At 51.0% G+C, this 126259-nt stretch overlaps 5 protein-coding genes across 14 annotated transcripts in view; all 5 read right to left on the reverse strand.

Annotated features, from left to right (window-relative positions):
* Window positions 1–2681, reverse strand: part of Tnfrsf22 (tumor necrosis factor receptor superfamily, member 22) — a 15980-nt gene extending 13299 nt beyond the window's left edge. For 2 of the 3 annotated variants that reach the window (XM_039101295.2, XM_006230917.3), the window contains exon 1: window positions 2406–2562. In XM_039101295.2, coding sequence (XP_038957223.1) covers window positions 2406–2513 — 108 coding nt within the window. In that variant the 5' untranslated portion in view covers window positions 2514–2562. Of the gene's footprint in view, window positions 1–2405 lie in introns of all 3 variants that reach the window. The other variant, XM_039101294.2, reaches the window with a different exon arrangement.
* Window positions 2682–8298: 5617 nt separating this feature from the next.
* On the reverse strand, window positions 8299–78944 carry Osbpl5 (oxysterol binding protein-like 5). 6 transcript variants are annotated; one of them, XM_063268111.1, is made up of 22 exons: window positions 78927–78944; window positions 35008–35164; window positions 32516–32598; window positions 27962–28042; window positions 27732–27833; window positions 27182–27385; window positions 26366–26450; window positions 23966–24137; window positions 23506–23698; window positions 22160–22344; window positions 21699–21780; window positions 20326–20424; window positions 19848–19944; window positions 18496–18594; window positions 15062–15159; window positions 14586–14675; window positions 14355–14491; window positions 13755–13940; window positions 13333–13459; window positions 12424–12550; window positions 11304–11406; window positions 8299–9474 (listed from the first exon to the last, which is right to left on the reverse strand). In XM_063268111.1, the coding sequence occupies exons 1-22, from the start codon at window positions 78939–78941 to the stop codon at window positions 9336–9338; spliced, it is 2661 nt and encodes an 886-aa protein (XP_063124181.1). In that variant the 5' UTR covers window positions 78942–78944; the 3' UTR covers window positions 8299–9335. The 6 variants fall into 6 exon arrangements, with proteins under 6 accessions (XP_063124181.1, NP_001015024.2, XP_006230890.1 ...); NM_001015024.2 differs by lacking the exon at window positions 78927–78944 and adding an exon at window positions 62396–62687; XM_006230828.5 differs by lacking the exon at window positions 78927–78944 and adding an exon at window positions 60964–61118.
* Window positions 78945–83974: 5030 nt separating this feature from the next.
* On the reverse strand, window positions 83975–84880 carry Mrgprgl1 (MAS related GPR family member G like 1). The gene has a single exon (XM_006230966.3). It carries the CDS (start codon window positions 84878–84880, stop codon window positions 83975–83977), a length of 906 nt encoding a protein of 301 aa, XP_006231028.3.
* Window positions 84881–93865: 8985 nt separating this feature from the next.
* On the reverse strand, window positions 93866–97774 carry Mrgprg (MAS related GPR family member G). Its single transcript, NM_203470.2, has 2 exons — window positions 97587–97774; window positions 93866–96136 (listed from the first exon to the last, which is right to left on the reverse strand). The coding sequence occupies exon 2, from the start codon at window positions 96059–96061 to the stop codon at window positions 95192–95194; it is 870 nt and encodes a 289-aa protein (NP_982296.2). The 5' UTR covers window positions 96062–96136; window positions 97587–97774; the 3' UTR covers window positions 93866–95191.
* A 12224-nt stretch (window positions 97775–109998) lies between these two features.
* Window positions 109999–118110, reverse strand: Mrgpre (MAS related GPR family member E). 3 transcript variants are annotated; one of them, XM_006230870.5, is made up of 4 exons: window positions 115658–118110; window positions 114793–114890; window positions 113436–113539; window positions 109999–113298 (listed from the first exon to the last, which is right to left on the reverse strand). In XM_006230870.5, exon 4 carries the CDS (start codon window positions 113243–113245, stop codon window positions 112316–112318), a length of 930 nt encoding a protein of 309 aa, XP_006230932.1. In that variant the 5' UTR covers window positions 113246–113298; window positions 113436–113539; window positions 114793–114890; window positions 115658–118110; the 3' UTR covers window positions 109999–112315. The 3 variants fall into 3 exon arrangements, with proteins under 3 accessions (XP_006230932.1, XP_008758385.1, NP_001002288.1); XM_008760163.4 differs by lacking the exon at window positions 113436–113539; NM_001002288.2 differs by lacking the exons at window positions 113436–113539; window positions 114793–114890 and having other exon boundaries at window positions 115658–115888.
* Between the last annotated feature and the right edge of the window lie 8149 nt (window positions 118111–126259).

Below are 126259 nucleotides of genomic sequence, written 5' to 3' on the forward strand. Positions count from 1 at the left end.
CACTTTGTTTCTGTCTCATTCTCTCTCTCTCTCTCTCTCTCTCTCTCTCTCTCTCTCTCTCTCTCCCTCTCCCTCTCCCTCTCCCTCTCCCTCTCCCTCTCCCTCTCCCCCCCCACCTCTTTCTGGTAGTCTCCGTCCATTTATTCTGCTGGAATTCTGCCCTTAAATCGTCAGGCAGGATTCTTCTTTTTAGGGTTCCTAGGTTCAATACTTACATCCTGGCATCATATTCACCATCATTTTATGTCAAATCTGACACTTCTCAGCACTGCCCTGAAGGAAATACTATTTTCCCCCTTGAAGATTGCCTGCTTCATCTGTATTTTCATGTAAGAAGGACATGACCACAGGTCAGACAGTGGATTTGTTAGGATGTCTTTATAGTCCATGTCTTTAATCCCAGCAGGTGGATCTCTGAGTTCAAGGCCAGCCTGGTCTATAGAACAAGTTCCATGATACTCAGGGCTACACAGTCCTCAAAAGACAAAAACAGAACAAACAAACAAACAAACAAACAAAAAACAAAAAACCCCAAAACAAGGCCCCCGAACACAGCCCCTAGTTTTTTAAATTTCAATATTCTTTTTTTTTCTTTCTTTCTTTTTTTTTTTTTTTTTTTGGAGCTGGGGACCAAACCCAGGGCCTTGCGCTTGCTTGGCAAGTGCTCTACCACTGAACTAAATCCCCAACCCCTCAATATTCTTTTTTTTTTTAAGATTATTTATTTAATGCATATAGTACATTGTAGCTGTCCTCAGACACACCGTAAAGGGCATCAGATCCCATTACAGATGGTTGTGAGCCACCATGTGGTTGCTGGGAGTTGAACTCAGGACCTCTGGAAGAGAACTCAGTGCCCTTAACCGCTAAGCCATCTCTCCAGTCCTCAATATTCTTTAAGAATAGTCTTTTCTTTATTATTCTTTAAAGAGATGCTATCTTCAATCTTTTTATTTTTGACTTTTTTTTTTTTTTTGGTTCTTTTTTTCGGAGCTGGGGACCGAACCCAGGGCCTTGCGCTTCCTAGGTAAGCGCTCTACCACTGAGCTAAATCCCCAGCCCCTATTTTTGACTTTTACAGGACAGTGTCTCATACACAGTTCTGGCTGTTCTAAAACTCACTATGAAGACCAGGCTAGCCCCAAATTCACAAACATCTGTCTACTTCTTTCAATTACTAGAATTAAGGGCATGCACTACCACACACAGCTCACCCTCAAACTTTCTTTTAAGTACCTTCTTTTTGTGGCATTATTTGAGTCAACCATCACGTTTTCTTTACAACAACCTTAAAAAAAATCTAATATCGTCTAGATTGTTTCTGGGGATTTCTGGAGGACAAAATGCAGGACCAAGACTTCTCAGGCAGTGCCATGGAGTTCCAGAGTCCTAGTAGGGAGGGGCAAAGATTTCAGAGTCAAGGGCTATCCCATGTGAAACCTGGATCCCATCCCTGATGCTGACGGATGTGTGCAATCTCTTCGCAGCCCTCAAAGCGCTGTGAACTTGGGCTTTGATTTTTTTTTTTTTAATCGGAGCTGAGGACCGAACCCAGGGCCTTGAGTTTGCTAGGCAAGCGCTCTACCACTGAGCTAAATCCCCAACCCGCGCTGTGAACTTGGAAACCACCTGAGTAGCATATCTGCTGCTGGCTTGCCCAAGAGATTCAAACGGAGGTTTGATCCCGCGCTGCATCCGTTTTTGCGAAAGCCGCTCAGCAAGAGCGAGCAAGAAGTACTGTTAACCAGTAAAAATCATAAATTGACAGAAAATTAAGTTGGTTGTAACCAAAATGTCATTTACAGGATTGTCTAGTTTTGTTTGTTCGTTTTTCAGCCTTTCTGTGTGACGTGAAACTCGTTATGTAGATCAGGCTGCCCACTAACTTAGGTTTCACTCAAGTTTACTATTAAAGAGACAAGGAGCGATCTCAGGACGAACTTAACAGAGATCAGAAAGGCCCACGAAAGGCACAGCCATCCCTTCCACACAGGTACTTTTGTACTAGTTAGTATTATACTCCAAGACCAGCCGGGCTGGACCCACCCGAGGCTCATAGACGACTGAGACTAGAGCGCAACAGGTCAAGCACAGGAGAAAGTTTTCCCGGCTTTCCGGAAGAGAGGGGCAAAAAAAAGGAGGCGTGTTCCTCTTATCCCGGGGTTCCGGAGCCGACTCGACACGGTTCTCCTGGCTGCCCGCTAGCCCATTTCCCTGCCTCTGCTCCACCCACCCCCCAACCTTCTCCTGACCTCTTAAAAGGCAAGGTTATAGAGGTGTTGATTAGCGGTGCCCAGGCTGACCCTGGCTCTGGCTCACCGCACAGCGCGGTGGCTTTCCTCTGCAACTCGGGGATCCGGTCCCCAGACGCGAATCTCAGCCCCCCCAGGACCGTATCTACTCACTTGCAAAAACCGATTCAGCAGCAGCAGTAGCAGTAGCAGTAGCAAAAAGGACCGGCGACTCCGTTTCAGAGAGAAGACCAAGAAGCCCAATGCGCAGAAGCCAATCATTGCTCTCAGCAACCACAGCACTAGTCCGGCTGCTCAGCCGCGGGACCTTTTATAGAACGCTGGTGTGGCCACGCCTCTCAGCCCCTTGCCATGTCCGGTTGACTAATATCCTGAGCCGGCCCAGCCCACCGCTCACGCCTCCCATCGCTATCGGTGCTTATAGATAACGTTTTCTATAAATACAGATGTAATTTTAAACACCTATGAGGTTAACAGAATCCTACTTGTAAGCAGCAAGCTGAAGTCGGATTCTCGGCTTTCGTTTTTTTCGTTACGCTATACAGCTCTTTATTATAAGTTAATGAAAAAGTTTCACGTGACCTGAGTGGAGGGAGAGGCACGAACTAGAGTTGGGAAAAGACAGACTGCGGAGGATTGTAAAGCTTCTCAAACGCAACAAACAAGAAGAGAGAGAGAAAAGTCACAACAACACACCGGGAAGTTTTTTTTTTTTTTTTTTTTATTAACTTGAGTATTTCTTATATACATTTCAAGTGTTATTCCCTTTCCCGGTTTCCGGACAAACATCACCCTCCCCCCTCCCCTTCCTTATGGGTGTTCCCCTCCCAAACCTCCCCCCATTGCCACCCTCCCCGCATAGTCTAGTTCACTGGGGGTTCAGTCTTAGCAGGACCCAGGGCTTCCCCTTCCACTGGTGCTCTTACTAGGATATTCATTGCTACCTATGGGGACAGAGTCCAGGGTCAGTCCATGTATAGTCTTTAGGTAGTGGCTTAGTCCCTGGAAGCTCTGGTTGCTTGACATTGTTGTACTTTTGGGGTCTCGAGCACCTTCAAGCTCTTCCAGTTCTTTCTCTGATTCCTTCAACGGGGGACCTATTCTCAGTTCAGTGGTTTGCTGCTGGCATTCGCCTCTGTATTTGCTGTATTCTGGCTGTGTCTCTCAGGAGCGATCTACATCCGGCTCCTGTCGGTCTGCACTTCTTTGCTTCATCCATCTTGTCTAATTGGGTGGCTGTATATGTATGGGCCACCTGTGGGGCAGGCTCTGAATGGGTGTTCCTTCAGTCTCTGTTTTAATCTTTGCCTCTCCCTTCCCTGCCAAGGGTATTCTTTTTCCTCATTTAAAGAAGGAGTGAAGCATTCACATTTTGATCATCCGTCTTGAGTTTCCTTTGTTCTAGGGATCTAGGGTAATTCAAGCATTTGGGCTAATAGCCACTTATCAATGAGTGCATACCATGTATGTCTTTCTGTGAGTGGGTTAGCTCACTCAGGATGATATTTTCCAGTTCCAACCATTTGCCTACGAATTTCATAAACTCGTTGTTTTTGATAGCTGAGTAATATTCCATTGTGTAGATGTACCACATTTTCTGTATCCATTCCTCTGTTGAAGGGCATCTGGGTTCTTTCCAGTTTCTGGCTATTATAAATAAGGCTGCGATGAACATAGTGGAGCACGTGTCTCTTTTATATGTTGAGGCATCTTTTGGGTATATGCCCAAGAGAGGTATGGCTGGATCCTCAGGCAGTTCAATGTCCAATTTTCTGAGGAACCTCCAGACTGATTTCCAGAATGGTTTTACCAGTCTGCAATCCCACCAACAATGGAGGAGTGTTCCTCTTTCTCCACATCCTCGCCAGCATCTGCTGTCACCTGAGTTTTTGATCTTAGCCATTCTCACTGGTGTGAGGTGGAATCTCAGGGTTGTTTTGATTTGCATTTCCCTTATGACTAAAGATGTTGAACATTTCTTTAGGTGTTTCTCAGCCATTCGGCATTCCTCAGCTGTGAATTCTTTGTTTAGCTCTGAACCCCATTTTTTAATAGGGTTATTTGTTTCCCTGCGGTCTAACTTCTTGAGTTCTTTGTATATTTTGGATATAAGGCCTCTATCTGTTATAGGATTGGTAAAGATCTTTTCCCAATCTGTTGGTTGCCGTTTTGTCCTAACCACAGTGTCCTTTGCCTTACAGAAGCTTTGCAGTTTTATGAGATCCCATTTGTCGATTCTTGATCTTAGAGCATAAGCCATTGGTGTTTTGTTCAGGAAATTTTTTCCAGTGCCCATGTGTTCCAGATGCTTCCCTAGTTTTTCTTCTATTAGTGTGAGTGTGTCTGGTTTGATGTGGAGGTCCTTGATCCACTTGGACTTAAGCTTTGTACAGGGTGATAAGCATGGATCGATCTGCATTCTTCTACATGTTGCCCTCCAGTTGAACCAGCACCATTTGCTGAAAATGCTATCTTTTTTCCATTGGATGGTTTTGGCTCCTTTGTCAAAAATCAAGTGACCATAGGTGTGTGGGTTCATTTCTGGGTCTTCAATTCTATTCCATTGGTCTATCTGTCTGTCTCTGTACCAATACCATGCAGTTTTTATCACTATTGCTCTGTAATACTGCTTGAGTTCAGGGATAGTGATTCCCCCTGAAGTCCTCTTATTGTTGAGGATAGCTTTAGCTATCCTGGGTTTTTTGTTATTCCAGATGAATTTGCAAATTGTTCTGTCTAACTCTTTGAAGAATTGGATTGGTATTTTGATGGGGATTGCATTGAATCTGTAGATTGCTTTTGGTAAAATGGCCATTTTTATTATATTAATCCTGCCAATCCATGAGCATGGGAGATCTTTCCATCTTCTGAGGTCTTCTTCAATTTCTTTCCTCAGTGTCTTGAAGTTCTTATTGTACAGATCTTTTACTTGCTTGGTTAAAGTCACACCGAGGTACTTTATATTATTTGGGTCTATTATGAAGCACACCGGGAAGTTTGAAGTAATTCGACCGCTGTGAGTCATCACTGGAGCAGCTGAGGGCTTCTGTCAGGGTCTGGGCGTCTTTGTGGGACCTGCTGACTCAGGACCTCAAAGTACCCAGGACTGGTTGACACTCTCCCAGTGCTGAGGGGAGGGGGAATCCCTGAATGAACTTCCCTGGACTGTGAGTGAGCCCCTCACCCCTTCTTCCTTTCACTGTATTTAGCTCTTAGTACTAATCCGAACTCATGGGACACAGGATATTTAAGGCAACTCTCCTAGCCCGACACAGGAAGTAGAACTCTCATTTCTTTCAGGAACTCAGATCTAAGATGGGAAGCAGAGGGAAAGTGGAGGAATGGAAGTGGAATGTCCACTTGTGGATGCTGTTGTCCCACCGGCCTCTGAGTAGCTTGGGAGCAGGAGGACTTCCTTTTCTGCTCATGTCTCCCCCACTCTACAGGGGGAGGGGAGGTGAAAGGAAGAGGCTTGTCTACCTCGGGCTAGATATTTGTGCCCCAGGTCCTTCTCTGACCCCTGCGCTTTGCTCCTTTAAAACATTTATTATTTTTTAAAGTGTGTGTGTGTGTGTGTGCACGCGCGTTTGTGTGTGCGCATGTGTGTGTGCGTGTGTAGGTGCCTCCAGAGATCTAGAGGTGACAGATCTCCAATAGCTGGTGTTGCACGTGGTTGTAAGCTGCCTGGTGTGAGTCTGGAAATTAAGCCGGGGTCCTCTGCAAGAGCAGCACATCCTTTTAAGAGCTGAGTCAACTCTCCAGCCATCTCTACCCTTGCTCCTTAAAGTGTGATGGTGGGATGTCATACTGCTCCAGGAACTCCCTAACGGGTCAAGGCAGTTGGGAGACCTTCTCATGAGCCCAGTGGCCCTTGATGGTCTTCCTGCAGAGATGAAGGGTGCGCGCAATGGAAGTGGGGCTGGTTCAATACCAGGGAGATCTTCTCACCCCTAGAACAGATGCTATCTATTGTAATGTGTATATGCGATATCTCTCCTTGTACTATCTCTTGCCCAGGCTGCCGCTGGGCAGCTTGCTGTTTGGGAATATGTGAGGATTCTGTTTTTGCTCTGCTATTTCTGCAGTGATGATTTAGTAATGTTTAATCACAGCATTTAAGGCTAGAAGGCAAAAGAAAGGCCTTGGGAGGGGAGGGTGGCTCTTGAGCTGGGACAAGAACTCCAGGAATGGTATGGAGAGGCCATACCATATGCCAGGCAGTGGTGGCTGGTGGTGCACACCTTAGTCCCAACACTACTTGGGAGGCAGAAGATCACTGAGTTCCAGGCCAGCCTAGTCTACAGATCATGTTCAGCCTGCCTCTACCTACTGAACCCAGTATGAGGAATAAAGGCATGTGCTACCACACCCAGAGCCACAAGTATTCTCACTTACACCCCCAACATTCCTACCTGGATCTCAGGCCAGCCTGAACCAAGACCAGCCACACAGTAGCTCTCAGGAAAACTACCATGCTTCAGCTCCTTGCCCCAGACTCCTTTTCCTCTTCACGAATGCTTGGGCATTCTGCTGCAGCCACTACAGGTGTCTAGGGATTCAGGCTCAGCTCACAGGGTCCTCCCTCCCAGTGTTGTCCTCCAGGAGTTCCAGCCCCAATCCTCCCTCTCTCCTAGCTCCAGCCTCATAGGCAAGATCACCTTCCTGCAGTAGCAGCAGAACCCATCGGCCACAGAGTGGAGACACGCCTTGGGCATGTCAAAAGGAACTGGTCTTTGCCAGCAGATGGGCCTTTTGAAAGCTTGGCTGGATGCCCTGCCTGGACTCAACCATCACCCTGGAGGTGCCTCTGCCAGAGGAACTCGCTTGCCTCAACACCACCCTGTTTTTTCCTAAATCCTTTGCTGTACCAAATCCATGGTGCAAATGACTTCTTATCTAGCAGTCAAGGCAGTTACTTGCTTATTGGAGTGTCTTTTTCTAGGTTTTTAAGATGGACACAGAGAGATATTCCACAACCATTTTATGAAGGTCTGCAAGAAAAACAAAAGAGCAGGCGAGGTTTAAGTCTTGGCAGCTGCCAGAGGAAGGCAATGAAGGAGAGATATAGCCACGTCCTTTCGGTTAGTGTGCAAGAAAGTAGTGGAGGTCTGCAAGGGGCCATGGAATGTGTGTGTGTGTGTGTGTGTGTGTGTGTGTGTGTGTGTGTGAGAGAGAGAGAGAGAGAGAGAGAGAGAGAGAGAGAGAGAGAGAGAGAGAATATGAGAATGAGAATTCAGGAGGACATTCCAAATTTCCAGATGTATGATGGTGTTGTGAGGGACAGGACCTAGTTCTGCATGGGCTCAAGGTGCCAGAGAGAAGGTCAGGGGTTCAGAGCTCCCTGCCTACACTGGAGACAGAGATGTCTGAGGTGTAAAATGACCACTTGCAGGCATCCATGCTCCAGGATGACTGGCTGCTTTATGGAGGCCCCAGGAGCAGGGTCCTCTAGGGGAGTCCTGGGATGGGCAGATGCAAAGCCACTTGGCTCTTCTTTGATTTACCTCCTGGCACCGGAGGTAGCGAGGCATCCTTAGGGTCCCCTGTCATGGGTATTGTTTGGCCACCTTCATTCCCTCTGGTCTGTTACCTTCCATGTGTTAAGGGGGGCTACAGCTTCCCTTTGAGGTGGTGTGGGGTGTGTTGTCAGATGCCAAGGGCTACTCTGGATGCCTCAGAACTATCTCAGAATACAGAAGCTTAAGCATTTCAGTAAGGCCATGAGGACTACAGCAGGCTGCCCAGTCTGAGTGTCTCCCTTTCTTAAAGGAATGGGCCCCATCCTTCCCCTCCCTTTCCCAGCCCTAGTAGGTCCCTGGAATGCCCTGGCGGGCCACATCTCTCCCATGCCCACAGTTGCTCCCCGGTTGGCTGATGGGACTCCAGCTCCCAATGGCTCCAGGTGGACTATTTTCTCACTCAACATTGTGAACCTGCATCCACCTTCTGGACCCCTCACTTGGTACCTCAAGACAGCCCTATTACACTGCTTTTTCCATCTCCCCAGAATTTCTCCTTGTTCCCAAGGACCCCACACAAGAGAATATACATGTATTTCCATTTATTTCAAGGCATGGAGCAGACATACCCCCAGGCTGAGGAAGGAGAGAGACAAATGGATACAAAACTCAGAAATGAAGGATCAGATACAGTGGAGATGGCACCAACTAGGTATTAAGGCTCTGAATGTGAGTATGCATAGGTGCCCACATACACACACACACACACACACACACACACACACACACACACACACACGTATACACAGAGCATCATCCACATAGGGTCAGGGTCTGGATGCAGAGGCTGCTCACTGCACAGAGCTGCCTCAAATATTGCAATTTATATGTAGTCAGAATGTCAACAGGATGGGAAGACTGTATTGGTCAGGGAAAGTGGCAAGCTCGAGCCTTCCTGGCCTTTGGGGTCAGCTCCTGGGCACTTCTGTTGCTTACAAGCTCACACTGCAGTTAGCCAGGGCACTCCTCTGGCTATAGGGCCAATGTGGGTGAAGTAACTACCTGAACGGGCTTCTGTGGAAACAGCTTAACAACAGGATAAAAGTCCCAGTGTCCTGTCCATGCTTGTGTGAGCACAAGGTGGGCAGACTCTCCAGAAGTCAACATTACCACTCAAAGAGCCCTGGGGAATTCTGGGGTCTTCCTTCCTGCTGCTCCTGGAAACCTCACTCTCTCCTCTGCTGTGGCAAGTGGCTGTCCAAAGCCTGCACAGGCCCTCCTGACCCCCAGATATGATGCCATATGGCCAGTGGGGGCTGGCTTGGGAGTGGCAACTCGAGATTACCAGGGGCACGCTGCAGGGCAGAAACCACATTTGGCTTTAGCATTAAGGCCGGTGCTAGGTGGAGGACTCTGTAGGAGAGGCCAGTGCTTCCTGGAGGGTCCTACAGCAGGAGTCACAGCACCCTCATAGCCCCAGGCCCCACCTGTCATCCTCTTGTATGAGGACCCTTCTGTCCCAGTGGCCCTGCCTGTGGGCCCCACTGTCTCTGCAGGCCGGTGTAAAGTGCTGGGTGCCTAGGAGGGAGTTCTTCAGGCATCACCTTGCTGATTCCAAGGGCTCTTATTTGAGGATATAGTTAATGAATAGCTGACATGTCAGGAAGATGCAAAGCAGGAACCAGGAGCGGGGATTCTGCAGGAGGCCGGGGGCCGGCGCCTGCCCAGCACGCACTGTGGATCTCAACATGGCTGAAAGGTGCCTGAAACAAAGGGGCTGTGTCAACACCAGCATGACCACCCTCCCAGCTAATAGGATCGTCTGGTACAAGATGGCGTGTCTGCCAGCTGGGACATGGCTACAAGTGTGGGTGAGAGCTGTTTAGGGAGAGGGGTCCCAGGGCTGTTCTTCCTGGATGTCCATTGTGAGACAGGAGGATCTGGGCTTGGAGACTAAGCTTTTAGCATCCTTCCTGCCAGTCCTGGAGTGGTGGTGAATGGTGTGTACTTCCTCAAACCTGTGTTGAAATCCTGGCCACTGGACTATTTGGAGATAAGATCTCTGAAGAGGTGACTCATTAGGGTGGGCCCTTAATTTAGACTGGGATTCTAAGAAGAGGGTTAAAATCAAGACAAAGGCACACAGGAAATGACTTTGTCTGCAAGCCAAGGACAGGGCACTGGGAAGAACCAGGCCTGAAACTTTCACCTTAGACTTGCAGCTTCCAGAATGTGATACGCTTAGTGTCTTGTTGGCATCCTCAGCTGTGTGTCGACCAGGGACATAGGAACAAGCCCATCAAGCCTGGACTCTGATGTCTGTTCTCTCTGTTTCCTGGGTGCAGAAGTCCTTTTTTTGGGGAGTGGGGAGGTACCAGGTTTCTTTTTCTTTGTCCCCACAGCTTGGGAAAGGAGCAGTTTGAAAGACTGTATTGTTGAGACACTAGCTAGAGGAGTCAACCTGGATTGACTTAAGGATTCCTAGAAACCTGGGCTAGCATCTCCAGGGAGCTCCCTCCTCAGCAGGCACAGCCCACTTCACACTTCCTTAGCCCCGGGTCAGCCTTCTGAGTCTGAGGCTCCCCACTGTGGCATTAGAAGAACTCCAGAGACCCTAGAATCCCCTTTCTCATTAGCTGATTGATATATATTTATGTGACCGCAGTAGGGAAAGCAAACGGGGCCAGCAGTGTTGAGACTCAAGGCTTCACTGATGGCCATCTGCAAGCAAACCACGAGACAAGTACAGTCCACAGAAAAAGAGATGTCGTGTTTGACTCATCTCTCCACCCCTTGTCTCTGACTGTAAGTCAATTTTCCATACACTCTCCTGTGAATTAATAAGGCTATCTTTAGACCTCTAGGGGACTCTGTGACGTGGGAAAACAGGAAAAACTGGCACTTGGCATGGGGTTGCTGCAAAGTTGGCAGAGTCATCACCCTTCCAGGGGCCAGAACATCATCTCTGGCTTCATACACTGACTCCAGGTTCTCTTGTCATTCCACCTCCTCACTTCAGGCCATTGCAGACAAAGGGCCTCTAGGTAGCAGACTTCCCAACGTCCAAACCTACAGCAGTGGACTTCAGCCAATGCACAGATATTTATATCTCCACCCTCCTGCGTGTCCCAGCTCTGACTCATTCCCTTCCAGTTCCATGTCTCTGTCAGCCGATCCTCTAGGTAAGAACAGCAAGTACCATGCCAGTGATGGGGTGTCTGGAAGATAGGCACAAAGCTTGGTCGCCATTCTGCTCCCTCGATCTCTTGTTGGCTCTGCTAGTGACCCATTTTACAGAGGAGCAAGTGGGTTGGCCTCTGACACCCTCACTTGATACCGTGTGCTGATTGGAAATCCACTGAGGTCACTTAGTGGGGTTTCCAGACACTCCCTTTGCTTTGAGGAGCCTCTATACGGGGTGCTGGTGAGCTACAGGGAGCTTGAGGTGTCCGGGAGGGCTGCTATCTGCTTTCACACACCTGGGAGGTTTCTCTGGCCCTGAGGAGCTCCTTGCCCACGCTCAACAGCACCTTCACCAGGGCTGTGCTCTCTCTCCTATGCTGGCAGCTCCCTCCACCTCCCGTGTTCTTACCGATGCAGCTCTTGCTGAGCTTCCTGAATGGACAGCACTGCCTCTTGTAGCATCCTTAGCCGGTGTACCTCTCGCCTGCACCGAGGACACGGGCTCTCATTACCTAAATGTCCAGGATGGAGATAGCAGGGAGAAACACACCAGGGTAAGCTGAGATGTCCCGTTTGACCTAGCTCCTGATTTACCAACCTCAGGAGCCAGACATTGACACAAGAGAGACAGGGAGGAGTTGGGGATTTAGCTCAGTGGTAGAGCGCTTGCCTAGGAAGCGCAAGGCCCTGGGTTCAGTCCCCAGCTCCGGAAAAAAAAGAACCAAAAAAGAGAGAGAGAGAGAGAGAGAGAGAGAGAGAGAGAGAGAGAGAGAGAGAGAGAGAGAGAGAGAGACGGGGAAAGGTTAGGAGGGGATGTAGGCTCAGCTAGATGATGATCCACTGCAGATGTGGGGACAATGTTGGGAGACATAGACTTCTCAGTAAGGGCAAAGGAGAAAAGAATCTCACTGGGGCAGAGGTAGAGGCAGTACCAGGGGCTGGACAATGGACAGTGCCCAACCAATCTCTCCAGTATCCTTGCAGCTCAGGAAGATCCTAGCCTTAGACCACTTCCTCCCCATCCCATTTCTGAGAGTAGGTTTCAAGTATGTGAGGCTGGCCTTGAACTTAATGTAGCAGGAGATGACCTTAGCTCTTGATCTCTCATGTGACCTCTAGAGTGTTGGATTATAGCTGTGTACTGCCATGCTGGGTTTATGCTACGCTGGGACTGAAGCCAGGCCTTCATATGTGCTAGACAGGCATTCTACCACTGAGCAACATGCCTAGTAGTCTCTTTTCTCCTTCTAAGTCCTGGCTACAGCCCTCATCGGTCCTGACTGCCTCCTCTGGGAAGGAAGATCTCTGAGGGAGAGGGCAGGGTAGGATGAGCACAGATCTACTATGAGAATGCCTGCCCCTATGTACTCATCTCTGAAAGGCGCTTCCTGGCCCTTCCTATCCTGCAGAGGGGCTGCAGGTAGGGACCAGCTCTCTCCTTCTGCCTTCCCTGGTAGTCAAGGTCCAAGGTGTTCACTAGACAGGGCCAGGACTTACCTAGTGTGTATAAAACTTGAGGAGCCACTTACCAGGAACAAAGTCCTCATCAGAGAGGTCTGGGCAGGACTCAGGTGTGGAGCCGCTGCTCTCAGTGACCTGGCTATGGCCAGAGGGCTGGTCACTGGCTTTGCGGAGCCGCCGGTCAGAGCTAGGCCTCTGTAAAGAGATGATGTTATTATATGTAGTGTCTTCTCCCACGGGCCCTTTGGGGACATGGTGTCCCGTTAATGTCAGGATGCACTAGAGTAGGGCAGTGTGCAGAGAACGGAGTTGAGACTTCGCAGTTGGACACAGATGGTTTGAACCTCCACCTGGCCTGAACTGCAGCCATTCCATCTCGGGGGCCTTGGTTTCCTAACGGGAACATAAAACCGTTTGACTTCCTCTGGAGGAATGAGGGCCAGCCAGCTCTGCCACCATGTTGGCACATGGCCAGTGCTAGCACACCTGGAACCCAGAGCATGCAGCTAGGCCTACCTGGTAGAGCAATTCATAATCTCATCTTATGTAAGGGCATCTCCCTCTCTCTGTTTCCTGGGACTCTCTTAACCCTTTGACATCCCTCCTGCTTTTCCCAGGCTCTGTGCAGGTATGGATGCTGGCTTTTCCTCCTCTTCCCTGGGCTAGTTTGAGCCTGGGTTTCTTTAGCTGTAGAATGGGACAAAGTGACTTCAGGAGGCTGGCACAGAGTCTTGAACTGTGAGGCCCAGGATGCCCATGAACCAAGTATTTTGCATCTCAGATCCCCCCAGTGAAAAGGAAAAAGGAACAATGAGGAGCCTGGCGACAGTGAAGTCCCACTGCCAGGTAGGGTTTGAGCTATCACAGAGATGGGCACTGAGGGAGGAGGGCCAGGTGGAGGGTATGAGGCTCTCAAGGGCAGCCACACCTACAGTTGAGATCAAGCCTGGGCTGGAGCCTTGGTGAGGGGTACTGACCTTGTGCCTGGACTCTGGACTTCCCAGGAAGGCTGTCTGTCCAGACATAGTCTCCCTCTGTAGAGTGTGAAGAATCCCATCTTGCTCATATTGGGCAATGTCCTTTAGCGGGTCCCAAGGGCTGTAGCTGGAGAGTCCAGATGGCGTCCATCAGTAGAGGTGATGACCCTTATGGGAGAGGGTTCTGTCCTAGCCTAGACCTCAGCTTCTCATGGTGACCCAGGGGATGACCACTATTCAGGGGTTACAAGGAAGGCTTCAGGGGGTCTATCTGACCATCCCTCCTTATACCTCATCCCTAAGGTACTACTGAAGGCAGGTAGGGAAAGGAGATTAGAGATTTCAAATCGAGACATGCACACTGGACTCAGTCTGCAGGCTCCTACCCCACCACACAGGCCCCAGGCCATTGTGCTACTCACTCCTCATATTGGTAGCGCCATTCCTGAGTGAGTGGGTCCAGGGTGAACAACTGTGGCTTCCATGGAGTGAGGCTCTGCTGGTGCTCACGGGCACGCTGCCGCTGCGCCTCTTCCAGCACAGACTTCTCCTGGGTGGCTTTGTGCTGGTCACCCTCATGGATGGCCCTGGTGACATGCTGCCAGAGCCTGCAGGTCAGAGGACCAATGAGCTCAGAGTAGGGCAGCTCCATTCCTCGGCAGCTCAGAATCAATCACCCCCTACATCGGAAGGGAGCTTAGAGTGTCCCCTGCTTGGTTGCCTTCAGCGACAAGGGGCTGGCTATCTTGCAGGAAGCCTGTGTCTCCCCGCTTTTGATTCTACAGTATGAGCTGTATTTTCCCTAAGCTGGGCTCCTGCCTGCCACCTGCAGGGATCTTCTTGTTGGCAGCAATGATGGGGCCCTCTCCCACCAGCTGTCCCCAGCAGGATAGGTGATTTAGCATGAGGGGTCTATTCTGGGGCTGCTCTTGCCAAAAGACATCCTAGAATGTGCTACCAGCATTGTGACCCTGACAACCCTCCATCTGGCTATCCCTGTCTGTGGTCAGCAGAGGCCTTACCTCTCAGACTCCAGTTCACTCTGCTCTTCCAACAGCACCGTGTGCCGCTTCAGCCGCTGCCTGCGGACCTCCTCACTAGGAGTCCAGAAGAGCTTGGTGCCTCCACTGGCCTCTTCCTTGATAAATACATCTCTGTCCTGCCCCAGATGGCATAGCAGCATCAGAGCTGCTGGCCTGGTTGGTGATCACCCTAGGGCCTATCCAGGCTTGCCCTAAGGGCTGACATCTTACCCAGTGTCCAGTGAGGCGGGCCAGGACTTCCTCCCCTGATGTGATCTTCCCAGAAATCTGGTTGATGCTGGTGCTGCTCCCAAAGAAAGGCTGCAGGAACAGATAGGTTCCCCATGAGTGGGGAGGAGGGGAGGGCCCTACCCAGAGGCACATCCTCAGGGGTACAGAGTGGTCATTCTCATGACTATGGCTCAGACGAGGCTAAGACCAGAGAAAGATGCCCTCACTCCAGTGCCGTGATCTGGACTCAAATCTATAGAGTCTGACACCCTTAGGATAGAACAATGGGACTTAGGCCTGCAGGCTGTTCTGTGTGGCCTGTGGGCAACTCCATTCTCTCTCTGGGCCCTGTCTGTCCTATGGGGATGCAAAGCATCCTACTCCACTTGTACTTGTCCGGGGCTCTTTGCCTGATGCGGCCGGAGGGGATCCCCACCTGAGCTCACACACTCTGTCCCACCGGCTGCATACATTACCTTGAGTTTGAAGTCCAGTTCAGCTTGGAGATTGTTCTTCTCACACTGTATGGTCACTTTACCTCCCAGCTCCATGGTCATGGTGCCGTACAGGAGCCCTGAAATGCAACTGGTGTTGGGATTCAACCCCGAAAGTCTGTGTCACCGGGCAGGCAAGGAAAGGGTTTGTTAAGAAGGAGACCCTGCCTGTTCCTCAGTACTGTGTCCCAGGAAGGGGCCTCTGCTCTGGTTTGGAGATGCCACACCCTTTGCTGGGTCAGTTTCTTCAGGAGCCCCGATCCCGGGGTCTGACTAATCATATCTGTGGCTGGATTCTGCACCAACCCTGGAACTAGGTTGCATCTGCTCCCTACTGCACCTCAGGATTGTGCAGCGTGCATCTGAAAACCCTTTTCCCTCAGTTCTCCTGTGGTCCTATGGAAAACATAATCTAATATTGAAAATAACCATAATTGTGGTTTGAATGGGAACAGTCCCCGTAGGTTCATATATTTGGATACTTATTCATTATGCTACCTGACAGGGATTGGGAGGTGTGGCCCTGTTGGAATAGGTGCAACTTTGTTGCAAGAAGTGTGTCACTAGGGGTGGGCTTTGGGGTTTCAAATGTCCAAGCCAGGCCACAGGTCACTCTTTCTGCCTGAAGATTAGTTCCAGATGTAGAACTCTCAGCTATTTCTCCCACACCGTATCTGCCTGCATGCCACCATGCTTCCTGCTATGATGACAATGGACTAAACCTCTGAACTGGAGAGCTGGCTGCCCTTCCAGAGGACTGGAGATAGAGTCTCAGGACCTATGTGGCGGCCCACGGCCATCTAAATTCAGTTCTAGGGGAATCTGATGATCTGATGCCCCCTTCTGACCTCTGTAGGTACTGCAAGCATCTGACATTTATACAAAACACAGACAGAAATAAAAGAGACAGCCAGGTGGTGGTCGAGGCACACACCTTTAATCCCAGCACTTGGGGGGCAGAGAATGGGGGATCTCTATGAGTTTGAGGCCAGCGTGGTCTACAGAGTTAGTTTCAAGACTGACTCAGAAAACAAACAAAGAAAAAGGATTACAAGATGGTAAAGAAGAGGAGCGGGAAGAAGACAAATGGGGAGAGGGCTTAAGAGATCAGACGGAGGAAGAGGCAGACCTGAGGATCGGAGACCTTGGCAGGTCTTGGTCCTGACAGCTAACAGTTTGTCCCCAGAGGTTTCCACACCACAGGGACTCTTGTAAAACATCTCCTGTCATAAGAGATTGCTGCAGAAGGCCTTCCATGGCCAAGGAAGCATTAAGGACCAACAGCATGGCTCTGGGGGTTCAATGGACACCTCCTGTGTGGTCCCAAACATTCTGCTTCGTGGGGCTGGCAGACTCCCAGCAAAATTACATCGTATCTAGGGCCACAAGCAGTCATTGTTGGCTCCTGGGTTTTGTCTACCCTTTAGATCTCTGTTTCCTTCTGTGGCAAGACTACGATACTCACATTGTTCTCTAGACCTTAGACCCCAGAACCATCCACTGAACTACAACAACACAATTTTTTTGGTTTTGTTTCTTTTCTTTCTTTCTTTCTTTCTTTTTTTTCTTTTCTTCGGAGCTGGGGAACGAACGCAGGCCTTGTGCTTGCTAGGCAAGCGCTCTACCACAGAGCTAAATCCCCAACCCCTCGCTGAACAAGTTTTACTGAGCCTCTCTAAGGCACTGCTGTTGGCCGTGGAGATGTATGTAACTCATGCACAGGGTACGAGGCTCCCAGACAGGGAAGATAAAACAGCCACACTTAAAACCATGGTGGGGATAGTTCTTCAAATCCTACCAGAGTAGCTGTCTCACAGCGAGCTGATGCTTAGCTGCTGCGAGTGCCAGAACCGCAGCAAAACACATGGGCGGAGTCCCGGTAAGATCAGGGAAGCAGCACACACAGCCGAGTGCCTTTCTGGAGCCTGGCATTTCTGTGCTGCTTTCTCTGAGTGCACATCACCCCGCTGCTTTAATTCACTTGTCTCTCTCAGGCCAGGTCCTCATCAGCTCTGCCATAGACTTAGAGACACTCAGCACAGGAACTTGGCAGGTAGGGTGTGGAGACAGAGGCATAAGCCAATCACTGCTCCCCAGATCAAACTGCACTTGTCCAGGTCATACTTTGGGTTGTCAGAGCTATGTATGCCCAGTCAAAGATGAGTATTTTATTACTTACTTACTTACTTACTTACTTACTTACTTACTTAATCTTTTAAGATGTGGTCTCATTATGTGGCTCTGGTCTTGAACTCACAGAGACCTGCGGCCTCTGCTTCCCAAGTGCAGGGATTAAAAGGTATGGGACATTCTATCAGACTCTCTGTGTTTCTTTGATTCTTTGTTTCAAGTTCTGGGGCTTGAACACCAGCCTCAGCACGCTCAGTCGGTGTAGTAGCTCAGCCTTAGCTTCAGCCCACACCAGAGGGATTTCTGGGGTGGGAAAGCTCTTCCCTTTGACATGACAGTGGTAACTCTATGTCTCCGGACCTGGAGGTGGGTAGGAGTCCACTGGTATTATAGTTCTGCGTGTCTGGTTTGGGGTGTGTGTGTGTGTGTGTGTGTGTGTGTGGTGCTGGGATTGTACCCAGTGCTTCTTCTTTTTTTTTTTTTTTTTTTTTTTTTTTGGTCTTTTTTTCGGAGCTGGGGACCGAACCCAGGGCCTTGTGCTTCCTAGGCAAGCGCTCTACCACTGAGCTAAATCCCCAGCCCCCGTACCCAGTGCTTCTTACATACTAGGCAAGTGCTCTACCACTGATCCACTGCCCCAGCTCCTTTCCTATCTTTTAATTTCAAGACATTGTCATACTTAGTTATCCATCTGGCTTTGAACTCACTCTGCTGCTCAGGCAGGCCCTGAAGTTTGCCTCCACCTCCTCAATAGCTGGGATTGATCACTAGTACAAGAGGAGCCAGATGCAAAATCAAAGAGGAGAAACTAGCAAGCCACCTAGAGTTACACACTCAGCTCTGAAAAGTCACCCATGAGGTGGGGACATCTTCGAATAAGCAGACAGTGTTTAGCATCTGCTGGGGTTGGCCTTAATTGTCAGCTCCACCTGACTTTGGAATCACCTAGGAGACACACCTTGGAGTGTACCTATGTGAGTGCTTCCATGGAGGTTTAACTGAGGAAGGAAGACCCACCCTGGATATGGGTGGCATTCCCTGACATCCTTGGCTGAATACAAAGGAGAAATGAGCCAAGCCCCAGCATTCAACTCTCTGCTTCCGGACTGTGGATTCAGTACAACCAATGGAGTCACCTACCCGTCCCATGGCGATCCAAAATAAACTCATTTCTTCCTTCTTTAGTTTTTTCCAACACATTACAGTAACCAGAAAAGTAACTAATACCATGACCGAGGGCCATCCTGGGCTATTGGTGGGGCACGGGGAATGGCACAGTTGCTCACCTCGGCAGTGGGCATAGGGCATGGTGAGGGTGTACTCCTCCTTGCGGTTCAAAAAGGTGAGCTTAGCCTTGCCATCCAGAAGCGCTGACAGAGAGTTCCCTGCAAAGAAGGTCAGGGACCCGATTAGGACACAGACTCTTAGCATCAGGCCTCTGCAGGACCCCAAAGTCTGAATGTCCTTACAACATATCCCAGAGTTCCCAGCATCTTCAGCTGGGGCACTGAGGGAGAGACACACAACATCTGGGCCTTGGGTATCATAAAACTGTCTAGTTTGCACCCGTTATGCATCCTGAGAAGTCATCTGACTTGTTAGTGGTCTATCTCACTCCACCATGAAATTTCAGGGAAGACACTATGAACCTTTTAGAGCCAGCTTGAGACCAGAGCATAGGTGATAAAGGTGAATGGAACCTGGGTGCAGATGCCACATGCTACCTTTTGCTGCTGCCAGGCATACAGAGGCCCTCAGCACACACCTGCACACTAGTGATGAGGGCAAATAGGGTCTGCTGGGGAAGTGTCAGTGAGGTTCCTGGGCACTGCCAATCCCAGACTCAGAGCAGCACAGGGCAGAGCGTGGCTTCTTTGGCCTGCTTGGGACACTCAAGTGCTTACTACCAGCCAGGTGTGGCTACCAAAACACTTGATGGAGCCCATGCAATGGGACACTGCACTTTGATTTCACTTCTATATATCTACCTTCTGTCTGTCTGTCTGTCTGTCTGTCTGTCTCTTCTCTACCTTCCACTTCCATTTACCCACCTTCCCTCTATCTGCCTATTACCTATCTGTCTACTTTCTGTCCATCTACCTATTATCTATCTATTATCTACCTACCTATTACCTATCTGTTTTCTACCCACCAACTTATTACCTAACTTTCTGTTTGTCTATTATCTACCTACCTACCTACCCACCTTCTATCTACCGACTTTCTGACTTTTTAATCTATCACTCTATCCAGCTACCTACCTACCTTCTGTCTGTCTATCTGTCATACATCCACCATCATCCATTTTCGGTACTAGGGATGGAACACCGGCTGTGCGGGCTAGGCGTGCATTCCCACTGATCTGCAGTCCAACCTGCCTTTAATCAGTACAAATAGCCACTCATGGCTCATGGCTACGGAGCTGGGCAGCTCTGTCGGAGCAAGCCCTCCCCCCACCCCAAGCTTCTTCTTTGTTTCCTGGCTCCCCTACTGGTGTCTGCTTTCAACAGAGTTAGGGCCACCCACATGGTCCCACCAGCGGGATTCTGGGGTTCACTGCTTATGGGGTGAAGTCCTCTCCTCACTTCCACAGGCCCAGGCTCCTCCATCCCGTCCCCATCCCCTGGAGCCTCCTCACCGTAGAACTTCGACTTGGCTGTGATGCTGCCGCTCATGCAGAAGCCATCTTTCCTGTTGCTGACGTAGAAGGCAGACACTGGAGGATGGTGAGACACCTATGTAAGAGAGACAGGTCTAGAGATGGCTCCAGAAATTATTATACCATAAAGGATATCTGGGTCCCATGGGCAAGTGGAAGGTAAGGGACACATTCCTATAAGTACCAGGGCAGGGCCTGGATCCCGGTGTCTGGGAACCTGTTCAAGTTTCTGAGTCATCTAAGGGAGCCCAGCACAGGGAAGTCAGGCTGCCCACCCTCTTTCAGGTGATCCTGTCACACCATCATGCCTGCCCTTCTGGGAGAATCCCCATGGATGGTGACCAGGTGCGAAGCCTGTCCTGTGGCAGGGTACAGGCCATGGACAACCCCACTCTCAGTCCCACAAGCCCCCGCCCCCCGCCCACTGCACATACTGAGCTGGGCAGTGGAGTCTTGCCTGTTCTGCTATGTAGAAGGTGTGACTGTTGGTCTGAGGGTGCAGCCAGCAGCAGCGAAAAGTCTCCCCCAGAATGGGATTATAGGGTTTCTTGATGCCCTGTGGGGATCACAAAGACATGCTGGAGGAGCCAAGAGGAGAGAGACGCTTCTGGGGGGGGGGCCTGGTGGGGTTGTTCCTGCCTCTAGAAGAGGTTTTGGCACCCTTATTCTGCTTAGGGGAGACTATGTTTTGCTGGTGGCTTACAGTTGTGTGTGGGGGAGGGGGCTGCCTTAGGAATCCCTATCTTCTATTCATCTCGGAGGGGCCTCAAGACCACAGCTAGATCTGACTGTCTCTGACTCGGGCACAGACCATACATAGCTGGGTGAAAGCTTGGGAGGTGGCAGGCTTCCAGGAGACCTTGGTCTAGCCTAGTTTACTGTATGACTCTAGGTTGGTTTCTTCTCTCTGGGCTCACCTGTCTACAACGAGACGCAGGTCTGGAATCAAACTCACTGTAACCTTTCTTGCCTCTACCTCCTATGTGCTAGCATTATATGTGTGAATCCCTCTGTGTGTGTGTGTGTGTGTGTGTGTGTGTGTGTGTGTGGAGGCTGGCAGTCAACCTTGAATACTGTTCCATCTTGTCTTTGAGGTAGGGACTCTCACTAGCCTAGAAGTTGCTAAGCAGGCTAGGCTGGCTGACCAGGGAGTCCTGGGAATCCTCCTGTCTCTGCTTCCTCTGCATTAGGATCATGGATCCCAAGCACACACTGCCACACCCAGCCCCTGTGAGTCTCAGTAAGGAAATCCGGGTCTTCACACTTGCATGGCAAGCACTTTGCTACTGACTCAGCTCTTCCCGACTCCCCCATCCCCTTTTAAGATGGGGTCTCACTTATGTAGCCCAGGCTAGCCTCGAACCTCAGGAAATCTTCCTGTCTGTGCTTCCCTGGTGCTGGGATTACAGGCGTGCACCCCCCATGCCTGGCCAGAATCTTGGTTGCCAGGTTTATGGACTATGGAAGCCCAGTTCCACCTGGCCCTGCAGGCCTCTCCATAACCAGGGGCAGCTCTGTTACCAGCAAGGTTCTCAAGAGGGGTTTCTCGACAAATCCCATAGCTTTGTAGTTAGGGTCAAGTGCTCCTTTCCTGACACCGTTGTGGTGCTTAGGCTGTTTCCTCAAACACCGAGCAAGGGTCGAGCTAATGAGGACCAGTATTGGGCTCTGAGCTTGAGAAGTCCAGAGGACTGCCCTCCACCTCTCTGGATCTGGGGCCATGGTGGGGATAGCTGGTTTTCTCCCATGCCATGGAGGAGCTGGTCCCACTCATAGTGGGCTGACAAACCCTTTGGCTGAGACCCTGCCCTTTCCACAGGCCCTTCTCACCTTGGGCTTTTTGTAGAAGCCAGACAGGTACCACCGTAGCACAAGCTTGATGCGGCAGTAGGGGTCATCCTCTGCTGCTGCCCTGTGATGGGGTAGAGAGCTCTGGCTCAGGCTGGGGTCCCTGGCTACCCTCCTCAACACCCACCCCTTTCTCCAACCATCCCAACCTCCATCTACTTGGCTAAAAGAGGCAGCCTCATCCCAGCTGACCTGGGCACCCTGCTCCATCCTCCCAGGTAGGCCAGAAGTCGGCAAGTGGGTTTACCACATAGCTAGAACAGTGCTGAGGCCAACTCCACACCAGCCCAGAGGGGACTCTGCACGCTCCGGGCTGTTTGGTGCCCTCACCTCTAGGAAGAACCCTAGATGCTCACACCTTTATTTCCCTCTTCCTGGCTCCATCCCATCCCCTGCCTCTGTGGTCCACAGGGGTGTGGGGCCCCCTCCTATTGGAGGTGCACCTGGAGAGCAGGTCTCCATGGTAGTAGTAATCAGAGAGCTTGCTGAGGAAGGACCGAGGCTCCAACACGAAGGTCGGCAGCACCACACGTGACAGGTCCATGCCCGGCCGCAGCTGTCGCAGCAGCACCCACATCAGGCTCTTGTTCTCCTCTGACACTGTCTCCACCTGGGACGTCTCGTCCAGCTGTGGCAGAGGGACATGACCAGGCCCCATGAGCTGGGCTGTGAAGTCTCTGCTCTGAGCTGCCTAAGAGAGCTGAGGGACAGGGATCCAGAACAGCTCATCTGACCCTTGCCCACTGGATACCATTGGTTGCATGTCCACTCTGTGTGAACGGGTGTCACCGCCCACCCTGGGCGGTGAGCATGCTCCTTGGTAGAATGGGTGCCAGCACCCACCCACACTGGGCTTAGGGGTGAGCAGGTTCTTCAGCAGGTCTGGGAACAAGCCAGCTTTTCTACTCTGGTATCCTTGTCTCCCTCTCACATGTACAACTGCCATAGTACCATTCACCGCATGGCACATCCACAAGACCCTCACCAGAGGCTAAATCCACAGGGTTGCCTGATCTTGTATGTCTGGCCTCCAAAAACCCCAGTTAATAACCCCCTTTTGTCTAGAATTTCCAGCCTCAGGAATCCGGTTTCCCAGTCCTCTGTGTTTGTAGGTGTGCTAGACAACTTTCTGCTACTGTAAGAAAATACCTGGGGCAGTCAAGTTTAAAAATGGAAAGGTTTGGGCTAATCTCAGCACTATGGAGGCTGATGAAGGAGGTGGTATATATGGCCAGCCTCAGCTGCAGAGTGAGTTTTAGGCCAATCAGGGCTACACAAGATTGTTGGGCCTCAGTGCTTTGGGCCTCATCATGGAGGCAGTAAATCATGGAGGAAATACTTGGCAGTTCAAGTGCTCATGGTCAGGACACAAAAGAGAAAAATGTCTGCCTATCAGAGGCCACAGCCCCAGTGACCTAACATTCTCCTGCTAGGCCCCACCTCCCCAAGGTTTTATCACCTCCCAGCTGTGACAAGCTGGCAACTGGACGGTCAACATTCACTATGCAGATGACAGTACAGGTGCCTGACCGGGGTGAGGGGATCCCAGGGGCTGGGTCATGCTAGGTGTATGTAGGTCCCCAGAGTGTCTAGGGGCCAGGCTGGGATCTTTCCTAAGCTGCCTGACTACTCTGGCCACAGGCCATCCCAGCCCAGAGAGGCTGTCTATTTGGGGCTGGACCTCACATCACCCCTGCATCTCATGTTAGGTGGGCAGGGGAGGGTTGAGCGGGTGTCACTCAGAGCCCTGCCGTGTCCCGTTTCCACTTTGAGTTGACAGGGCTCTCACCTCTCCCAGCTCCTCCTGGACCTGCTCTACATACGTGGTTCCCCTCCGTGGCCCACCAGGGCTGTCCAGCAGGTCACTCCCACTCTCATTGGTCTTGCGGCTGTGATCCTGGGTCTCAGCATCTGAGTCGTCAGCATTCTCTCTCTCTGACTTGTCTGAGAACGCGTCATTCTCCAAGGCTGACCCATTTAACCTGAAGGGCGGAAATGCCCGTGGGCCCCCAATTCCAGGCAACACCCAGAACCTCAAACACCCACCTGGGTACCCAGCCTCTTTCACTGCAGGGACATCACACACTGCCTTATACCGAGTGACCTGTATTTGTACTACTGTTCCTGTTTCGTCAGTAAGGATGCAAAGACTGGTACCCACAGGAGAGAACAAGTCTGTCACCCCAGCTGACCCATCTCCTGCTGCTTAGGGAACACCACGCAGATCACCTCTCACCCAGCTCACTCACGGGAACAGGTCTTGGTCTGGGATGGTGGCCGAGGTGGGCAGTCCGTAGAGGGAAGAGGGAGAGGCATCAGGTGAAGACCCCTGCTCCCCATCTCGGCCCTGCTTGCATGTGCTCAGTCGAAGCAGGCTGGAGCAGCGAAGGGCCAGCTCCAGGGCATCTAGCCAGCAGCGGCCTAAGGGACACAGAGGGAGTCTAGTGAATGGCTTCCCTTCTACTTCCCCACCAAGGAACCTTAATCTGCCTGTTGTCTGAAATAAGCCTTCCGAAACTAATCTCCAGACTGTCTTTTAGGCATGAAACTTCTAGTCCCACGCCTCACTCCACCTCACTGGGGTCTAGATAAAGATCTGCCTCCCTCACAGACCCCAGCCTTGCTTGTAGCCATCCTAGCAGGAATGAATATATACTAAAGAGACAGTTGTGCCCTCCCTTCAGCCATTAGATTATTGAAACAGCAGACCCTAAGGCACTGAGATTTTCTCAGGAGTCTCACACTGAGGAAGAGAAAGGCTGAAGTCTGGTGTCAGACAGAGGGCAGTTTGTCTCCCAGAGACCTCGCACAGGTCTGAGAACTTGTCAGACCACCTTGCAGGAGAGACTGGAGCTGAGACAGGGATGGTCAGCGACGGGCAGGACCACACCCCGATCAGGACTCTCAGCTCTGCACTCCTCCTGCCCTCTGTTGAAGCCTAAATTTCACATCAGGACCCCGAAGATAGACTTGGGGGTCTTGGGTGAATATATCTTGGAGTTGCCAGGCCTCTGGCTGAATCAACAGCTCTGGGAACATGTGCACACATGAATCCTGTGTTGACTTGAGAGCAGAGGCTGGGCAGGGGTCTTACAGGCTAGTGAGGAGTCACTGACCAGGTAACTTCAAGTGGTAACAAAAGACAGGACTGAGGGGTGGCAGGGGTGAGGCAGGGTCTCTGTTTTGGCCCCGAGGTCCTGCTTTCTTCATCACAGTGTGTGTGCACCTGGGTGTAGAACTTGGGTTAGACCGGTATCATACCACTGTTCTCAGGGGTGAGGCGGGGTAATGGGAGGGGCTGTTAAGAGATATGGGGAGAGGGACCCATGCAGGTGACACCAATGTCTCAGTGTGATTACTAACAGCAGCGCTTCCTCCCACACCTCAGAGTCGTCTATAAATGATATCATGCATGCCCAAGGGACTCATGAGTGAAGGTCCCAGCTCAAGACAAGATGGAGTTCTTGATTCCTAAGCTTGCATGCTGGGTGGCCCTGGGAACTGTGGGCTTCTTTCCCTAACTTAAAGCTACAGAGCCTTTTGTTTGAGACCTCAGAGGCTCAAGGGGACACCTGGTACTCTGGAGCTGCCCTTCTTGCTGAGGGATATCTGAGATCCTGCTGGGCTTGGCTTGGTTTGAGCACAGTGCTACCACCAGTGACGCTGGGCATTTGTAGGGACAAGGAGGGGGTCATGGGAAGTTACACAACCCAGGATGAGAGCTGGTTGTAGAATTGGACTTAGGACCCAAATGCACATTTTGTGGCTGCCACAAAAGACTTGACGTCCTGAACGTTGCACAGCCTTTGAGAGCCATTCGAAAGCCTCTGCCTCTGCTTGCAGGAAGCAAGCATCCTGAGATACATGAGATTGCAGATAACGTTCTTTTTGACTGTGGCCCCTGACAATCAGGGCTTCAGTTCAGACTTGTCATCTGGTGGCTGGCTTACTGGTCACAGACCCCCAAGGTGTGCAGGCTCTGTGAGGGCATAGGTTGCCTGTTTACCCCAGAGCCCAGCAGGTTCAATGACAGAGTGAACAAGAGTTAAAAAAAACCAAAAACCAAAAACAAACAAACAAACAAAAAACCCCAAAACAAAACAAACAAACAACAACAACAAAAACCTGGGAGGGAGCGCAGATATAACTTTTGACCACCAGGAGGCATTATAGCACCAGCAGTTAAGCCATCTGCTGGATTCCAAGCCTGGATAACTGGGCCCTAGATCTCAGGGCCTTCAACCTCCAGCAGGGGGTGCAGCCCTGAGGCTTTGTTAAGGAGCCACAGCCTGGCTAGAAGCTGTCACTTGAAGGACTTCTGATAATGGGGCTACTGCTTGGAATCTGTTACCTAGTTCAGAGAATCTGGGACTCGGGGAAGCCCACATTAATATCTGTAACCTATTTTTGACAGAATACCTCTAGGCTGCCTGTGACTTAATTTACCCATCAAATTCACAACTGTCACTTGATTACTTCCATGTAGCCCTAGGGTTCCCACAGCACTGGGCTGACAAGTACAGCTAGTTCCTTTTAATCTGTGGGAAATCTGAGGCTTAGCTGTGAGAGGGGTATCACTGTAAGGTAGGCTCAGTCTATGTCTGACTTTAGGACCCCGGGGAAGCAGAAACAGGGCAGGTGGCACTCACCGTCTGATTCAGAAGCTGCCCTGAAGATCAGGTAGCTGCTCGGGAGAGGCTGTGTGATGGAGCCCACAGTCTCGCCCTTGGGGCCCTGGAGGAACAGAGACAGGGTCAGGCACTGGGGACAGGAGGGCTATGAGGAAAGGGGTAGCTCACTCCTCATCACCAGCAGCCAGGCATTGTGATTTATACCTGCATTCTCAGCAACTGAAAGGGCTGCCACAAGTTTAGATTAGTCTGAGCCTCAGAATGGGCTATGAGTCAGGATGAGCCATAGAGTAAGATAAACCCTGTCTCAAAACCAAACCAAACCAAACCAAACCAAATCAAACCAAAACAACAACAACCCAAACTGCGCAAGGCACTACATTCCTTTATTCCCAGGCTCAGGAGGCAGAGGCAGGTAGATCTCTATGAGTTTGAGGCTAGCCTGGTCTATGGACTATGTACATTTTAAGCCTGCCAAAGCTATATAGTGAGACCTTTTTTCACCCCATCCCCAAATCCAAAACAACCCTAAACTCTGTCATTTCTCTGAAACCCATGTATAACCAAGTTTTCACTGGGGACCCATCCCCATTCCGATCAGCTCTTCCTGAGCGATCCTGGTGATGACAGATGAGGTCTGAGCCTGGGACAGTCCCTCCTTCCCCTCCAGACATGTATACCCCACTCTGCTTCATCCCTACTTCCTGAAGCCTGTCAGAGGACAGCCAATCCTCCAGGGATCCCATGCTAGGGCTCCCATTTTGGAATTGTGGTCTCAGGAGAGCTCTTCAGTGTCCCTGAATCCCCACCAGGATGCCCTGTGACTCAACTCACCTTCACAGCCCACACAGACTGGTCCAGCGGGTGGAAGAGTTTGAAGCAGAAGCCATCCTTCTTGGAGGGGCGCTCGATAAGCTCACAACAGTGCAGCAGCACCGTGCCCACCCACTGGCCCACCTTGGGTGTCTTGTAGATGAGCAGCACCCCAGGCTTCAGCACACACCACAGCTTCGTCCAGCTCTTCAGGGTCCCCCGGATCTGCAGAGGAATTCACAGTCAGGGTCACCCAGGGAAGCTGCTCCCTGGGCCATCTATGCTGCCCAGTGGTTGACGATCAGAGGCAGGGACTGGGGTGATGGATTCCTGAAGGCCCCAAGAACTAGGAAGAGGATCCCGGAGTTCTGAGGGTAGTGTGGTCCTCACGGCACCTTAATTTTGGACTACGGCCTGCAGATCTCTGAGGAACGAGCTCCGCTTTGGGGTCATTTGTTACAGTAGTCAGGGGCCACTTAGACAACTTCACAGTGGCAAACACTTAGACTTGTCTCCCAAGCATCATGAATGCCCCAGTCAATAGGAGTCTCTGGGAGTGGCGGCAGCCTACCTTCAGACTGTCAGCCATGATGACCACGCTGGGGTCAGTCAGGGCACTGAAAAGCTGCTTTGTGGCCCGCTTCTTCTCCTGCCGGTAATTCTCCTTCTGTGCCTGCAACCAGAGCAGATGTGGGTCGTGAAGTGCATGGGCTGCCCCAGCTCTCCCACCCTGGCAGGGCACAGAAGGGGGACATAGGGGGTGTGGGTGTCCCCTCTCTCCTCGCCCTAGGCCAGGCCCACCTTGAGCGTGTCCTTCTTGGAGACCCTGGTCGTTGGAGAGGTACATTCCTTGTCAGATCCATTGCATAGCCTGTACTCGGCCTGCAAGAGAGAGAGAGCATGGTGCTGGGGTTATCAGGGTACAATTGGAGCTGCCAGGACAAGGGCAGCAGAAGGCAGGGGTCCCAGAATGGCCCAAAACGAGGCAGTGACCTAACACCAGCATTCATCTCTGCCTCCTGATTGTGGGGGCAATAAGAACGACAGCCTCATCGCCGGCAGCCATGCCTTCCCCACCCCGACCGTGATGGACTGTACTCCTGAACTATGAGCCAAAATAAGTTCTTCTTCCCTTAAGGAACCTTTATTAGCATTTTATCTCAGCAATGAGAAAAGTAATAGGGTGGGGTTTGTAAACCAGAGTTTTGGTGGCAGCTAGGACATGATGGTGTCAAGCTCCTGGGCTATATGAGCCGTATCTCCTACAATGCCCAGGATGGCCACTCCTCTCATCATCAGGGGCTCATCTCTGGGCAAGGGCAACAAGGAGACTGTGGTAAGGATGCTCACTGGCTCTGGGGAGGTATGTTTTGAGGGTCACTGTATAGGCCTTGCTTGAAGCTACAGCTAGGAGCCAAGCATCTGTACCTGGGCCCACAGCTCACTTCCTGGACCCAGAATGGTAATCTACAAATTATGGAGCTGGGAGAAGCCACAACCCCACAGATGGAGAAACTGAGGGCCGGGGTGCAGAGCCAGAACTGTTTGGGGATGGCAAACTGTGCCCTGAACCCCACGTGCCACCTGTTGATGTACGTGGTCCTGGCAGGCGATGTTTGAACTCACTGAGAAGCTGGCCCTGGGAATAAGGCTGCACACGACCCCCATTTCAGACCATGTGTTTGCCTCAGTGTCCCCCAAGGCCTCTGGTCTACAGATGGCCGCCCCTCCCCGACTCTGTGACGGGGAGGGAAGACAGGAGTCCTAAAGAATTCAAGTGCTGTGCTCTTGAGAACAGCTGGAAGGTGACCATTTCTCATGGAGGCAGTTACTGTTGTTCAGTGTAATAAGTGTCTACAGTGGGAACAAGGAGCCAGAACTCAGCTATGGACAGAAGGCACAGTTGGGAACTGCAGTTGACTGCCTCCACATCCCCAGGCGGTCACACTGGCCGTGTGAGCCCGGTGGTCCCTTTGTTCACTCTATCCTGCTACCCCAATCACTCCTGCTGAGCGTCGAAAACTCCTGATTTGATATTTTTCTGCCTGCTGCTTCTGTCTATCGGCTACCTCCATGTGTTCTTGGACTTGAGCTTGCTAAATACTTAATAAATGCCCTCATTTAAAGCCCAAACAATGGCCATCGGCTGACACGGCCCATTCTTCTGCACGGAACAAGCTGATGTGTCTGGAAAAAGAAAATCAAATGACTGTTTTGTGATGTGAAAATTAGAGCTCGAGAGTTAGTCTTAATCGTCAACTTGACAGAACGTAGAAGTGCCTGGGAAGAGTCTCCGTAAGGACTCCATGGATGGGGCTGGCCCATGATTTTCTTAGTTGGCTTAGCTGAGGTGGGAAGGCCCACCCTGAATATGAATGGCACTGTTTCATGGGCCGGGCTCTGGACGGAACAGAAAGAACACAGTAAGCTAAGCTTGAGCCCACGGACTCGTCAGTGGCTCTCTGCCCTTGACCATGGGTAAAGGTGACTAGTGTTTCGGGTTTCTCCTGCCTCATCTTCCCCAAAGTGACGGACTCTGACCTAAGGAAGGAAGGATGATGTACTTGGCTCTGAGGGCTGGCTGGGAGTCTGTAGGTTAAAGACAACTTGCAGGAGTAAGTTTTCTCTTACAGTGCAGATCCCAGGGATCGAACTGAGGTCCTTGGGCATGGTGGCAAGTGCCTTACCTGCTGAGCCGTCTCATTGGCTTATATATGCATATTAAACAGAACAGATCAGCTGGGTGTGGTCTTACACACCTCTAATCCTAGCACTCAGGAAGCAAGAGAGGCTGACCTCTATGAGCTGGAGGCCAGCCTGGTCTGCATAATGAATTCCAGACTAGCCAAGGCTACCCAGTGAGAGCCAGTGTCTGTCTTGAAGACAAACAAACCAATCACAACAGCTCAGGTCACTAGTATTACCCGCCCCACAGCAAGGCTCAAAAGCAATGTTGTAGCCAATAAGAAGACAAACTTGGATTGAGCATGGCAGTCCCTCTTGTTCAGAGGAGCATCCTCTTAGCCACAAAGAACATTCCAGATGGCCAAAGGGAGTGCAGTCTTTGATCTGAGGAGGACGATGATGCCTGTGCCAGGTAGCAGGCCTCTAGGGACAGCCGTGTTGGGACTCTGCAGACCGCTCCCCAGCCTGGCCTCTCCTCTCCACACTTCTCTTTCTCAGTCCCTGAATGGCCTGCCCAGAATGAGGACAGCTCTGACCACAAGGGTGTCAATGTGCAGGGCTTGACTTGCACAGGGCTTAGACAGTTCCAGCTTGCAGACAGTTCTGTGGTGAGCTGTTTGTCCGAGCACCCTTGTGGGGCAGCTAACTCAGTCCCTGCTCAGACTAGCAGCTGGTGTTTCTCAAGAACTATGAAGAGATGGACGAATAACACAATGGTTTAGCTTAAAGCACTATTCTGATTGTGAGCCTATCCTTTAATGACTGAGCCATGTCTCCAGCCCAGCAATACTATTCACAGGAAGATATGGTTCAGTGGTTAAGAGCCCTTTAGAGGACCCTGGTTCGACTGCCAGCATCTGAAATTCTCTCTGGCCTCCTAGGACACCAGGCATGAAACATCCACACATAAAAATAAGTCAATCTAAAAACCAAAAATACCCACTGTTTAGAGTCAAGAGATTGACCTCTGCCATCAGCTTTTCACCAGACTGGGCTGAACCAGCTGTGCTTGTTTTAGGCCAGAGGAAGAAGGAAGGCAGGCCGGGGGCCTGGGGCAGAGCAGCCACTGCATCCTGGGAGGCAAGGCGGAGGCCACTCTGAGGGAGTAGTCGAGTCGGCACAGAGCCTGCTGGGCATTGCAGAAGGGATTCTCCCAGGAGGCCATGCTTGGCATACTGCCTCCACACCAGAGACCCCCAGTCACACTTGTGTCCTCATGTATACAAGGTAAACAGGAACACCTAGGAAATGGGACGGTCCCCCAGAATTGGGGCTTTTGAAATCTTCCTGGGACTCTGCAGCCTACCTATAAAAATGACTTAAAACCTGGAACTGGAGGCTCAGTGGGTAGAGCTCCCACCATACATATATATGCAGGCTAGAGTCTGAATCCCCAGAAAGAAGCCATGTAAAAGCAGGACAGATGTTGTGACCACTTGAAATCCCAACAATTGAGGGATAGAGTCAGGATCCTGGAGCAGGCTGGCTAGCAAGACAAGCCAGAACTGTTATCAGGAGAGACTGTGCCTCAATAAATAAAGTGGAAAGCAACAGAGGACACCTGATATTAGCTTCAGGCCTCCACATACATGCAAACACACACCCCATATACCATATAAATTACACATTCCACACACATATATACATGCAATAAAATAGGACAAACTGTAACAGAAACAGCCTCCAAATGAGAGACTGTTTACAAACAACACATCTGAGAAGGGCTGAGCAGCCGGAATATATAAAGAATGCTTAGGGCTGAGCAGCCGGAATATATAAAGAATGCTTGGGGCTGGAGAGATGGCTCAGCGGGTAAGAGCACCCGACTGCTCTTCCAGAGGTCATGAGTTCAATTCCCAGCAACCACATGGTGGCTCACAACCACCTGTAAAGAGATCTGATGCCCTCTTCTGGTGTATCTGAAGACAGCTACCGTGTACTTATATATAATAAATAAATAAATCTTAAAAAAAAAAAAAAAAAGAATACTTGCAATGCAACAACCCGATCAGGAGATAGGTGGAAGACTCACAGATGCATGTGATGCCATGCTGATCTGAGTCAACACGGAAACCAAGCCATACTGAGATGCCAATCAGAAAGGCTAGAGTCAGAAACAGAATAGAAACCACCAGTGCTGGCTGGGGAGGACTGAGGGAGGGCAACTGTGGCGTGCCGGTGCTCGACAAGTGCATGGGAGTTCCGCAGTTCTTCAAAAGTTAAACACAGAATGTGTTAGAGGTTCATAGTTGCCTTAGCATTTGGCAAGTTCACAGATGACTGTAGCCCAGATACATACGCGCATGGGTACCCACGGCAGCTGTTAATACAGCTGAAGAGTGTGGACTCCACCAGGAAGTGGCCGCAGAGAGGACAGTAGAGTGTAGAAGGAAGAACGGAGCCTAATAGCTTGGAAGGTCTCCCTTAGCCGAGCTTCCTACTCCCCAAATAGTCCTGGCTGGCAGGAATCCCATTTTCAGGTTCACTGGGCTATGCTAAGCACCTAATAAGACAAGAGACACAGCTGACTGAACCTCATGCAAATAGGGCGCAGCCTGAGAGCTGAGGCTTTTCCTCATGTAAGTAAGGGGACCTCAGGTTCAGCCAACACCCTGCCATCCCTTGACCTAGGCTCCCTGCCTCCCGGTCCTCCCTCAGCCAGACTCTTACCAGTGGCACCTTCGTGGCGGAGCCTGGTGTCAGGGGCTCTTCATCTCTGGGTTGTGATGGGCCGTTGGACTCCATGTCCCTTCCTGGAAGACAGTGGATAGGCAGGACTCCTTAGAGAGCAAGAGTGCCCTAAACCCTGCCTGGGAGGGGCAGGAAGCCAGTAAAGTGGTGTGGCCCTGAGAGGTGGAGTGAGCTTCAGTAAAGGGTCCCAGGGGCTCTGGTCAGCCCACACAACCGCAGAGAGGAAACAGGGGAGGAGCTAGAGGAAACGAGAGCAGTTGAGTGTGTGTGTGTGTGTGTGTGTGTGTGTGTGTGTGTGTGTGTGTGTGAGACACTTAGGCTCTTGGATCACCAAGGAAGCATGGCACCTAGGTTCAGAGGCACAAAATACAGAACTCTGGTAGTCCTGTATGTAGTCTTGCTCCAGATTAGCTGAAGAGGTGGGAGGGAGGCTTGGCACCCAGACCCCTGCCCAGCCTCTCTGTACTCTGCAGCTTGAAAGGAGAGAGATGATAGTGGGGTGTCCTGAAGCCAGCCAGGGGTGTGATTTGACCTCTCTCACTTGCTACCTGGGGGAGGAGGGCCCGTGGGTTAGAACAGAGGCCATGAATCTGTGGTGAGGTGAAACTCTCCCTGTTGGAGCCACAAACCAGGGATGGGTATGAGGGGAAGGAACAGCTAGGAGACTAGGGGCTCTTCAGACCACCTCCCAAGGGTGCTAGGAAGGGCTGGGCAGAGCTGAGCAATAGAGATATTCTTTCCGGAAAAGCCAAGGCAGTGACAAGAGAAAGTATTTCTACTTATAGGTCAGAGAGCAGCAGCCACTTGAGGTCACCTAACATCCCAGTTTGGTGACTGCCTCTCCCCCATGTGACTGAGCCCCAGGAACTCCTACTCTCTGCCCATACAGTCCCCTAACTCAGGCCTTGGGGCTGGGTGGGGGATGGGCAGTTGCCCACTCTCAGAGGCCACATGTGGGAAGGTGCACTCTGAGCAGGGAGGAGGAGTTATGATCCAAGCACCGAAGAGAGCAGAGGTTTCACGTCAGGGGAGGCAGGTCAGCAGTAGCTCTGCTCTTTGCTGCCACACATATCCTGTCCACACCCCTGCTCCTGAAACCTGTCATCTCTTCCATTCCTTGAAGAGGGCCTGGAGCCTCCCAGTTCCTATGCAGCCCAGTCTGTTGTTCCACAGCTCAAGTTTCCAGAAAGTGATCACCAGCTGAGGCTTGCCACTACCCGCTTACCTTCCCACCTCCCCTACTGAAACGGATTGGTCCTCTCCTCTCCTTCCTGTTCCTGCAGCCTAGGTGAATGAGGGCTATGAGCTACCAGGCATCAACCTTCCCTGTATCCCAGTGACTGTCTAGAGTGCTCTCCCCATTTGGCCTCAGTTTCCCTTTCGGGTGGCTAAGATTGTTGATGATTTCTAGATCTCCTTCCTTGTCATGGCTTTCTACTTGTCCTCAGGGAAGGCTGGTGTCTTCTCCTCACTCTGTATCCAGCAGTGGGAGGTAAAGGAGGAAGAGGGGAGAGGGGAGAGGGGAGAGGGGAGAGGGGAGAGGGGAGAGGGGAGAGGGGACAGGGGACAGGGGAGAGGGGAGGGGAGAGGGGAGAGGGGAGATAGAAGAGAAGAGAGGGGAGAGGGGAGAGGAGAGAGGGGACAGGGGAGAGGGGAGGGGAGAGGGGAGAGGGGAGATAGAAGAGAAGAGAGGGGAGAGGGGAGGGGAGAGAGGGGACAGGGGAGAGGGGAGGGGAGAGGGGAGAGGGGAGATAGAAGAGAAGAGAGGGGAGAGGGGAGAGGAGAGAGGGGACAGGGGAGAGGGGAGGGGAGAGGGGAGAGGAGAGAGGGGATGGGGGGGGGAGGCTGAAGTCCTCTGGAGCAGTATATAATTCTACCTCTCACTCCTTAGAGGCCTCTGAAAGGAAGGGCTAAATTCTCTAATGCCAGCTGCCACCCACAGGTTAGAGAGGGCTCTAACCTGGGTGGATGGGCACAGAGGCCATCAGTTTAGCAGCCATGAGAACTTTCTTTGTGGTGGGGCCCAGATTCCAGGAGCCAGAACTTTATCTGCAAGTGGCATGGAGGTAGCAAGGTCTGAAATGTTCTCTCCTGGGATTCAGAACCTCTTGGAAGGGGGACATAGGTGCTAATGTTGTCCTCATTTTATTAACTAGTAAACTGAGCCCCAGTACGTGGTCTGCAGGCACTCAGCCAGATCAGCAGGGCTAGGGTAGGTGCCTGTCTCCACAGCCAGTGTTTGAGGTAACTGCTCTTTACCATCCCTAAGCTAGAACCTCACCAGCAAACTTGGTCCTTCGGTGTGCTGTGAGCCTTCGGTGTGCTGTGAGCCTTTTACCCACAGTGACCAGCGACCATTCGTATGGGAGTCTTTCTCACTGGCCATGAAGGTACTGGATGGGGTGGGACACTGGCTGAGTTCTCAAACTGCAGAGTCAGGGGGACCCCAGCTCCCCATGGCTTGTACCAACCTGGGGTGATGGGACCAAGCTCATTTTCACAGCCCAGAAGCAGGTTCCGTGGGAGTTTCCGGGGGTCAGTCTTCTGCGGAGTAGAAGCTGGCGGACATAGCGAGAAACGGCGCCGGAGAAAGGCCTCCTCCTTCATGGTGTGGGTGCTGGGGGGCTTCTGAAAGGAAGGAGCAGGGGCATGTGGTCAGGCCTCATCTAAGACCAGGGGGAATGTTCTGGTGTGTCCACAGAGAGGTCAAGGAAGAGCAGACCAGGGCTGGAGAGATGGCTCAGCCATTAAAGGCTAGGCTCACAACCAAAATTATAAGGAAGAGCAGACCAGGTGGCCCCAAAGTGTGAGTAGGCAAACTAACAGGAGACTGGGGTGTCCCTGGGTCTGCTTATTTAGGACATATGAGGTCCCTGGCTCTGCCTGAGTGTCCCTGGTCTTGTGTGGTCCCAGGACTCAAAGTACTGAACACTGAGAAGGTACAGGTGTGCTCCCACAGGTTCACACTAGCCCATGACATCACCTCCCTGCTAGAAGCAGTCCTGGGACCAGGAGAGGCCACAGAGGAGGAACTACAGGCAGCCTCACTACACTCTTAGCCACTGGCAATGTCTTCAGCAGGTCACGGGTCCTCACAGCCTCACCCTAAACATGGCCTGCCAGCTGAGAACAGCTGGTCAGCCACTTCCCAAGCCTTTCCCTGTCGGCTGAGCAGAAGGCATCCGATGTCGGCTACTCTTATAAGTAAGAAAATCCAAGCTCTGCTCCGGAGTCTCCTGACAGGGGCTGCCAAGCAGAGACGTTTTGTCCTGCTTCATCTGTCTGCTTCCAAAGACAGGTTCTTCAACAGACCCTGACAGGCTCCCCACTTGCCCAGCTTTCTAGGGACATGGCCTGAGCCTCCTTTGTTGGCTAATAGCTTCCCCTTTTCCAATGGCCTGATCCCAAATACACATAGCCTTTCCTGCCAATCTTGGGGACCAGGTGGGATTCAGGAATGGGCAGGTACCTGGGGTGCCAATAGTTCCAGACGTTTCTGTCCACAGACCAAAGCCCATCTTTGTTCTCTGCACATTTCATTACTCAGCTAAGATCTTAGATAGGTAGTTCCAGGCCCAGGGCAACTAAGGCAAGCTGGGCCCTTGGGGACCTGCAGGAGGAAAGGGGTTCATGCCCGGCAGTGTGACAAGGAGTGCCGACATAACTGGTCTGTCCTTCTGGAAGCTTCACTTTCTTTAGGGATTGAATGACACAGGCTTGGGGAAAGGTTCACAGCCTAACTCCACCATTCTTCTTTGTGCCCCACCCAGCCCTTTAGAAATGCCTGCCGTCTGAAGGCCACTGTCACACACTAAGTGTGATGGAGGTGCACCTCACAGGCCAGCCAGGTCTCCTAGTCCCAAGCTCTGTCCACCCTGTGCTACTCACCCTTTCACCTACTGCGTTACAGCCACAGCCCTGGCAAACGCTGAGCCCAAGCCTGAAGGACCTCTGTGTGGCTCTGCTCTGCTCTCGTCTTGCATCCCCACCCCTACTGCACAGGCTGGGTTTTGTCACATTCCACTCAGAAGTGTCCTCCGGGTGACCACTCTTTGGCTGCAACTCTGCACATTCTCCGCATAGCACCGGAGGCTCCTAGAAACCCTCCCTGGCAATGCTTTACTCTTTGTTAAACTCCTGGGCAGGAGAGATGCTGTTTGAGCCTGAGCTCACTCCTCAGAGCCTATAATCCCAGGTCTGAGGACGCAGTGGACCCCTGGGGTGTGTTGGCCAGCCATCTAGTCAAATCTATAAGGCCCTAAGCTAAGGAGAGCCCCTGACTCAAGATTAAGGTGGATGGCTCCTGAGAACGGCACAAGGTTGACCTCTGGCTTCCCTATGCATGGAGACACATATGTATACACATACATGCATACCCTGTGCTCAACTGCACACTGGTTCTGTCTTGTCCACCACCCGATCCCACCACCCAGGGCAGCAACAAGTAAGGAAGCTCCCGGATGGGGACCTAGGACCATGGAGGGCTATAGATGACGCTGGCTGAAAGTACCAGAGTAAGGCTGGGTTCCCTGACTAGCATGCTCCCTACACTGGGCCCTGCTTATGGAAGAGCTGCAGAGAGGTAGTCAAGACAAAGCTTCCTTGGAATGACTGAAGAATAGGTTGAGAGGCAGGGACCGTCCTATAGACAGGTGGCCAGGTTGGGGGCTGTCATACACACTGGGCCAATGTCCTCCTCCCAATAGAAGATCAAGGTTGACAGGTCTTAGGATCTCAGCCCCCATGTATGCCCACCCACGAAAGCTTCAGGGAAAGAGAAGGGCTAGGAGAGGAGAGAAAGAGAATACATGGGAGGGAAGGAAGAAAGGATGCATGAGGAAACACTATGCTGGCTACAGCAACAGAGCTCTGGGGCTGCGGGGTAACTCGGGAGGGCTGTGCTGCCCACCTCTGGCCCGTTTGACCCACTGGGAGGTCTCCTGGACTTTGACTCTAGATACCAGGGGCTCCAGCCAGACTCTATGGCTCTTGAATTCTGCTTACCCAATACCATAAGAACCCAAAGTGTGCTTGCCCCCACCATCATCAGTGACTGAGGTCAGCAATGCTACCTTTTAGACCTTACAGTCACTCGGAGTCATCTGAGCCTAGTTAGTCCCTGCCCATAGCTGCTAAAGCCCCTCCTTGCTCTGCAAAAGATGCCATTTCTACATTCAGTTGTGCCATCCTCTTGCCTTCAAGACCCTGAAGTCCAAGTGCAAAGGGGGGCTCATGAGACCCAAGAGCAAGAAGCCCAAGGCAAACTATCTGCACAGGCCTGGGGTCATGGTCAGAGGGAGCCCCGTGTGACTCAAGAGGAAGGAGCCCAAGGCAGGCATACAACATACATGCAGTTGGATGAGGTCATGGGCAGAGAGGGCCCTGTGGGACCTAGGAAGAAGGAGCCCAAGGCAAGGATATAACGTACTCATATGTGCGCATGGAATTATGGGATGGAAGTCTAGAGTGGTATCCACTTCTGCCCACTTCCCTAACCTAGAGACTCTGATCCCCCAAAATGAGATTACACAGAAGGCCAGGCAAAAAGACAGAGGACAGAGCAGTGGCTAGGGAATGGGGTGTTAGGCATATATGGCCAGCATCTAGTTCTGGCCCAGGCCTGAGAAAAAGACAGCAAGCCAGGAACACAAGGAAAGCCCAACAGGTCAAGGGCAGGTCTTCTCCTTGCACAGTCTAAGCCAGTCACCCCCAGAGTTAAGGCCATAAACCTTCATTATGCAATAAAGTGTGGCTGGAAGGCCTATCTGGCAGACAGGCATGGAACCCGCTACCCAACACCTCTGCTTTGTGAGTGAAAGCTTTACCTCAGCTTGGGATAGACTCTGTGCCTACAATAGATGGCCTTCCTGTTCAGCGTCAGCCGGACCTTAGCCTACAAAGGCTGCAGGTGAAGCAGCCACCTATCTTCCTCCTGCTGGTGTTGGCAGAATGGCTTTGACGACCACACTCACATGGCCACCTGGCCTGGCCATCCAGCTACCTTTCTGTCTTTGCTCTGTCTATAGTCAGAGTTCACAGAAGACAGGGACATACACACGTCAGAAAGAACTTGGCTTCGGAATGGAGACATGGGACTCTTAGAACAATGTTCTGAATGGAGGATGGGCTGGGTGTGCCTGGAACCCTGAGGTTTGATGGGAGAAGTAGGGGGAACGGGGGTGAACTCCTGATCCACAGAGAATCAAAGCTCAGTGTCTAGTTAGAGACTGTGGATGCCATGAGGCCCAGGTAGGGCCTGTTTGCTGGCCACGCCCAGGCAAATGGGGTGAGTGTAGGCTTGCAGGCTCTGCATCTTGCTAGGGAAGGAAGAGAAAGGGGTGTGTGGTGGGTGTTACCATAGCCACCCTAGTTGGTTTATGTCTGTTCTTCTCTCTACCTAGGTAGCTGAAGTGTGCCTTTGCCTCCCCAGGATCCTCTATGGGTCTCTCTTCTTCCTTAGAGAATTAGCTCTTCCACAGAACACTTCCTCAGGCCACTGTTCTGGTTCCTGTGTTTTCCTACAGTTCATACAGGATCTGTGCTAGGCTGCATTGGGCTTGTCTGAGGGGCGCCTCCTGTGCTGGTTTGACTACATAACCCTTCTGTGCTCCACGAGCTGGGTTCGCTCATGGCCATGCAATACTGCAGAGAGCTAGCTCATGGATGGAAAGTGGGCTCAGGAGAAGCTGGAGTGGCTTTTATAAGGAAGGTTCCTGAAGTTCTCTAGCAGGTCGGCAGACCCATCCCCGAGGCTGTGGGGAAGTGATCCTTCTTGCTTCTCCCAGTGAGGCAGTGCTCCCCCCTCCTAACAGGGATAGACACACTGCTGAGACCCAGACATCCCATTCCAGACCCTCTCTGGATCCTTCCCTATCTGTACCCTGGACTCACAGGCCTGGAGCTTTTTGGGATCCTTGGTGTTATGACAGTGTCTGTAGCTTCCACTGTGCTGCCACAGCCACAACTAAAGTACATCCATGTGTCTGAGCCTGGGAGCAGCAGAGGCTTAGCCAGAAGACTTAGAGCTCCCAGTGGGTGGCCATCTGTCCTTGACCTCAGGCACCTCCTGGTCCCTTTTCTCAGGGCTCTCTCCTCCCCAGCTGAGTATCATAGGCCACCTGGGACTCAGGAAGGTGACAGGGCAAGAGCAAGGGGAGGAGTCAGTTCCAACTCCTACCTTGGCTCTGCCTTCCACATGGGGCCAGATAGGCTCCTCTGACTCAGTTTCCCATCTAGAACATAGAAACCTGATTGGTACCAGGGGTGGTGTTGCCTCCCAGAGCAGACAAGACAGAGCCAGCACTGTCTCTGCTCCGTTAAGCCCAGGCCCCTGTGGACAAAGATCTGGAAAGTGGGCAAAACCTCTGTGAGCTGGACACCTCTCACAGAGTGGAGACACTTTGACCCAGGCTATCTACTTAGTGAGCATACTCCTCCATCTGAGCCACTTAGTCCCCAAGGAGGATACCCCTCCCAGCTGGGTCACCCTACCAAGAACGAACTAGCTCACTGCCCTCCGGCTAGCTTCCAAATGGGAATCTGGCCCCGATGCACCACTCCCTCCATTGCTAACAGACGCCCACCTTTGTCCAAAACAATGGGATCTTTGTGGAGAAAGGTCAAGGCCACACAGAAGGAGGCAGAGATTTGAAATCTGGGCCCAGGCTTGTCTGAGCCTCAGAGAAGGAATTGATGAAGTCGTCCAGTCCCACACCCCTTTCCCATTCCACCTGCACGAAGATGGGACGGTTCTGACCTGAGTCCGTTCTGCCATCCTGCAGAGGACTGGGGACCATGAGAAGGACCACATACATTCATTCTGCAGCCATGTGTGGAGCGTCTTTCTCTGAGTGGGGCCATGAGGCACCTGCAGCAGCCAAGTGCACCATGGATGTCTCTGTGGTCTCAGGGTAGCTTCCTTAGTCATAGGCTATGAGGACCTGCTGGGGGCAGTCAGGCTAGGGTCCCTGGAGAGAAGTAAGGCTTTAGCTGCTGGGATTCTATCATTGGTAGAGGTCTTCCTCTCTGTGTATGCGCTGATGTTTTTGTCTGAACTCATTAACAGCTGTTGGGATGCAAACCCTTGGAACCAGTTCAGAAATGAAGGAATGTGGCCTGCAAGCCCAGCTTTACTGCAGATTCACTGGAGAGTTCTCCAGACTCTATAGAATGACTGAAAAGCCCTGTCCATACCATGTCCTACCCAGTCTCTTCTGGCCCCATCCAACTGAGAGGAATCTTTGATTTTGTATACAAACTGCGATCGGGACGATGCTCTCGGTGGTTATGTAAGCTGGCATGGGGCACTATGGAGGATTAGAGGAAGGACACGGGAGAGTCCAGCCAGGAAGAGGGGCCAACCAGGGGTCAAGAACTCTGCCCCACTTTCAGCCCAGACTTGCTGTGAGCCTCCACACATGGATGGGAGGAGGACCTGTTTCTGGGGTAGGCTCCACTGCAGTCAAGACCAGTCCTGTACTAACTGGGCATGCCCAAGAGGCGCTCACAGGGGTCCCGGTGTTGCATAGACACCCCGAGTTTAGCTCAGCATGCTTCCCCCAGTGGGATGGCTCTGAAGAAGGTCACTTCTACCCTGTGTGGGGGCTGATTGAGAGACAAGAGTCTGCCATTGGGTCACCCAGCAGAAAAGCTGAGTGCTACCTGCAGTTACCTGCTTACCTGGTCTAGCCCCTCACTTTTCTCATGTAGGTTATACTACCTGGATAGACCGCAAGAAGACTGGAGGAGACAAGATAGCCTTAGCCTCTCTTGCTTCCTTCCTAATAGCACCAGGGACCCAATGTCCACAGGACACCGACTGCCATTGTACGGGATGACTGCCTGTACATCCCCACTAGGGACTTCTGCCCCAGAGAGGCTCATGCTTCCTGGATATGGTGGGTCTCTCTGGACTCTGGACATGGCTTCTACCTCTCAATCAGAAAGAAGGATAGATACTAAAGACCCAGCAAGCCACAATCTCTAAGATGGTAGGTTGTCTGGCTGGCTGTGTGAATCTGGTGTCTGAGCCCCACCCCATGATCTAAGGCTCCCTGGCTGCCCCACATGGCCAGAAGCTACCCCACCAGTGGGAGGGATGTAACAAAGCCAGACTGTCCTGATGTCAGAGAGAATGGGGAGGGTCGGGTCTCTTCACCCCTCCGTGCATGGCTGCAGCTGGTCCTATGGCAGGTCCATAAATGTTACTGACCTTGTCATGTAGTCCCTGCTAGACGACCCTAGATCAAGTAAGTAACTACTGGAGACAGACACCCCACAGTTACATCTGCTTCAACTCTACCTGCTGAGTGACAAAGGACACAGAGGAAAACCTGGAAGTGTTGTGGGGGGATGACTAGCCCAATGTCAAACACTGAACAATACCTAGGTCAGATGCCCACTCAGGCCCTAGTGGGACTTGGGGGGCAGGACTGGTAGAGACCAAATACTAAGTTCTAGTCTGGTGCTAGGCCCAGCTCTGGATCAGGCCAGGAAGGCCTGTACCATATACTACAGGCTACACCAAGGTTACCTCCCACCTTCCCTTGACCCCTGTGCCAAGAGTCACCCTGCTTAAGAGGGCTGAGGGAAGACTTGTGTCGTTGTGTATCTGGGCTTCAGTGGAACTTAAAACTAATAACCAACCATCCAAAAAGCATTAGGGCAACTCCTGAGGACAAGGACATGCCCCTCTGGGGTTCGGTCACACAGCTCCCCTCTTTGTGTCCACCTGGCTTCAAGAACTTCATAACTACTTGTTGGCCTGGTCCTAGTTTGGGACAAACTGTTCCCTCCACCTCTCCAAGAGTTCCTCCTCTTTGGGAAAGAAGGTTCTAGATCTGGAAACCGAGGAGCTCCTCCCTCAGATGAAATGAGCAATGGCTTCCTCACTTGCTGTGCCCCCTGGTCCCATGACTTAACCCTGTGCGTGTGCTCCTGAGCCAGGCCGGAGTGTGACTCGTCACCTGAGAAGCCCCTCCCCACTTGGGCTTTCTTTCACTTGGGGGTGGCCAGAGTTCTGGCTTCCTCCATGCAAAGCTTTAGACCCCACATATCCTTCTGCCCTAGTTTGCGGGGTCAACCGCACAAGCCCCCCTCTGCTGTCCACACAGTGAGAGGCTTCCCAAAGGGGCCCGGTCATTCTTACCAGTGGACACAGGACCAGGGAGTCTCACCGAAGCTCAGGTTGGCAAGGGGAGAGGGTGACGCCGTGAGAAGTGAGCTGCCTACGAGGCAACCTGTCTCTGGGTGTCTAGGTTTGGCAGGTTCAGTCTCATCAACAGCTCTCTCGGGAGCCACCCCTGCGTTCCTGCCCCTGCTTGCTGAATATGGCAGATGCCAAGCAGGCAGCAGGCCCTTCCCCTTTTCTCTGCCTCTCCACAGCCTAGGGCCAGCAGGATCCTGGGTACTTGAAGCAATAAAGACCCTGGAGATTTATAGATGGCCCAGGAGTTAGAGTAGTCACGAGCAAACATGAGGACTAGAGTTCGGGCCCCCAGAAACCCATGTAAAAGCCAGGTGAACATGTGCCCACCTATAACCCCAGCCTCAGGAAGCAGAGGTAGGGGGATCACACGGCAAGCTGGAGCCTAGCCATACCTACGAACTCTGGGTTTGATTGAGACCCTCCCTCAAAAACCAGGTAGAAGAACAGTCAAGGGTGATTCCTGACATCAACCTCAGGCTTCCACATGTAAGTGCACACGTGTACACAGTCACATGTACCCACAACATAGGAAAGATCTTATATGCACATGTCTGTACAACACATAAAATGGGGGTGGGGACGAGAAGAAGAAAGGGGTCCACAGGCTCCTAGGACTCTCTTCTGACTTCTCTCACTTAACAGAGATGGTATCTAAGGCACGAGCCACCACTGAATCACACAGGATCATGTGGCTGGCCCATGTGGGGCAGGCCTTACTGACTCAGCCACGCCCTACAGTGACTGCCAGGGTCTGTGAGGAGCACCAGAACAGGATAGCCCAAGAGGTGCAGGACCGGGGGCCCACTGCTCTCCTTGTCCTGATCTGCCCCAGGACCCCTCCCCATTCACTGCCTAGTTTCCCCACCTACATCCCTCCCGAAGTCTTCACCCTAGGCTCTTAGCTCCTTTCCATTTTATAGATGGTGAAACTGGAAACAGGGAAACTGAAGCCAACTGATTCCTAGTTTGATTCAGAGATGGGAGCAACCTGCCCTGCTAGCCCTACCTCCTGCACTCACCCGAGGCCAGGGTCTCACAAGGCTGTGGCCTCAGTCCTCAGTTCTTCTTACTGTCCCAGTTACTAACTGGCAGCCTCGTGGGCTTGCGAGTGCAGGAGAGTGGCTACAGGAGGGTGACTCCCTCAGGGGCCCTTGTGGATAAGTAGCTGTGACAATTCGACACCATACTGTATTATGCTGTGGTTAGTACCTTAGCTGGCCCTTCCCTGTGATTTGTGGAGAAACTGGTTCTGTCAGTCAGGTGAAGCTACAGTGAGAGTTACAGGCAGTTCTGACAGGTGGGTGGGGCCCAGTACTACCGGGTGCCATTGCTCCACCACACCCTACCAAGGCAGGAACAGTGTTTGTGTGAGGGGTGACCAGCCTGTGGGCCTTGGTTCCGGTTTCTCTATTCATAGGCGCCTAAACCCATTCCCCAGCCCCAAAGGCCCACAGGACATAGCGGGGTACATGGCTTTTCAGGTAGAAGAGTGGACTGACCAGAGAACATGTCCACTCTGGACTATCTCCATGGAGGGCTCGGCATGCTATCTGGCAGGGGCTCCAGAGACCACTGTGTAGCAGCTCTTTCTCCATCTTTAGCCCAGTCTTGTCCTCTCCTCTTCTTCCTTGTCAGAACGCACCAGAAGTCTTACGGCAACCCCTTCCAAAGAACTCCACCCCTACTCCCATTACTAATATGGATCAGAGCAAAGATTGCTTCCTCCTCATCACAAGAACACACCTCTGGTCATCCCACCACCTGTCTCAGGGTACCTAGGAAACCACAAGGGACACCCAGTTCCCAGCCATGGCTGCTAGGCCAGGCCACTAGTACTGAGACACAGATGGGTCCAGAGACCTCCCTCTGGTTGTCCCAAGTCCCCACAGCCATCAGGGCTAAGAAACAGTTCCAAAGGAGAGGTGAGAAAGCTTGGCTTGTCCTTGACATTCCCAGGCCTAAATTTGGATCTGTACACTGACATGCTGGTCACACTCTGCGACGACAAGTTCTAAACCAGAAGCACAGCCACAGGCCCCGTGAGCAGCAGGCGACAGGTGACAAGAGAAAGGGACACGCAGCGGGGAGACGCAGAGGGGAGATGCGGCAAGCATGTGCAGGCTGTGTTGTGGAGACTGTGATGGGTTCCTGCTCACACCACCTGCTCAAGCTCCCAACCCCAGATGCAGATGAAGTCTGATACACTATTCCTTCCTTTCCCTTGCCTTTGGAGACCTCCTCCTCAGGAACTGAAGCCTTCCAGGCACACTGCAACCAGGACCCCAGCCTTCTACTGATGGAAATAAATAGTCTGGGGGGGGGGCTTCCTCAGTCTTGACATCAGCTTCCCCCAAGAGGAGATGCATTCTTTCCCCAGGATAGTTTTGACAAAGAAACACAGACAATGGCTTAAAGGTTTATTTGCTCATGAGTGTAGAGGCCCCAAGTCCAAAATCAATGTGCCAGCTGAATCACAATGACCCCAAGGACTCCAGGAGAGGGATCTGCCTTGCCCCTATACCTTCTGGGCACCCCAGGCACCTCCTGACTTGTGGCTGCATCTCCTGTATGACTCATTGGTTCTCCATGGCAGACTTCTTACAGAGACCCTCATTTACACATGGAAAGGCCCTATCCAAGTGAAAGCACCTTCCCAGGCACCAGGAACTATGGAAGAACAGGGTAAGAGGAGCTCATGGCCAGAGGGTACAGAAGGAGATACAGCCTGAGTTCCTACTGCCAAGGTCCACATTTTCTTTGCTTCCACTATTATGCCAACTTCACCTTACCTAGACCAGGCCTGGGCTTGCTCTGCTAAAGGCTTTTGAGGCCTAAATGTAGCAGAGTCAGGGTCTCGGGGCACCTATGCCCAAGGTCCGTCTTTGCATGTCTACCCTGAAATGATACTACCAACAGCTCCACTCCTCCAGCCTCCACAATCCAGCAGGCATAGGCTTTTCAGGGCTTGGGACCAGCCCAGAGAACAAGTAGCAAGCGGCCCCGGCAGCCCCAGCAGGCACGCAGCAGCAGGAGCAGCAGCAGCAACAACAGCCACAGCAGTTACAGCAGCAGCAGCTACAGCAGTTAGAGCAGCAGCAGCAGCAGCAGCAGCAGCATGGGACTAGTCCATTAAAGGTGCATGGCTAACCTAGGCTCATAGGCCTTCATTTGTTCCTAGGGTTACGAATAGCAGGCGCTGCCAGGATGCCCACTGTATAAACAAAGGGATAGAGCTGTGTCCTTTCTCTGGCTCTGGAGGCCCCACCCTAGAATAAAGGTATGCTCCAGGACAGATAGCCTCCTGTGCCTGGTCTAGCTGCCTTTGATCATCAAACAATCTGTCTCCCAACGACTATCAAGAGATGGCCAGAACCTCACTTTGGTGCCAGGCAACTGGGAGCCTACAGGGCAGCTGTGGTTATTACTGCTTAGCTCTGTACGGTAGCACAAGGTCCTTGTTTCCTGCTTCCTCTCTTTTACCCTCTCTCCCACTGTCATTACCCCCCACCCCCCCCCACACAAACATACACACACACACAAACCCCACATGCAAATGTACACACATACAAACACACACACACACAAACATACACAAACACACACCCCACATGCAAATGTACACACATACAAACACACACACACACACACACACACACACACACACACACACACACCCCACATGCAATCGGACACACAAGCCTATGTATGTGCATCAGGTCAGAGGTGTCCAGGCACCTGAGCCATAAGCTTCTGCTTCTTTCTCAGGGTGGTGGTCCCCTGCTAGAGGGCTCTGCTGCTGTGGCAGGGCAGGGGGCGCTGCATGGCTGTGAGAGGCAATTGAAGTAGCTTCCCCCACAGAAAGCCAGTGAAGACCTGGTCTCAGGAGTAGAGTCCTGGGTCCTCAGGGAGCAGACAGTGCAGTTTGAGTTTCCTTGTTTGGACAAGGGCTTTTCGAAGACTGCTTTTCTGTCCCCAAGTAAACATGCTGACGCAATGGCTGCTGTTCCCTTCCAGGTTGTCCTCTGGGGCAGAGGACTAGACTAAGTATTCCAGATCTCAAGAGGGGCCCAGGATGGACAAAGAGTGATCCAGGCACATGCAACATGCTGACGCAATGGCTGCTGTTCCCTTCCAGGTTGTCCTCTGGGGCAGAGGACTAGACTAAGTATTCCAGATCTCAAGAGGGGCCCAGGATGGACAAAGAGTGATCCAGGCACATGCAGCATTTGCTTAACACTTAACACACAAGAGTGGGCCAGAAGGGACGAGGGAGCTCAGGTCTCTAAGGCAAGATAGCGTGAGATACTGAGACCCTGTGCCTAGCAAGGTGAGGTACAAGATCCCTCAGGCTCCCTCCCCTCCTGGGGGCATCTCCCCATCAGTCACACCAGCCCTCCTTTCCAGCTCCTTACCCAGTGCCTGGGCAGCCTAGGTCTTGCTCCTTTGAGCCTTCATTCCCTCCCAGCCCCCAGTCTAAGGGCCAACAGGACTGATTGCAGCTACGAGCAGCTTCTGCAGCATTACCCACTCCTTTCTCTGCCGATTCCTTCAACTGGGTAAGCCCAATTGGCTCTTAGTTCATCTCCCCCAGAGTCTCGGGAGTTCCTGACCATTGTCTCTCGAAAACATACATCTAAGTCCTAATCAAGAGTATGGTGTCAGGCAGTAGTGGCACGTGCCTTTAATCCCAGCACTTGGGAGGCAAAGGCAGGTAGCTCTCTGAGTTCAAGGCCAGCCTGGTCTACAGAGTGAGTTCCGGGATAGCCAGAGCTACACAGAGAAATCCTTGTCTCGAAAAACCAAAAAAGTAAGCTAAAATAAGAGCATGGCGTCTTTGGGTTGGCAGGTCACCAGAAGGCCTGGGGTCCTATTAGAGATAGGACAGAAATACAGACACATTTGTCCTGTAGAGAGTGATGTAAAGATGTGGAAGAGTCTAGAGGGTTGTGGCCACAGGTTAGAGAGCCTGGGTCTCCAGAAGCTAAGGAAGTAGAAAGGCCACTCCCTGGCGGTCCACAGAAGCAGCCTGCTCTCATCTCCAGCCTAAGGAAAGACTACACAAGAAGGGATTCTGTTGTCTTGATGCCCAGCATCTAGTCCTCTGTAGTGGTGGCCCAGGATGGCAACATACCAGGTGGGGGACCATGACCAAAGGGAGTGGGTGGTCTCCACCCACGTATGTGGCGTTAGAAACCTCTGCTCTCAGCCACACAAAGGCCTTAGAAAGCCACTGCTGTGGGCTGGAGAGATGGCTCAGCGGTTAAGAGCACCCGACTGCTCTTCCAGAGGTCATGAGTTCAATTCCCAGCATCCACATGGTGGCTCACAACCATCTGTAAAGAGATCTGATGCCCTCTTCTGGTGTATCTGAAGACAGCTACAGTGTACTTATATATAATAAATAAATAAATCTTTGAAAGCCACTGCTGTGCAAGGTGACCTACTGCTGCATGTAAACCCAGCTGTATGGCCTGTCCCATCTCACGGGCCCCCAAAGAGCCCCCATCCTCTCCACACAAAGAACAGGGGGCTGGAGGTGAGTTCTCATCCTGACTCCCTACCCAGTACTAACCCGATGCTCCTGTTCCTCTTTAACCCACTGCTGCACGCCTGCCTGGCAGAATCCCGGAGGGAAAGCAAGCTCCTCAGAGAGCTTCTAGGGATGCTGCAGGTGCCATCCCATGCCCAAGAGTGGAACTGGTCTCAGGCAGTGTCGCACACTGAGATGGCTGAGCACCTAGCAGTTGGGATGCAGACTGTTTTCCCCCAGACCCCACGGGCAGGGCCCCTGGCCAGCTCCTAGGCCCTCTGCCTGCTCCTGGGGAAAGACTCACACTCAGAACTCCCAGAACCTTCCCCTGAAGCCCCTGCTTTGCTCCCTGACGGACTAGATGAACCCCTGTCACCTGTGTTTCCTGATGACACTGGCAGTTTGGGTGGTCTCACCCAGACCTGTCAGGGAAGAATGAGATGTTCTTGATGCTCTTTTGGTCTCTTGATGCTGTCCAGGAAAAAGGGTCTGGCTCTCAGACCTCCAAACTTGCTTTCCCCTCTATCTGTTAGAGACAGTGGTCCTGGCAAAGCCCATGGTGGTTGAGCTCTGGTCAGGAGACCGCACCAGCACTCAGAAGTGGTTGGGCCCAGCCTGGACTACACAGTAACAAACAAACTCCAACTCTCGAAAAATTACAAACTAAAAACAGACAGTAAAATATTCAGTGGCTACAACAGAGGCAGGCTTTCTGTTCCTGAATGTGATTTAGTTAGCCATGTGGCATAGCAGATACTACCAGGCATAAGGGCACTCACTTGTACTTGCGAAGCAGAGGCAGGAGGATCGTGAGTTCGAGGCTAGCCTGGGCTAGATAGTGAGACCTAAGTAATTGGGCCATTGAACAGGACTCAGTAGTAACCTGTGGTCTTCTCAGGTTAACACACAGTGCTCAGCCGCACTCCTCCAAGGCTCCTCATTTGGCCCAGCCATCTCAACACTGTGGCTCTTTATCCATACTGCTTGTCTCAGAACTCTTTCTGCCTTGGAGAGGCAGGGAAGCTCTCTTAGACCGGACCCCAGGAAATCTGTTATATACCAGGAAGGGTATCTGCTAAACAGGGGCCATAGTCCCTAGCCACAATGGCTCCTACTGGATTCTGATAATGAACGTGATGCTAAGTCTTGACCATAGGAAGGACAAGGTTTGGAAGTAGCCAAGGCTGCTTTGGGGTCTTGCTCCCCACTGAGAAATCCCAGGGCTTCCTGCTGACACCTGTTAGAACATGATTGGCTTGCTTGTGTTTCTTAATTTTTAAACGTTTTGTGTGTTGACTGTTGTGCCTGCATGTATGTGTACCACATGCATGCCTGGTGCATGTGGAGGTCAGAAAAGGGTGTCAGAATCCCTGGAACTGGAGTTAGAGTTGTGGAATGTTGTGAACCGCTAAGTGGGTGTTGTGAATGGAACCCAAATCTTCTGCAAGAGCAGTTAGCTCTCTTGATCACCAAACCATCTCTCCAACATCTGTCACCCCATTGATTGCCAGGGTTCAGCTGATTTGGCCAGCTAGACAGATGTTCCAGATATCCCCCCCCCCAATGGCTCTACGTGTGTCCCTCAGGAAGCTGCAGTGCTCAATCCAAGAGGACAACCTTTCCTGAATAGAGAAGGATGGATCGCAGGCTGCTAGAACCTTCAAACGAGCTCTCAAGTCTTGCACACATTTCTAACACTACCACTTCTCTGTTTCCCCAGGCAACAGTGGGATAGCCCCTCCCACAGGAAGTTTAAGGAGTTTGGAGTTTAGCGGCAGCACAGACTCAATCCTAGAACACTGTGCCATTTCCTTAGACCTCGGTTTATGGCACGAGTATCACTTTGTGTGCTGGTTCTAACCCCAGACTTGTATGCAGTGGTGACCTGAGGAAGCCCTTGTCACCTCTGAGCCTCATCTGTGAAGAGGGCATGAGCAGAGGGTTCGGGATGTGGTAGAGTCCTCTCCTGACATGCATGAAGCCCTGGGTCCCATCACTAGCACCTCATAATCCAAGTGAGGTGGAATCGGCCTGCAATTCCAGAACTCAGTTAGTGGCCATCTTTAGCTGTCTAGTAAGTTGGAGACCAATCTGGGCTACCTGGGACCCTCTCTCAAGAAAAAAAAAAGTAAAAAAAATTTTAAAAAATGGGCCAAATGGCCTACGAAATGACCCTAGTCACAGGAAATAGGTCATGTCTTTATTTCTTTTCTTTGTGAGGCAGGGTTTCATTATGTAGCTAGCCCTGGCTGGCTTTGAACTGGATATGTAGACCAAGCTGGCCTTAGACTCACCTGCCTGCCTTTGCCTCTTGAGTGCTGGGATCGAAGGCTTGCGCCACCACACCTGGAGGAAGAGGACTATGCCCCATGTGCACCTTAAGGTTTCGAGGGGCTGAGTCCATGGTGCCTTTATATCTGCTTCCGCTGATCACGGAACAGAGTTCAAAGCTTGGATCCCAGTAAGATTATCAGTGTGATCTGGGCAGAAGCCCCAGTGGCTTGCAGAGGCTCCTAAGATCCACTACGGCTGAGGACAAACAGCAGCACCCTCAGTGGGATGAGGCCAGGGACGATGAATGACCGCTGTCCGTGGGCACAGGCGCCTGCTGGAGATACACAGTCTGTTCCCCAAATAGGCGAGGTTTGCAAATAAATGGGAAAACAGACACAGGTTAAAAATAACGCATGGGGTGAGGGGGGTTATTTGTGTGCGGTCATTCATTACACTGAAGTTTACACCAACGGAAAAGCTCCGGCTGCTGGGTCACACAGGCGCAAGCTGGGAAAATTCCCCAGTGATCCACGTGTCCAGGCCACAAGGGATGGGCCGTTGTCCACCAAGGCTGCCTGGGAGGAGTCTTTCCCCTTACATTGCACTGGAGCTCTGGGCTGAGCTTCTGAGGGCACAGGCTCTGGCAGCAGGGAATCCTGGGGTGTCTCTCTCCTTCTTTATCTGCAGCATTCGCCGGAGTGACAGGGACTGAGGGAGCCTCAAAAACCCAAGGGTGCCTAGGGCACTCTACCAGGGTCTACAGAGAAGGCACAGAGGACCCAGGGAAGACCCCAGTCCTCTCATCGCCAGTGAAAGGCAGGAGGATGGGCCTTAGAGGCACATGATCTCCTCACAGAGTGGAGGCAGAAAGTACTCAGGAAAGGCAGAGCACTAATTGCCCTCTAGCTTGTGGATTCTGGCCTGGGAATCTATGGTTGACAGGAGGCAGGCAGCCCTAAGGTAGAAATGACCAGTGAGTGGCAGGACACGACTGAGGAGCCTTGCCTGCTCTGTACACAGGACAACCTGTCCAACAGACTTCCTGTTCACTCTTCCAGTGTGAGCCCCGAGTGGTCAGTGCTTGGGTCTCCATGCTCGTTTAAAGCTTGACCCATGGCCAGCCGAACCTGGGCTTTCTGGGCAGACAGAAAACAGCCACAGTTTGAACAGGTAAATGCTGACAAAACTGGCATGTGTTTATGGGTACAGAAGGCTGTGATCACATCAGACACACATGCAAGGCAATCTGGCACCTCAGGCAACAGTGGGCCCTGTGCTATCATCGGCTCCATGGAGAGCCTGCAGCCCATCAGCCAGACTCTACCTTTCTGGATTCTCAGGGCCTCGGGGAAGGTCAGGCTACGTTTTTGGGTTTTAATTGACAAGCTGTATTGGCCAATTGGAAATGCTGAAGGCCTGGTGAGCATCTGAGGTGGGGACAAGCCTCTTTTTCTACAAGCTGGGGATGGGGGGGACCACACTCCCTCTAATCCTCCCTTCTAATGGATAGGAAGAATCGGGGTCTTCTCCAACAGTAGATGAATGCGTGTGGTAGGTAGAGATCCCAGGCCAGGAGTGTCAGGGACGCACTCCAGCTGAGATGCAACCACATCCCAATTCAACAGTGATGGGCACCCCTTAACCACCCATCTCTTAGAAGATGCACCCAAGGATACCTGGGCACAGTATTCCAGCCCGAGAGAATGGAAGCAAACTAGCCATTTCCACACAAAGCAAGGGAAACAGGACGCTCTGTAACCACAGAGCAGAGGCCAGCTGCCCAGGCAGTGCAGCCCTATCTGCAGTCTCTGAGACACGAGCTGAAGGAAGGGGTGAGCAGAATGAAACCACGGCACTCTGGAGGCTGAGGCAGGAGGGTTGCAGTGAGTTCCAAGGCAGCCTGGGCTCCAGAGTGAGACCCTGTCTCCCAACAGCCAAGACCAACAAAACAACAACAGATTGAGAATGGACCACGCGTAACTGGAGCCAGAGAACGGTGTCTGCTCATGAAGGTCCATCATCCAACAGCAAAGGCACCAAAAGGATGCCTGGGAATGTCGACAAGGACACCCTGGAGCTACAGTAAGGTGCTGTAGCTGAAGAACTGTACCAGGACCTTTCTTTCTCCCTCGGCAGCATGACTGATCTCTCAGAACCAACCTGAAGCAAATACAGACAAACATGGATGCCTCGAGAAAGCTGGCACACTCTGACTCTCGAGGCTGGCATGGCTTCGACTAGTTTATGTGGTTTCTGTGTTTAAAGCTTTCACGGTGTTTAATTATTAATCGATGTTTTTATTAATGAAAGGAAGTGCTTCTCCCCATTCTGAGAACCCATGTCATCTCTAAATAAAGCTGTGTCCTGGTCCAGTCCTGCACTCACAGCAGACCTAGTTCATGCTCTCACCATCTCAGCATCCCCACAAGCCTGGCAACATGACAGCCCATTTCACAGATGAATAAGAGAAACTGAGGTCTGGACACTCAGGGTCACTCGGGGTGGGAGCTTCATGGCTAATGATCCAGAGTCTATATGCCTCAGTGCTCAGCAAGACACCTAAACGGCATAGACATGTCACCCAGCAACCATGGGACACTTACTGGCTAGAGAGAGGAGTGGGCTCCTCTAAGCTTGGACAGAAGGAAGTTGGGACCAGCAGCAGGGAGATCCTAGCCCACTGGGTAGGTGTGTCTAACTTTCGACATTAGGATAGGACATCGTCATCGACAAAGTTCACACTGGACAACAACACAATCGAATTACAAGAACAAAACAAACAGAAACAATAGCAGAAGCCAAGCTCATGCCCCAATCCAAACACAATGCTTTAATAAACTTTGAGCTTTTGTCTTGGGCTATATCCATTACACTCCTCATCCTACGAGGTGCACAGGCCACAGGTTTGACACATCTGAAAGAGGGATGAGGGGGCCGGGGACTATGAGATGGCTCACTTGGTAAAGAAAGGCACTTGCCAGCAGGCCTCATGACCTGAATTAAATTCCAGAATTTACATGGTAGAAGGAAAGAATCTTCTCTCACAAGCTATCCTCATGTCCTCAGACACTATAGCATGTTTCCCTCCCCTCCCCTCGAAAAGTTTGTTTTGTTTTGTTTTTTTTTTTTTAAAAGAAGGAAAGGGCCGGGTGTGGTGGTTAATCCTAGAAACCAAATGGCTGAGGCAAGCAGCACCCTAAGACTTCAGGACCAACCTGGTCTAAACAGGGAGTTCCAGGCCAGCCAGGACATGTAATAATGAGACCCTGTCTCAAAACAAACAAACAAACAAACAACCCCCCCCAAAAAAAACCCAAAACCATAAAAACAAAATAAAAGAAAGGAATGAACTATTAAGTTAGACTAGTGATGGGCCACCCTGAAGAAACAGGCTAGCCTCCACTGATGTGGGTGCCCAGAGATTGAGTGCTAAGCCCACCCCAAACCTCTTGAATCTACTACTCACCTGTTGGGAACACCGGGTCAATGTCCCAGACAGAGACAGGGACAAGCTTTTCATCCAGGGCTGGACATCTGAGAGGACAGAGGGATGCAGGCAGCAAGAAGTCTAGCTAAACCAGTGCCATGTACAGGGCAGGTCCACAGAGCTAGGCTGGTGCTCAGGCTGGTTAAATAGCCACATGGCCTCCAGCACTAGCTGCCTCGAGTCATACTGAAGGAATTGGGGTGAAGATGGCTGTGCCCCTGGCCACAAAGGACCACAACTTCAGTTGAGACTACAGGAAAAGTGGCCCAGGCTGCCCAGGTTAAGGTCTCTTGGGAAGGTGGGCACTGGCAATGGTGGACGCCGTCAGGGAGGGTTTGAATTGGGAGAGAGCCCGCTGGGATACAGGGAAGAAAGGACAGCAAGGATGTGCGTCTGACTACCTAGATTCATGGAAGCTGGACTAGTTGACAGACACTCTTAAGCAGCCCACCCAAGCTGTGCAACCAATACGTCCCCTAGGGTGTCCGTCATGGGAAGTCCTCTGTCCCCAAAGAGCCTCTACAATAGCTTACCTGCCTGGCCACCAGCAATGACTAACAGTGGCTACTGAGATGAAACCAGCACCCAACCCCTGCTCCAAGCAGCGTCACCCTTGGGTTAACATGCTGGGGTTGGATTTCTGGGTCAAAGCAACAGCCTCTTTACATCCCAAACTCCCTATCAATATGTAGCCGAAATGCCCTCCTCTTCCTAGCAGCCTCGCCTGCCCTTTGGGGACCTGCTTTCCAGGGACTTGTCATTCTGTTGCTATTCAGAGGCAGAATCTAGGCTTCTCAGCAGCTGGGGCCCACGCTTTCCTGCAGGTGCCAGGCCCAAAGTGGAAACCCAGCATAGCAGAGCGCCACAGTGGGTGAGGGCTCCCTTCAAAGCTGGCTGCTCTGTCCCTCTGCTCACAGAGGTCAAAGGATGCCACAGGGCATCAGGTAAAGGTTTGTTCATCGTGCTGGTACCTGCTTTTCACAGCTGCTTCTGTCCTGGTCCAGGGCTGCAGGACAGTGGGATGGGGCTATGGGAAGGTGGGCTTTGTCTCCAGTGGCAGGTACATTGGCCATGAGGAAGCCACAGAAGGCTGCGGAAGCCAGACTCGAGTTCTGAGTGACACTGAATATGCATCTGTCTGTGCCGGTGTGTGAGAGTCGGTGGGAGGAAGGAGTAGGGAGCAGCTTTCAAACTCTTTAGAATAAACAGAAACTTCTGTGCATAAAACATGATGTGGCACTAATGAGAGAGTGGCATAAGGAGCAGTGTGTGTGTGTGTGTGTGTGTGTGTGTGTGTGTGTGTGTGTGTGTGTGTGTGTGCGCGCGCGCGCTGCTCTGTGGAGAACCTCTGCTTGAAGAAGTTCTTGCCTGGACATCATGTGCTTACAGGAGTCCCTGGATCTGCTGGTTAGGGGTCAAGTCAGGTAAAGGAATCTTAAGAATAGAGAACTTGATGCTGGGTGAAGGTAACCTTGCCTTCCTATTAAATGAGAGCTGGGGCATCAGCAACCCGGATTTACCCAGGGAAGCCTGGGAAGGGCTGGAGAAACAGGGCTCAGGATCACGCATGTAGAACTATGGGACTCAGAACTGCCAGGCCCTTCCCACAGCCAACTCTTCCCAGGGGACAGGGCATGCTCCCAAGGCCAGAATGGCCTGGGAACTGCCACCATCCCTGCCTGTCATCTTGGAGACTGAACACCAGCCCTGGTACCCATGCCTGGGCTAATGAAAGGTCTGGAAGGGCTGACTGGTAGGCAAATGGGGGTCAGAGATAAGAGACATCGCAGTTCTCTAGCCCTTGGATCAAGGGGTCTCTCTGGACCTGTAGGTGATGGCAGGCATTCCCTAGACACTGGTGTCCAAACAAGCGCCTCCCACGGAATCACTGCCTTTCACAGGTTGGGTGTCCACCACCCACACAGACAGCTCAGGACAGCTGAGACTGAGGCTAAGGTCATAAGCAGAGAGGGAGCTGTAAAGGGACTTCCCTTGAGTCCAGAGATACACACAAGGACAGGCAACTTGAAGACAAAGGACCATCGTGGCAGAACACTTGGGGTACACTGTTTCTGTAAGGTTCCCACGGCCAGGCGTTTCCATTCGCTCGTCCCACCCAGGCCCCTGTGAGTCTCAGAGCCCAGGAATGGTACCGGGATCTGACTGACTTGGGTGGTTCTGGCATCTGGGATTGTGGCTGGTTGGAGGAGCCGGAGTGGTCCAGAGCTGAGCAGCCCCTCACTGTCCTGACTCACCCTTCCAGAACAAGGAACACAAATGTTACGCCAGTCCTTGCCCCACAGGCTGAACCCCTGAACGGAGGTGACTTTCTGATACAGCTGAGCACAAAGTTTGTCCTATACACCAGAAACCTAGTTTGCCTTCTCCCCATGCCCTGTGCCTAGTGATCAGCCCCAGGCTCCTCTACCTCTGTACTTGGGGGAGCAGCACTGGCTGTGATCTATGGACCAGAATCTGGGAGGTGGCTTCCTTCCTACCCTGAAAAAGAAGGCAGAAGTCAGGGTTCAGACAGGAGCCACCTTAGCCTGTGGGTGGAGACCACTTCCCAGACCTGATTCTCTCTTAAGGGACCTGAACTCTCCACACTGAACGCACCCAGGGAATGTGCGGGATCCCCACAGCATCACTGCCCGTGTGGCACTGCCTGTAGTCCTATTCATGTTCTCCCAGGTTGGCTGTGAGAACCTGCCCCTGGGCAGAAGGGAAAAGGTATAGGTCATCAAACCCTCTCTGCATTGTTCCTGCCAGGTCCTGGAGGCCTGGCTTCCTTCTATGCAGGCACTCTGTGTGCCCACTGAGCCCTGGAGAGATCGTTCTGTCACTTTCAGGTTTCCAAACTCCCCAGGCCTTTGACCAGGTAAGGTGACTCCACACCAGGCCAGCAGGCTGTGGGCAGGAGATCTCTTATGTCTCTACTTAAGTTATGAACCCCAATGAGTTAACTCTTCCTTCTGTCTAGCTTTGAGGGAGGGGCAAAGGCCACCTGCACACACCACATAAAGATACAGATGTCTTCTGCTCCAAGTCCGATCTGCAGGAATCATTCCGAATTCAGAGGTTGGAGGCTGAGAGGCAAGAGTCACATACAATACCATAGTAGGTCTCCGACCTCCTGATGCTGGGAAGGCACGGGAGGAAAAGGCAGGATGAGCAGCTGGCTTCAGACCTGCCACTTCTGGGGATTTCCCTTCTAACCTCACACAAGTACTGAAGGCTGACTGTGGGCCAGGCCCTGGGGAGTGAGCCTAGCACTCCCATTCAGACAACAGACAATGATGCGACCCTCTTGCATGTGACAGTATCCTCTCACGGGATGCCTCTGGCCCAACTGTTCTCTGAATATTTAGGCATCCAATTAAATAAATCAAGATAATTTCAGATATAGGTACAAACTGTTAAGAAGGAAACATGAGAGCAATTGAATTTAAAACAGACACTTTAGGACAGAGACAGAGGGTGTCTGGGGAGATGTGACACCTTTGGTGGAACCTGGATCAGATGGAGTTTGCCATGATCAGATCTGGGGGGAAGCTGGCCACAGAGATTTCAGCCAGTGCAAGGCCTTGGGGTAAGAAAACCAGGCATGCAGATGAGTGCCTGGGAGTGAGGAACGGGGCAAGGTGAAAGCTGGAGACAGGGAGCAGACACAGCTCCCTTGTGACCACGAGCTTACCCAGAGACCCATGGTGAAAAGAAGGGCTCTGTAAGGTCAGATTACTCTCTCTCTCTCTCTCTCTCTCTCTCTCTCTCTCTCTCTCTCTCTCACACACACACACACACACACACACACACACCCCTTGGCATCTCAGACTTGGAGTAAGTGCTCTGTCTCTAAGTCCAGGTGTATGAAGGCCGCACACTGTCTGCTGGCTGGTAGGTGTGATGGGAAGGGAGAGCCTGTGAGCTGGGAACAGTGAGGCCCCAGGCAGGAGCTGGGCAGGTGGGAGGCTGGGAAAGTCCTGTAAAGCTTGAGCGTAGAGCCTGAGTGGCTCTGAGCCTTGATAAAAGGCCTTTGTATATTCTAGGCTCTTCTACACTGGTCAATCTACACCGGTCAGCCAGGCTCCTGCCTTGAACCATAAAGGCTTCCTCTTATGTCTCAATGACCTGGACAATCTTGGTAAGGCTACATCGACTAGGGTGACCCTAGGCATGACTAGGTGGCTCACCCCCACCTTTCTCAATGGGTTTCAGGCCCCTCCCATCCCACAGGTCTGTCATTGCCCTCGTAAGAATCCCTCTGTGGGCCAGCCCTCCGCACGACTGCCTCGAATCATCCCTTCTTTATAAGGTATGAGGGTTCCCCAGCTACTTCAGTGGACAAAGAATTCTAATCTGGTGCCTCTGTTTTGCCCTAACAGCATCCCAGCCCCTGCCCTGATGCCATGATTGGTGCCAGTCCCCTCAGCTTAGACATCAGAACAAGGCAACCCAATACCTCTGTGCGCATGCTGCTGAGCCCAAGCTTGGAAACTCGATGCAAAGACCTTCCCAATGCGATGACAAACCTGAGGCCTTTGTCCTTGACCCCAACACAAAATTCCTTATCAATGCTTCTCTAAGGAGTGGTCAGTAAACCCTTAGGCATCTGGACAGGTTAGGAGTTCTTCATTTTTGAGCTGAAGGCTCAGTAAGTCACATGAGGATTCACAGGGGATGGTAGTTTCCCTGCATGACAGCCTTCTGCAGCGACAGGACATCCCAGGGCAGGCAGTATGGCTTTTAGTGGGCAGCCTGAGGAAAGACCAGCTTCACGGCCCTGCCCCACCCAACGCTGAAGAGGCTCACCTGCGCTGCATAGCCAGCCCTGCAAACAGCCTGCAGCGTCTCTAGGGAGACATCCAAACTCGGTAGTCCCCCATGCTTGAGGTCATTTGTTTCTCAGCGTTAGAATTCAAGCTCCCAGGCCTCACTGAGAGTCCTGCCTGTTTCCAAGGAGCAGCCCCACGGTCTGACCCACCCTCTTCTTGAATAATAGATAGGAATGAAGGTGGGACACACCCCTACTACCTTGAGCAAGCTCAGCACCAGTGTGCCAGGGGTGGCGTGTGTCTACTTGCATGTGGCTGAACCCCAGAGGGCTCAAGGCCCCAGTACAGCTCCTAGACACAACACTCCCCAGCACGCGCCACTTCTGTCCCACTCTCCCCACCCCCTCGTGCCAGCCGTATCTCTATTGTAGCTCAGAGAGCTTCTTGGAAGAAACCTGGGTGACAAGGGAGACTGACCCTGGACATCTTCAGCATGGCAGACACAATCAGGGTGTGGGGGAAGGGATGCCTTAGGCATCGGCAGAGAGCCCAGAGCCAAGCTTGGAAGGACTCACACCCCTTGGCTGGGAAGGAGAACCCCTCTGATATCCAGGATGTGCTGCTGCTGGGGTTGGGCCTCAGCACAGCAGTCTCCCTGAGACAAGGCACAGCACTGTGGGGGAGTAGCCTCATCCAGATGCTTCTTCACCCCTCTCTAAACACTGCCTGGCGAGGCAAACCAGACAGACGCAAACACTTGGTTCCTTGGCATCCAGGCCTGGTGTTAAAAGGCCCTACTCTGCTGCCCCACACACGTGCAGGCAGACAATAGATCTGCAGTCGGGAGTCTGAAAGGGACAGCCAGATGTCACCACTTGCCATCCAGATCACCCTGATTTGTCTGACACCTGCAAAGCCCTCTGCGCTCCTCCAAAACCCCACCAAGTTCAAAATCTCTGTAAGCACCGCCACCTCCATCCATGCTGCTGCTTGAGCAAAGATATTGGGGCAAAATGTAGTAAAGACAGACAGCCACTTGGCTGTTGTTGGAGGGAGAAGGGGGGAAGAGGGACACAGACAGACAGATGGATGATGGGTACACGGAAAACAGACTCAAAAGTGCAATATCCACCCTAGGATCTTTCCCACTTCTCCAGGCCCTGATACCAACACTTCTGCTCCTGTGACCTGACAAAGGTGTCTTGTAGAGGCTGGAGCCAAAGGTAGACACAAATAGGAATCTATAAGTATAGACAAGTGGGTGGCAAGTCCCAGGGAGAGAGCCCAGGAGAGCAAAAGACAAAATATTCAAATCTAGTTCAAGTCTGGTTCTAGTAAGCCAGGCCCAGCCTGGCACAAGGTGGGTGAGGGGTAAAGAAGCCCCCCTTGCCCCTAGGTTGGGGGCATCTACCCACACCCTAAGGAGTCACTCACAACTGGGATCAGGGACTTGGACCTAAAAAGCCAGGATGTCTGAGGTGGGAGGCAAAGCCAGCTGGACCTGTGGCTGGGAGGGGCTCAGGTCCTACCCCACCCGGGTCGCAGAAATCCTCAAGTGCCGCTCAAGTCATCAGGACAATGCCAAGCTCCCTCCCTTTCTTTAGGGGCCCAGTCCTATGCGAGGCCAAGGGTGGACAGAGTCCAAGGGCAAGGTGGGTCAGCAGCCACTTGCTCTGCGGACCCTGACGAACCATCCTGGGAATCAAGCCAGGGAACTGAGATCTCAGACCCAAGATCTTACAGGACCTCTTAGAGACCTCTTCCCTGCTATTGCTGGGCAGGGGAACAGACCCCTCTACTCCCAGGGTCGGAGGCTGCCAGACTCTCCCACCCATTCGCCTAGTCCTGACTCCTTTTAGCTTCACCAAGTGGGAAGCGGGGCTGGGCATGCCGCACCCACACGCGGGCCCCACCCGCCACACAGAAGTCCCCACACACTCAGGCTCCCCAGTCAGGCGCTGTTTCCCATACGGGCTGCTGTCAGGGTCTACTCAGATGCATCCAGGGGCTCCCCCAGACCAGCCCCTTTTAGGACTCCCCGACTCCCACGCCGGCTCTGTGGCCCTGCCGCCTCTCAGGCCTGCTAAGTCCCCTCCTGGCCTTCCCCGGTCTTCCACCAGCCCCATCCTTCCCGGTCCCCAGCAGCGGAGCTCCTACCGTGCTGGTTGCACTCAATGCTGGGCCGAGCCGGGCCGCGCTGGGCCCGCGAGGGGCTCAGCTGTCGCTGAGCAGCAGGAAATACCAGAGGGCTGATCCAGGCGAGGCGGAGCGAGGGAGCGAAGGGCGGAGGAGGGAGGAGAGCGCGGCGGACGCAAAACCCCGGGTGGACCAAGGGCGGATTGGCTGCTGGGGAGGCGCGCTGGGGACCCAGTCCCTGCCCAGAGCCTGAGCCTCCTCCCCGGTGCACGCTCGGGGCATAGGAATCCTTAAGTATGCACAAGTCAGTGGCACCTGCGCGCCAGGGCTTGGGACACCGCCCCACAAATAGCCGAAGGAGGGGAGGGTGGCGGTAAGCAGAGATAATCTTGGGAGGGGTCTTCTATTTGAGAAGCATACCTGTTTTCGATGCCCCTTCTCTTTCCAGAACATAAAAAGACCCCCGGAAACCAACCCCCCCACTGGTCTCATCCTACACACGGGGACCCCTTGGTCACCATCCACAATTCCCACTACGTTTCTTTCAGGATGCCTTGGCTGAGAATCTGACTCTTGGGGCTGGAGAGATGACTCAGAGGTTAAGAGCACATTCTGATCTTCCATAGGATCAGGGGTCCATTCTCAGCACCCAGGTCAAGCTGCTCACGGCCACCTGTAACTCCAGCTCCAGGAGATCTGACAAGCTCTTTTAGCATCTACTGGCACCCACACCCATGTGAAATCACACACACACACACACACACACACACACACACACACACACACACACACAGACACACACACACAGACACACACACGCACAGAAATAATATTTTTTTAAACTGACTGTTGTGAAAACCAAGTCCTCCCGTCCTTTACCACTCCCCCAAAACTTTCCAGACTCCTCAATCCTCTTGTATTTCAAAGACACTTTCCTAATTTTATACCACTCATAGATAGGGGCTGATCTTAGAGGTCTCCAGTCCCACCCTCAACATGAGTTTTTTGGGGGTGTGTGGAAGGGTCCTTCCTGCAGAGTTCCCAAGAGCCACCCAAGCAGAGAGTTTGGCCTGCCTCCTCCAGATCCCTGGAATCAGGTAGGACACAGAAGAGTGTAGAGGTTTCCCCAACAGAACCTCCAACCTTAGGAACCCCGGTGTCAGTGTGGGCAGAGCCCAGTGGGCGCTGTGGCCAGCAGCAGTGTGCTCCCAGGTTCTGGAAAACCACTGCTGCTAAAATCCACTGGGCAGGGCTGTGGCGGGGAAACCTGGAATAGCCAACTTCCAGTGTCTGTTGACCTCTTGTGAACTCAGCCTCAGTCATGCCTACCCTGCTAGACAGGGGCTAGGGTTCCACCTGGTGGGCAAGTCCCAGCCTCTTGTACACAGGCAAGAAGGTCAGGTGGGCTCATTCTCCATTCACCCTGGGACCATCCCTGCCCAAACCCAGTCACCTGGCGAGGCCTTCGGATGCAGAACTGCTCAGACAAGATGCTCAGGGCCATAGTGGAACTGCCTTCTTGAGATCTGAGGAGTGACTCTGCCCTTCCAACAGGACTGTGTGTAGTGTAGGCCGCCTCACAGATCGGAGACCAGCCTGCCTGATAGGTCTGCCCCAAGCTCAGACAAAAAGCTGGGTGTGGCTGCTAGAACCCAGTAAACCAGCAGTTGCTAGAGCCAGTCCTCGGGGGACTCGGAGAAGAAAACAAGTCCCCTATCCCCTAGGGCAAGGTCTCAGCAAAGTTGCCTTCACGTGTCGTTTGAATATGGATTATAGGAGCCAGATTACTGGCCCAGTGGGCGAGGTTATGCATGGCAGCAGGAAGGGTGGGCTGAGGAACACAGACTGAATGAGATTGCCCCAGTGCCAGATGGCCAAGGGAGGACTGAGGGAAGTGTCCCAGTGTGGTTCAGGTACAGGTGCATGGCTGGAGCTGGGCTTCCCAGAAGTCCTTGCAGGGCTGGAAAAAGGCAATCTTGTGAATGAGGACAGGTTCTATCTAACCTTGCTGCTACTGAGCAGGGCTCTGTCAGGAAGAACCCCATTCCTGCAGGGTCTTTGTCTGCTTTGTTTTAGACAGGGTCTCATGTGGCCCACGCTGGTCTCAAACTCAGTATGTAGTTGAAGATGAGCCTGAACTCCCAATCTTCCTCCCAAGTGCTGGGATTACAGGTATGTGCCACCACACCTGGTTTTGCGTGGTGCCGGGCATAGAACCCAGGGCCTTCTACATTCCAGGCACACACTCTACCAGCTGAGCCACATCCGAGTTGTCCTCCTGAGTGAACCACCTTTTCTTTAACTGTCAAGTGAGCGGCATGTGTGTGGTAGAAGGTGGAGGAGACAAGGGCAAAGAGTCTTGGAGCCGGGCTGAGGAGGGGTTGTGTGGGCAGGGGCAACACTGATTCGTTCCAATGCCTAGGAAAGCCTTGAGCAAGTTTGTGCAACTCTCCATGCCTCGGTTCCCTCATATGTTAGGTCGTGATAATGAGAGCAGCCCCCACCTCCAGCTGTGCAGGGAGGGAGAGCTCCTGGCATCCAGAAGTCAATGCAGCACAGGCAGTGGAAGCAGCAGGTGCCAGGACTGAGGAGGCTACGCCCTTTCTGTTCATGGGATGGCCAGGGCGGCCAAGTTGGGAGAAGGGCATGAGGTGAGGTCAAGGATGCTGGGAGGTTTATCTTGCCTGTGCAGATGTGCACATTTTGGTTTTATTTTGACTGAAGTGAACTAGATAGGGATTCTGGGAAAAAGGAAGGATGGGCTTATTTGTGTGTGTGGACATGGAGGCCACAGGTTGACTCCAGGGTGATCCCCCAGGTGCTGTCTACTTGGATTTTTGAGGCAGAATCTCTTATTGGGACTTGAGCTTACCAATGAGGTGAGGCTGGTTGGCCAGCAAGCACCAGAGAGCCCTCTGCTTTAATCTTACCAATGCAGGGATTACAAGTGTGCGCCACCATGCCTGTCCTTATTTATTTATTTATTTATTTACTTACTTACTTACTTATTTATTTATTTATTTAAAAAAAACTTGAGTTCTGGGGATCAAATTCAGGTCCCCCTGCTTGCATGGCCACCATTTTATCAACTGAGCTGTTTCTCCAGCCCACTGATCTCATTTTTGTTTAGGAAAAAAAAAAAATCTGTCCCTTCAGGGGACAAGCATGGCAGCAGGAGACTGGGATGTGGCTTTGTGGTGGAGCACCTGCCTGGCATTAGTGACCAATAGTTCCATGGAAGAATGGAACTCTAACCAGTCTTGTGTGAGAAGGTCAGGTAGCTAGAGAGATGCCTCAGTGGTTAAAGGCACCTGTTGTTCTTGCAGAGAATCCAAATTCCTGAATTCAGCTCACATGGGTGGCTCAAAACCTCCTGTAACTTCAGCTTCAGGAGATCTGGTCTTCCCATGCAAGTATACTCAAGAGCACAAACACACACACACACACACACACACACACACACACACACACACACACACACACACACATGCACACACTACTAAAAGTAAAATAAAATCTCAGCACTCAGGAGGCAGGGGCAGTTGGATCTCTAGGAGTTCAAGACCAGCCTGGTCTATACAGTGAGCTCCAGGACAGCCAGGACTATCCAGTGAAATCCTGTTTCAAACAACAACAAAACAAACAAACAAAGCAAAATAAATATTCAAAAAGGAGAGAGACTGAGGTTGACGAAGACCCAGCCTGTGGCCTTCGGGATAGGAAGGGAGGTTCCCAGTTTAAGGTGGGGGATGGGGAGAGGAGCTACAGTGTCTAGGATGGAGTTAGGGTTCCAGGTGGCTTCCCCCCAGCCAGCTGGTTTTGATCTGTTTGTGCCTCAGTTTCCCCATTGTCCTTTGAAGGTCATACAAATACGGATGTCAGGAAGTACTAAGTCTTCATTGGGGTGACTGAGGGGCACATGTTTTCTATGTCAGAGCATCTTGTCAAAAGATTTGGAGCTTGATGCTCGAGGGTGACATTGAGGTAGACTGTTCTTTTGGTAAGAGATTTTATTCAAAGACTTACTAACACCAAAGACAGACAGATAGACAGACAGAAGCATGGTGAGGCTCTGAGGAGCATTCAGGTCCCAATGCCACAGATAAACAGCATTGTGGGGTTCTGATGAGGTTTTCAGGCCCACAAGGGAGAGTGATTTCTCCTTTTACAGGCCTCAGGGGAAGGGGGATTTTTCATGGAGTTGGGCTGTCTTTGGTTTCTGGTGGGCCAGTATAGGGGAGGAAGGGGGTCCTTCACTTCCAGGAATGAGAATAACAGGTGGTGACGAGGTGGGCCACCCTTTGTATTGGTGGGGAAGTGATACCCATAGTCTTATGAAGGCCTGGGGTCTGGCAATCTGAGCCTGTAAATGTCCTTGGGTGGTCTGGGTTGTTTCTTGTTGTAATTAGTGTGTGTGTGTGTGTGTGTGTGTGTGTGTGTGAGTCGCACACATAAGGACTGTATTTACAGTGTCTCCACTGCTCCGGATTCTCACATGTGTCTTCTGTAACATGCACTGCGCTTGACCTTATCTGCCAACCACAATCTCCTCACTGTCAGAGCTGCTTCCTTCTCTCCAGGAGTCCCCTTCCCTGGAGTGTATTCACAGCAGACGCTCAGAGTGACTGAGAGCTTCTTGACAAAGAGGTGGAAAAAAAAAGAAAGGAAGGAAGAGAGAGAGAGAGAGAGAGAGAGAGAGAGAGAGAGAGAGAGAAAGGACCACACCCGGTGCCTGCCAGGCCTGCTGGTGCTCACCTGTACTCCCACCACTGGACAGGCCAACCTGGGCTACAGAGGGATACCCTGTTTCTAAAACAATAGGAAGAAACATAGAAACAAGCATAAAGAGCCAACCAAGTCCAATCATGTGTGAATACCATGCCCATGTGGCATTACACACGCACGCACGCACGCACGCACACATGCACGCACGCACTCACAGGCTCCAACTGCCAACATCCAGCACCATTGCTGCACTCTGAGGAAGAAAAGCCACACGATCCTCCGATGGGAGCAGAGTGAGCATTCAGCAGAACTCCAGGGTTGGAGAAAGGGCTCGGTGACTGAGACTGCATACCAGCTCTTCTACCTCAGTGGCAGAAGCAGGATGGTGGGAACAGCATCATCCTTTGGAGAGCATTGAAATAAGACACAAGCACCGTGCTGCTGCCGAGGCTCTGAGTAGACCTGTAGCAAATATGGCCGCCCCACCAAGCACCAGAGAAAGCAGAGAGCATAACCGAGTGTCCAGGCCGAAACACTACCAGGACTGGGAGAACGAGGCAGCTAAAATTGTCTATCACCAATTAAGACATGGATTCCACAAAAGAACAACACGTAAGCCAACAGTGCAGCATCCAGTTCATCTCGAGCATTTCAACAATCAGTCATAAGTGTTCTGGTTTCAAAAAACAGTAAAAAAACAAAAAACAAAAAACAAAAAAAACAAAAAACAAAAAACCAAAAAAGCCAGGCGGAGGTGGAGCATTTAATTGCTCTTGGGCTCAGGAGGCAGAGGCAGGAAGATCTCTGTGAGTTCAAAGTCAGACTGGTTTACAGAGCCAGTTCTAGGACAGCCAAGGCTACACTTTGAAACCCTGTCTTGAAAAACTTAAATAAATAAATAAATAAATAAATAAATAAATAAATAAATAAATAAAAAGAGCATATTCTATTCTCATAGAGGACCCACATTCAGTTCCCAGCATGCACACCAGGCAATGCCCATCCACCTATAACTTCAAGCATGTGAGTACCGCAGGCAACAGAGGAACATCAAAGCTTTCTCCTTGGGCCAGGCCCAGAGCGAGGCTGTCCATGGTCTCACTGCTCTTCAGCAGCACTTGGGGGTCCTGGTCAGCTCAGCGGGACAAGAAAAGGGTTTAACCAGTGCACATCCCCAGCACTGCAAAACTAAGCACAGCACCCAAAACTTCCTGGTGCTCAGTGGCAAAGCCCTTGCCCAGCATACAAAAGGCCTGGTGTCTTGCTCTATTTCCCTGTTGCTGTACTAAACACCATGACCAAAACAGTTTAGGGAGGGAAAGGGTTTGTTTGGTTTACAGGCCACTGCCCATCATAAAGGGAAGTCAGACAGGGCCTCAAGGCAGGAATTCGGAGGCAGGAACTGAAGAGCAGACACCATAGATCAATGCAATTACTGGCTTGCTCATCACAGCTTGCTCAGCCTGCCTTCTTATACAGCCCAGGATCACCTGACCACTGCAGACCTGCAGACAGCGGGCTGGACCCTCCCACACCAGTCATCAGTCAGAATCATGCCCCCAGACTTGCCCACAGCCAATGTGATGGGCCAATCCCTCATTGAGATTCCCTTTCCCCAAGTGACACCAACTTGTGTCAGTTTGACACAAACCTAACTAGCACATCTGGCCTCCATCCCAGCACAGAAGAGGAGAAAGAGGAGGAGATGAGTAGGAGGAGGAAGAGGAGGATGGGGAGGAAAAAAGGGGCAGGAGGGGCATCTAGGCACACAAGGAAGGGAGAAACAGTGTTGGCTCTGTTTGTAAGGAGCACACTTTTCTATGTGAGACAACCTACACAATAGACAGAATCCCAATCCCACACTCAGAGGTGAAGTTCAGTGTGTGTGTGTGTGTGTGTGTGTGTGTGTGTGTGTGTGTGTGTGTGTAAGTACTAGGAAGGAAGACCCCAGGAGCCCTCCACAATATGGTGTTATTGAAACATCTACATACAGTTAAGTTTGAGAAATACTCAGGTCCAGTCTAACCACGCAGCTTCTATCTGCTTACTGTCCCAAAGGTTTAGTTACAGATGAAACAATCAGAAAGCTCAGCAAAGCTCGGCGACTGTAGTCAAGTCAGCAGTCACCATTGCTAAGATGCTCCTGCAGTGGACTCAGCAAAATCCCAAGACAATCTCAGCAGGGTTTATTCTAAGGCATACCAAAAGGCAGCATTCATCACCGTGTTATTTGGGACAGCCTAGGGGTGCATCCACAGATAGCGGTGAGGAAAACAAGGCGTGTTCAACAACAAATGAGTGTGCACCGTGGAGCTGTAGTCAGGCATGAAGAAGAACTAAATGTCATTTGCAAGAAAGTGGGTGGAAATGGAGATCACATCAAGCAAAATAAGCCAGACTCGGAGAGACAGATGTTGTATGTTTCCTCTCATACGCAGGTTAACTTCAAATGGAAAAAAAGAGAAACACACGAGGAGCTGGAGCGGTGGCTCAGTGGTTAAGAGCACGGCTGATTCTACAGAGGATCCCAGTTCAGTTCCCAGCAGCTTCACAATGGTATAGAACTCCAGTTCTGGGGTAGAGGGTGGGGAGGGGTGGGGTGTCTGGTGCCCTCTTCTGGTCTCTATGGGCACTACACTAATGCACAAACACAATTACAAATAGTAAGAATAAAAGGTTAGCAGCTTATTCACACAGGAATAGTCAGTGTTCATTAGCAGTTCAGTAAATAAATTGTAGTATTTAGATAGAAATTTCATTTGCCAGCATAGGTGAATACTGGAGGCACTGAACATATACAAGAAGTTGCCTGACAAAAGAATATTACTGTGCCAGGTAGGTGTGAACACAGGTAAAGCTAATCTCTGTCATGGAAGCCTATGATAACTCAGTGTTGATTGAGTAAGGCTGGCTTGGTCTGCCTGCTTTCTTTCACTTTCATTTTCTTTCTTTCTTTCTTTCCTTATTTTTTAGAGGCAGGGGTGGAGGCGGGGGAGTCCATTTAGTTCAGAAAGAGAATTTATGACAAGCCAATGTGTAAGTTGGTGAAACAATGAGGTTTTTTTCATTTTAATTTTATTTTTAAAAATCTATTTATTTTATGTATGTGAATACACACACTGTAGCTGTCTTCAGACACACCAGAAGAGGACACCAGATTCCATTATAGATGATTGTGAGCCACCATGTGGTTGCTGGCCAATTGAACTCAGGACCACCGAGCCAGGACCTGCTTTCTTATACAGCCTAGGATCATCTGACCACTGCAGACCTGCAGACAGCGGGCTGGGCCTTCCCACACCAGTCACTAGTCAGAATCATGCCCCCAGACTTACTTGCCCACAGCCAATGTGATGGGCCAATCCCTCATTGAGATTCCCTTTCCCCAAGTGACACCAACTTGTGTCAGTTTGACAAAATCCCTAACCAGCGCATCTGGCCTCCATCCCAGCACAGAAGAGGAGAAAGAGGAGAAGAGGAGAAGGAGGAGGAGGAGGAAGAGGGTGAGGAGGTAGGGGGCAGGAGGGGCAGCTAGGCACAGTCGGAAGGGAAAATGACATCGCCTTTGTTTTCAAGGAATATATGTTTGGCCTGATATACGAGTTTGTTTATTACTATGATGTATTGAGTTGTGTTGTATCTACTATCAATGAAAACGTTTATTTGTAAAAAATCTTTATGAGAAGACATGGAATTAGAAGGGGGCCGAGGTAGGTGTGGGAAGTGAAGGGGAATCTCTAACATATACACAACGTTAACAGCATGCGTACACACAATGTCATACACACACACACAATATTAACATCACAGATGCACACAATATTAATAAAAACATCTTCAAGACCTGAACAACCAAACAACCCCCAGAAGAAACTCATTGTTTTATGCAAGTGACCGATATTGATGATTCCTTGAAATTTTATTATAATTGGTACTGATGCTGTGCCGAGGGGGCACTGTGTGTGTGTGTGTGTGTGTGTGTGTGTTGGTGTGTGTGTGTGTTGGTGTGTGTGTGTGTGTTGGTGTGTTGGTGTGTGTGTGTTGGTGTGTGTGTGTTGGTGTGTGTGTGTGTTGGTGTGTTGGTGTGTGTGTGTGTTTTGGTGTGTGTGTGTGTGTGTGTGTGTGTGTGTGTGTGTAGCTCAGAAAATAATTTCTTCCAACTTTATGTGAATTCCAGGGATGTAACTCATGCCTGCAGGCTTGCAGGAGAGAGGGACAAACATCTCTCTCTGTTGAGTCACCTCAACTGCAACAATTAAAACAATTTTTCGAGGTAGCCAGACCCAGAGACAATGTGGTGGCTAAGATGAAGCGCCACTTTGGGAGGATCTGAATTTGGTCCCCGGCATGGTCACTGAACAGCTCTCGACAACCTGTAACTTCCAAGGTGTCCAATGCCTCTGGCCTCTACAGGCACGTGCAATCAAGTGCACACACTCATATGCATAATTAAGACTAAAATTAAATATTTTTAAAAAAAAGAATGGCTTGTATAGTCTTGAAAGAGTATAGTGTAAAGGGCTCTTGCCACTCGACTTAAGGACTCACCGAAAACATGCAAGAATCAATTCTATGCAGTATTAGTGTTGGCAAAAGAAAAGACGCAGATTAACAGACTGGAGCTGAGGCCAGAAGTCCATGGACCATTGGTTTTGGACACAGACACAAAGACAGAAAAGGCATTTCAGTGGAGAAAAGGCAGGCTGCCAAACAAAAGGTGCTGTGACAACTGGCCTTTTCTCTGCACACAGACAACCTGGATCCATTCTGCCTTCATTTAGAAGAATGTCGGCCAAAACCATGTAAGGAGAATTTGTGTCCAACCTGTGGAGCTACTGGGAGGTGGTGAGACCCCCCTAGGAGGTGGGGCTAGGATGTGCCCTTGAATCGGCTCTTGGGATCTGCAGCCCATTCGTTCCTGGCAAATTGGATCACAAGAGTATGTTGGAGCAACAGCGCCCCCACGTGTCGCTGAAAGGAACCCCAAGCCAAGCAGCTCTGGCCTTTGGAAGGCAGATTGGCAGTTTTTACATGCATGCCTCCAGGAGACTTCCCAGCACTGCGCCCACCCAAGCAAATTGACATCTGCAGAGAAACGTGTGCGTTTTCTATGGCTTCGTTCACAGATGCCTGAGGCAGAAGCAAGCTGGCAATGTTTCAGTGTGACAGAAGAGTACCAGGGCAGTGGGCAGAGCGGACATCCCCCTTCCTCTCCCCAAATGCCTTCCTCCACTCAGCCACATGCAGGAATCTCATAAGTTCGCTGCAGCTGGGAAGAAGCACAAAGGAATGTCTACCTCCTAATAGTTACAAACAATTTCTGGAGTGTGAGGGAAGGAGAGGGAGAAGAAGAGGAGGATGAGAGGGAGGGGGAGAGGGGGAGGGGAAGAGAAAGACAGACAGACAGACACAGACAGAGACAGACAGACAGACACAGACAGACAGACAGACACAGACAGACACAGACAGAGACGGGGACAAGGTGGACCCCTCAAGACCCCAGCATTGGTCTTAGTGTTCAGATTGTTCTGCAGTTGGACTTTGGTGGCAGTTACACCACTGTGGACACACAGCCACACACTGTCAAAGTGATGTGCGTGGACGACCATCGTACTCGCATGTGACAGTCTGCTTTAAGTGCTAACTTATCACAACCTAGAATCACCTGGGAAAGAGAGAATCTCAATGATCAATTGTCTACATGACAGCTGTGGGTGGGGTGGGGTGGGGGCATTTCCATGGGAATTGTCTTAATTAAGCCAATCGGTGCCACACAGTAGGCGGGAGCCCCTGGACTATGTAAGACCAGAGAAGTGGAGCTGAGCACAAGGGAATGAGCCTGCATTCACTTCCCTGTGCTCTTGACTGGGGCTGCCTTGACCTCCCTGGTATCCTGGACTATGAACTGCAATTGTAAGCTGAACTAAACCTCTCTCCCCTAACTTGCTTCTGCCAGGGTATTTTATCACACAGCAGAAATGAAACCAGAACAGCCCAGAAAGCCACACTGAGGGAGTGATGGGAAGAAATGTCAGGGACAGGGAATTGTCTTTCAAAGGCACATGCACAGAGGGGCCGTGGTCCATACAAACAAATGCAGAGGGGCCATGGGAACCGATACAAGCTGAACAGTCGGCAGTGGAAAAGCCCTGGAGGCTATTCTGCTTCAGGTCAGACCTGGCCCTGTCCAGAGCAAATTCCATCCCAGGAGATCTTGTGTTTGTCTAACCATTAAGACCCAGCTCTTTGGATGTGGGAAGGGACCACAAACATTGGGACACCAGCAGGCAGATCTGTGGTGGCTGTCTTAGGTCTCAGGAAACAGGGGATAGGCAGGAGAGAATAGATGTAGCTACTTGGCATTTTCAGTCTCTGACACTTAGGCCTCAAGAAAGCATCCAGCGGGACCATGAGTGTAGCGGGACCATTGGCTGGGTGAGAGACCTGTTAGCGTAGGAGTAGCTGGGTAGTAGGGCTCAGGGCTGCTCTCTCCTGGGCAGAGCAACTCTTGGCCTTGACAATCCTAGGCCCAGGTATACAGAAAGGGGATGGATGGTATCCTGTCCTTTGGAGGCCATTTAAACCCCAAGATAGGCTGGTAGATATCAGTCCTTGATGTCTCATCCTGCTAGCCAGAGAGGAAGGGACGTAGGGCAGCCTGGAGTGATGCAGGTGGGACTGTGAGGCTCAGAAGCAGGATGGGGAATGAAAGTCCTGAGCCTTTGTGAGCCCATGACTCTGGTCTCAGAAGGGAGGGTCCACTTCATTCCTGAGGTAGAAGGGACAGGAGGGTACAGGTGAGAAGAACATTTATGAGGCAGAGGACAGAGAAGAGAAGTATATCCAGCCTGGTTTTGTGCAGGGAGGAACCCCAACCTCCAAGTGCTTCCAGCAGGACGTTTTTTCTCTCTACTCTCCTGCAGTAGTGTGTGTGTGTGTGTGTGTGTGTGTGTGTGTGTGTGTGTGTGTGTGTATGTATGTGTTTGTGTGGGTGTCTGTGTGTGTCTCTGTGTGTATGTCTGTGTCTATGTGTGTCTGTGTGTTTGTATGTGTGTGTTTGTGTCTGTGTGTCTGTGTGGGTGTCTGTGTCTATGTCTGTGTTTATGTTTGTCTGTGTGTTTGTATGTGTGTGTTTGTGTGTGTGTGTCTGTGTGTGTGTGTGTGTTTGTGTGGGTGTCTGTCTATGTGTATCTCTGTGTGTATGTCTGTGTCTATGTGTGACTGTGTGTTTGTATGTATGTGTCTCTCACTGGCCTAGAACTTTCTAGTTAGGCTTGGTTAGGCTGGCTCACCACTAAGTCCTAAGGATTCTCTTGTCTCTACCTCCCCAATGCTGGGGTTACACTGCGTGCCACCATGAGCAGTTTAAAGTTGGGTTCTGTGATTCCTCATACTTTCACAGCAAGAACTTTGCAAACCGAGCTCCCTCCCCAGCCAGAATTTGGGATTCTTATACCTTCCACCTCCTATAACTCTACCAGAGTCGCCTGGAGTGATGGAAATAGGCAAAGTGGCCTGGGGTGGCTGCCATCAACCACACACCGATGCAGGCCGAGGACGTCATAGACAATCCAGAAACTCACTTCAGCACATTTAAATGTCAGTTTGAACAGCCTCAGGTGGCCTGTGGTTACCAAGGCACACTTTGCTTTGTGACTGGGACCTTGGGCTCAGTTGGGGCACCAGTTTGCAGGTGGCAGTTATCCAGACTTGCTACTGAAGTTGTCCTACTGCCTAACCAAAGGTACACACGAATTTGACTGATCCCTGTCGAGATGCATGAATTTTCCCAGAACTAGAAAAAGCCACCCTAACATGCAGGCAGAATCTGCTGGCACACAAAGTCATGGTAAACCAGTCTTGGCAAGCACGGTCAATTGACTTTTGATAATGGTGTCAGAATGACTCTGAGAGTTAGTTAGGCAATCTTCTACTAGAGAGGAACAGAGTCTGGCTACACACTGAGGGGTGCCCCCCCATTCTACCTGTCACGCATAACTAAAACTAAAACACACCTAAAACAATTTAAGCGTACTCTCCCTGGGGCTAAGCAGGGTGGGGCGGGGTGGGGTGGGGGTGGCTCACAGCCACCCTGCAGTTGACAGGGTTTCTTTGATCACTCTTTCCGCAGGTTAAATGATTTGCTGTGTCTGTCACTGAGCAATGCTGCTGGCTTGCAGGTCCTCTAGGCTTTGAGAGCCAGAGGGAGCACGTCCACAGCATGTTTGTATGGACTGACCACAGACAGAGGTACTTGGGCTCTGTCTGCCCAGAGACCCATCATGCCTGGTGAGGGATAAGAACAGAGAGCATCCTGACCCTTCACACAGGGCTTGGTCAACTTGTTGGGGATTGTCCTGCCGTTGGGCCTCTTTCCTCACAAAGGTGGGATGAGCTATAACTTAAGCCGGCTGGACAGGCCTGGCCTACACCGGAGGCCTATGCGTCCTTGCTCTTTTTCACACACTTGATAAGGGCGGCTGAGGTGAGATATGGTGCTGAGAGGTATAGGGCACCAGTGACAAGGACAAGTCCCAGGTCTGGAGAAATGCAGAGTTTACTTGTCCTAAGCCTTTGGCTCATAATCCCAGGGAGGCAAGTTCAATGTTCAGAAGGGTAGTGAGCATTAGCCTTACAGCTGGCCAGTGCCCAGATGTGACATGAATGTCAACTGTACGTCCCTGGGGAACACACCTGGTGGTGAGAGAGGCTGAGTCCTACCTTCCAGACTGCTGTCTGGGGAAACACAGGAAGATGGATGGGTAGTCTGCCGGGAGAGCCCTGCCTGCCTGCTGTCTCTCCAACAGCTGCAGCTCCCGTGTCTCCGGCCTCTTGTGGTACCAGGGAGCCTCAGTCTGAGGTGGTCCTGAATAGTCCCTGGGTCTGGAGACAGGGCCAAAAAGATGTGGCCATCACCCACTCCTAGGAGAAACAGAAGCTGATGTGACAAGGACAAACAATGGGCCAGCCAGGACAGCTGTCCTCAAAAGGACAGCTCCTGACTCAGCCAAGATGTGACTCTCACCAGATGGAGGTGAAAGATGGGGACAGAGCTGCAGGTCACCCTGGCACTGGGTGGCCTGCAGGTTTCTGGCTGGCAGGCCTTGGATGTCCTTGTCCCTGCTCCAGCTTCACCCTAGGGAATGTGAGGAGGAGGTGGGCTGGGGTTACCTGTCTTGTCTGAGTCATGCAATGGTGAGGTCTGGAGGCAGTGAGGATCCAAACGGACTGTATAAGCTTGTGATGCACGAGGCCTGGGGGTGGAGCTCTGGCTGAAGAGAAGCAACAAGCTCAAAATTGAGAGGCTGGGACTGTCAAGCCCTCCCTAACCCCCATCCAGGTAAGATTTGCTCCTCCCCAGAAGCCACCAACCCAACTGCACCCCCATAGTCACCCCTGCTCCTGGCTTCTGTAGCTCATAGATCCTCTACCCCAGACATGGCTGTGGCCTCGTTGTAGAAGTGGGGCTTGCATTGGTCCTCATCAGCCCGAGGATCCAGGGGCAGCGGGCGGGTTTTCTCCTATCTTCTCACTTGAGTGGCTGCTGGTTTCACTTCTCACCCTGATGTGTCCCTTTCCTCCATGGCTGGAAGCACAGGCGTCCTAGATGCTCAGCCCAATTGTTATTCTTGTCCTTGTCCTCTCCTGCCCGCCAAGGCCAGGAGCTGGCCAGAGACTAAGGATGTCGAGGAACTGGGAGCCAGATCCCCGAGGGACAGCGCATGGGGCCCAGCCTCCCAGGCACCAACAGGTGCCTGCACAGGGTCCAGCCTGGGCTTAGAGCACAGTAGGTCTCACTTCTCAGAGACAGCAGCCCCCGAGGTAGAGCACAGCACACAAGATCTAGCCGGCTCCTTCAAGCAGCCCTTGTTTTTGAGGTATCTTCTTGTGGGGAGATTGTCCCTATTGAGACCCGAAGCTCAAGGACATTTTGCTAGTGTGTCCCGTGGACACTGTGCCTGGGGGCTATATTGCCATGTTATAGGTACCCAAACTCTTGACTCCTCAGCTGGATTTGTTGACGAATGCTCATAGTCCCAGAAACTGGGAGGCAGAAACAAGAGGGTCCGGAGTTCAAAGTCAGTCTAGGCTAAGGTCTGAGACTAGCCTAGGCTACACAAGACTCCCTTCTAAAAAAGATAACAACAACAACAAAAACCAAACAACAAAAATCTGCACTTCCAATTTGTCTATATGCATTGTCACATCTCCAGTGGTCACCATCATCCTGGCCAACACATAAAACATCTGTCTCGATACACAGCATATACCTGAAAGCATTCTGTTTTCATGAACACCGTGGTGGCCACTGTGATTGCTACTTTTTACGGATGGGAAAAGCAAAGCAGAGAAGGTTACAAGTACTCACCCCAGCTGAGAAGCATCAAGACGGTCATCTAAGCCTAGGTCCTCAGAACATGACCCCACCCCACACACTGCCAAGAGTTTGCTGTCACTTAGACCTTGCCTTGCTCTCCGCCACTTATCCTACATTGGGGGGGGGGGAGTGAGCTTCATGTAGGGGCCGATGACAAGGGTCAGAATAGCATCTATTGCGAACTTGAGACCTCCCATATCTTAGTTTTCATTTTCTGGGGCTGACCAATATCCATCCTAGCTACTGGTCTCAGGGCAAGCTCAACTCATAAAATAGAATAGTTCAGCTAGGGGGCTCTCCCTGTGGCTTCCTTGGGTCCTTGGCTGGTCACCAGGTGTCAGGCCAGCACTGGACCTGCCAGCTTGTCACCTGAGAATATGCCCTGTTGCTTGGGGCACCCTATGGCTCAGTAGAGGAACAAAGAGGCAGGGAGGGAGGGGTAGGAACAGACAAGGAGGGCAAGGCAGCTGTCATCTGGGCTCCCCCTGCCCTGCACTGGTCCTGCTTGGTCCTCTGTTGCCTGGCATGTGTGTCCTCATAGGGATGGTGGAACAGCAAGTCATGGAGTTGAGGACTCTTTGCTGTCCTGTTAAGGGAAGGATATGGTAAGGATAGCCCAGTGGTTCAGGTCTGGGAATAGACTGCCTCAGAGGTAGAGAGTATCACAGACTTGGGAAATGGTAATGACTCCATTAGCTAAACAGGGGGCTACCCAGAAAGGCACTGTAGGGGGAAAGGGGCCCTGTGGCAATGAAGGCCACAGCACCCCAAATCCTGCTAAGACCTGAGCAGTGGACAGCTTGGACTCCCAAAACCCATGGCCTCAACTTTAGACTCTTCACCACACCTAACTCCCCTAGGCCCATCGGTTTATCTGTCTTCCCAGAATGAGTGGTGGCTCTGGGCTCTCTGGATTACATCATAGGTTTTGGCTACAGTTTTAGTGATTTGGTGCTGCCAGCTCCCCTAGGCATGGCCCTCGAGCCTTTACAGGGAGCCTGCTGTCCTCCTGTTCAGGTCCTGTGCTGCTGCTTCTCTCAGATGGGGAGACTGAGGTCCAGGATGGCTCTGTGTCCCTCTCCCCCAAAGCCAGAGTCAGGATTGTCTCCAGCTTTAGGTTCCCCACCTCAGGTGCTCAGCTGCCATATTTGTCTAAAAACAGGGCTCGGGTGGGGGTGCTGGGCCTCTCTTTCATGGTGCTCCAAAGACTCTGGGACCCAGTGATCTCTAGTGGGCAGGACCCTTGGCTGGCACAGGGAATTGATGCAGGAGTGGAAAGCCCAGTGAATCTGAATAGCCTCCAGGAACCAGAGCTCCCTGGTAGACAGGCAAGCAGTTTGTGTGGCTGCCTCTTGCAAGGTGTGTTACATAAAGGCTGGCATAGATCGAGCAGCAGCCGTCACCCTCATTCCTTCTGGGTTTCGGCCATGGAAAATGACAACTCCGACTCTCCTAGAGCGTGAGGCCCTGATGGCTCCATCCCGGTCTCAGTCCTCATTAACCATCACCCAGAGCCCCGAGCTCCTTTCAGTCTAGAACTGCAGAGAAGGCCTGTTTCTTTGCAGATGCGGTGAGGGACGGGGGTCATCCAAGAGCCACTGGCACCTGTTCCTCTCTTGGTAGTTCTCGTGTGACCCCCGGCCTCCCTTCACTGACCAGTGGTAAAGGCCTTGGGCCAGTCTTGCTCTATACAATGCGCTCTTAGAAACCCCTAGAGGGGGGCTGGGGATTTAGCTCAGTGGTAGAGCGCTTACCTAGGAAGCGCAAGGCCCTGGGTTCGGTCCCCAGCTCCGAAAAAAAGAACCAAAAAAAAAAAGCTGATACTACCTCTCCCCACACATGGGCACTGAGACATCAGACCAACGGACAATGGGGGCAGTTTGTCCCTTCATATCAGGCAAAGGCTGACTTCTCTCAACCTTCCTAAAGCTGCTACCCTTTAACAAAGTTCCTTATATTTCAGTGACCCTCCCAGCCATAATATTTAGTTGCTACTTAATAACCAATTTTGCTACTGTTATGACTATCTGATATGTAACTTCTAAAAGGGTCATGACCCACAGATTGACAAAACAGCTTCTCTAGGGAGCCTGCACCAGCCAGTGTTCTAGGAGCCCAGCGCCCTAGATGGTCTCAGCCAGGGAAAGTCAGCCTGCTGACTCCCAGGTGGCCCCAGGACCCTGTCTGTACCTAGCATGCATCTAGCTGAGTTCTTGGCCAGTTCCTGTCATAAGGAGGTACATCTAAAGAGCACCTCAGTATTGTTCCAAATCTCACCAATGCAATACTAAGTTAGGAATTTAGAAACTCACACACACAAAGGAACTTAGAAACAGTTCCTTTCTTCTTAGAGTAAGGTAAGCTGGAAGTCTCAGTCTGGGAGAGGGCTGCCCAGGACGAGGCATAGGGTATGAGGTCTCCAGGCACACTTGTGACCAGCCTGTTGGGCTTCCCTGCTCAGGAAGTGTATGCAGCCCCCTCACTCTCACCACCCTGGCAGTAGTCCTGGCAGTGGGCGGTAGCAGGAGCCATCCAGACAGGGAGCAGGGCACTGTTTGTGGGTGCAATGCAGCATCCTGTCCAAGACACCTCGGGGCTGCTGAAACCAGCTGCCTGCTCCCATCACGCCTGCTATCAGCCTTTGAGGCTGAGAACTGCTGGGGGACAGCAGACTAGAGGTGCCCCTCCGACTTCCGGGTCAGCTGACCAGGTGCAACTCCGGGGAAACTTCGAAGTCAGCAGAAACCCCTACAGGGTCCCCAGACTCCTCCCTACATGGCTCCAGACCCTCGGATTCCCAGGGCATCTCAGCAGTGTAGCCTCAGGGATGAGGCAAGACTGCTCAGGGTGGGTTGCGGGGGAGGGGGTGTTGCACACTCACCGTGCAGCACGGCATGAGGGCACAGGGCAGAAATCTCCTCGGGGCTGGTCCTCAGTTCGCCTCACTCAGCTATGCTATCTCCAGTGGGTTGGGTCACCAAGTGGGCTGGCCCCTCCTCTAACTAGCCTCTCAGAGCCAATGGCAAGCAGGACTCGACTGCCCCGCCTCCAGTAGAGGCTCTTCCCGGCGGGTTGGCAGCCACAGCAAGTGTGGAGCTGTGCAGAGGGCGTGTGGGGCACTCAACCCAGGGCTGAGCGGCTCACTGCAGGGATGCACCCTAGAGACTTACAACTAGTGACCCACAACGGTCCCGTGTGTGGTGTCAGGGACACCTGTCCCCTCCAGCATGATCTCCTGTAACCTTTCTCTGGGCACCCAGCCCGACCTGGCTGCAGCAGGAACTGCCTTGGTGAGATCTGCTCTTACCTAACGCCAGGGCTGTCTCTTCTGCGACTGATTTGGGAAGGGGCTGCAAGAGGAGACATGGCTCCTTAACAAACACCGAAGGCCCCACTGACAGGCACTCAACACCTCTATGGCCTTTCTCCTCCAGGGACAAAGCCTGAGGCACAGAGAGGGAGGGTGGGCCATCTTAGGTATTGTATTGCTGTTTTGCACTGTGCGGGCATCAGCTCCTCCCACCACTACGTCCAAGGTTTCTCCTATCCTTCCCTCTTTTCCCTTTCTCTTCCCTCTCCTTCTTCCTCTCCTGTAGCTGTTTGGACAGAAGCGCCATGCGTGCCCCAGAAAGGCTCCTCAGGGGTGGTTGTGGGGTGTTGGGGCAGTTAGACAATCTTAGTGTCTCTCTGCTGAATCTTTTTTTTCCGGTTCTTTTTTTCGGAGCTGGGGACCGAACCCAGGGCCTTGCACTTCCTAGGTAAGCGCTCTACCACTGAGCTAAATCCCCAGCCCCCTCTCTGCTGAATTTTAAAGCTCAGTAGAACCATCCCTGGCCCTCCAGTGTGGATATCTGCCTTCGTGTGTCTGTGGGTGCCAAAGACTTAACTTGCTTACTTTTAGCTCTGCCTCGGCACAGACTCTGAGCGGCAAACCCTAGGGCACCGGGAAGAGTGGTCAGGTGGCAGGATCATGGTGGCAGAGGTGTTCAGACAGGTAGGCTGCCAGGCTTATCTACTCTGCATACCTCAAAGAGGAAACAGGAAGCCTTAGAGGCCGCCAGCCTGACAAAACACAGACTCTCTCTGTGCTTCATTTTGCCCATCTCATAAGGGTCAGGAGGGCAGGCAGTGGGCATGACCTTTGGAAAGAGATGAGTGAAGTTTATGATACAAAATTTCTTAGTAAATACGAGGAAGAGCTCCTCTCTCACCTGCTCTCAGACACTCCTCCTGGATGGTGTCCTGTTGCCTGGAGCATAGGTGTGGACACTGACTTTCCCAGAGGCTTGTCCCAGCCACTGGGGAAGGACTTCTGGAGATGGGGGCTTCATATCTATCACACGCATCTTGAGGGCACTGTGGCAGAAGGACACTGGCTTTATGGACAGGCAGGAAACCGGAAGCAGGGTGAGGCATTCACTTTGTCCATCTTCTGAGTTCTTGGGTTTCTAGGGCATCCTGAATCTAGTAGCTGAGGCTGGAGTCCTAGCATCTACCAAGAGGACACCTGCAGGTCTTCGCTTTGTCTGACAGCAGCCTGTGCTGCCTCCCTCTCCCCTCCTTCCTTCCCTCTTCGTCCCTCCCTCCCTCTCCCTGAATCCCTCTCTGTTTTCCCACTTACTTCTTCCTTGCTAATCTTTTTTGTCCCTTCCTCTTCTCACTACTTCCTGTCCTTTCCTTTCCTCTATTCGGCATTGCCTGGACACCTAGCAGACGTATTGGGCAATCACGACAGTATCAAGTTAGAAGCGTGTCTCCTGGGGTTGGGGATTTGGCTCAGTGGTAGAGCGCTTGCCTAGGAAGCGCAAGGCCCTGGGTTTGGTCCCCAGCTCCGAAAAAAAGAATAGGAAAAAAAGAAGAAGAAGAAGAAGAAGAAGAAGAAGAAGAAGAAGAAGAAGAAGAAGAAGAAGAAGAAGAAGAAGAAGAAGAAGAAGCGTGGCTCCTGACTCCATGACCACTTGAACTCACATTTGTCCTTGGCAGGCAGTGGGTGATGATGATGATGGTGGTGGTGGTGGTGATGGTGGTGATGTTGGGGGGATGGTATGATGACGATGGTGGTAGTGGTAGTTATGACAACAGTGGTGATGATGTTGACGGTGGTGGTGGTGATGTTGATGATGATGGTGATGATGGCAATGGCGGTGATGAGGAAAGCAAAATGACGGTGGTGGGTGGTGATGTTGATGGTGGTGATGTTTTTGATGATGGTGATATGGTGATGGTGCTGATGGTTCTTATGGTAGCAATAGTGCCAATGGTGATGACTGAGGATGGTGTGATGATGACTGGGTGAAGGCTGTGTAGTGGCAGCATGTGGCCCCTGCTAGTCTCGCCCTTACCTGAGGAAAGATCTGTCTCCCAGGTCATCTTCTTTTTCCTGTTATGTCAGGTCAGTTCATCTAACTTTACCCTTCCAAAGTGTGGCACTGAATAGAATTTTGCAGAGAGAAAGGAGGAAATGTTTGGGGTGGGAAATAGCCCACCCCAACTCTACTCCAGAGTGGCTGTTCTGTGCTGGGTGGGAAGTCAGCCCCTTTCCCTGTGCATACTCTAAGCAGCCCCATCAAATAAGGCACTAATGAAGATGGCGCCCTGCCAGGTCCTGCTAGCTCCACGGGGAGGCCCCATCTGTCTCTTTGGCTCTCATGCCTTTGGCGAGACTGGGTCTACCTACCTCCCCACAGGAAGCTACCAAAGATCCTTACTCATCGTCTCCTAGGTACCTCCCGCAGACAGCCTCTTCCAGGCCATTAACTGCTTAGCCACCTGTTAACCCATTCCGAGACAGGGCTGGGGCTATCGCTGCCAGGCCCGGGCCTCTGGGCAGCTTAGGTTCCGCAGGTCTCACATAGCAGGTACTCTGTAGAGCCAAGGCTCTGAGCATCGCAGAAACTGAAGAACAGGCCCTGATTCCATCACTGATGAGTATCAGGTACATCAGGCCCTGGTTGGGCCTCAGAGTTTCTTCACCTATTAGAGCGATGAGGCTAGCATGAGTAGATTTCTAACCTGGCAGGGAATTCTGTGTGGACAGTTTGTTACACATTAATCATGAAGGACAGGATGTGGTGAACATATCTGTAATCCCAGTACCTCGGAGGCCGAGGCAGGAGGAATACAAGTTGAAGGTCAGAATGATCTACACAGGGAATTGAGAGCCAATCAGGGCTACATAGCAAGGCTATATTTGTTGCTATACAGACGGGCTGTAAAGTTTTCACCAACCTAAATTCAAGGGCAACCTGTGACTCAGTTCATCTCGGCATTCACGGGTCTCTCCTGAATACCACAGGGCAATCAGGCCAGGAGGAAAGCACCTTCTGAGGTGCCTCAGGGGATGTGTTCACAGGTAGCTGAGCCCTTATGACCTCCAAATCTCTCAGTGACCTCCCAGTAACCACCCACTCAGCCCTTTAGACACACCAAACTATAAAATATCATCGTTCTCTCTCTCTCTTTAAGGAGCCCAGAGAGTCTGTGTATCTCTTTATGTGTCATTGACCTTCCCCTCTAGGAGCTCCAATGTTTGGCATTTGCTGTCTTACTGTCTGTGTCATATTTTTCTTAAGAGGCAAATATAGGAGCCAAGCAATGAAGAGCACTCTCTGCTCAATCATGAGGATCACGTGTGTGTGCATACACACACACACACACACACACACACACACACACACACACACAAAGGAGGAGTTTTCTGAAGGTGTCTGTCAGAAAAGTACGCGCCTGGAATATTCTTCTTGCCAGAGGTTTCAATATGGCTGGACAGCACGCTGGTGGCTTATTTCCCTGGTGTTTTTGGTAAGGTTTGAATGTTACCCTTTACATGTGTATGTTGTAGGTCTGGGTGTTATGTCTCTGCACTGTGTGCATGAAGTGCCTATAGAAACCACAACAAGACACCAGATCCCCTGAAACAGGTGGTTGTGAGCCACCTTGTGGATCTTGGGAACTGAACCAAGGTCCTCTGGAGATACAGCCAGTGCTCTTAACTGCTGAGCTGTTTCTCTAGGCCCAGGGCTAGACTGCTTTAAGAATGACGATGGAGGAAGGTTATTTTCTGTTTTTAAATTTTTTCATTTTAATTATTAAAGAACCATCATAAAATGTACAAAATAATGTACTCTTTGGAAGCTTGGCTCTCTCTCTTTTCTTGAACTGTAGGTTAAGCTGGCTGGCAGGTCAGGGTGGAGTCTGCAGAAAAAACTTGACTGAGCACAGTCCTAGAGGTATCCAGAACCGGGGATGGGACAGGCTCTGGGTAGGACCCAAGGCCCCCTGCTGGCACTGTGATGTCTCTTGGGAACACCTGAGGAGCAGAAGTGCCCAGGAGGCAACAAATTGGGGTGTCCCTGGGCACAGGACAGACTGGGTCTATTTAATGATGAAACACCACCACCTTGTGGCCTCTGTGAGTAGTAACACCAGGTTGGAAAATTGGGGAGGCCACAAGCCCAGTGTCTTTACCTGGATGGTGAGGTTTAGTCAGGGAATGTTGGGGTGAGGGAGGGAGAAAGAATAGTCAGATGAATCCCATTAGTGGATGCGTCCAACATAAGGCCTCAGTGCCCCCAAGAGCAGAGAATGCTCCCCAGAAGCCGATGCTGTAGTTCCAGTCACCTGACCCATCTATGGCAGGAGGAAACAAAGCTCCCGGTCTACTAGGATGGTGGGGCAGTTTTCTCAGGCAGATGCTGTAGGGGCAGAAGGATGTAGGACACATGCCCTTCTTCATGCAGCCACCCCTCTGTATGTTCTTGTCTTCTTTGCGAGTTCACTATGCAGCCTGTCCCCTTTCCCTTCTCCCCTGCTTACAAGAGGTAGCCACAAAGTCCCCAGGACCAGGGCTGGACCATGGCAAGGGTTTGAGCAAGACTGGGATCCCTTGGCAGCTATGAGGGCAGGGCAGGTGGGTGTATGAGTCACTATCTACACTCGGAGCATGGGCAGGGATATCCCCCCACTACTTGACTGGGACTCTTCCCCTAGAGCCCTGCTTAGGGCTGCCAGCACTGGCTCCTTCTTGTGCTGCCTGCCCCTCAGGTAGTACAAGAAGGGCTTTGCACTGCTGTCAACGCAGGCCAGGAGGGTGGCCAGTGGGAAGAAAAAGGGAAGCAAGAATTTTATGATTGGCCGCAGGCACCAGTAGACAACCAGGGGCAGGCGACAGAAGAGCAGAAGGACCCCGAAGAACTGGGCCAACTTGCAGAACTTGGGGGGTGGCTGTAACGAGCAGCAGTTCTCCGAGACTAAGAGAAACTTGCATACCCCAAACACCGAGCCAGCCAGCAGCGCAAACCAGATGACGCTGACCCAGTGGTACTTGAGGCAAACCAGCAGATTCATTCCATTGAATAGCAGGCCACAGGCATTGGCTGGCAGCAGCACGACCGACATGGTCACGGCCCAGACCATGAGGCAGAGGACAAATGAAGTGTGCCTGGGGCGGCAGTTGGGGCTGCAATATGAGGGTAGCATGTAGGAGAGGCAGCAGTCCACACTGAAGGCAGACAGCAGCCAGAGCCCTACAGCAAACCAGAGGAAGGTGACCGGGAAGTGCAGTTTGAACTCATGGCCCGACACGATCTTGGCAAGAGAGAAGGCAACTTGGCAGGAGAGGAAGAGGAAATCAGCAGCGGCCAGGTGCAGCAGGTAGGTGTTGAAGGGGCCCTTCTTGATGTGCAGACCGAGGTGCCAGAGCAGCAGCGTGTTGCCCGCCAGCCCTGCAAGACTGACGGTGAGGCTGAGGAAGAAGAGCACTCTGTTGATCGGGCCCCAGATGTCGAATATGGCCCAGATGTTGAATGTGTCCCAGAAATTGAATATGGAGAGCATCCTGGCTGGCTTCCGTGGGTGCTCCGGGAGGCCCCTGCAAAGGGTGACAGGGTTCACTACCCAGTCGCTGTGCCCCTAGTGTGAAAGGCAAGAGATCATGAGCTTCCAGAGTCTGAGTTGTCTCAGGCCCCGTTCTGGCTTTATGTGAACTTGGCCAGGGTAACCCCTAACAGCTTCCATGCTCGGAGGCACCATTCTCTGCCCTCATCCTGGTTAGGCAACCCTTCCTGAGGTAGGAGCCCCCTGGCAGAGGCCCACCACATTCAGGCCAAGGGGCCATGGGTGGAGGGACTCCCCTTTCTTTTTAACTGGTACTGGTCTGAGGGCTCTTCCTCCAAGGCTCTATCACACCCACCCCAGGGTCTCTGATAGTGCCTGGTGTGACCCCAGAACACTGAATTCCTTGCTAGGTGAGGCTTCAGGGGACTTTCCCCACACTGTCCTTCAGGAGAATGACCTTAAGTCTACACGGTCCTGTGGGACTGTGACTAACTCTGAAGGTTCATATTAGAGTCTGGGACATTGACCATGGGTCTCAGGGCCCCAGGTCTTCTTGGGGAACAAGTAGGAAATCTCCTGGGGGTCTCAAGGAGGTGCATCTCAGAGCAGCACCTCTTTCCACAGGGCCCACAGTGGACCTTGTCCAAGGTACAGGGATGTACCAGATATGTGGACCCAGGTTCTGGAGACAAGAAATACTAGGGAGGACCATCAATAGGAAAGAACAGATGGGGGCTTGGAGAACGGGGTGGGGGAGTGAGAAGGACAGATGGATAAATGGAGAATAGAGGCAGAGATAAAGAGATAGGGGCATTCATGGGAAGACATAGTCAGAGATGGAAAGAGACAAAGACAGTGACAGAGAACACCGTGTGTACTTTGTGTATGACCCTCATTCCTGGACTGGACTGTGTCCCCTACCCAGGATACCACCCTAGCTATCTCTGCATTCACTGAGATGCACCCTACATCAGTCACTGATTCCTCTCACAGGACCAAACCTTCTGCACTGTCCTGATAAGTATAGCCTACCGTCTCATCACACCAAGCATCCTTCCTGGTACCTCCAAGGGATGGAGGTTCAACCTACCAGCCCAGCTGTCAGAGTCAGAGTGCAGGTCCTCAGGACCTTGAAATTAAGGACTGGTCCTTCACAATCATAGTGGTGGCAGAGGCAAGACTCTTCCTCTCCGTGAGCCCTCAGGGTGTTAATCCAGATGTCTACTCCTGTGTGGATTCTGGCTGGTAGAGGAGGCAAGGCTAGATCTGAAAGGGGATGCAGTGGGTGGGTTGGGGCATCTTCCTCATCCTTGTTTTCTAATGGACCCGGAGCTATGAATTCCAAGCCTGACCCTCAACTTCCAAGGCTCCCTTAACTGCCTTCCCCATACGGTCTTTTTCAGAGGACATCCTCAGAGCCACCAGCACCCCCCTGAGAGCCAGGCAGACAGGTATTGTAGAGGGTAAGAGAAGGGGTACTCCATGCTTGGAGGAGCAGGTAGAGGGGCAGACTAACCTTCTTACCTGCTGGCTGCCTGCTGACAGTGGCTGTGTTCAGCTCGCTCAGCCCACACTTGTTGTCTTTGAGCTCCTCCTGGACCCTTAATCCGCTCCTGTCCTCTGAGGCTGGCTCCTGCCAGTTCCTTAGAAGTGGGCGGGTGTGTCACCTTTTTACAAGAATCAAAGGAATGACCTCAAACAGAGCTGTTAGTGTGGAAGGCTCCTCCTCTTCCTCTGGGAGATATAAGCAGAGAGCCTTGCACAGGGCCTGCTCTGGAATGATCCCTAGCCTTAGGTGCTCAGGACCAAAGAAGAGATGGTACCTGTATAGACGGATCAGTAAGTAAAATGTTTGTTATGCCAGCATGAGGGCTTGAGTTTAAATCTCCTGCACCTGTAATAAAAGATAGGCATGATGGTGTATGCTTGTGACCCCAGTACTGGGAGATGGGGACCAGAGAACTCATGGGACTTGGTATTCATGTGGCCATGCCAGTCAGTGTGTTTGGTGCAAAGTCTTATCTTTAAAAAATAAGGTATTGGGCCAGTGAGAGAGTTCAGTGGGTAAAGGTGCTTGCTGCCAAGCCTGACAACTTAAGTTCAATTCCAGGGATCCACATAGGAGAAAATTGATTCCTAAAAGTTTCCCTCTGATCTGTATACATGTGGTGGCATATTTGTGTGCAGACACACAGATAAACTTAAAACATATTTAAGCCAACTGTGGTGGTCCACACCTTTAATCCCAGCACTTGGGAGGCAGAGGCAGATAGATTTCTGTAAGTCTACACAAAGTTCCAGGTCAGCCAGGGCAGTATAGTGAGATGTCTCAAAACAAAATTAGCATGGAATTTAAAGCGTTTTTTAAAGTGGAGAGTAATTAAGAAGTCACACACCCAGGGTTGACCCCTAGGCAGCACATGCACCTGCACAGATGTGCACATAAACTCACATGACTGTTGGAAAAGAACAGGGAGAGGCAGGCAGAGCTGGGACTGCACAGTGAGGTATTTTGGAGAATTTACTGGCAGGGGAAGGTTCTGGGGAACTGGGCAGCCAAGCATTGAGTGGATTAAGACAAAAGTATGCTCTCAGGCCTGAAGATCTCTGGTTTATCCTCAGATTTCATCAAAAGCCAGGCGCATCCTCCAAGTCATCCAGCACACGTGCTTTCAAGGATCTGTGTTATGATTTTCTAAGGAAATATACAGGAAAACCCATCTTATGGTGACTCACACAGCTGTGGCTCAAGATGGCTGCCATTATGTCAAGCCAGGTCCATGCTCTGTTCTCTGTGGGATGCACCCTTTCAATACACACAAGCACTGTGCAGCCCCAAATCTCCCCAACTTTTCATTGTTCAGGTGGGGCTTTGTTGTTCTTCTTCAGGGCTTTGCCCTTGAGGATTAATATAATTGCCATATTGTGCTGGTACTGTGAGGTGATCTTCTGGCTCTTTAGAGGTATCCACAGCAGCAGGAGAGCCTGTGCACCACTGAAGCAGGCAGCAGGGAGTACTTGGCACCTTTCCTATGACAGAGTGGGATTGGATAGGGCTTTGATCTTGATTTTCCCATGTGCCACAGACTTGATATTCTCTGTGGATGAGGTTTGGCCTGTGGGCTGTCACTAACAGCTGCTGTGTGAATGTGACCAGAAGCGCATGTGTGATTTAACACCTCAGGCTCTGGGCTAGAAAGACGGCTCAGGAGCTGAAGGTCTCACTGCTCTTCTGGAAGACCTGAGTCCAGTTCCTAGCATTGAGGTTCCATGATTGAACCAACTAAAGGGAGAACGGACTCATCCTGGATGTCAGAATGGGGACTGTCTTCCCTTGTACCCATGTAAACCCCAATGTGTCTTATCCCAAGTGTTCTGAGGTCACCAGGCTACCTGTTTGCTCTATGAGACCATTGGGTCATGTTTGGCATGAGTGGCAATCTGTTAAACTTCTGAGACTACCCAGGATGTCCTCAAGTATCTTTAGGTCCAGAGAAAGCTAAGGTCAGTGTCCTCATGTGATTAAACCTACCTCCCCAACCCCCAGCCCTGACACAGTGCTGCCTGCTGACCAGGGTACTCATACCTGGAATCATTCATGAGTCATATGACCCCAATGCCCTTCCCCTTTCCCCTACCCCCAATTTAATTTACGTGTGTGTGTGTGTGTGTGTGTGTGTGTGTGTGTGTGTGTGTGTGTCGTGTGTCGTGTGTATTGAGGTCAGAAGATGACTTGTAGGAGGCAGCTCTCTCCTTCCACCATATGGGTTCTAGAGTTTGAAGTCAGGTTGTCAGGCTTGGTGGCAATACCCATTAAACCGTGTTACCACTCCTGTTGCACAGCATTATCCTCCCATCCTTTAAGCCAAACCTCTGCCATCTTTATGAGGACATCTGTATCTGTATGACAAGAATCATTCCAGATGGACTTGTCAAGTTAGAAGTTCTCTCATAGAAAGAGGGACTAGGGATGGTCCTGGGAACCTTACCTCAGTATCCAGTCAACGTCCCCCAACCCCAGCCATGTGGAAACATTTCTTCCCAAACTGCAGGTCTTCAGGGTCCAGAGTAGAGTGTGTAATCAGGAAGGCTGCGGGGAGGGTTTCCATCTGCAAGTCCATTATGCATGACCTGCCAGCCTGGCCTATGCTCTGTACATAAGCCAAATACATTCTTTGTTTCCCCCATTGAACTTGGTTGTTGTTGGGACATTAGAGGGACAGGGGCAGATGCTTCTTGGTTCCTTTCAACAAGCAGAAAATTCCTGATGTTGCCCCCAAATCTTTACAACTTCTCCATTGTTCAAGGTGGCCCTGGTAGGGTTTGTGTTGTTATTGTTGTCCTTTGGTTAGTTTATTTTTGGTTCAGTATACCTCATATGACTTGTTACACCGTGTCTTAGGTGAGTGGTGATCTGTGGCTGGCCTTATCATTACTACAAGCATGCGGTACTCATGCATGGAAGAAAAGGGGGCAGACTTCCCTGAAAAAAAATTATGTATGAATGAGCTGGAGAGATGAGTTACTGGCAACTATGAGCTGACATGTAGGTGTTGGGAACCAAGCCCCCTGGTCCTCTACAAGAGCAGCAAGTGCTCCTAATGGCTAGGCCGCTGAGTTGTGTTTAGTGATGAGGAAAAAGCATTTTCCCTGTAAGTTTGGGAAAAGACAGCTCTGCCCGTCTTTGTGGTTCCGTCCTAAAGAAGGCCTTGGCTATGCGATGAAACAGCAGGCTATGACGAAGGCTGTGCAGGAGAGGAGGCCATGAGTATTTGCCAACCTCAGAGGTGAACTGAAAGGATACATGTTAGGGGACAGACAAAACCAAGTCACCGTTAACAACTGGAAAGCAAAAGTGAAGAGACCATGTGCAGACAGCACCCAGCGAGTTTACAAAACACACACCATGACACCGGTATGGAAAGCCAGGAAGGATAGCCTATAGAAAAATGAGTTACAGGGAGGCAGAAGACTAGACCACATCCATAGGTCAGGAAACACCATGGTTGAGATGCTAGGTTTGGGCTGGACGATGATTCTGACAGTAAAGTGCTTGTTACCCAAGCATAAGGACCTGAGTTCAGATCCTAAGCATCTGTGTAAGAAGCCGAGAGTGCTGACACTGTAATTCAAGAACTGGGTGAGCGAGACAGGAATCCCTGACGACCACTGGCCAGCTACTTCGGCCAAACCAGAAATAAGATGGAGGGGCTGGAGAGATGGCTCAGTGGTTAAGAGCACTGGCTGCTCTTCCAGAGGTCCTGAGTTCAATTCCCAGCAACCACATGGTGGCTCACAACCATCTGTAATAGGAGCTGATGCCCTCACCTGGTATGTCTGAAGACACTGACAGTGTCCTTACATACATAAAATAAACAAATAGCTATATAAAAAGGAAATAGGAAGAAGATGGAGAATAATAAAGAAACTCCTTGGGGCAGCAGTCCTGGTGGCAGGTCCACACCCTCAACACCACACCCAGACCCTGTATAGAGTTGCTGGAATCAGGGAGGCCTGGGAATTTGGCTACACAGAGAGCAAACCTGAGCTCTCGAGTCTGTGTCAGTTATCCTGTCAAGCTGATTAAGAAGCTCCCAGATCTCATGGCCAGCACTGTCCACTTCCACCAGTCCTATCATTTATTCCCTTGACATTATTCTCCTCTGAATACCTACCCACCCAATCATCCATCCATCCATCCATCCATTCACCTACCCATCATCCATCTACTCATCCACCCACTCATCCATCCATCTATCCATCCATCCACTCACCCACTCACCCATGCATGCATCCACCCATCCATCCATCCATCCACCCACCCATCCATCCATCCATCTACCCACCCACCCATCCATCCATCCACCCATCCATCCATCCATCCATCCATCTATCACCCGCCTATCCACTGGATGTGTGCTTCCTGGCTCCTCCTCTCCATCCAGGGTCAGCCTGGCTGCTTCTTGCTGGCTCTGAGCCCTCAGGAGCAGACCTGCTAGTGAAGGATGCAGAATCAAGCTGGCAAACACACTAGCTATAGAGGAAGCAATCTCACATCAAACTTTCTGTGGCGGGGTGTGTGTATGCACAGGTTGGGGGAGACCAGACAGGTAAGAAGAGCTAAGGACAGATTTCTGACATCAGGAGCCACAGCACCACAGAGCCAACAGACAGCACCCTAAGCAGAGACAGAGACAAGCAACAAGGTGGAGGTGCCAGGTCAGGTGGGGCAGGCTGCACAGGGCATCTCTGCCTGGCATGGGAGGTGATGACTTTGGTCTTAAAGGTTAGGGTAGGCTACCTGCTGCTGAAGCCTGGCTTAGCTGTCCTGGCGACCTTCTGTGTCATCTGCAGATCTGGCTGACAGCTTCCAGGTGACACTCTAGGGGTCGTCCAGCTACAGAGGTACCAGAAGACAGGAGCCTAGACAGGAGCCTAGACAGGAGTCAGGTCTGTCTTGCATTTGTTTCAACTTATGCCAGCCCAAGAGCAGCCTTGACACCGTATGTGAGTCCTACTAGGGCTAGGATAGTCATGGCTGCTGCCTCTGGACTTTGCTAGCAACCTCAAACCCAGCAGTGGCCTGGGAAGCACCAGCCCTGTGCCCCACATCTGTCTAGACCAAGACGTTTATCATATTCCCCAGGGCTTTCAGCTGCTGCCATATTCACCTGTCACCTCTGGCACACAGATCAACAGCCCTGCAGGGCTCAGGATCTGTGTCCTTGGGCAAGAAAGATACAACTGACCTCATGTTTGTTCTCTCTCCTTATCCCAGGGACAAGCCTTCCAGGAAGGCACCACTCTGTTCTTCAGAGTCTAGAGTGAAATGCATGAAGAAGAGGCAGCTCTTCCCCACCCTGCCTACCCAGAACAGCCTCCTCTGCTGTGTCCTCCACACACCCCTCCTGAACCCATGCTGACCTTAGTCTAAGGGTCTCATGTGTCCCAGATCCCCTGTTAGAGCCACTCCAGTTCAGAGGGCTCCATCTCAAGCTTCATCCGAAGGACCTAGTGAAAGACTCTGCCCCCCCCCAATGTAAATGGGTCCTAAGGGACAACGATTTGAGTTTCACCCCTGGCCTCCATGTACATGTGTGTGCACTGCACACACATCCACATGGGCATCTACAGAGAGGAGAGAGAGAGAGAGAGAGAGAGAGAGAGAGAGAGAGAGAGAGAGAGAGAGAAAGGAGGAGATTTCTGAAGGTGTCTGTCAGAAAGGTACGCGACTGGAATATTTTTCGTGCCAGAGGTTTCAATGTGGCTGGACAGCACGCTGGTGGCTTATTTCCCTGGTGTTTTTGGTAAGGTTTGAATGTTGTCCTTTACATGTGTATGTTGTATGTCTAGGTGTTATGTCTCTGCACTGTGTGCATGAAGTGCCTATACAAACATAAGAAGACGCCAGATCCCCTGAAACAGATGGTTGTGAGCCAACTTGTGGATCTTGGGAACTGAACCTAGGTCCTCTGGAGATACAGCCAGTGCTCTTAACTGCTGAGCTGTCTCTCCAGGCCCAGGGCTTGACTGCTTTAAGAACGATGACGGAGGTAGGTTATTTTCTGTTTTTTTTAATTTTTTCACTTTAATTATTAAAGAACCATCATAAAATGTACAAAATAACGTGCTCTTTGGAAGCTTGGCTCTCTCTTTTCTTGAACTGTAGGTTAAGCTGGCTGGCAGGTCAGGGTGGAGTCTGCAGAAAAAACTTGACTGTCCTAGAGGTACCCAGAATGGGGGTGGGATGGGCTTTGGGGAGGAGCCAGGGTCCCCTGCTGGCACTGTGATGTCTCTTGGGAACACCTGAGGAGCAGAAGTGCCCAGGAGGCAACAAATTGGGGTGTCCCTGGGCACAGGACAGACTGGGTCTATTTAATGATGAAACACCACCACCTTGTGGCCTCTGTGAGTAGTAACACCAGGTTGGAAAATTGGGGAGGCCACAAGCCCAGTGTCTTTACCTGGATGGTGAGGTTTAGTCGGGGAATGTTGGGGTGAGGGAGGGAGAAAGAATAGTCCAGATAAGTCCCATTAATGGATGCGTCCAACATAAGGCCTCAGTGCCCCCAAGAGCAGAGAATGCTCCCCAGAAGCTGATGCTGTAGTTCCAGTCACCTGACCCATCTATGACAGGAGGAAACAAAGCTCCCGGTCTACTAGGGTGGTGGGGCAGTTTTCTCAGGCAGATGCTGTAGGGGCAGAAGGATGTAAGACACATGCCCTCCTTGTAGCTCTGGGATCCTCCTTCACGCACCTGCCTCTCTGTCTGTTCCTGTCTTCTTTGCCTGTTCAGTATGCAGCTTGGTCCCTTTCCCTTCTTGCTGGGGGCTGGCCCTGACATTAATCTTCTTTCTGGTGTTGTTTCTTTGTGAGGCAGTAGAGGGGGAAGAGCATTGGTGGAGGGTAAGACCTTGTCTTACGAGATATTTAGGGTTGCTGTATAATAATAAGTTTGCTTAGTCTAAGTTACTATGTTACTGTAGCTGATTTACTTGTCTATGTCTAAGTCACTATGCTCTGCTACTGTAACTGACTGGCCTTCTGTGTTCCTCTGAGGCCAGAAACTGCAGTCTCTGGCATTTAGCACTTCATTCTAAAACAGCAGGAGATAAAGTAGAGGATTAATTACTAGAGCCTTTTCCCTTTTGTCCCTATGCCTCTTGCTTGTCAGGCTAGGCGGAAATTTGGAGCAATAAACTTCTATTGAACCAAGAGAAATGAATAGCGCTTGCAGAAGGAAAAACTTCTACATGGCCAAATATGCATAAACATATATGATTTCATACACGGATTCATAAATGCACATTTATACATTTCCACTCATCAGTTAGGCACAGCTTACATACATTATCACAATTACCTTCTTACACAAACACATGCATACATTCTCACAATTACATACTTACACAGACATCCATACTTACATATGCATATGGAGAAAAAGACCAAGCACCGGTGCAGAAAGAACTCCCTCATTCTGGATGAAAGATGAGCTCCAATCTTTATTACATAGAGAAAGAAATCGCTTCTACCCTTTCAATGCTAAGTGAATTAAACCCAAGTTTGTAAGAGAAAAGGCTTTTAATAAGACTAAGCCTGCCTTGCTATTAAGAAATGACCAGTCTGTCCCAGGTAAGGAGAAACCTGCCTGCACCTTCTGTTCTCTCCAGCTTCTTCTTTTTTCCTCTTTTCTTCTGCATTCTGCACATTGCTCTTTTATGTTACTTATAGTTTCTAAGTTATTCCTCTCTTCATTTCTTCTCAGTCCAGATCTTTTTAGCTCAGTTCTACTTAGCTCAGTTCTCTTTAGCCCAAACCTGACTCTTCAGTTCAGTCCCTCTCCAGCTCAGTCCTTCTGTGTATCTTCTCTTTGTCCTCAGCACTTAAACATCTTTCCAAATCCATAATCACATGTTACAAAGTTCATCACAAGTTCATATGAAAGATCAAACATAAATTGAAATAGAAGTTTACAACCGAGAATGTTTACATGAATATCCATCAGGAGTAATTATCTGGCTAACCATTCATCACCAGTGTCAGCTCTACAGGTTCACTGAAGGTCTAAAACCATACCTAAGTTGTTAGTGAAGTTTGTATAGATAGACCCAGTCAATGTTTTATCCTTTGTCCTTGAACCTGTAATAAATCATTTGTTCTCTTTTTATGACCTTGATAACTGTATTACAACCTCTTGGAATGGGCTCTGAGGTGGGAGAAAATCTGGTTACTATCTAAGAGCAATTAACTAGTGACACCAGACTGGAAGACTGGCAGAGTTCTCACTGCAGTTTTAATTGTCAGAGAAAGACTTAATAGTGGTCCCACTATAAAAGAGCTTAACAATCACATTATAATTTTAGGAATTTTTATAGGATCATAGTAAGACTTAAGAAGTCATCTATTTGTCTATATAGCATCACTAAGAGACAGTACATCTTCGTACATCTGCAGAGATCTGCTCTAAAGGGATGTGCTATTACTCAATGATTGTGATATATGTCTAATAATAACAAGAGGAAAAGCATTTTAATAGCAGGAATCTTTCCCAAAATGAATCCCTTACAGCCTTGCTTAATAAGGGCGAACCAGTCGCAGATTATATAATAATCCGAGACTGGGCATCTCAGGATGATCACCTGCTAGTTATTAGCTTGTCCTGTTATGGTTCCTGACACCTTCTCCCCTGCTTACAAGAGGAAGCCACAAAGTCCCGAGGACCAGAGCTGGACCATGGCAGGGGTTTGAGCAAGACTGGGATCCCCTGGCAGCTACGAGGGCAGGGCAGGTGGGTGTATGAGTCACTCTTTACACTCGGCTCATGGGGAGGGATATCCCCCCACTACTTGACTGAGACTCTTCCCCTAAAGCCCTGTTTAGGGCTACCTGCAGTGGCTCCTTCCTGAGCTGCCTGCCCTTCAGGTAGTACAAGAGGGGCTTTGCACTGCTGTCAATGCAGGCCAGGAGGGTGGCCAGTGGGAAGAAAAAGGGAAGCAAGAATTTTATGACTGGCCGCAGGCACCAGTAGAAAACCAGGGGCAGGCGACAGAAGAACAGAAGGATCCCGGAGCACTGGGCCAACTTGCAGAATTTGGAGGGTGGCTGTGAAGAACAGCAGTTCCCAAAGACTAAGAGAAACATGCTTGCACCACACGCCGTGCTAGCAAGCACCCCTAGCCAGACAACGCTGACCCAGTGGTACTTGAGGCAAACCAGCAGACTCATTCTATTGTACAGCAGGCCACAGGCATTGGCTGGCAGCAGCACCGCCAGCATGGTCAGGGCCCAGATCACGAGGCAGAGGACAAATGAAGTGTACCTGGGGCGGCAGTTGGGGCCACAAAAGGAGGGGAACATGTAGGAGAGGCAGCAGTCCACACTGAAGGCAGCCAGCAGCCAGAGCCCTACAGCAAACCAGAGGAAGGTGACCGGGAAGTAGAGTGTGTCCTCATAGCCCGACGCGATCTTGGCAATAGAGAAGCCAACTTGGCAGGAGAAGAAGAGGAAATCAGCAGCGGCCAGGTGCAGCAGGTAGGTGTTGAAGGGGCCCTTCTTGATGCGCAGACCGAGGTGCCAGAGCAGCAGCGTGTTGCCCGCCAGCCCTGCAAGGCTGACTGTGAGGCTGAGGAAGAAGAGCACTCTGTTGAACGTGCCCCAGATATTGAATATGGAGAGCATCCTGGCTGGCTTCCGTGGGTGCTCCGGGAGGCCCCTGCAAAGGGTGACAGGGTTCACTACCCAGTCGCTGTGCCCCTAGTGTGAAAGGCAAGAGATCATGAGCTTCCAGAGTCTGAGTTGTCTCAGGCCCCGTTCTGGCTTTATGTGAACTTGGCCAGGGTAACCCCTAACAGCTTCCATGCTCGGAGGCACCATTCTCTGCCCTCGTCCTGGTTAGGCAACCCTTCCTGAGGTAGGAGCCCCCTGGCAGAGGCCCACCACATTCAGGCCAAGGGGCCATGGGTGGAGGGACTCCCCTTTCTTTTTAACTGGTACTGGTCTGAGGGCTCTTCCTCCAAGGCTCTAATCACACCCACCCCAGGGTCTCTGATAGTGCCTGGTGTGACCTCAGAACACTGAATTCCTTGCTAGGTGAGGCTTCAGGGGACTTTCCCCACACTGTCCTTCAGGAGAATGACCTTAAGTCTACACGGTCCTGTGGGACTGTGACTAACTCTGAAGGTTCATATTAGAGTCTGGGACTTTGACCATGGGTCTCGGGGCCCCAGGTCTTCTTGGGGAACAAGTAGGAAATCTCCTGGGGGTCTCAAGGAGGTGCATCTCAGAGCAGCACCTCTTTCCACAGGGCCCACAGTGGACCTTGTCCAAGGTACAGGGATGTACCAGATATGTGGACCCAGGTTCTGGAGACAAGAACTGCCAGGCAGGACCATCAATAGGAAAGAACAGATGGGGGCTGGGAGAACGGGGTGGGGGAGTGAGAAGGACAGATGGATAAATGGAGAATAGAGGCAGAGATAAAGAGATAGGGGCATTCATGGGAAGACATAGTCAGAGATGGAAAGAGACAGAGACAGTGACAGAGAACACCCTGTGTACTTTGTGTATGACCCTCATTCCTGGACTGGACTGTGTCCCCTACCCAGGAGACCACCCTAGCTATCTCTGCATTCACTGAGATGCACCCTACATCAGTCACTGATTCCTCTCACAGGACCAAACCTTCTGTACTGTCCTGATAAGTATAGCCTATCATCTCATCACACCAAGCATCCTTCCTGGTACCTCCAGGGGATGGAGGTTCAACCTACCAGCCCAGCTGTCAGAGTCAGAGTGCAGGTCCTCAGGACCTTGAAATTAAGGACTGGTCCTTCACAATCATAGTGGTGATAGAGGCAAGATCCTTCCCCTCCATGAGCCCTCAGGGTGTTAATCCAGACGTCTACTCCTGTGTGGATTCTGGCTGGTAGAGGAGGCAAGGCTAGATCTGAAAATGGATGCAGTGGGTGGGTTGGGGCATCTTCCTCATCCTTGTTTTCTAATGGACCCGGAGCTATGAATTCCGAGCTTGAGCCTCAACTTCCAAGGCTCCCTTAACTGCCTTCCCCATACGGTCTCTTTCAGAGGACATCCTCAGAGCCACCAGCACCCCCCTGAGAGCCAGGCAGACAGGTGTTGTAGAGGGTAAGAGAAGGGGTGCTCCATGCTTGGAGGAGCAGGTAGAGAGGCAGACTAACCTTCTTACCTGCTGGCTGCCTGCTGACAGTGGCTGTGTTCAGCTTGCTCAGCCCACACTTGTTGTCTTTGAGCTCCTCCTGGACCCTAAATCCCCTCCTGTCCTTTGAGGCTGGCTCCTGCCAGTTCCCTAGAAGTGGGCGGGTGTGTCACCCTTTCACAGGAATCAAAGAAATGACCTCAAACAGAGCTGTTAGTGTGGGAGTCTCCTCCTCTTCATCTGGGAGACGGAACCAGAGAGCCTTGCACACGGCCCTGGAGTGATCTCTGGTCTTAGGTGCTCAGGACCAAAGAGGGCTTGAGTTTTTATCCTGAGCACCTGTAATAAAAGATAGGCATGATGGTGCATGCTTGTGACCCCAGTACTGGGAGATGGGGACAAGAGGACTCTTGGGACTTGGTATTCAGCAGGCCATGCCAGTCAGTGTGTTTGGTGCAAAGTCTTATCTTTAAAAAATAAGGTATTGGGCCAGTGAGAGAGCTCAGTGGGTAAAGGTGCTTGCCACCAAGTCTGACAACTTAAGTTCAATTCCAGGGATCCACACAGGAGAAAATTGATTCCTAAAAGTTTCCCTCTGATCTGTATACATGTGGTGGCATATTTGTGTGCAGACACACAGATAAACTTAAACCATATTTAAGCCAACTGTGGTGGTCCACACCTTTAATCCCAGCACTTGGGAGGCAGAGGCAGACAGATTTCTGCAAGTCTACACAAAGTTCCAGGTCAGCCAGGGCAGTATAGTGAGATGTCTCAAAACAAAATTAGCATGGAATTTAAAGCGTTTTTTAAAGTGGAGAGTAATTAAGAAGTCACACACCCAGGGTTGACCCCTAGGCAGCACATGCACCTGCACAGATGTGCACATAAACTCACATGACTGTTGGAAAAGAACAGGGAGAGGCAGGCAGAGCTGGGACTGCACAGTGAGGTATTTTGGAGAATTTACTGGCAGAGGAAGGTTCTGGGGAACTGGGCAGCCAAGCATTGAGTGGGGTAAGACAAAAGTATGCTCTCAGGCCTGAAGATCTCTGGTTTATCCTCAGATTTCATCAAAAGCCAGGCGCATCCTCCAAGTCATCCAGCACACGTGCTTTCAAGGATCTGTGTTATGATTTTCTAAGGAAATATACAGGAAAACCCATCTTATGGTGACTCACACAGCTGTGGCTCAAGATGGCTGCCATTATGTCAAGCCAGGTCCATGCTCTGTTCTCTGTGGGATGCACCCTTTCAATACACACAAGCACTGTGCAGCCCCAAATCTCCCCAACTTTTCATTGGTCAGGAGGGGTCTTGTTGTTCTTCTTCAGGGCATTGCCCTTGAGGATTAATATAATTGCCATATTGTGCTGGTACTGTGAGGTGATCTTCTGGCTCTTTAGAGGTATCCACAGCAGCAGGAGAGCCTGTGCACCACTGAAGCAGGCAGCAGGGAGTACTTGGCACCTTTCCTATGACAGAGTGGGATTGGATAGGGCTTTGATCTTGATTTTCCCATGTGCCACAGACTTGACATTCTCTGTGGATAAGGTTTGGCCTGTGGGCTGTCCTAACAGCTGCTGTGTGAATGTGACCAGAAGCGCATGTGTGATTTAACACCTCAGGCTCTGGGCTAGAAAGACGGCTCAGGAGCTGAAGGTCTCACTGCTCTTCTGGAAGACCTGAGTCCAGTTCCTAGCATTGAGGTTCCATGATTGAACCAACTAAAGGGAGAACGGACTCATCCTGGATGTCAGAATGGGGACTGTCTTCCTTTGTACCATGTAAACCCCAATGTGTCTTATCCCAAGTGTTCTGAGGTCACCAGGCTACCTGTTTGCTCTATGAGACCATTGGGTCATGTTTGGCATGAGTGGCAATCTGTTAAACTTCTGAGACTACCCAGGATGTCCTCAAGTATCTTTAGGTCCAGAGAAAGCTAAGGTCAGTGTCCTCATGTGATTAAACCTACCTCCCCAACCCCCAGCTCTGACACAGTGCTGCCTGCTGACCAGGGTACTCATACCTGGAATCATTTGTGAGTCATATGACCCCAATGACCCCCCATTTAATTTACGTGTGTGTGTGTGTGTGTGTGTGTGTGTGTGTGTGTGTGTGTGTGTGTGTGTGTAGAATGTGTATTGAGGTCAGAAGATGACTTGTGGGAGGCAGTTCTCTCCTTCCACCATATGGGTTCTAGAGTTTGGAGTCAGGTTGTCAGGCTTGGTGGCAATACCCATTAAACCGTGTTACCACTCCTGTTGCACAGCATTATCCTCCCATCCTTTGAGCCAAACTTCTGCCATCTTTATGAGAACAGTTGTATCTGTATGACAAGAATCATTCCAGATGGACTTGTCAAGTTAGAAGTTCTCTCATAGAAAGAGGGACTGGAGAGGGTCATGGGAACCTTACCTCAGTATCCAGTCAACGTCCCCCAACCCCAGCCATGTGGATACATTTCTTCCTAAACTGCAGGTCTTCAGGGTCCAGAGTAGAGTGTGTAATCAGGAAGGCTGCGGAGAGGGTTTCCATCTGCAAGTCCATTATGCATGACCTGCCAGCCTGGCCTATGCTCTGTACATAAGCCAAATACATTCTTTGTTTCCCCCATTGAACTTGGTTGTTGTTGGGACATTAGAGGGACAGGGGCAGATACTTCTTGGTTTCTTTCAACAAGCAGAAAATTCTTGATGTTGCCCCCAAATCTTTACAACTTCTCCATTGTTCAAGGTGGCCCTGGTGGGGTTTGTGTTGTTATTGTTGTCCCTTGGTTAGTTTATTTTTGGTTCAGTATACCTCATATGACTTGTTACACCTTGTCTTAGGTGAGTGGTGATCTGTGGCTGGCCTTGTCATTACCATTGGGTAATACTGTGGGAAATGTAAGCAAAATGTGGTTTTTTCCATCAAGGGATTACATGGGACAACATTTCCTTTAAATGTTTAAATTTGCAAGGATATCAAGTGGCAGAAATTGAGACTCCTCCAGGCTCAGCACTTTTGAACTCAAGGCTGCACTCGGTTCAAAACCTCTCTCTGCTTCTCTACTCAGTTGCTCTGGTCAGTCAATTACAGAAGAATGATAGACTGGGTGCTGACCAAGGGCAGTGAGGCACAGGACCCTTTATCAGGAATGAAAACACAGAGTGTGCTTGCCCCCTTCAGCAGGACTCAAGCTTTTGTCTTGCTGAATGCTTTAGATTGGATCATGTGGTAATTCCTTGGGACCCTGGACCTACTTCTACCAGTATTGATTTTAGATTTCTGAGGTAGCTTAAGGAGATGGGGGTTGGGGCTGGAGAGATGGCTCAGTGATTAAGAGCACCTGACTACTCTTCCAGAGGTCCTGAGTTCAGTTCCCAGCAACCACATGGTGGCTCACAACCATCTGTAAAGAGATCTGATGCCCTCTTCTGGTGTGTCTGAAGACAGCTACAGTGTACTTATATATAAGGAGATGGGGGTTGGCAGAAAAGAAAGCAGTTAGCCTTGGCAGAGAGGAGTGTTTATTTCAAACCATCAAGGGCAGATGCCATGGGAAAGGGGTGTCTGTCAAATGGGAAGGGGGTATTTTGGGTTTATATAGGAGGTTTGGGGAATGCACTTGCTAGGTCCACATGCAAGCCTGCAGTTTCTCTCTCCTGGAGTTGTTTGTCCAGAGAAGGTTGTTTGTCTCTAGAAACTGCCTTGTCCTGGCTATGAGAGTGAGGGCCGGAAAGAGCTGCTGAGTTTGGCAATGGCAATGAAGAAGAAGGAGTTGGAGTCTCAACATGGGGCCTTGGTTGGGGTCTGGCAAAGATTGTTCAAGGTTTAGTTCAACATACCCCAGAGATAAGGAATGGGCCAGAGAGGATCAGGTTTCCAGATATAGGGCTGGAGTTTGTGGGGGAAGTGTCTTCCTGCTGAACAGGAGCACAGGTCTAGGGGTGAGGCAGTTTTGTAGGCAGAGTCTAGTTCAGAGTCTGTTTAAGAAGGGGTCCTCTGGTCACTCAGCAGTAGAGTCATAACAAGATCGGTTGTGATAGATCATGTCACTGTTGTCATGCTTTCCTGGAGAGACTTTTGAGAAGTAATCAGTAGAGAGCCAAAAACAGATGATTTGGTTATAGAGTGAAGCTGAGAGATTGCCCAGAAAGTAGAAGGAGTGGGAGTGGGGTGGGGAGGGAGAGTTGGATAAGCCGGTGAGAGGAAGCGAGGATAGCATCACAGTGACTGGTCCTGCTGTCAAGAGTGTTGCACCAGAGTGAGCCAGTACGAGCAGTAGGAGGCTAGGGAACATTAAAGGGAGGGACCAGGAGGACTAATGTAAAGAATTGTATCTGCCTGGGAGTCAAAGTCTTTGCAGCCAGTGTCTCCAGTGTCCAAAATGTCCTTTTTCAGGTATATCAGAATCAAATGGAGCTCTTCTAGGGTAAGACCCATGAAAAGAGATTATGTGGAGTATTCTGTTTGGGTTCAGGGTGAAGTCTGGTAAATAAACTTTTAAAAAACAAGGTAAAACCATAAGGGTGCAGCTAAGGAGCAAAGCCATGATCAAGGAAAGGCCAGAGTGGGAGGAAACCAAAAGCCCATACATAGGAGGAGACTTGTGGTTGAGTGTTTTGGTCTGGTCCCTGTTGAGCAAAGCCCAGGCCAGGAGGAATTGAGTCAGGCTGTACTGGGCAACAGCTCCCATCCATAAATAATACCTTTGTCTCAGCCTGACCATTCCTTTCCACCTGCAAGACCAATGTGTCCATACTGGAAACAACCCACTGGTCTCCCAGTCAAGCTACAAAAAAAAAAAAAAAAAAAAAAAAAAAAGCTCTAACTTCCTAGCGACCACCTGTATACATGTATAGGCATATATACACGTCCCCAACCACTCTGTTGCACCTAATCTTCAATAGTTGTAAAGGTTGGAGCCCCGCAATACTCCAATAGAGTGGTCTCAGCCTGTTGAGGTCAAGTGTTGGTTTCTCTGCTTTTTTTTCTAATATAAGGTACCTAAACCGGGGACACACTTAGGGTCTTCTGGGCAGAAAGTCCCCCCTCTTTCCTCCACAGGGTCATTCCTCTGTGACCATGGACACCTTCTAAGCTTACTATATAGGTTAACCCAGTCTGACCTCAGACCTCTGGTCTTTGTGGTTTCTGCCTCTGGGGATAGTGTAAATCAGCTGGACAGAACCTCAGTTCTTGGGACTCTATTGGTGCCGTGTATAGACCCAACTTAACTCCAGTCCTTTGCTCTCCTCCGAATCTTCTCCATGAATCTTCCTCTGACCACTTCCTCCCAGACTCTCTGATCTCCAGAGAAGCCTTTCACCATTTGATCACTGCACCCCTGTACCCAAATTCTACAGGACAAAGTAACTGCCTGCATCTGACTCAGAGATGTGCTGACCCAACCAAACCCTCCAGGAGCATCTCCCTCCTTCTCCAGATCTCTCCCACGTTTATCTGACTGTGTGGCTCCCTCACGTCTTATGAGTATGAGTATGAGGCTCCTAACCCTAGGGTTCCTTTCATCTTTCCCTAAACGTGGGGACAGCCAAGTGGGATAAGAGTCTCCACCAGTCCTGCCTATAATTTCTAGTTCAAACCAGATTTTTTTTTTTTTTTGGTTCTTTTTTTTTTCGGAGCTGGGGACCGAACCCAGGGCCTTGCGCTTCCTAGGCAAGTGCTCTACCACTGAGCTAAATCCCCAACCCCTCAAACCAGATTTTTTAAATGGGCTCTAAAAGCTCCATATTAGTGAGTTTCAGCCTGTCAAACTCATTTAAGTATCTATTCGAATATGGCCGCAGTACTCTCTCTCTGTCTCTCTCTCTCTTTTTTTTTGTTTGTTTTTTTAATTTTTGGTTCTTTTTATTTTTGGAGCTGGGGACCGAACCCAGGGCCTTGCGGTTCCTAGGCAAGCGCTCTACCACTGAACTAAATCCCCAACCCCTGCAGTACTCTCTTAACGATGACCCCACACAACTTGAAATCTCAGTTGCAATGTTCTTACAGACCTAGACAACTTTCTCAAACAAAATAACAAAGGGCCCAGGTTTCTAGACCACTAACTTCCCCTCAGACCCCACTCATTTCAAGCCTTCTCATCCCTGTCACCCAGCTCCTGCTTTCAATCTTGGCCAAAGCTGGAACTTAATTCAGCTCAGAAGGAGACTGGAGATAGAGGCTACACTGGACCCCAATGCCAGTGTTTCCTCTGGCTCTCCAAGCCTGCTTCCTTTAACTGAGCTAGGATGGTCTTTTTGTTCTTTGGACTTCTTTATGCCTCTGGTCTGCATTTGTTTCTGCCCCTGGATACTCTAGCTCTTATTTCTACTTTTTAGTTACTTGTAAGGCTTTTCAGGTTGTCTGTTCTATGCTGGGTTGAACAAGAATGGCCCCCATTATTATATTATATATATTATATTCATATATTTGAATTGTTAGTCATTGGGAGTGGCACTATTTGGGAAGGATTAGAACGATTAGAAGGTGTGGCCTAGTTGGAGTAGGTGTGGCCTTGTAGGAGGAAGTGTGTCACTTCATCACTGAGGGTAAGCTTTAAGGTTTTGAAAGCCCATGTCAAGCCCCACCCCCTTTCTTTCTCTCTCTGCTTTGGGATCAAGATGTAGCTGTCAGCTACTGTTCCAGCATCATACATGCCTCTATGTTCTCTGTCATGATGATAATGGACTAACTCTCTGAAATTGTAAGCAAGCCCCCAATTAAATGCTTTCTTTGCTAAGAGTTGCCATGGTTATGGTGTCTCTTCTCAGCAATAGAACAGTACCCAAGGCAGTCCCCATCTGCACACGCGTGCGAGCGCGCGCGCGCGCGCGCGCGCGCACACACACACACACACATACACAGGTACACACACACACACAGGTACACACACACACGTGTTATGACTATGTAGAACACTGGGTTCAGTTTTATAGAGATTCAAATGCCTATTGGATATGGATAATATTTTTGAAAAATTGTCACTGGCTGATTTACTTTACTGAAAAAATGCCTCTGGAATTTGGTGTGTCACTTCAGACCCAAGAATATTTATCTCAAAGTTTCTGTCCTGGGTCAGGCTGGACCCTGACTCTGTGACAGGGAGAAAGAGAGCAATAACACAGCCGAGGGAAAAAAGATGTTATGTGCTTGAGACCAGTGAAGAGGTAAACTATTTTAAATAGAGCCTACTATTGTTTATCTTGAGGTATAAAGGTGTCTATAATAAAATCAGCAAACAGGACGCTCGTATGTGGAAAGGATAGAAGGGACTGTCTGCCCATCTAAAATAGCGCCACAACCTCAACGTCATAATTTACCAGCTAAATCCTGTTACATGATGTAAACTTAACAGGCATTTCTAGAAAGTTACAAGTTAAGTACAATTACATTAATAATATGTACACTATACTATTGCATTGCTGTCTGCGTATCATTTGGATTCTGCCTTCTTTGATTGTATTGTGTCTTCTACCCTGAGCGACTGGCATGCCCAGAGCTACACTGTGCCTGCTTAAAACAATGAAACCGAAATCGTTAAATGTTCCTAGTTCTTCAAGGAAGGAGCTAGGCAAGGTCATTGGACATTCATTTGTGTATCCAGTCACTCCTCCCTGCTGGCTGTGTGCAGTTAGCCCCTAGTTGCATACAAACTGAGTTTTTCTGAATGCACAGGCTAAAAACTAAAAATGGGGAGGAGATCCCCTGATGCAATAATAAAAAGCTATTTTACATACTGAGTAGAGGCCCAAAACACTACCTAACATCTCCCTTTAGAAAAATTTCTTAGAACAAAATTCCACCACAAAAATTTATTTGTTATGTCTGTGACATCTCTACTGCTATGCCTCATAATATTTTTAAATAGATGATAGTTAGAAATGACTAATGTAAATATAAAAATGTAAAATGATTAAATGTAAAATTATGAAATCCTAATCTTACGAGAGTTGTTTATTGTAAACTGTTAAAGATGGTTATTACATGCAAGATCAGCCATCTTATAAATGATCAAATCCTTTAATGTGCTCAAAATTGTGTTTGCGGCAGTCACGTTAAATGTAATTCAGTTACAGGAGCAAGCTTGGAGGGAGAGACCAATTCCCCATTTTATAGTCTTCTGTATATGTTGTCAAAGTCAAGTCTAAAGCAAGCAAGTCAAAACTAAGTCTATTTAATGTAAGATAGTCACCAAAATCAGAGGTAGCTTTTAAATGGTAATGAAAGGTTAAGTGCTGGAGTAAATGGTGTAAGTTTGCAATACACTGGTGTGGCAGGGCATTTCGAAGCTCAAGAGTACCCTTACCTTTGGATGGAGCACGACCCATGACAGTAAATCACATGACTCTTTAAAGGATAAGCATGCGTGGGAAATAAGACCTTGCTGGTGTCTGCTGCTCCTGCCTCTGGTCCTGGCCAGTTCCCAATGTGTAGGCCTCCTTATCTATAGGAAGATGAATTACTTCTCTTGTGTCACATGACAGTGACAATGGATTCCCTTGTCCAGTGAAGGATCTCAGTCTGCACCAACATCCTAAACGTCTAAACAACATGGAGACAAATAGCAATTACTCTGCCCTCAGTATCTTCCAGCCTGACATAAGAGGATGCTGGGAACAGGGTACCTAAGTCTACCACCCAACTGGTACAGGACCTCCATCATATTTCAATTGGCCATGCCCTGAGGGACCAGTCATAGGGCGGGTGTAGTATAGAATAGAGTTTACTTGGGGGCATTGGAAGGGAAGGTGTGAAAGGAGTAGAGGCAGAGAAAGAAGAGAGAGAGAGAGAGAGAAAGAGAGAGAGAGAGAGAGAGAGAGAGAGAGAGAGAGAGAGAAGAGGCCTGCTAGGATGCTAGGAACACCTGGAAAGAGAGGTGGGAAGGGTAAGGGGAGAGAGGGAGAAAGGGGTCTGAGAGAGAAATGGGACAGAGAAAGAGAGGCCAAACAATCCCTTTTATAGCAAGCCAGGCCTACCTTTCAAGTCCTTGTGTGGCCTTTACATTGACTTAACAGCCTGATCCTGTCTACCTTGGCTGCAGTTCCAGCATCTGTAGTCAGACCTGATGACATGGGCCTCACAACACCCCTAGGAAGACCACATTCCCTGAAAGATTGAGACCCCTTGCACAGAATGGGGTGTTAGCACCCTCCCAGCCCCTGTGCCATCTAACTCCCTTCTTTCCTGTCCTCTTAGAGTAGGAGTGGGGTTTTGTGTGACTTGTGTCTATTAACTGTGATAAACACTCCCACATCTCTTGATAGCCAGTGAGACCTAGCAGGCAACTCCTAAGTTCAGCCACAGGCGTTAGGATATGCCTTGGACCCTGTCTTAATTAGGGTGTTACTGCTGTGAAGAGACACCATGACCAAGGCAACTCTTATAAAGACAACATTTAATTGGGCCCAGCTTACAAGTTCAGACGCTCAGCCCATTATCATCAAAATGGGAGATTGGCAGCCTCCAGGCAGACATGGGGCTGCCGGAGCTGAGAGTTCCACCATTTGTTCCAAAGGCAGCCAGGAGAAGACTGGCTTCCAGGGAGGTAGGGTGAGGGTCTTAAAGGCCACACCCACAATGACACACTTCCTCCAACAAGGCCACATCTCATATTGCCATACCCCGGGCCAACCATATTCAAACTATCACAACCTCCTTGCCGGTTCTCTAATTTTTTGTCTGAAGACCTGCCTGAGATGCTAGGAGACCCCTGAAAGAGAGGCAGATAGTACGTGACACACTGTTGGAGGGTTGTTAGAAGTGAGGGTCTGCAAACATCACAGCCAGACCAGTTGGATCCCACACTCGGGGTCAGCTTGGAGATGCTGTGTATCCAGCAAGAGCTGGATTGTACCTCCTGGCTGCTGTACGGGTATGGACTCTGGTGCTTTTTAGGGTGCTACAGAGGTGCACACGAATCTGGAATTTCCTTGCACAGGCCAGTAAGTGGCTGGTAGCCTAACCTTTCTGTCTCTGTGACCTTGAGAGCGTGGCCTAACCTCTGCCTCTGCTTTCCCAACTTAGTGGACTGATCTCACATGAACAGCTCTGTCCTCAGTGCATTGGCTTTCTTTTGAAATTTTTACTTTATTTTATATGTTTGCTTGCCTGTATGCATGTACGTCTGTTGCCGCATGTGTACCTGGTGCCCCGATGACCCAGAAGAAAAGGGATTCCCTGGAACTGGAGTTACAGACGGTTGTGAGCTGCCATGTGGATTCTAGAAGTCAAACCTGTGTCCTCTGAAAGAGCAATCGTGAGTGCTCTTAACCACTGAGCATCTCTCCAGACCCTTGTACTTGACTTTTGACTTTCAAATGCAAAGTGTGTGAGTGCGTGCATGCTTGCCTGTGGGGCGTGTGTGTGTGTGTGTGTGTGTGTGTGTGTGTGTGTGTGTGTGTGTGTGCGCGTGTGTGTGTGTGTGTGTGTGTGTGTGTTGGGTCAAAGGCAGCCCTGAGAGATACCCTGTTCCATTCCAGTAGCCTGCCACTGTCCTGGTGGCTACACCTAGTACAAGTACCTCCAGATTTTATCCCATCAGCCTGTGCTGGATGTCACCTCTAGGCCACATCTCCTGCCTCTGGCCAATGCACATAACACATGAGGGGGCTGATGTCTCTGTGCTATTTTGGGACCCTAAAAACTGCAGCTTCGGCTCCAACCTTAACACACCACAGTGAGTCAGGGGCAGAAGATGTGTAGACAAGAGATAGTGATTTGATGGGCCAGGTGGAGAATGTCAGCGCCTTGGGTGCAAAGTTGTCCCTGCCTATTTAGCTCCTGCCTTGGGAGCTCAAAGCAGGGGTGACCCAAGAGGATAAGAACCCTGTAAAGAAGGAGAGGTGTGGGCTCTGCATCCAGGCCTGTAGCTGGAACCATGAACCAGTACATAATAGTCTCTAGGCATTAGCAAGCTCTTACAGCATCAGAGAGATGACAGATACCAGGGCAGCCTGAAAACAGAACAAGACCTGGGATTCAGAGGTGCTCAATTCCTAAGGAGGGGTGGCTGAAGCCAAGGTCTTCCTGTTCTCCTTCCCTTGGGCTGAGGGCCAGCCTGTCATACCAAGCGGGGCCTGCATCTCCTCACCGCCAGGGCACAATCCCCCAGACTGTGGCTCCTGTTTGGTCCTCTCCATCTCTGGAATTCCATGAAGTCTATGTGATATCACACCCGTCACTGTGTGATCCTTAGCTTTGTGTAGACTCCACACCCGAGGATGTCATTAATGGACCTCAAATTTTAACACAGACTCATTTAAAGAACCAGACCTGATGTGTCTTAATGACCATCTGTTGAGTGGTATGGAAGCATGAAAGCCAATGAGACCCCAACTACATCAGGTGCTCACATGGCCTCTCTGGAGATGGCCCTGCAGGCACCAAAGGGGCTGGGCCTTGGTCAGAGTAGTAAGGAGCTGTGAAATACACAGCTCTGGAAACAGCAGGAGATAGAGGCCAGAGGAGGCTGGGGCTTGAAAGCACTTCCTGACCTTTAAGACAAAGAGACAGGTGAGACATGAGTTAGCAAGGCCCTGTCAGATCTTGGGAGAAACATTGTTTTTTCTTAGCATGTAACAGGGTGGAGTGGGCAGTTGGGTGTTATTTCAGGCCACTAGGCTGCTGTCTCTGCTCAGTCTATGTTCTGATCAACATAGGCTGGGTTCCTTCATGTTCCCTGTGGGCCATGGGAGGGACCAGGCTTACAGTGGCTCCCAAGAATGTCTGGCTGATCCAGTGATGACATCACAACAATGTCTTGTTCCTGAGAAATCTGTACTCCAGAGAAGCTCCTGTGTTCCCAGATTCTGAGGTAGATGAGCCATGATGGATGCCAGCCTGGTCAGTTCTCCTAGACCCTGGGCCTCTCAAGGTCTAGCTTTACCAGGAAGGGTAGGTTGCGGAGTCTGGCTTTGAGGTCACACTTGGTAGAAGTGGTGTTCAAGATGACTGGGGGTCTTTTGTGGGATCTTTATTGCTCTGAGAGCAGAAGGGGAGAAGTGGTCAGGATGGGAGCTAGCTGCAAAAACAGGATGGTCTCTTGGACAACGGGAAGAGCAGGCATGCCTGAGTCTAGAGAAACAATCAGTGCAGGCAATTGGAACACACACACACACACACACACACACACACACACACAAGCCATAGTGAGTGGAGTGAGCTGTTCCCATGGTGATCTCAGGGAAGGATGCATATGTATTTGGAGATCTCTGGGAAGAGATGTTTATGCATGAAGTCCAGTGGAAAAGAATTTTGAGGTGTCCCACATCCATCTGGGAGGAAGGATGGATCCTGAGGGCCCCTGATCTGACTGTACCCCAGGGTGGCTAAGAGGTCTGAGTAGGTAGGAGACATGGGCACCCTGGGTAGGCTATGACAATCCAGCAAGGCAGATGATAGATGTACTAGTTTGCTTTCTATTGCTGTGATAAACTCCATGACAAAAAGGAACTCAGGGAGGAAAAGCTTTATTTGGCTTGTTTACACTTCCAGGTTGCTGTCCGTCACTGAAGACGGTCAGGTTTGCACTTCCAGGTCATTGTCCATGACTGAGGGCAGTCAGGGCAGAAACTCAAGCAGTAGCAGAAGCAGGAAGCATGGAGGAAAGCCATTTACTGACTTGCCCCTAGGCTCATGCTTACTTAGCTAGCTTTTTATAAAGCCCAGGCCCATGTGCCTGTGGGTGGTTCTGCTCACAGTGGAGTGAGCTCTCACACATGTATTAGCAATCAAGACAATGCACACAGGCCAACCTGACCAAAAGAGCTCCCTAGCCAAGACTCTCAGACAACTCTGGACTCTGTCAAGTTGACAGCTAAAGCAAACTAGGAGTAGAGAGATGGTCTGTGCCATGCTCCGGGTTGTCTCAAGCAGACACGGGGTTCTCGGAACCTCAGAGACTCTGGGCTAATGTCCAGTTGGGTAGACACCGGTAAGGCTGGCTCAGGGAGAAGTGGGTGTCCAGAGGTCAAAATTGGACTTGAGGACAGGCTACTTCCCTGCCTGCTCTCAGTTCTCAAACCGAGGAACTGAAGTTGGGAATCCTGTACTGGAGGCAGACAGACAGCCACACTGGCTCCTAAGCTCCAGCGTGGGTGAGGAAAGGCCCTCGTGGGGGATGCAAAGGAAGAGGAGGACCAGCACCCCAAGCTCCTAGTCTCCTGGCATCCCCGAGTTTAGACTTGCCAGAGATTTTGAGATGAAGGCACCATACCACAGGGTGCATCCCAACACAACCTGAGTGGGGTAGGGGAGTGAGTCGCCAATTCTGGGATGCCAGGCGGGTTCTGATGTCCGTGTCCAGTCTCAGGAACAATTTTATTCATGACAGAGACCAAGTGTCCCTCCATCTGTGGGCCTGGTCCGAGTCAGGATTACATCCACACAGATGTCAAAGGAGACAAGTATGTCATGAATGTGGGTCTGGAGTGCTGATGAAGTAATAAAATCCTCTTGGGAATTGCTGCTGGACACAACTCCAAACACTGCGGTTGTAAGTCAACTGACTGTATTCAGTGAGGAAGTAGAAAGGTAAGGGGTGAGTCAGTGCGATGATACATGGATGGTGGCAAATCCTTTCAGGGTCAGTGGGCTCCCAAGCCACCCCTGCCTAGATTGGGGTTGGGGTCCCATTCATCTCTGTGCTCCTGACTAGGCAGGAGCTCAGGCACCTGAGGAGGCCTGCAGCCAGGCTGCTTCCTCAGAGAACCCCTGCTAGGTAGGTAGGCTCTGTCCAGGAAAGAGGTTGAGGAGAGAACTGTCCATGTGCGGAAGCCGTGGGCTCTCTCCTCCTAGGTAGAGGTGCATTGGAAGGGGCTTGCTGCCCATGCAGAGAACCTCACTTTGAGATTCAGATCCCAGAGCCACTAGGTTTCCTGAAGTGTTCGTGCGAGGTTTATATCCTCCAGTGGTCTCTCTCCTTTACACATTTCCCTCTGTGCTTGGTTTCCTGAGGTGGGTCTTCTAAAGCTTATTTTTAGTGTGTGTGTGTGTGTGTGTGTGTGTGTGTGTGTGTGTGTGTGTGTGTGTGTGTGTATGCGTGCGCGTGAGAGAGAGCACATGCGTTTGGACTCACACACATGTATGTATGTATGTATGTATGTATGTATGTATGTATGTATGTATGTACGTACGTATACCACATGCATGCAGTGCCTGCAGAAGCCAAAAGAGAGAGACAGATCCCCTGGAACTAGAGTTACAGATATGGCCCAGTCAGGGGTTACAATCTCTGAAGCAGCTGGGATGGCAGGCCTGTGCCAGCTTTGCTCTCTGGCTGTGATGTGGAGTCAGGAGGATGCCTGCTGCCATAGTTCAGCCACTTATTCCTCTGTACCTAACTGAATGTCCAGTTTCAGTGTCATTTATGCCTCACCAAAGGAAGGAGCATGGGACGCCGAGAAAAGTCACCACACACTCTAGCTAGGAGGATGCTAGTGGTAGAGGGACAGTTGCCCACCACCATGACTAGCCTGTCTCATGCCTGCCCTGTGTCCTCACTGTAGCCATGGAATAGGGGGATGGGTGGCCGTGGAAGCAGCTGTCATGAGGTGGTCCTGGAGCTCTGCCTAACATGCACCCCCCCCCCCAGGCCCTCCACGGACACATCGCTCTCTATCTGCCCATTCCCAGAATCCTCCCAGGGGACACATGACTGGGTCATCAGCAAAGATGCCCCTCCATTGTCTTACCGATGGAGCTTTGATCCCAGGTTTTACCTACGTCAGGCAGTTCCCATGGGCTGGGGCTGCAATTGTGACCCACTGGTCTTAGACAGTCATGTCCACAAGTCCCCCTTGGGAAGCCTCTCTCACAGCCCCCAGCTCAGCTTCATCCCCCAGTGCCCGCTGGAGCACCAGCCGGAGGGGTTCCTGAAACCTCTGGCCAGGTGTGCTGCCTAAGAAAAAGTAGATGGCAGGCTTGGCCGCACTGTGCACACTGGCCATGAAGAAGCTGAAGTGATAGAAGTAGAGGGGTGTGTGCCAGGACAAGTTCTTGGACAGCCAGAAGATGCCAAAGGGCAGGCCGCAGAAGAGGAAGAGCAGGATGACCAGCAGGACCAGGGTGGGGAAGCCCCGGGGCTGGTGCCTCTCTGGACCTCGTTCCACCCGCAGCAGCAGGAGCAGGCTGGTCACACACATGGTGCAGCACAGGGCAGCCAGGAGAACTGCCACTACCAGCCACAGCATCCCACACAGGTGGTAGCTGGGTGCTCCGAAGAACTGGGTGCAGGCGCCGCTCAGCAGCAGGTCCAGTAGCAGGCAGAGCACCCAGATGAATGCACACACGCAGGTGGTCAGGTAGCGTGGGCGGCGGCACAGGTACCCGGAGGGGAAGAGAGTGGCCAGGCACTGCTCCGTGCTGATGGCCACCAGGAGGCTCAGGCCCACAATGTAGCAAAAGAACCGCAGCATGATCAGGCTGATATGGACGAATTCAGGGAAGTTCAGCTGGTCCTGCAGCAGCTCAGGGATGATGGCCACCATGTGGCAGCAGAGGAAGATGAGGTCGGCGCAGGCCACATCCAAGAGATAGATGGAGAAGGGATTCCTGTAGACGTTCTGGTTGAGCAGCCAGAGGGCCACTCCGTTGCCCAGCAGCCCACCCAGGCTGAGGAGCTCAGTGAGGGACAGGATGGTCAGGTTGAATGCCATGTCTCCCTGGGTGCTGGGAGAATGCGTGTGCACTCTCAGGGACATCGTGGCTGATGTCTGCGGAAGTCTGTGTCGAGTTTCTCCAGACGCCCCTGCAACTGTAACGACACAGGCTCAGGAGCCGAGCCTACCCTTGCCCGCTTCTGAGGACCCAGGCTTGGGAACAGTAGGTGACAGAAATGGTGACAGCCCCTGGAGGAGGTGCGCACTTCTCAGTTCTGTCTCAGCACCTTACCTAACCTCCCTCTCCAAGGCGTGAGATAGAAAGGTTTCTGTCAGTTGTCCCAGGGGCTTGCTCATACTGCATGCTCTGTGCTTTCCCTGGAGGGCCTGGATGATCTGGAACATGGGGAGACAAAAAGGGGCCCAGACCTGTGGCTCCCTTTGTATAGGAGACATAGGACCTGGAGGGATGACTCTGGAGGTCCCCTTGTGTTTGCCATCTGCATAAAAACTCTCAAATCTTCTAGGCCTTTCTGGAACATTCCATGAGGGTGTATTGCCAGTGGGCTCTGGACCCTCTAGCTGGCCATGGTATCTTATAGGCAAGGTAGGCCCAACAATCTCAATCTCTCTCTCTCTCTCTCTCTCTCTCTCTCTCTCTCTCTCTCTCTGTCTGTCTTTTTCTCTCTCTCTCTCTCCTTTGCCCTGTGCCCACAGCAGACAGTACTCCAACCCTTCAGGGAGGCCACTCATTCGTCCCTTTCCTTCCTTGAAGGGGAAGAGGCAGTCGTCTGAAGGTGAAGCTAAGCAGAGTCTCACCTCTGCCTTCTTTGCCTGAGGCAGTGGCTCATGGATGCTAAAGGGTGGGGCTGGAGAGTCCGTACAATCCTGACTTATCATGGGGGGGGACAGTGCCAATGAGGCAGATAAACTCCATACCTCACTAGAGACCCAGACCTCAGAAGGCCAGCATGTCCCTGTCCCGCCCATCAACTGGGATCCCCTGTCTTGTCCCAGCACCTGCAGTCATCTGTCCCATCCTATCACTGCCTTCAGCTTTTCCTTGTGCTTTGCAGAGACAGGACAAGGCCTTTTGCTCCCCAGAGATTGGCTGGAGCCTTCTTCCTGCCTTGGTGCCGCTGGTCCTCTGGTCTCCGTTGGGGAGTGGGGATGTCAATCCCTAGGTGGAGATTAAAGGCTCCACTCGTGGCTTTGTGTTCTATCCCAGCTTGCAAGGCACTGAGGGGCAACGGGCAAGGGTATAGGGAGTGCAGTGGGGTGATTGGAGTCTAGCTAGTGGGGCTGGGTTCTCTGAAGTACCGTCATCCCATGTTAACCAGCCCTAGGCACACATTCCACAGGGGAAAACACTGACCATGGCCCCAGGCATTCCTGCTCTTACTGGTGGGTCAAGACAGTGTCCCCACGCCTAGGAAGCCTTGGAGGGGTTGCCATGGTCAGGGGGAACACTCAGAAGTGAGACCCCTGACACAAGAACCCTCTCAACCACTCACTTCCACACACCCATGCACTGAGCTGCTTCCAGGACCCCAGGGAGACTCTGGCTCTGAAGGAGCGGGTGGTCTTCCCAGCCTTGAGGTTCGGCCATCTCCCTCCCTCTCCTTTTCCAGCCCGGCCTACTCACTTACCTCTGTACCTGAAGAGGCCTGTCCGTATACCAAGGGCCTCAGTGCCAGTTAGAAATGAGGACTAGGGAGAACACAGTCCTGCATACCCCAGGGAAGGCCTGGGAAGGAGGGAAGAGGAGAGCACATGGAAAGTGAGGTGGGCAGGGAGAGGAAGAAGAGAGGGAGGGGAGGGAGGAGACAGGCTGAGCATGGGAGCTATAGCCACACCGGGGAATGATGACAATGGCAACGATACAGAGGTGACAGACAGAGCAAGGCTTAGCCAGGCCTGGCCAGTGTCCCTTCCCCAATAGAGCCCTGTGTGGGGGCTGTGTGGAGGTCACCTGCCCAGCTGGAGGTTGGGGTCTCAGGGCTGGGTAGCAGGAAGGAGCTCTGTGGGTGGAAGCAGGGAGAAGGAAGACAACAATGGAGGAGAGATACCCATTTTCCCCTTGGAAAAACAGGAGGCTGGGGTTGGACATAGGTGTGGCTCTGCCTTCTGTAGATTGGCATCAGGCATGCCCTGCCCTGGCTCTGCTCTCGTTGGGGACAGTGAGGATTGAGGATCAGTGCTAGGGGAACCGGCTCCTGGATCTCCGTGGAGTAAGACCCATCCTCCTTTCCCGCAGAGGACACAGTAGTACACGGGGGACTGATGGGACAGGAGCCTCACCACAGGTGGGGGGAAGGTGCTGTTTAACTCAGCTTCCCTTCTGGAGTGGCCCAGAGCTGCCTGCAAGCCAGATGGCACAGCCCAAGTCAGAGGATGGAGGATAGGCCAGCTGCTCCTCCCCCACTCGCCCAGCGGCCGCGCCCCCATCACCCAGCAGACATCCAGCTCCTGGGCGGGCCCCAGAGCTCTGACCAGTATCCCGTGGCTGCTCACCGTTCTGCGTCTCCCTGCTCCACCCTGAACCTTGGAGGAACTGGCCAGGAAATTCCTGGCCAGGCGGAGGCTCCAGCTGCTGCCGGAGCTGCTGAGATAGATGCAGGCGGGCGCTCAGACTCCGCGTCAGCAGGCTCCTCAGTGTCACATGGTGTTGGAGGGGCTAGGGCTGGTCAGGAAATAGCCTCTCTAGGGACTTTGTTCGCAAGCTGGGTTCAACTTCGGCTCAGGTATGAATGGCAGGAGACAGCCAGCTCCTTCCTCCAGTCTTCCTGAGCAAGCCTGGGACTCAGAGAAAATCGGGATAGTCAGGGAAGCTCAGACACGCCCAGCAATGACCTCACGGGCTCTCCTGTCTAGACTCAGACACCCAGGGGCCCTTTAGAGACCACTTCTGTCTACTGATGACACAGAGGGGCCATCATGTGCCAGGCCCTAGAGACCCTCCGTCTCTAATGAGCAGAGTGCGGAGGCTGTTGGCCCTGGCAATTCCAGGCAACAGAGCAGTGGGAGGCCAGGTTGTAGCTGAGGCAGAGGGTGATGGCTGGTGTGTGTACAGTCTGCAGCAGAGAGAGGGACAAGAGACAGTTTCACATGGGTGAACCCTAAGAATTCAGGGCTCTCTGATCATCTTAAAACCACGAGTTGCTGGTCACAGCTGGTGTTTAATAAGAAAGAGCATGCACAGGCCCTAGCTTAGGATTTCCAGAAGTGCGGGCCCTAGCAACTCTCTTTTCCACCTGAGTGCTGGGGGGAAACTTTAGATGTATGGGAGAGTCCCAAGAGGAACCCAACATTCACCAAGTGCAAATGGTCCTCATGGCAATGATGCCTGTGTCCCTATTGCTTGTGGAGCCAAGCTGGAACATGTTTCTGACAGTGACCGTGTCCCTTAAGAAATCTGGGCTGCAAACCTGAAGTTCTGGCATCTCCCTTCATGACCACAGGGTGACAGTCACACTCAGGAAATCATGGTGTCTGATGACTGTTGGCAGCTGAGTCCTGAGGGTGTCACCTGTTGGGATGTCTCCAAGCTCCATTCCCACCTGCCTTATCTGCTGCTGGGATTCTATACATCTCTGCAGGGTGCTGCTGGCTTGGCTGGCCACCCTTGAGAGGCTGTGCCAGCAGAGGGCGCTAGAGAGGAGAAGGGTCCCATCCTGTCTTGTGTGGGCACATCTTCTGTTTTGTTTGTATGAAAGTCTCCTTTAGCCCAGATTGGCCTTGAACTCTCGATGTGGCCAGGAATCTCTGATCCTCCTGACTCCATCACCCGAGTGCTGAAATTACAAACCAGGGTTATGTCTATGTCCCCACACCTTGCTTATGTGGTTCCGGGGGTGGAACCAGGGCTTTAGTCAGGCAAACAGTCTACCACCTGAACTCCATCGTAGCCTCACCTCGCGTTTTGAACCCTCTCTTTCTTTTGCTTTAGCTTTCGTTGCAGTCCAAACTGCTCAGCAATTCTCCCAGCCTGGTGGTAGCAGTTGGTTCTAGTTTGTGGTCTTTGTAAAATTTGAAAAACTGCCCCTTGTTTGACATTTGAGAGACACCAGCTACCAGCTGGCTGGCTGCCCTCCTCAGAAGCCCGAGGTGTGACTGTGTGGCCTCAAGGCTTAGAATGAATTCGACCAATGGCAGCTCCTTTGAGTCCCAGGACGGGGGTGGGAGTGGGGTGGGTGCGTGGAAGATTCTAGAAGCTGCTGCCTCCTGCAGTGTGAAGAAGGGAACTTCCTGCAGGCCCTACTTTTGCACTGTCTTAGGGTTCCCTTTCCCGTTTGTGTTCTTCAGAGACATGCAGCTCTTGCCTCTTGACTATCCCTGTTAGTGTTGGAATTGTCCCAGGAGTCCCACACAAACATGCCATTTGGCTGGATCTGGCAGTGCTATGGGCTTTGACCAGAGTGACAGGATTCTTGGCAACTGTTTCGAGAAATGCTAGCGGCCCGTGGCGTGTGTGGCCTCAGGGCTAGTCGTAAAAACAGCCATGATGAACTGTGGGTGAAGCAAAAGTCAACGAGTGTGGGAGTGTCCTGTGGCAGCGGTGAGTCCTGCAGAGAGCACAGCATGGGCTGACGTCTTCTGGGGGACTTACACTCCCAGTTCTAAGGGAGGATACCAGCCAGAAGCACTGCCCCGTCTGTCGTAGAAAGCAGAAACTCAATAGCGATGATGACTTTAGCACCAGGCAGTGTAGGTCAAGGATCCCTCCTGAGTGGGGCATGACTCCCAGACGCCTCCAGAAGAGGTCTCCGGCAAGCACCTGGGATGAGGCATTAAAGGGGCTCACCAGGGGAACCCCAGTAAGGAAACCTCAGGAAATCATGAAAGATAACTTAAAAACCCCAGAAAATGGACCAGAATTTTTTAATTATTAAAATAAAAATAGTATAATTAGAAGATTGATGGTATTGGAGAACTTTATGTAGATTAACTTAGAAAATAAAACCACAAATTACCAAGATGGGATGCTTCTCCTGTGTCTCTTTGAAACAGACTTGTTATCCAGTCCTGGAACTTGCTATGTCCTTAAAGTGGGCACTGAACACATAGTGAGGCTCCTGTCTCTGCCTCCCAGGCCTGGTATTTCGGAAATGCTTCACATGTCTTCCCCCAAGAGACGTTCCCTTGTAGTGCTGGGGCTGAACCCTGGCCTTGCTAGACAAGTGCTCTCCCACTCAGTTGCATGTCTTTCTACTATGTGTAATGGCCGAAAGGCAGCTCCCAGGGAGGCCAGATACCCAGAGGCTGTGGTAGACACCCAACACGAGCTGCATGCAGATGCATATGACAGGGTTGAGGACATGCTCTGACTGCTCCAAAGCCCTGAATGAATAAGTGAAGAGCTCTCAACCAAAGAAATTGGTTTTTCTTTTCTTTTTTTTGATTTATCAAGACAAGGTTTCTCTGGGTAGCCCTCCATCCTGGAACTCATTATAGACCAGGCTGGCCTCAAACTCAGAGATCCACCTGCCTCTACCTCCTGAATGCCGAGATTAAAGGCCTGCACCTTCACCACCCAGCTAGAAACTGGGATTCTAACAACACAAATAACTCTCCATCCACAATGTACACGTACAGCTGGTAAGTCCGCTGGTCCATAAGGCAGTTAAGAAATGAGTCACCTGGACTGGGGACATGTCTCTGCCTGTAAATGCTTGCTGTGCAGGCCTGAGCCTCATTTGTTGACTGTAACCCCATCACCAGGGAAGAAGTGCTTGGAGGCAGAGGCGGGTTCTAGGGCTTGATAGCTGGCCACTCCAGCCAATCATTGAGCTCAAAGTTCAATGAGAGGCTGTCTCAAAAGATAAGATGGAGAGCAACTGTGGGAGACATTTAATACTGGCTTTTGTTCACCACACCCCCTATACACATGTACACAGACATGTGTACACACAAGAACGTGAGCACATGTACACAGAAAGAGAAAGGGGGTGATTTTAACTTTGCAACTCTCTCTCTCTCTCTCTCTCTCACACACACACACACACATATATATATGTATATATGTATATATATGTATATATATATATATATATATATATATATATGTACACTGTAGCTAGCTTCAGACACACCAGAAGAGGGCATCAGATCCCATTACAGATGGGTGTGAGCCACCATGTGGTTGCTGGGAATTGAACTCAGGACCTCTGGAAGTCAGAGCCCTTAACCATTGAGCCACCTCCCCAGCCCCAACTTTGCAACTCTTTAGAAAATAGTTTCCATCCATTTTTAAAAGCAGTAGTGTTCTGATGTCTAAGCTGGTCACACACATTATGAACACAGAAAACTTCAGACCCACATCCTCTAATGCACCTCCATTACTGCTGCCTACTGGCCTCTCTGGGGCTGGCTCTGCAGGTACTGAGAGGTTGGACACTGAGATCAGGGTCAGATTGGCAGAGAGCTAGGCTGTAAAAGATACAACCCTGGAACCAAGAGCTAGGGTTTCGCTGTACTTTTCCAACCTTCAAGATAAGGAGGCAGTTGAGGAACAAACAAGGCCTTCACAAGTCTCAGGAGAAGCACAGTTATTCACACAGGCACAGAGATGGGTGGAGTAGGCAGTGAGAGTGTCATCCAGCCAACACAGGTCCCCAGTGCTGCCTGCAGACCTTGGGCTGGACCAGTCTTACAGAGCTTCCTGGGAATGCCGGCTGTTGCAGCTATGATGTTATGGTGACGTCTTGTTCCCGAGAATTCTGTGTTGCTAGAACAGCCTCGTGATCCCAGCACATAAGTGGGCAGGCCAGGGTGGATACATCTCCTGGGATCTGAGTCTTCACGGGTCTGGCTTTGCCTGAAGAAAACTGAGAAGGGGCCATTAGCCTCAGGAAAACATAGGGGAAGTGCTACCTCCAAGACTAGCTGGTGGAGAGAAGGGGTCTTTTGGTGTGGGGTCTAATGGCTCTGGAGCCAGAAGACGAGGTACAGCCAGGCTAGTGGGAGAGGAGATGTGGCTGGTGTGGGGCAGATGAGGGCATCAAGGCCAGGCCTGGAAGCTGAACTACTTATTCCACCTAAGGCTCTGGCTTAGAGGATCCCCCTCTCTGGTTCCAGAATTCTTTGGAAGTAAAAACCAGTAACTATTAGCTTCTGCCTAGGACTCAGTGTTCTGAGCCCCAGGTTAGAGGTTATTATAAGATTTGAGCTTAGCCTGAACAACAGGGATTGGGAGTGTGGAATGGAAAGGTTCAAGGAAGGGAAGGGGGTCGGGCCTGGAGATCACTATAGATACACAACATGGACACAGCTCTGCAAGCCTGGCCTGGTGCATTCAGGTCTGTCTCAGATGGGACCGGAGATTGGGATGGGGTCCTTGCAGTCTTTTTAAAGCCCATAGAAGGGGTTGGGGATTTAGCTCAGTGGTAGAGCGCTTGCCTCGCAAGTGCAAAGACCTGGGTTCGGTCCCCAGCTCCGAAAACAAACAAACAAACAAACAAAAAAAGCCCATAGAAAACAGGATGAGATTGCTCAAGAAAGAATCAGGGAGAGCTGAATCCACCACATTCAGGAGGTATGTGGTGGGTAGGGAGTGCAGGAATGGAAGGCTGGAAGGCTGTGTGCAGCAGAGGGGTGCTTTGTCTGGGGAGGTGCCTTTGATCTCAAGCCCGGGCGGGATATGGAAGAGGCTTTATGTGAGTGAATGACTGAGTGAGCGAGCACGAGTGAGTGGTGTCCTGAAGCCCTCTGACCTGTGTGGCTAAGCATTCTAGAGTAAGAGGAGGTAGTAGTAGCCAGAAGTGGGGTTTGGGGCATCTGAGTAAATCTCAGTTCAGGAAGGCAGAGGCTGCCATACAGGTGGGGGGTGAGTGGAATGTACCATATGGTTCTTTTCTGGGCTTCATCAGTCCTACTGAGGCCTTGGAGCCTTGCTGTTCTCATCTGTAAGATGGACATCTACTGCTCTTCAGATTATCTCCAAGGACAACCAAAATCCTGGAGTTGAAGTCTTACACTTAGTGGATGAAGAAGCATGTGCACATCCTGCAGGTTTAGAAACATGTGGAGTTTTGTCATATGGCTCCACTTTCTAGAACTTTTAAGAAAGATCTTCTTAAATATGTTTTCCGATTGATTTCGGTGTGCTGTGTTTTATTCTGTAATGTGGTTGCAGCCACACTGGCCTGTGCACGTAGATCAGACCTATTACTGTAGTTGAAGTGGTAATCTCTGGTTCCTTTGGAAACTCAGTTAAGTCAGATGACGTTTTGCTGGAGCAGACACATGAGAGGATGTGTGACGTTTAAAAAGGATATAAACACAACTCCACAGACAGTGGAGGAGGGTCTAGCATTGGTTCACCTTGCATCAAGTTGCTGATCTTCACCTGTCTTGACTTCGTAGAGAGTAACTTGCCAAAGAACTTCTCGTGCTATGCCATTGCTGATTCACAAGTGGTGGTTGCCGGGTGGACTCGACTGTTGATCTGTGTTGGTGTTTTGCTAGTGGACTGGACTGCTGACAGCAAAGATTGGAATTTCCCCAAAGAACTATTTCCAAACAGGTTCACAACCCCGTTTCCTATTAACCTTTCTTTTTCACTACCTCTAGTAGGTGGTGGGCCAGAAAGGAGGTTGGAAGAACCCTTATTAAAGTAGGTTTTGAAAAATCTAAGCCAATGTGGAGTGGCAACTTTCTCCTTAGAAGCCCCCTTGCCTGGGGACTCTCAAAGTCTGAGGCAAAGGTCTGCAGCCCCTCTGGACACCTGGAGACAGCAGGTACCAGCTTCTCGAAAGATCTGGAGGTATCTGTAGGGAAAAGGAATTGGAGTCTTGAACTAGGCACATCCTTGGGAGACTTACAAGCTCCGTCTTCCGTCACAGACCTTCACAGTGAACTCTGCCCTCTGCCTTGTTTATGCACTTTCCTGTGGCTGTAATAAAACACCACAGCCAAAAGCAGATAAAGGAGGAAAAGAGAAATCTCATTGGAGAGATGGCTCAGGGGGTAAGAGCACTGGCTGCTAGTTTCAAAGGATCTGACTTCTTATCTGGCCTGGGAGGGCATCATGAATATGTGGTACACAGATATACATGCATGAAACACACACACACACACACACACACACACACACACACACCACACACACCAGGGGATGGATCAGGATCTGGGGCAAGGCTGTGAACCTCACAGACCACCTCCAGTGATGTACCTGCAGCAAGGCTCTACCTCCTAAAGGTCCCACAACTTCCCCAAATGGCAGTGCTAACAGGGGACCAAGTGTTCAAATTCATGAATCTACAGAGGAGGACATTTCTTATTCCAACTACCACTACCAGGAACATTTGTGTCAGGCCAGGGACAGTGCTTTACCAAGGGGTGACAGACAGGTGGCACTGAGATGACATCTATTTCCATGATCCGAGGGTTGTGAGCTACTCATGTGGATGCTGAGAATTGAACTCAGCCCCACTGGAAGAGCAGCGTGTGCTTTCCACCGCCGAGCCACCTCCAGCTCATGAATGTGAGCTCGCAACACAGACCATAAACGTCTTTCATCACTTCCTGGCTTTCTTGACTCCACTGCTGATTCCATGAAGACAGATTTGGGCTCACTCTGTGCCACCAGTGACTGAGAATACTCCATGTGTCCTGCCAAAGGTGCACTGTGGGAAGGCAGAGGCACCAGACAGTCATTAAACAGCCTGGTGCTGTGAGGAGGTCAGTGCACCTATGGGCCCCAAAGCAATGGGTGACTAGGTCAATTAGTAAAGATTTCTAATTATCTTCTAGTTGATGGTTCAGAGGCTTCTCAGAAGGTTCTGGATAGACTCAGGTTCAATTTCCAACTGGCATGACTGACTGGGCAACTCTCTCTTGAGTGGCCATCTTGGTTTGATCCTTTTGGTCTCTCAGCTCTGCATCCTAGGATGGTCTTTTAGGCAACCATTCTCTCTCAAATGCTTGTTTCAGCTTGCTTTCAGGAGGTGCCTGGCTTGAGACAGCATCCCCTCCATGGTGGTTTCTGGGGTTGGTAGTGTAGACCCACAAGAGGCTCGGCATGGTGGGTTTCCTGGTCTAGAAGACCCTTGTCCTCTGTAGATTCAGAGGTGTAGCATTTGTGAAATTCTCTGTGTGGCTTGCCTTGGTTTTCCTTCATATCCCAGACCTATCTTGTTCCAGCATGCCAAAGAAAATGGGAGGGATGGCTCATGGCTGTGACCTCAGATGGCATATGCCTCTAGTCTGCCATAAACAGGAGGTGAGAACTTGTTGCATATATCTTCATGTGAAACATTTTGGAACCTCATCCCAAATGCTGGGATTGCCTCCCTGTACTTCTGGAAGATCATGTACTGGATATGTTGTGACAGATCTACCTCTAAATACCAGGAAGTTCCTGATAGAAACAAGTGCCTTTTCAAGTACTTGGCCGTGTTCCTTGAAATGTGGGGGAAATCACAAGTGACCCATGGCCCCAGGGATGGCTGTTCCCAGAGTTCAGAAGGTAGCACAAAACCTTAGCACGAAGCTGGAATTGTGGCTAGCTTCCCAAAGTGAAAGGATCCCAAGTGTTGGTGCAGGGTGTGGCAATGAGATTTGCCTTCCTTTCCTTAGGGCACTAACACACACAGGAGGAGGTTTTTGCTATTAGTGTTTGTTTATTTGTATAGGTGTCTCACATGCATGCATGTCTGTGTACCCTGTGTCTGCCTGCATACAATATACCCCTGGAGGCTAGAACAGGACATCAGCTCCCTTGGGACTAAAGCAACAGATGTTGTGACCCACTATGTAGGTGCTGTGACTTGAACCCTGACCTTTGGAAGAGCACCTTTTACAAGTGGCCAAACACAATTTTAACCATTGAACCATCTCTCCAGCCCCTGATTTTTAATTTTTTAATTTTTTTTTGGTCTTTTTTTCGGAGCTGGGGACCGAACCCAGGGCCTTGTGCTTCCTAGGCAAGCGCTCTACCACTGAGCTAAATCCCCAGCCCCACTGAGCTAAATCCCCAGCCCCTAATTTTTTTTACATTTATTTATTTTTGTGTATGAGTAGGTTTGTGTCTTGGTATGTATCTGGAGATCAGAGGATAATTCTTGGGAGTTGGTTCTCTTTTTCTACTATATGGAACCTAAGTATCAAACTCAGGTGGCCATGCTTGGTGGCAAGGACTTTTACTGGAGTTTTTTCATGTGTAAATATATTTTTAAAAAATTATATTTAAGTTGCACAGTGTCTTTAACCCACCACTTGAAAGGTAGCAGGGCTGGAGAGATGGCTCAGTGGTTAAGAGCACTGACTGCTCTTCCAGAGGTCCTGAGCTCAAATCCCAGCAACCACATGATGACTCATAACTATCTGTCATGGGATCCAATGCCCTCTTCTGGTGTGTCTGAAGACAGCTACAGTGTGCTCATATCATAAAGTAAACAAAAATAAAACATTAAGGAAAGGCAGCAGCAGGCAGATCTTTATGAGTTTGAGGCCAGCCTAGTCTACATACTGAGTTAGTTACAGGACCACCCTGTCTTAAAAACTCATTAATTATGTGTGTATAAGTGAGTACAGAGGCTAGAATCGCAGGTGATTATGAACCTTACAAAGGTGCAGGGAACGGAATTGGAGTCTTCTACAAGGACAGTGTGTACTCTTAAGCACCATGAACTGCCAAGCCACCTCTCCAGCCTGCAGGGATTGGATTTGAACTCTCATGTCCCATGGCACCTCTGTAGCTGAGCCTTGGGGCATCTCTATACCCTGTAGTACTGATCTTTCCCTGCCACCCCTTGCTAGAGAAAACACACTCAACATCGTTCAACCCGGGGAGCCACACTGGCACTGTAACAGGTCTCCAGCTTTTAAGTTTGTCTTCAAGCTGACCCTCTTCCTGCAGAGGACCCCACTGCACTCAGGCTGCTTCCCTGGGCAGCAAGCAAGTCACAGCTGGGTTTGTCATGCATGTGGCCCCATGCTTCTCCTCCCCTGGGCCACTGTCCATTGCTGCCTAGACATCCGGATGCTGCTGGGAATAACTCCTAGCTCTAACCCTGTATCCCTGATCTTCGTCTCTTCCTCTGCTGTCCCTCCAGAAGCACATGAGACTCAAGATGAGGTAGAGGATTCAGGCCAATGGCCAGTGCACACATCCAGTGTCTGATAAAATTATAAACCTACCAAGAAATCAGAGGAAAGCCCAGCTTACTACACGAGTCTCTGCAACAGTATATTATAAATGAGAATTTCTGGGAAACAGAGGGAGGAAACCATCAGAAAGGATCCGTGGGCCACAGAAGAGGTTGCAGGACCCCAAGCAGAATAGACACACACACACACAAAAACAACCTACAAGTGATTCCACATACAGTTCCCCAAGACCTGCCACAAGAGGGCGCCGCCCCTCCACAGCCAGGCAGGACTCAGCTCAGGGACTAGTGGCTGGAAACTAGTGACAATGGCGCCTGGAGCTGGGTGGAGCGGAGCACAGGTCACGAATACGGAAGTAAAGGTATCTGACTAAGACTCCCTTAACCTCTGTGCTGGAGGTGGACATAGATGGGTTTGCAGTCTTACCCTCAGCTCCCCGTCTCACTCCACAACCCTCCCCTAAGGACCTCAAGCCTCACCTGCCCTCCTCTGCTTCTGCCAGAGGCATAGTGTCTGCCTAGGCTAAGCACTTAAACCTCATCCTAGCAGGAAATCTATGCCGGATTCCTGCCTGCCTCCTCCATCCTGGTTATGGGCTCTGCCTTCGAAGTAAAGAAAAGGCCCTGAGACCAGAAAAGGGTTCAGTTCCTCTCTAGCTTCCTCTTCTTCTGCCCTCCTTGTTCCCACAGCTGAGGAGCTGTTCCCCCTGAAGCAAACGTCCCCTAACTTCATCCTGTCTGCGAGGAGAGACTGTGACAGACTCCTCAGGGTCCTTCCACCTCAGTGATGAGAGCACAGCTTCCCCCACTGGACTCAGGACGCTGGCTATTGGTGATTAAAAAGTCACAGTAGGGAGGTGGGGAGATGAATCATCAATTAAGTGTTTACTGTTCTTACAGAGGACAGGAGTTCAATTCCCAGTACCCACACCAGGCTGCTTACAATTGTGTGCTTCCCTGGTTCCAGGGGCTCCAACATCCTCTTCTGATCTTGGCACCCACCCAT

The sequence above is a fragment of the Rattus norvegicus genome, chromosome 1, assembly GCF_036323735.1.
Source record: "Rattus norvegicus strain BN/NHsdMcwi chromosome 1, GRCr8, whole genome shotgun sequence".
NCBI classification, from domain to species: Eukaryota; Metazoa; Chordata; class Mammalia; order Rodentia; family Muridae; genus Rattus; species Rattus norvegicus.

Coding starts and splice junctions, on each gene's coding strand:
- Osbpl5 (NM_001015024.2), bottom strand. CDS start 62,446: ATGGCCCTGAGCATCTTGTCTGAGCAGTTCTGCATCCGAAGGCCTCGC. Junction 28,043..32,515: donor CCGCCACGAAGGTGCCACTG/GTAAGAGTCTGG, acceptor TCTCTCTTGCAG/GCCGAGTACAGGCTATGCAA. Junction 22,345..23,505: donor TCCAGGAGGAGCTGGGAGAG/GTGAGAGCCCTG, acceptor CCTCTGCCACAG/CTGGACGAGACGTCCCAGGT.
- Mrgprg (NM_203470.2), bottom strand. CDS start 96,061: ATGCTCTCCATATTCAATATCTGGGGCACGTTCAACAGAGTGCTCTTC.
- Mrgpre (XM_008760163.4), bottom strand. CDS start 113,245: ATGTCCCTGAGAGTGCACACGCATTCTCCCAGCACCCAGGGAGACATG.
- Mrgprgl1 (XM_006230966.3), bottom strand. CDS start 84,880: ATGCTCTCCATATTCAATTTCTGGGACACATTCAACATCTGGGCCATA.